This window comes from Polyodon spathula, chromosome 2 (assembly GCF_017654505.1).
Source record: "Polyodon spathula isolate WHYD16114869_AA chromosome 2, ASM1765450v1, whole genome shotgun sequence".
Classification (NCBI taxonomy): domain Eukaryota; kingdom Metazoa; phylum Chordata; class Actinopteri; order Acipenseriformes; family Polyodontidae; genus Polyodon; species Polyodon spathula.
In genome coordinates, this window is record NC_054535.1 from 28,139,176 (window position 1) to 28,262,738 (window position 123,563).

General features: G+C 36.7%; 4 protein-coding genes across 4 annotated transcripts; 3 read left to right on the forward strand and 1 right to left on the reverse strand.

Annotated features, from left to right (window-relative positions):
- Positions 1–21,475: 21,475 nt before the first annotated feature.
- On the forward strand, positions 21,476–69,896 carry LOC121294859 (phospholipid-transporting ATPase ABCA1-like). The gene is made up of 50 exons (XM_041219006.1): positions 21,476–21,605; positions 25,489–25,596; positions 26,655–26,748; positions 28,065–28,206; positions 29,618–29,736; positions 34,892–35,013; positions 35,345–35,536; positions 36,931–37,020; positions 39,749–39,983; positions 40,502–40,641; positions 42,301–42,417; positions 43,542–43,739; positions 44,173–44,378; positions 44,655–44,831; positions 45,368–45,590; positions 45,721–45,942; positions 46,054–46,258; positions 48,245–48,358; positions 51,271–51,442; positions 51,857–51,988; positions 52,154–52,293; positions 52,932–53,069; positions 53,188–53,408; positions 53,555–53,627; positions 54,137–54,339; positions 54,536–54,584; positions 54,949–55,065; positions 55,172–55,320; positions 56,709–56,833; positions 57,342–57,440; positions 57,999–58,188; positions 58,505–58,599; positions 60,150–60,182; positions 60,410–60,515; positions 60,614–60,688; positions 61,079–61,248; positions 61,557–61,734; positions 62,215–62,330; positions 63,018–63,162; positions 63,603–63,726; positions 63,994–64,123; positions 64,479–64,599; positions 64,738–64,800; positions 65,518–65,624; positions 65,826–65,967; positions 66,276–66,410; positions 67,540–67,643; positions 67,993–68,085; positions 68,480–68,723; positions 69,334–69,896. Exons 2-50 carry the CDS (start codon positions 25,531–25,533, stop codon positions 69,472–69,474), a joined length of 6,792 nt encoding a protein of 2,263 aa, XP_041074940.1. The 5' UTR covers positions 21,476–21,605; positions 25,489–25,530; the 3' UTR covers positions 69,475–69,896.
- Positions 69,897–75,115: 5,219 nt separating this feature from the next.
- spink4 (serine peptidase inhibitor, Kazal type 4) lies at positions 75,116–77,270 on the forward strand. The gene is made up of 4 exons (XM_041272086.1): positions 75,116–75,226; positions 75,528–75,556; positions 76,323–76,435; positions 77,163–77,270. Exons 1-4 carry the CDS (start codon positions 75,175–75,177, stop codon positions 77,206–77,208), a joined length of 240 nt encoding a protein of 79 aa, XP_041128020.1. The 5' UTR covers positions 75,116–75,174; the 3' UTR covers positions 77,209–77,270.
- Positions 77,271–82,570: 5,300 nt separating this feature from the next.
- LOC121326412 (exosome complex component RRP40-like) lies at positions 82,571–87,652 on the forward strand. Its single transcript, XM_041269668.1, has 2 exons — positions 82,571–82,895; positions 87,553–87,652. The coding sequence occupies exons 1-2, from the start codon at positions 82,705–82,707 to the stop codon at positions 87,650–87,652; spliced, it is 291 nt and encodes a 96-aa protein (XP_041125602.1). The 5' UTR covers positions 82,571–82,704.
- A 13,393-nt stretch (positions 87,653–101,045) lies between these two features.
- LOC121294868 (beta-1,4-galactosyltransferase 1-like) lies at positions 101,046–117,006 on the reverse strand. The gene is made up of 6 exons (XM_041219018.1): positions 114,991–117,006; positions 114,109–114,338; positions 104,921–105,108; positions 103,950–104,072; positions 103,019–103,125; positions 101,046–101,213 (listed from the first exon to the last, which is right to left on the reverse strand). Exons 1-6 carry the CDS (start codon positions 115,277–115,279, stop codon positions 101,140–101,142), a joined length of 1,011 nt encoding a protein of 336 aa, XP_041074952.1. The 5' UTR covers positions 115,280–117,006; the 3' UTR covers positions 101,046–101,139.
- Between the last annotated feature and the right edge of the window lie 6,557 nt (positions 117,007–123,563).

A 123,563-nucleotide genomic window follows, 5' to 3' on the forward strand; every position in this document is an offset into this window, starting at 1 on the left:
GCCAAGAAGAATGGGCCAAAATCACTCTGACACTGTGTGCAAAGCTGGTACATACTTACCCCAAAAAACTTAAAGCTGTTATTGCAGCAAAAGGTGGCTATACCAAATATTAATGTGTGGGGGTTGAATACTTATGCAAGCAAGATATTTCAGTTTTTTATTTTTCTTAAAAATATTTCCCAACATAAAACCAGTGTCACCTTACAATAACTGATTTTGAGTTTAAGTGTTTTAAAATAAAATATCAAACAGAACGAAACTTCAATGTACCATTTGTAATTCAGTAATATGAGAGAATTGGTCAGGGGTCTGAATACTTTTGCAAGTCAGTGTGTGTGTGTGTGTGTGTGTGTGCGTGTGTGGTGTGTGTGTGTGTGTGTGTGTGTGTGTGTGTGTGTGTGTGTATATATATATATATATATATATATATATATATATATATTATATATAACAGCATGAACTACAGTGATGTCATAGCCTCGCAATCGTTTCAACATGTTAAACTATGGGATAAACTAAATTTCAAAAAAACAAATGTTTGTTTGTTTGTTTTACTGAAACTACAGTTTAAATTTTAAGGCTGAAATTGGATATATTTGCGTTTGTTGTTCAGTAAAATATTCATTTCATACTTTTAAATAAACTATGACATGTTATATTATATAAATATGCAACTACACAGTAAGTGAGGATTTCCTCAGAAATTAATTTCTTTGAAGTCCTCAGTTAATATAAAACTTCCTAAAACTGCCACATAGTTTTACTGCAGCATTTTCAATGTTATTGTGGACTAGAATTATTCTTTAGTGATTGTTTACTACATGTATCCTTTTCTGCATTAAACTGAAAGTGTATCTTGTTTACATTAGGCGGTAAAAAACGATATTAGCTGCATACTTTTTCATGTAGCCTCTGACATGTGGTGAAACAAACAATATACTATGACAGTACTGGAGTTTACTGTCTGATAAAAAAAAAAAAACGTTCCATTTAAACCAATAACTTAATGGATCTTGAATAGTTCCATGATTATCAAACTTAATTATTCACCAAACTCCCTTAGACTGTTGGTAAAGAAGACCACAGCAGTCTAGAACTGCATTTTATTCATTAATGCATTATTCGAACAGTTAAAGCTTTGTGTATATGGCATGTAAGAAAGAATGTATTACACCATAAAGAGTTGTCTAAATATATAGTTGTGTACAGTATTAACCTCAGAAAGACCATTTGAAAACCATCCCTGAATTACATAAACAACAGTATGGTTATTACACCTAGGGGCACCTGGGGAAGAGCGCAAGAGCAGTGTGACACGTGTAAAGAACAGGGAGAGATAAGCCTCCAATTGTTTTACAAACACACTAAAACATATTTAATGATCATACTGTATTCAGTAAAAGTATCACTGTAAGTAGAAAATTCGTCTAATGTTTCAACTCCAAAAGCCGAAATTAAAACTTTTGTTCTCCACTTTTTTCAAAGTGGAATAAAAAAAAGGAACACATGCAGACGTAGAAGCCCTCAAAGAAACACAATGTTTTTATTTTCTAGTTTAAAATGAACAACCCAACATGTCTTTCGTCTTTTAAATATCATACATAATAACAAGAACATTTTTATTTAAATTTCAAATGTTTTGCTGAAGCTCTATAGCTCTATCACAATACACAGTCATACTGATAAACTATAAGTTGCAATTTGGGTTACTACAACTACAAGTTGCAATTTTAAGTCAGAATCAAGCATATTTAAAGCAGCACAGTATAGACAGAATAAGACTATGTAACACAATTTTTATTCCTGGGTAGTAAGTGTTATTTCCTAATTGCTTATGCCTCAAAAGTATAGAAAATGGCTATTATTCCTCACAAACTTTGCTTTTGTGACCAGGACAGTGATATTTTGAAATTTACCTATTTCCAATGAGAAAACGGGCGAATTTGTGTCTTTTCGTTCACATAAAGTCAGAAAAAAACAACATATGAATCCAAATTAACATGTATTTATACTAAAGTAATACAAAAAGGACTACAAAAGATTTAGAAGTGAGTAGTTTTTTGAGATTTACAATTATACTGTAAATCACTTTCACGAATCAGCCCCCAAATGTAGTCTCCCATCATATTCTCATTATACTGTCCTTGGTAGCGACGTTCAAAGTCCAGAATATCCTGGTGGAAGCGCTCGCCTTGCTCCTCCGAGTACGCTCCCATGCTCTCCTTGACTTTATCAAGATGAGCATCAAGGATATGGACTTTGAGGGACATCCTACAGCCCATTGTGCCGTAGTTCTTCACCAGAGTCTCAACCAGCTCCACACAGTTTTCAGCCTTGTGATTGCCCAGGAAGCCCCAAACCACTGCGACAAAGCTGTTCCAAGCCACTTTCTCCTTACTAGTGAGCTTCTTGGGGAATTCATTGCACTCCAGGATCTTCTTTATCTGTGGTCTGACAAAGACACCGGCTTTGACCTTTGCCTCAGACAGCTTAGGGAAAAAGTCTTGAAGGTACTTGAAGGCTGCCGACTCGTTATCTAGAGCTCTGACAAATTGTTTCATAAGGCCCAATTTGATGTACAGTGGTGGCATCAGCACCTTCCAGGAGTCCACCAATGGCTCTCACTTGATGTTGTTCCTCTCCACAGAGAATTCGGTCCGCTGTGGCCAGTCCCGCCTGTAGTAGTGCGCCTTAGTGTCCCTGCTGTCCCAAAGGCAAAGATAGCAGGGAAACTTGGTAAAACCGCCTTGGAGACCCATCAGGAGTGCTACTATTTTGAAGTCTCCTATGACCTCCCAGCTGTACTCATCATACTTCAAGGCATCCAGCAAGGTCTTGATGCTGTTGTAATCCTCTTTGAGGTGCACCGAGTGAGCCAGGGGAAGAGAAGGGTACATGTTACCATTATGGAGCAGCACGGCTTTGAGGCTCCTGGATGAGCTGTCAATGAAGAGGCACCACTCATTCTGGTTACAGGTGATTCCGATTGCCTCGGACAGACAGGTCACATTGTGGCAGAAGCAGAGCCCATCTTGACGGGTGAAAAAGCTGGAAAAAGGTTGGTGACTCTTCCTCTGACCTGCGACTTGCACACTTTCATCCAACAAGTTCCACTGCTTGAGCCTAGACGTCAAAAGCTCGGCATTGGACTTGGTGAGACCAAGATCTCTAATCAAGTCGTTGAGATCTTTTTGGTTGGGGTAGTATGGGTTTCTCTCCTCAGCTCCACCTCTGAAATTGTCATCTGGATCTACAACGTCTTCCTCGTTCTCTGACTTGCTGCTCTCTTCTAAAGAAGGTTGCTCTCTCTCCGGAGGAGTGGGTACGGGGAGCTCATGGCAGTGTGGCACCGGGGCGATGGATGAAGGAAGGTCCGGATATGTGATAGCAGGTGCATTCTTGCCAGTCCGACGTTTGGAAGGGTCCACCATGCAGAAGTAGCAGTTGCTTGAGTGGTCAGTGGGTTCCCGCCAAATTCTTCTGATAGCAAACTTCATGGCTCTGTTTTCCCCTCTCTACCATCCTACAAAAATACATTTATTTCACCCATGACTAATGTGTAAGAGATTCTCGCAACATTTTTCATATATGATATATTTTTTCAATAATATAGAAAATTGTAAAACATTTTAAAATTAAAAACTTTTACAATTTTAAAAATTTTAACAAATTTTATAACATAAAATTCCGAGCAACTATTGTCCATCTTACCTTCCAGAGTTTTTTTGCAGTGCTCGCAGATGAAATGAGGTGCCCAGGGTTTGTCTTGATCCCCGACAGGCATGCCGAAATATGCCTTGTAGGCCTCACACATCTTAGCAGATGCTTCCACGGAGTACTTTTTCGCTCTTGTCTTGATAAATTGGCCGCAGACATAGCAAAATGCGTCTGCCGAATGCTTGCAGCCTCTTGATACCATCTCAGAAAAATGCAGATATGTATCCACTTAGGCAGCTGGAACTAAACTGAACTGGTGGGCTTAAGGCCCCTGTATTTATACTACTATTTATATTACTGGAAAGTTCTAGAAAGTTCTAGAAGTTACTCCAAGTTTACTCAGCACTGAATCTATCTGGAATGTTCTGGAAAATAGGTAAATTTCAAAATATCACTGTCCTGGTCACAAAAGCAAAGTTTGTGGGGAATAATAGCCATTTTCTATACTTTTGAGGCATAAGCAATTAGGAAATAACACTTACTACCCAGGAACCAAAAAAATAATAATAATAATAATTTGTTACACAGTGTAATTATTCTCAACACATAAAGTGTACAATGCTGTACAGAGCAGATGTGTTGTTTTCTTCTTTTCTGGAAAATATTTTTTGAAATGTTTTTCTTCTTCTTCTTCTTCTTCTTCTTCTTCTTCTTCTTCTTCTTCTTCTTCTTCTTCTTCTTCTTCTTCTTCTTCTTCTTCTTTCTTATTATTATTATTATTATTATTATTATAACAAATTCTGCTGAGACACTTTAGTACTGCATGTAGTGTTTATCTACTTAGTTTCATATTTATTCACACGTGTATTCACAGTTTTACCTTCTATGAAATATTGCAACAAACCTCACAATTCAGCAGACTTTCTCTTCCACTGTGGAATAATTGAAGGCATGCTAACATGTTTGACTATTTTCCCATAGAGGGCACTCTTTTGCAGGCTTCAGTTTTGGAACATCTTGTGGAGGGATTTCTCTGGTTCTAACAGGAAGTGTAATCTTTTCAGCACTTGAGTATAATGATCCCCCTGTAATGAAACTGTTAAAATGTAAGTAGGTCTAACTTTACTACAAATAATTGTTCATTAAATGAAGTGACATGTGGTACAAAGTTCATACTAGTACTAGTTGCTCTGTAGTTTGCTCAAAGACTCAACAGCTAGTAGGTAAATCTCAACATGAAATTCATGATTTTCCCCCAACAAATACAGAACATATTTTAGCATGATGCAGTCCTGTTGCACAATATGGATGGTTGCATTTCAGCTTCTGTTATTTTCTAAGACACTTGTCAATCAAAATAGTTTTCTTGTTTCCCAAAACTGCTGGGTTTATTTTTTTTAGCAGCCTAAGAAAATAAATGAATGATGAGTGCATGCAGTTGATTTTCTTATTTTTTTCAACTGCAGGGGATAGTTTTAGGAAAATCTAACATCAATACTTGTGAAACAGCTTTCCTGTCCCTGTAACTGACGACTGAACAAAATAAAACACTTTCTACTAACCCACAAGGAAGAACCATATATTTAAAACATATGAAAAAAATATATATACTGTTAATATATGGTCCATATCTATTTGGAAATTCTATTAAAGGTCTCTATGTGTTTTAAATAAATGGTAAACTATATACATATATTTTTAAAACAACAAAATGAACAGTTGTTTTATAAGACACAGAATATTTTAAAAATTTATAGATATATATATATATATATATATATATATATATATATATATATATATATATATATATATATATATATATATATATATATATATATATATATATATATATTATATATTGCTGTGGCCAGAATATATGTATGTGACAAATATATTCAAGGCTACACAATAAGTAGACTCCCCATTCCTCCATGCCGGTGCCAAGACCCCATCAGATATCAGACCTGTATAACTCACTAGTCTCATTATCATACTGTCTCAGGGGGAGCCAACCTGCTTTCTCTCCAATTGCAGTAGAACAGTACAGTATTTCTTAGAAAATACTGATCCACACTAAAACTTAACTTCATTGTAATTGTGTGTGCTATACACATTGTACCAGGGAAATTAATATTTAATTAAACATAAACTTAACAATGTCAACTTTTTGAAACCGATATTTTACAATATAGCATACACAATATTATTTAGAAACTTGCTTATAAATGAGCAATATCAAAAGAATGCATCTATTAGTGCGTTATTAGTCATTGGAAAAAGAGTAAAATACTGTAGGGTTAGATGAGGCTGACAAGTCATACCGGCCCTGGGAAGTACAACAGGGCAAATAGTTACTGAGTTATGATCCCCCAAAGGGCATGACAGGCCAATAATGGCTTCCCTTCAGCCCCCAGAACTCACAAGGGACAGCAGATACACATTTGTGCTTTTAATATGTCCTAAAAATACATTTTTTCTTAGAATTGAAAAATATATTCTTCTATTTAAATATGGCCCGCTTTATTCTTAGTATAGCAAGGTTTACATGCATCTATTGATGACCTCTCAAATGTGGCCCCTTTTTAGTGCTTGTTTACATCCGTCATGGGCACCCCCCCCCCCCTTTATAAGTCCATAACTTCCAAAACAGTGAGACTCGAGAGCTAATATTTTGTGGTTCTTCCAAAAAGCACTTCCATGCACATGTGTATGTGATATCAAAAGAATCTGAGATGGTGAGGTGAGGACCGTTGGGTGTGGAATGAACGACCCATGTCTATTTATAAAACATTTAGTACAATTTTGTACCAACAATAATATATAATTTTGTTTATTCCCTTTTTTATAAATAGAAATGTATGCTAAATAGAAATATGTACAGGAATGTATTAGGCCTTGCAATTTCCTCTGTGAAAACATCAATCATATATTTATTTATTTTTATATATATATATATATATATATATATATATATATATATATATATATGTGTGTGTGTGTGTGTGTGTGTGTGTGTGTGTGTGTGTGTGTGTTCTGTGTCATTTAACTTTTGTTTCAAAATCCCATTTCATTTATTAGCTTTGTCCAGTTTCTTCTCTTCTGGGAGTATGTGGCTGTCACATGTTGATTTAATGACTTTGTCTTAAAAGCTTTGTTAGTCTGCCACCTGTTACTCCTGTCATGTTTTTTTTTTGTGCCTGCTGATGCTGCAGATCGACCACAGCAGTCCTGTAAAATGGAACAATTTCTGTTTTATTGGAGTTCACAGCAAAACAAAATGACCTTTCACCCATGTTTGGCCAACTGTCACTGGATTTTGTTTAATCAATTTCCTTGGCTGACATTTGTTGTTTTATCTTTAAGTCATACAGAAGTTCCAAAGAAATTGTTGCAGTTCAAATATTTCATGTTAAAAATTGAATTTGCTATATAGGCTTAAATCCAAGCTGATATAATTAAAAAGGGTTGTGGAAAAACTATTAAACATTTTTACAACACATTCTGGTAAGTTAATGGTAGACAAATGGTTTAGTTTAAATCTATTCATCTGATCTAAACGAAGATGGATCTAAATGCTGCCATTATTTTTAAAACCATTTTAAAAAATCACTGGCATCTTACATATATTTGCAGACTGAAATGATGTTCCATTGTACACTAATTACCCTATAATAGCCTAATTTTCTAAATAGTGGCAATTGAATAGACATCATTCTTCTTTATTGTTGTGAAGGTATTGGAAGAAAAATGTGTCTACTTGATTTATCTAATAAATAGTTTTACCTTGTTCATATATATGTGTGTGTGTGTGTGTGTGTGTGTGTGTGTGTGTGTGTGTGTGTGTGTGTGTGTGTGTGTGTGTGTGTGTGTGTGTGTGTGTGTGTTGTGTTTTTTTTAATCCAATCTTTACTTATAAAAGTAAATGAAATACAATTTACAAAATAGTTTAACAGATTTAAAAGGATTAAAGGTAATTTCTCATTTTTATTTGTTTACTGAGTGAGAAACAAAAGCCCTAGTTATGATTATTAACATACATTTTGATGTTCATAAGATTAAGAGGATAAGGAATTTATTTTTGTGTCTATAAAAAACAGACTTTGAATTAACAAGAGTTATTGTCTCATTGGCACTAGAGGTTGCGCAAAGTAAATGTGCACATGCTTATGTGTAATGTGTTCACTATTCCTTCACTGTTCTCATTCGGGAGATTTGAAACAGTGACAAAACATGTCCTGTGACTACAGTATCTTAACCAAAATGTTGGTTAAAGTGTTATGGGGGAGGGGGGAGGGGTGCTGCAAAACAGCCGGAGGAAATAGGCAATATTATTAGAGTTGTAACACTTCCCACAGCTCCTACAGTGAGTTCTGTATAGAACCATATGCCTCCAGTATTACAGCTTTCTCTTCATGAAGAACCCTTGTTTTTTAACAGACACAGAGGGTTCAAAATAAAGGGAATTTAAAATTAACATTAAGAAGTTCCATAAACCAATGCTTCACTTTCAGAACTATAGTAAGAGTGTAGAGTAGCACCTAATTCCTTGATCTTGTCTCTAACCGTGCTTCTGTGTTTTATCTCCTTTAATTAGTCTCTTAGTTGTTTACAGAATTTTGAGTTAAACTAAGTAAACTTGGTAGTAAGGAGAAGGCATATGACATTAAAAAGTGAATAACCATGTCTCAGGATAGTGTCATGGCCTAAGCTGTTACCGGCAGGAAGACAGAAGCTGTAGTTTTAAAGCGCTGTGCACACTTTTAATAAACAAAATAAACAAAGACAAACAAGGGCAAGGGGTCAAAATAAACAATTAAAACAGAACAACACAGACTGGGCATTCACCTTCACAGTACATACATACACTCACCTCAACTCCCTCCCCCAAATAAAGGATTTTGTCTGCCTTATATCCATTTTCATTAACAGCTATTCACAAATATACACTAGTACCTCTGAAAATGTAAGATTTGATGGTTCACAAATTCAGTAATTCACTGTTAGGCCAGGTTGACAGTAAATTGGTCATGTACTGTACTTTGCTGTGTAAGGGCCCTTCACTAATTACTAATTCACTATGTTTAATGGGCCTGATTCAGAAAAATGATTTTTTGAAGACTGTTTTTGAATTAGGGTTAGATTAAAAAAAAAAAAAAATGAGAGTAGCATTTAACATTCTGTAAAACAGTAGACAAAAAGATTTTGTTGACATGTTGCCCCACATGTCAACCAGTTCCTATCCAGTTTTAAATAACTTCAGCATAACCGAGGCAGAAGTGGTAAAGGGACTAGGAGCTCTGAAAATAAACAAATCCCCTGGGCCGGATGAGATCCTTCCAATAGTACTCAAAGAAATGAAAGAAGTTATTTACAAACCGCTAACCAAGATCATGCAACAGTCTCTTGACACGGGTTGTACCGACAGACTGGAAAATTGCAAACGTAATACCGATCCACAAAAAGGGAAACAAAACTGAACCAGGTAACTACAGACCAATAAGCTTGACTTCTATTATATGCAAACTTATGGAAACGATAATAAGATCCAAAATGGAAAATTACCTATATGGTAACAGTATCCTGGGAGACAGTCAGCATGGTTTTAGGAAAGGGAGATTGTGTCTAACTAACCTGCTTGATTTTTTTGAGGATGCAACATCGATAATGGATAATTGCAAAGCATATGACATGATTTATTTAGATTTCCAGAAAGCTTTTGACAAAGTCCTACATAAAAGATTAATTCTCAAACTGAACTCAGTAGGGATTCAAGGAAACACATGTACATGGATTAGGGAGTGGTTAACATGTAGAAAACAAAAAGTACTGATTAGACGAGAAACCTCAGAATGGAGCAAGGTAACCAGTGGAGTACCACAGGGATCAGTATTAGGTCCTCTGCTATTCCTAATCTACATTAATGATTTAGATTCTGGTATAGTAAGCAAACTTGTTAAATTCACAAACAACACAAAAATAGGAGGAGTGGCAAACACTGTTGCAGCAGCAAAGGTCATTCAAAATGATCTAGACAAGATTCAGAACTGGGCAGACACATGGCAAATGACATTTAATAGAGAAAAGTGTAAGGTACTGCACACAGGAAATAAAAATGTTCATTATAAATATCATATGGGAGATACTGAAATTAAAGGACTCTATGAAAAAGACCTAGGAGTTTTTGTTGACTCAGAAATGTCATCATCTAGTCAATGTGGGGAAGCTATAAATAAGGCCACAAGATGCTCGAATACAATGTGAAAAGTGTTGAATTTAAATCAAGGGAAGTAATATTAAAACTCTACAATGCATTAGTAAGACCTCATCTTGAATATTGTGTCCAGTTCTGGTCACCTCGCTACAAAAAGGATATTGCTGCTCTAGAAAGAGTGCAAAGAAGAGCAACCAGAACTATTCTGGGTTTAAAAGGCATGTCATATGCAGACAGGCTAAAAGAATTTAATCTATTCAGTCTTGAACAAAGAAGACTACGTGGCGACCTAATTCAAGCATTCAAAATTATAAAAGATATTGACAATGTCAACCCAAGGAACTTTTTCAACCTGAAAAAAGAAACAAGGACCAGGGGTCACAAATGGAGATTAGACAAAGGCATTCAGAACGGAAAATAGGAGGCACTTTTTTACACAGAGAATCGTGAGGGTCTGGAATCAACTCCCCAGTAATGTTGTTGAAGCTGACACCCTGGAATCCTTCAAGAAGCTGCTTGATGAGATTCTGGGATCAATAAGCTACTAACAACCAAACAAGCAAGATGGGCCGAATGGCCTCCTCTCGTTTGTAAACTTTCTTATGTTCTTATGTTCTTAACTGAAAGCTTGATTTAATTCATCAAAATGGGCTTTAAAAACAGTCATAAGGCAGGTTTTGTGCACAACTATGTACTGTCAGAAATAAGTTACTTGATACAAAGTAGCTGATCATTAGAGGGCGCTGAAACTGAAGGAAGTGTTTTCTAAAATCATGTGAAGCAAATAAACATTAGAAATTAAGTGATAATTGCATTATACATGTAACTGAAGAACAAAGCAAATACTGCTGACCGGGCCAAGTCACAAGAATAAGGTACACAAACCAGTGCTGAACACCTGCTTTGAAAATAGTCTTACTTGAAAAGGGAGAAGGGTGGGTCTTCAGGCAAATTCAGAATTAAGGACAAACCACACACCTTGGTGAATAAGAAATGAATATAATACATTAATTGTAAATGTTACATGATAGACTTAGCAGAGGAACTTTTTACTTGGCTGTTGGAGGCCCTTTTTCTTTTGGAAAATAAGATATACCAAGGAGTAGCAGCATAGGCAAAGGTGTTAAAAAAAGGTAAACAACTGGGTTTTATTTCTAGGTCACTGGTTTGTTGGAGTAGAATGTTGTGTTTTGGAATCTGTCTCTCCTCCCAACTCCTTTGAACAGAGCGACTGCTGATACCTTACTCCATTAACATTCCAGTGGAAGTTATGGGTTAGTAAAACATACATTTAAATGGTTTCAAAATAGAGGGGAAAACTCTAAACAAAAACCCAGCTTGTTTAACCAATGTCCCTATTCCTGGCTGTTTCTGTGATGTAAATGTGTATCCCTAATTATCTGTATAAAACTACAAGCATATTTGGTTTGTCTATTTTTTTTTTAGGTGTTCAGAAAATAGTATTAAAAAATGTAACAGAGACGGGTCCTGAGTGGCGTATCTGGTAAAGGCGCTCTGCGTGGAGTGTAGGATGCGCCCTATAGCCTGGACGCTGTCGGTTTGAGTTCAGGCTGTTCCACAGACAACCATGGATGGGAATTCCCAGGGGGCGGCGCAGAATTGGTCGAGCGTCGCGCGGGTGGGGAGGGCTTAGGCTGGACAGGGTGTCCTCGGCTCACCGCACACCAACAACCCATGTAGACTGGCCTGGTGCCTGTGGGCCTGCCTGTAAGTTGCCCGGAGTCCATTAACTGAGTCTTTAAATCATTAGTTGTCCTCTTCTTTAATGATGATCCCAGGTAGTGAAGTTATTTTAAGTTAAGTTAGCACCTGACAATTCTAGGAAGTCAAATTTGGTCGAACATGTGGGCCTCACTTATTGGTGTAGCTAAGGTTACCGAGCTAAGTTCAATCCTTTTTACCTCTTTATAAAAATTTTGCAGATTTAGTAAAATTAACAATAAGTTTAAAACACAAAGAATAAAAGTATTTCTGGTTGTCATAGAGACTAGGCCAGCTGCCTCCAGATCTATATGCCGAATCCTATTAACCAGTTATGTTCCTACACTTTGCTTTTACTACGGGAAACTTTTATAAGGGAAGTGACTAGAATTGCATTAAAACAGGTCTCTTGCACTAAACTCTTTGTTTTATAGAAATGATAATGAACAAAACAAAAATAAAAAATACACTTTTACTCAAGGGACTTGAGTAAATATATTTTATTGTTCTACCTTGTGACCTAGCATCCCATGCAAGGCTGGGCTGCACCCTTTAAATTATTAGACCCAGGCACTGAAACTGCAAGTTAAGTGATTTTAGCACACTTTTAATTTTTAACAAAACAAACAAACAAAACACAGGAACACATAAACAGTTTGAACAAAACCCTACAACCCCAAAACACAACTCCTCAAAATGAGCACACCCAATCTTTGGCCATCCTGGAGCTTTTCTTACTTTTTTCCACTTTCTCTCCTCTATTTTTTTTTACTCCCCCCCCCCTCCCCCTCTCCCTCTCTCTCTCTCTCTCTCTCTCTCTCTCTCCTGTCTATCACATTCCACACTGGTACAATCAATCAATCAATCAATCAAGGTGACTGTGCAAACGGTGGCTAACTTGGTTCCAGGCTGTTCCTTCACCAAGATAGCCGCCAGCCATGACAATCACACACACACACACACACACACAGTGTTTTATATTGAATATAAATAATGCTAAAATAGAAAGTGTTAGGAAGTCGAATATCTCTATTTATTTTTCTATGTACACTGAAACATGACAATTGTTATCCCATGTTTCCTACATGAAGACAGAGCAATATGTTATACTTCATTTCACTAATATACCAAAACCGCGTATCTATCAACAGCACTACCAAACCACCGGTTGCAAGTAGCTGTGAACACAGCGGAATGACATCACGTTACCTTTCACCTAGTTTCTGTACAACCGCAATGGGGTTACTTTCGGTCACGAGCAGCATCTCTTAAAGCAGAATGCCTGCGAGCTGTTACTTTTTGTTAATGCTAAGCAGCTGATAATGTTTTCGTTTTTAGACTGTTTTCCCACATGTTTTCCACATGTTCTTGATAGATTGATCGTTTATATCAATCTCTGAAACATAAAAACAAAACAAACGTGTTGAGAACAATATTTTTCTACTGCATTTGCCTCTCTCGCTCACACAAACAGGCATACAGACTGACGCATCGACCGTCTCACCACCATACATCTCCTATTATATATATATATATATATATATATATATATATATATATATATATATATATATATATATATATATATATATATATATATGTAGATTAGATATATTGATTTAGACTCGCTGTACGTAATAGAGAAGTTGTGGAAAAAAGTAATTGCAAATAATTCACCCAAATAGCCAAAGCGTTCAACTCGGTAAAGCGGTTATTCTGTCTTGCCTAGGTTTGGGGTTACTATCGGTCAAGCAGCTCTGCTTCAGCAGTAGCGCAGAAAAGGCATTTTTTTCTCTGCCTGTCTAGCGCAGAAAAAGCCAACAAACAAAAAAGAGTGATGTTCACATTAAAATACATCAGAGGACCGTGTAGCTATTTGCAGCTGTCGAACTGTGGGGTTACCTCAGTTTATTAACCCAGCTTTAACCTATTTGAATATATGGTATTATTATTATTGGCCATTCGCTGTGTGTCGTTTCCTTACAATATGCTCTACCGCATTTTGCCATTTGCTTCAGGTTTATCATGTCAAAACATGTCCAAGGGCGTGTGTTGAGGAACTATGTTTTTGCATACATGGTCTTGCTATGTAGAAAAGAATGGAACAAAGAAACTGGAGAAAATGAAATGTGGTGTTGTTGCAATGTGTGAACCAATTTCTCAACAGACTTTCCAAATATTATACACACGCTAAACATATAGTCAAAGGGCATTTTTGTCATGACAGATTACTTTAAATGTCAACCTTTTTGACTATAAACATCTTCTGTTTATATTTTGGGAACCGTATTGATCTTTGCATTTTCTCTTATTTTGTCATTACTTACCAGGTACATTTATTGTATATGAACATACACAATGACGAACACAAATAATCTATATGTATTACGTAATCGACCAGTAAATTCCATAAATTACCCTTTTTCACCCCAAAACATCCAGCCTCCCTTGAACTAAATGGGAATTCCTAAACGAGTCGACACATTCTTTTCTGCACAATACTGGAATGGGCTGGTTATATCTGAATCATTCTTGAATTGATCAGACCTATTTTAAGGGTTCGATTCCAAATGTGTGCACAACGTACTGCATTGCATTGCTAAATATTGGTGTTAACACAGTCTTTTGATCGATTGTAGCCTAACAATTATTATAAGTATAAAGTGTTTTTAACGTTGAAATAATTTCACTTAAAAAGGTCCCCTGATAGAGTACATAACCATTTCAACTCTCCCATTTTTTTTTCTATGCAAGTTTCTGATTCGACCATGGTACATCTATTCAATATCAGGGTACTATGCCCTGATAGAAGTGTCCCCAAAGGCGTCATAATAATAACAACGAACATACAACGTGACAGGTCACATTTACTGAAAATACAGTATTTGGCTAAGGATGCTAAATGTGGTACTTAAAATTTATATAGGGACATAAAAATGGGTAAAATCTACTTTCGTATCTTGTATGTGCCCCCTCCAAATCCGCAACAATAAAATCATCAAACAGATTCGACAGATCGCAGTTTTGATTAAATTCTGTATATTAAAACTCCAACTTAAAGTACAGTGTCAAAACATTAGAAAAACACGTTTTCCAGTTGTTATCCAGTATCCAATAAAATATATCGCCAACATCAAGCGTTAGTTTCAATAGTGTTTTTAAAAAGTGCAATAATAATATTTCATTTTCTGCAACCATGCATTATCACGCGTCGTTGTTTTTTTAGTTGCAAACAAAGGCTTCGCAAAGTACCCTTGACATTGTAGTTGTTGTTTGAGCAATAGACTCTCGCCGCCGAGTGATACAATGAAACTACATCTCCCACAATGCAATTCGTTGGCTTTCAAAGTCTTCAAAAATTTAAAAGGGCAATGTAATCAGCGATTGCGGCATACGCGCTTCTTTTTTCTCAAGCCACTTGGCAACGCTGGTGAGAAATTGTATTTTTAACTCTAGCAAATATCTGATCTGTGGTGATATACTAGTTGAATTCTAAATGAAGTATCTAACTTAACTAATTTGCCAGGTGTATGATATAATGGTAACTTAAAAAAAATACACAAATATTTTTTTTTTTTTTTTTTGTCAGAATACATTTAACAAGAAACAATATTTTACTTTCTAAGCATGTATATTCATATAACAACCTAATGAGTTAATCATGGGACTTGTACGTAGTGTAATGTACAGGGTTTAGGCTTACCGCCTGGCCCCATAATTTCGGAACACTTTGGGACGGGACATGGTTTTTAAGTTGCCCTTAAACTGAAAGCAATAAACACGTGAATTGAGCACTAAGCACTTGCTTAATTTATACTGGTTCTTAATTATCCGAATCATTGTGATAATACAAATCTTATAAAATAAAAAAAAAATCATCTCAAATAAACATGTGTGTAGGTTTATTCAATATATTTATTTTTATTTTGTACAAAATGATATTTCAATTCTCAATAAGATGCTATTTATATCCTATTAATTAGTAATATATAGCCCTAATTAAATAACAACACTGATCCAGTGTTCACGCTGTCTGGTGTCAGGAATAGTGAACAGCTGCTGAGTATTAATGATTTCAGTGGGAGAAGGTAATATACTATTAGAAACTGTAAAGAAACTTTAAAATATATATTTTTAAAACTATAAATAAAATAAATAAATATTGATGATGTACTTATTTATTTATTTCATTTGTTAAAAGCAATTATTGTCTTGTCATGCTGCCTCAAGATAATTAATCACCAGAATCAATTTAGCAAAGGTTTAGGTCTCAATTCGTTGATTTCCTTCAGTTTAAAGGCAACTTCAAAATCCTGTTCTGTCTCACAGTGTTCGGGAATTAGGGGCCAGGTGGCAACCCTAACAGGGTTATGATGGAGGAAACACCTCAGTATGCAGCCCCTTTGTGTTCCTCACAAGACTGGGCACAGGTGCTTGCTTTCCTTGCTGAGTTAAGGTGAAAATCATGTGAGCAATTGTAGTATTTTATAAAATATGTATTGCAAACATTCTTGCTTTGAAGCAAAGGTAAAAGAAAATGTTCTAAGTGAAATAACACAATATTAACAGTAAATAACTTTTTTGAGTTTCACACACCCAGATTAGAAATATTCATATAGACTACCTGTTACCTGTTCAAGATTAATGCTAATCACGGTCTGTGAAGCCAGCCATTGACTTGTTCTTTCACTTACTTAACAAAGGCTGGCTATTGAGTGTTTTTTTTTTGTTTTTTTTTAAATCTTTTATCTAGCTGATAAAACATTTTTTTTCCAGTTGAATTATCAGACACAGTTCTTGTTTCCTTTATACATTTACACTTTATACATACATACAGTTGCTTTTGCTCTGGTGGAGGGTACATTCCTTACATGTCTATGGTTTTAAAATTATTCTAAGGCACAGCTTGACAGCATTAGAGATGACAGGCAGCCATTGATCATGAGATTTTAAAAGTAACCAAAGAATGTAACTTTTGTCTTCGTGATTGAGTTTTTACAGCTTAAACGAAACAAAAATAAATATCTTTGCAGCGGCTTGGCACACAAAATTAGTTTTCTCACTTTTAGTGTGGAACTAGAAAAGCTTTTTTGAGTGATTGAGTATAGCAGGGTAGTGGCAGTGAACAGTGCAGACGCGCACTTTGATAAATAAAATAACACAAATGAAACAGAAACTCCCTCAGTCACTGTTGACTGGCGCGGCTCTCCCTCAGTCACTAGACTCAGCCTCCCCCTTCTTGGGCTCTGAATGCTCAGACTCTCTCTTTCTGGGCACTGGAGATGCTGGTAGTGCTGGGCTCTCCTCAGCAGCAAGTGGAGTGCCTGCTGAGTTTTGCCAGGCTGTTGTCCTGTAGACTCCACAGCCTGCAATGCTTCTTCCTGTTGTACTGGAAACAGCAGGGCCTCTCCCTCTCACGTTGGAGACAACCGGGCTTCTCCCTCTCAAGCTGGAGACAGTGGGGCTTCTCCCACTTGCGCTGGAGACAGCTGGGCTTCTCCCTTCATCCTGAAGAGGGCAGCGCACCGCACCAACCTTGGTCCTCCAAGCCAGCAAGATGGGTGTCCAAACCATCATCTCTGGTGACTTGGAAAGCAGAGAGGTCCATCTCTGGCAGTTCCTCCTCCTGGAGCTCTGGACTCTCCTTTCTATGTGATGCAGCTGCTCCTAATTATCGCCAGTTATTCCATTTAGGAGCAGCCAAATTCGTGCATGTTTTTGGCAGGGACAGCAATTAACCCCGTCCCTGCCAACCACCACCATAACGCATACAAACACCAACATTATTTACAGGAAGGGCTCTTGCTCTGCCACACTGAGTACAACTTTTTGTCAATCTGCATTTCTCTGGCTTTGAGCACAGCATTTCTCATTCTATTTAAATCATGTGACAATGTGACATTTGAACTCTGCTGGCCCCACAGGTTCCCTCTGTCTATATTCAAGAAAATGTAGATTAGGTAAAGCTTACAGAGTTGAAAAGTCACATTGTGGTATTATTTAAAATCTCAGTAAGGTGAAGGCAGGTTTAGTGAAACATGATAATAACTAACTATTGGAGCAACATTTGTTACATGATAATGCTCTTTTAAGGGTTAAAAATATTTTCAGATTATGGTAACCCTAATGTTGAATATAAAACTGTTTGCGTTTTATATTGTGCCTGTTATATAGAGCCCCTGCTATATAGCAATTGTTCTTTACAAATTAAGGAACACATAAAAGGTTACAGAGCAAGCCACAAATGACCAAATGCTTCTGCATAAAGTCAAAGAAACATAATAATAATAAATAAAACTTTCAATCTGGGCATATTTTTAAGATCCATCTTATAATTAAAAGTTTAGATTAGCAACTTAACATTTTCAATTTTCTTTTCTGTTTTCTGTGTAAAACTAGAAACCTGTCAAAATCTCCACGTCTGACCGAAATTGCAGCCTTTGTCCATATTCAGTTTAAGATAACTGAACAAGTCTAAGATACGACTATACACAATTAAGATTTCTTATCTCGCTTCAATAGCACAATGCTAACGTTTCTAAAGTTCTTGACCTCAGTTTGATGAGTTTGGTGGTCTCAACTTAGGCTTCATTAGACATTAATCACATCCCCACACAGGACAGCCCTTGGACTGAGAGGAAGCAAGTAAGGATCACTGCTGCAAGGGAGCACAGATTCCTGGTACTGCAATATTTTGGAGTTCTTTGGATCACTACAGAATTAAATTGCAAGAACAAAACATTGTATTTCTATCTGCATCTGTAGCATCTCACTATTGGAATGTGAACAGTCATAAGGTTCATATTTTATGAAGCTGTTCAAAGAAAAATGATTAAGTCTCTTATCATGTTGCCAGCTTAGCTTTTACTACACCTGCAGCAACGGTATCAGGCAATATCTTGATGACCTGGAATATGTGTTCACTCAGTCCAAAGTCTGGGTCAAGATCTGCCTCTTCTGCAGACCTCGCTCTCATGCCTTTTGCACTGTACATTTATTAGGTAACTTCCACCATCAGACAGAGTTGAAGAGATCTGTCAGCCTGCAATCCTAATGAGGCAATGAATGAGTCTGATTTCAAATCACTTTGTACTCAATCACAGTGGTAGATACAAATGTAGCTTTAGCTACAACATTGTCTTCTGAGCTTGCCTCAAGCCAGCCCTGGAAGAACCACTCTCAGGAGTTGCCAGATATTGCCGTAACAGGAATTTTTTAAGAATATGTTTTTTTCATTATAGGCAATGGACAAAGGTGCTGGTTACATATATGCACCTCACTCCTAACCTGGAAACTCACCATCATTCAATCCTAGGATTCTCTCAAGCTGTCATTTTACTTGTGAGCTGGACCACACTCATCTGTGTCCTAATGCATCAACCATAGGTTAGGCCATCTAAAACTTTAAACACAAATAGGAACTTTGGGCTTTATCAATAGTAGGGCTAAGTTGGTAAAGTCAACAAGCCTATTTCACGTGACATGAACTAAGACTCCAGAGGTTAGAAGGCTAGAGCATTAACTTACTGTGCAACCTTGCCCCTCCTGCTAAGCCCATGCGTGTAATTTGATACCGTGCCAAGTTGTCCCTCATTTTTAGACCTCTAAATTAGAACAGAAAACCTGGAGGTGAAGGTCAGATTTTTGTTTCAGGTTCCAAACTTCCCTCATAGTTCAAACGGTGCCCTTAAAGGGATGTATGTGTGTTGGTGGTTGATAAACACATTTTTAAAAGGAGAATTTAATAAACATTCAGTTTGTCAAACTGTATGTCCAATAATCACTGAGTAGGCTATATTTAGTGTTCACAAAGTATTCTTAGTCACTCATGCAGTATAAACAAATGTGGCAGTAAATATAAACTGTGTGGTTCTAAAACAAAAAGATTTATCAACGAAAAGTGCAAAAGTGGCTCCTACAAGAAAATAAACATACATAAATCATTGTGCACAAACAAAGATACATATTCTAAGAAAAACACAATCCAAAATGTTAATATTCTTCAAAACATATAATCAAAAGTGAATACATTTGGTCTACAGTACATGCTTTTTAGCCCCTTAATAATACACATGATCTGATTGACCCTCTTCACGAATATGCAAATAAAATAGTTCAAAAGGTCGTGTTTTACCAATTCAAAATGGCACATACAGTATATACTGGTAGGTCACAAACCTTTTTCTTAGTTTTATCAATGAAAGTTGCCCCTCTTTCAGATCAACTCCCCCTTTTGGGGGGAATTGTGCCCAATATCATCTCTGGCTTCTTATCAACAAAGGTACACTTTGTTGCATCATGCGCATTACATTAACATTCTTGCTTTTTTGGATAATATGAAGCAGCTGCTGTGCTTTTGTGTATAATCAGACTTTTTTGAGTGCATAATTCGGTTCTGTATTTTTACAATCTCAAGCACGGTCAACTTTCTTTTGAGTAGCACAGCAAGTTTGTAGGAAGTGAAGAAGTTATCACATGTGATATTTTGACATTGCAGTCCTTGAGTCATTTCCAGCACTGCTCACCCGTTTATTTCATTCAGGCAGTTCCCCTGTGTACACTTGCATATTCCATGCATAGCTGGATTTAGCATCACAGGTTGCCCATATTTCTATGCCATACTAAAGGGCTTGTTTGACATTTACTGCCTAAAGGGACAGTGTCCTCTGAAGGGGACAAGATGTTCACCCACTGTAACATTTGGTCCTGGGTTGTGAAGCAAAGGCAACATATCTGTCCATTTGTCCCACACTTCCCTGATAGCAGCTAATTTGTCTCTTTCACCTCAGCTGGCTTCGGTATCACAATTATCAAAGTAAATCACTTTTAGCAATGATGTGAAATGTTTCCAGTGAATCAGCACACCCCGGCTAACAAAAGTAACCCAATCTGATATATTCCAGTATTATATTTTCGATTTCTGGTGGTATGAAACGATCAATGCTGATGCTATATCAGAAGTAATGTGACTAACAACAGGAACCATTTTGATGACGTTGGAATTCAACAGCGTTTCCTGAGTCATACATGGAGCTGCTACTCAAAGCCTTTTATTTTCTTCATGCATACAAAGCTACACAGATAAACACCTTCAGTCAAATAGTTCATTTGAGCTTTTAAATGTACAATATTGTATATTAATACTGTAGCTTGTAAATTGCAATGACCCTAAAAAGCAAAGTTAAATTGGGTTTCTCATGATATTGGATATTTTGTTGTGTATATTGTATGCAACTGTAGCAGAGTAAATGAATGCAGCCTTATTTCTGTGTTGAAATACATAAGAATACACCATTTTGTTTTCCCAATTCCCTGCATTATTATTTGCTGTTAATTGATTTAATTGCCTACCATTTCTATCACTCCTGTGTCCACCACTGGGGAGAGGACAGCCCAGTCTTAATGTCCAACAAAACCCTTGTGGCCTCTCTAGTTCCACAAAGATCCAAGTTGAGACCAACAAACTCTTGTCACTTGGGACCTAAACCGGATTGGAACAAGGTGTTCCAGAAGTGAAAGGCTGCTTCATTAGCCAATGGTGCCTTGTGTTATTAAGAACGTGCGCAACACCTTTCAATCGTGGCTCATGAAAATGATAAACCACAGCTGGTGCAGGCCACATGAAACATTATTTTTAACCTCACCAAGGTGCAATACTAGTTTCAAAGATATCTTTAGATATTGATAAAATGGCGTTACTTTTCATGTACAGACGAAACAAGACAAAGCCTGTAGCCCTTTTAAGATAGCTGTTTTCTTTCTGCACGTGCTTCCTTTGAAATCAGCGAGCTGCACAAACACAGCATAGACGTGGACAGTTTTGACCGAAAGTAACCCTGTCTCTACAGCGCTCTATAGTCTCCGCTATAAAAGCTGCTTGAGGTTAAGAACAACGCTGTTGCACAGAGTAAAGAGATCAGTACGTTGGGTAGAACAAGGTTTTACGAATATTCGTTTCTTTAAGGGATTGACATTTATATGTAAAGCCTAAAAATTAAGGCTGTAGGAAAAGGTAAGTGTGGGTCATTATTTCGGTTTTCGTGAAGTCTTTGTTGACTCTGGTTATAGTAAAGAAAGTAATAATCGAACTTCGTAATACAAAGGATTGCATAATGTTTTGCACTCATTTTTTAATAAATCACTATTTTTGACATATGCAGGATATGTGTGCTTGTTTTGACAATAAATATATAACAAAGCTGCATGTGTATGTTTGCTATATGTGATTTTTATCCAAAAACAATACTGTGGAATTAAATTAACCGTGTCTCTGAAGTATTTGAAGCAATAATATTTTGTACTTTTTAGTGTGTTTATTATGTCTTTCGTGTATATGTGTGTGTGTATGTGTGTGTGTCCTGCATTCAATATCTCAATGTAAAGCATACTTTTTCGTTTAAAAAATGATGCTTTTTCGCTTATCAGTTTGTTATGTAGGTGATTAGTATTATACAGCCTGTGTGGGTTTTGCCGTTATTGAACATAGCATAGTGTGTTGAAATGACCGACAGTAACCTTTCTTCGTCCGTAATAAAAACCTATTGTGCTGGAAGACATAAGAATGGAGAACAATAACAATAATCCCAGCAAACAAATACAATAAAGATTTTGAAGGAAAATGTTACTTTTAGATTTTTTTTTTTTTTTTTTTGCCAAATACAAAAAAAAAAAAAAAAAAAAAAAGTTTTGAAAAGGGAATACCATTCTCAGGCTCCACAATTCAACCAATGTACATTATCTATGTTGATGACAAAATTATGTTATCATTATATGAATGTTTTATTTTTATATGTACAATAAAAATAAAACAAAGTACCCGTAACCTATTATTCTTATGATTTTTACCATCGAGGATTGACATCAACAATAATTAAAATACAATGAGTTAACAGATGGTGTTTTAACAATGTAGCATATCTGCATGTTACATTTACATTAGAAATGCTGTGTAAAATTAAACAGAACAAGAAAACGCCAGTAATTCTTAATTTTCTCGCTAGGGGTCGTTGTCCACAGATTGTTATAGCATTTTCTTATCAATTGATTTAATTGAATCAAACAGATTCGACCATCTTTGTGTTTCGTCATAGTTTATAATGCTTAGTTTTTTCCATAATATTAGGCGTCAGCTGTATTTGATTTATTTAAATAACGTTAATTATGTTTTTTTTTTTTTTATTATAATTTGTTGGAAGTCACTTTAGTGAAGAAATTTAAATAACTTTTATTATATAAACAATTCCATGTCAATTTTCTGAAAATCTGCATGATTTAAAATAAATAAATAAATAAATATTATATAATTATATTATTATAATCACTGGTAATTTGCCCGAAACCTCTTTACCATAAACTATGAATATCTCTGTGCCGCTCCGGGAGAACAAATAAAAATCAATGACAATAAATGTCCAAATAAATGTGCATTCCATTAACATTTATCATGACACCCTCTATAAGATTACCAGAATTACAGATTGATTTGTAATTTGGCTCCGCACCTAAACCGGTATAGTGTTATTTTCAGGTACACGGGTAAAAAAGTGGTACACAGCTGACTCCTTGCTCGCGCACTCCTAAACAACTAATAAACAATTTACGCTAGAAAGCACAGAAGTTCCCATTCAAATCTGGTACGCTATGCTGTTTTCAGTTTTTTTTTAATTGGATTTATCATATTTTTCCACCATTATGAAAATAGTATGTGAATAAATCTTCTTCGTGAATTTTATTTTTATTTTTTTAGAGAGAGAGTGTCAGTTTTCCAGTTTAAGTTTGCAAAAAATATGTATAATTAATGGTAAATGTACCTCTGTTTGAAAACGCAACACATTGCAATTGATTGCACCTGTACCAAAATCTCACAGCGTACCACACTTTCAATGTGCCAGCGTACCACTTTTTAACATTACACAGGTCCTTAATTGCTGACTCAGACTTATTTGCTCAGTTTAGTTTATTATTGCTGCTATTAAGTTTTTTTTAAATAATTTAATTATCATTTAAATGTACTATAAACTTTACCTTTTATATAACTTAAAAAAAACACCTAGGAGGTGAAATACTGAAGAGTTTAATAAGGTATTACACATTTATGATTCGGTTTAACAGTGATAGCAATTTACCTGTCAGGCTAAGAACAAATGTCATAATAATATTACACATAAACTAATGGAAAAATAGAACATCACTATTGGGAAAAGACTTCTCATCATTAATTTACAGCAGTTTCAAGTAAATTTAAGATAGTTACCAAAACTTAACAACCCTAACATAAAACTACACAGAGACACTGAACCATTTACAGAAGGGTTCTGCTCTCCAGTTTGATTTGGACTGTGAAACATTCTGAAGTATTGATTGCTGATGGAAGCATAATACAGGCTAGCTACAGGATATTAATATCATTCATTTCATCCACAATGTCTAAATAGTTTTTTTTTTTTTTTTGGGAAACTTGTAAAATAATTATTGTTGCAAGTTATTTGTAATCTTCCCCCCTGATAACAGAACCAGGTCACATATTTCATGTAAGCTGTAAATGACTGAGTTCTGTATTTAGTCTGTGCGTTTTGGAAAGGGCAACATTTTAATAGATTTTTGAGAACATGTTGGGGAGTCCAAATAATTTTAGAGGCTTATTATGTTTTTTGTCTTGGTGATCTACTAATAACTATTGCTAGTGTGAGTTAAAACCCAGTTTGTTTTGTTTTTATTATCAAAAATGTAAGGCAGGATTTTTATTTCTTATAGGAAGTAACAAAACACTGCTGTTCTCTGCCAGTTTTTGCCATTTCGTACTGCTTTAGTTACAAATTCAACCACAATTTTAAGGAACATCCACGTTTAAGTAGCAGAAAAGGACATATCATTTGGCAATAAGAGTCAATTAACAGTAGCACAGATTGTCAACTGTCCTAACATCTTGCTGAAGAGTTTCAAAAGTAAGATGCGTGTTGCAAGTTCACTCCAGCTTGCAAATGGTTGTCCTGTATATTTATGGTTTGATCAAAATGGAAATTTAGGGTATACAACATTTGAGTGTGTATTTGATTTCACTTGTCAAAAGTTTCACAGTTACGGCTTATGTTTCCACCAAAGTTCTTGGCTTGGATTTCTCAAATGTTCTCAGTGTTTAACTGAGGATACATAGGCCCTCAGATCTATCGCTTTGTGTTTGCAGTTTAAAAAAAACACAAATGAATATAGCAATAACTGTGTTGCATTTTCTATTGCAATAAGAAGCACACAGTGAAGCGTTAACTACAAAAGAACTGCAATGTAGTTTTGCAAAATAAAAATTTGTATGCATTAATGTAGTCAAATGCTATAGAAAAGTACAATTGAGGTTAAAATACACCGTCATAGGATTTTTCTATAAGACTGTAAAAGCTAGTAGACATTTTTTTTTTACTTAACATTTAACCAAATATGTACAGTATCAAGCTCTTGCATTCGTGTTATCATGTACAGTTGACATATTGAATACTGTTGACCACATCTAGTAAATCCTCTCACTTTCTCATTCATATTTCAGTATTTAGCAGTGGTGAAAGACTAAGTAGCATCAAATCCCATTCAAATAATTTTTTATTGTGGTCTTATGTTTTTATGATGTTTCCAATCATTCGAAGTGGTTCTTATTGCAATTACTCCAATATTATGTTAAATTACATTCTGGAAATAAGTAAAGATAGTGTTTCAAGTGACCTCTTAAAGGCATCAGTTAAATTAGTCATAAATTTGTCTATTTTGACAATTTTCCAAGATTTTCAATTAGTGTTTTGATTTCATATGCACAATCAATCAAAACTACAAAAGCAATGTTTTTTTTTCTAATAAATTTGCATGGTACTGGAAAAAGCATTTTATTTTATTCCTGTATTTTATTTCAGTTGGTGAGTATCCCTGCTGCACGGTGGAGCTGCTGAAGAAAGATGTCTGCCTTCACTCAGCTGGGACTGCTGCTATGGAAAAACTTTGTGTATAGAAGAAGGCAAACAGTAAGGCATTTTCAGTGTGTCCATTTTAGATTTCTTTTGTCAGCTGTTATATTAGTGAACCTGTTGAATAAAGAAAAAAAAAAGTATCTTGAGGTGCTTGAGCAGAGCTGGATTGTTTGTCTTACGTATTTAACCAGGGAATCACAACCTAAACTTTTTTTTTCACCCTTTCCCTTATAAAATACATTTTATTCTCATTCCATCTGTAGTAAATTGGACAGCTACACCTACTGCACTTGGTGTTACAATGTCTTATGTAGAAAAAAGGGCATTCATTTCATGGTTGTAATATGATTTATATAATGTATTATTATGAATGCAGTTCATGCCCCTGTTTGAACTTTAAAAGATAGCGACTGGTTAAGGTTCAAAGCCAGTGTGTTATCTGTCACGGTCTGCTTTTTGCATTTTAAGGTTTCAAAGGCTAAACTGTAAGTAACTTACTTGAAGTGCCATAGCATTGAACGAGCAATAATTACAGCAACTGTAGTATTGGTGTGTAATGCACAAATCATGAGTGAATTATAAATGTGTAATATGTCAACAGTGAAACAGTGTAGCATCAATCAAATGATTTTATTCAAAATAACTTTTTTAAATAGCTAATGAGTGATGTGAATAGGGCCCAGTGACTTGCATTTATTCTGTTTGATAATGAAACATGTGAATCTGATGTTTTGTACCATGTACTTCGTGTTATTAAAGTGAAATGCATTTTTGAGTCGGCATGGCGATTATTAATTTATTTAGAAAGTTGCCGTGTAATAATCCTGAATGTTTAAAACAGATTGTTATGTTATCCGGGGTGGAACACAGCACAAGAATGCATGGACATAAATAGAACAGAGAGTTACTATTGATTAACTGCTTTAAAGCCTCCCTTGAAATTCAGATTTAGGCTTTGACTGCAGTCCAGACCGCTGCTAGAATCATCTTTTGAAGTGTGCAGTGAATGCCATGTACTAATTATAGGTGTTTGAGAAAGAGCATGGCAAGAAATGCTTTCGTCCTTTTAAAGTGTTTATCATCTCCTTTTTTTTTTTTTTTTTTTTTTTTAGCTTCAGCTGCTTATTGAGATAGCATGGCCACTGTTTCTGTTCTTCATATTGATCTCAGTGAGGATGTCATATCCCCCATATGAACAACATGAGTGTAAGTATCAGCAGCTTCCTATTGCTTTACTTTTAACATAAGTTCAGTAAAAACCTCTATGATGCAAACTCCCCCGGTATCTGAACAACCTCTTGGTAACCTGTCTTATCATGTGCACTGTGCTTCTGCCTTGTTGGCATAGAAAACATGCTAGTCAGCCCTCAATCTGAGGTATTTATTGTAGTTCAGTACTGTATGTAATTTGTTTAAAGGTACATTTGTTGTTCTATATATCTTTTAGGTTTATAGATTGAGAAAGACATTTCACAGTTGTAGTTCGATTATCAAAACAATTTGATTATCTGAACAAAACCTACTCCCAATTAGTTCTGATAAGAGGTTGTGCTTATTGATCTATCAATATTGTGAGATTCCTATTTTGGCTTAAAGGGTGACATTGTGGCAAGCAAATTATAAGGGCAGGAGAAGGTTGGGGCTTCACTGCTGCAGACTTCCATTCAGAGATCGAATTTCTGAGAAAAGTCTGTAGGCCAGAATGTTGTAAACACCAGATCATTTGTTTTAGTATAAAATTACATTATAACACTGCATTAAAAAAAAAAAGATTACCTTTTAGTGAGTTATACCATATCAATAGGTTTATTTTACTTCATAATATGCATAATATAGGAGAACACACTCACAAATACATTTTGATACACTGTTTGGGTAGACTAGTAGTAAAAAAAAAAAGATGAATTATACATTTAAAAAAAACATAAACCTTTATTTTTCCATGAGGCGGGTGGCGTCAATCCATTTACATGTGAAAGTGATTATAGATTGCAGAAATAGAAAGCAAGTATTGCTTGTGGTTTTACTTTTACCTCTGCCCAGCACCCCACCCTCACCACAACAAACACAGACTCATAACCATGTTAGTGTATATTGTGGCTATCTATCCTGATACCAGTTATTTAGAACTGCATATCAAATAAGAAAGCAACCCTAAATTACTGAGTTGAAAAATCTTTGGCCATACCAGATAAAACAGCTTTTATAAACTAATTGCCTCCCTTATCTATTTTCATCAGCTAGTTTGCTTAAAGAAAGTGCAACCCTTTATGCAGGAGAAGTTGTATTAGACGCAGCTCATTACATTGTATTGCCTTGAACCCTGAAGCCTGACAGAATGAACTAAAGTACGTTTATCATGATGGGGCTTTTCTTGTTTAAAACCTAAAGCAGTGATGAAATTCTTTGAATGTTTCTTGCACAGTGCTCTAAACAGCCTTTCCGCATTTAACTAAAAATACTGCCTTTCACTTCTCTTCACTATAGTAATTGTAAATAATAGAGTTCTTTGTGTTTTGCAGGTCACTTTCCTAACAAGGCCTTGCCTTCAGCGGGGACTTTGCCATGGGTTCAGGGTATCATCTGCAATGCTAACAATCCATGCTTTCGTTACCCAACACCAGGTGAATCGCCAGGAGTTGTAGGAAACTTCAATGAATCAATGTAAGTCAAAGTTTGAATGTGGTTGAAAACTCATAGAAGTCGGTTACCAAAGACCCAACAATATAGTAAAAATTTTACAAATAATAAAAAGAAAACTGTACCCTCTTTCTTTTTGTGGCACATTTCTGTTTGTTGTACTCTCTTTTGCCACTTTGTGGTTACTGCACAGCCAGAGCAATGACATTAGTGGAATACCACTGCTATTACAATAGAATGACATTAGAGGAATGCCACTGCTATTACAATAGAATGACATTAGAGGAATACCACTGCTATTACAATAGAATGACATTAGAGGAATACCACTGCTATTACAATAGAATGACATTAGAGGAATACCACTGCTATTACAATAGAATGACATTAGAGGAATACCACTGCTATTACAATAGAATGATATTAGAGGAATACCACTGCTATTACAATAGAATGACATTAGAGGAATACTGCTGCTATTACAATAGAATGACATTAGAGGAATACCACTGCTATTACAATAGAATGACATTAGAGGAATACCACTGCTATTACAATAGAATGACATTAGAGGAATACCACTGCTATTACAATGGAATGAATGAGTACACATACCATTATGTTAGTGCTATAGTACCAGGACCACTATGCAACACTGGTTCCAAATGCATGGTGTTTCTTGACTTTTCATGGTGACACTAGGTTTCATGGTTAAAATGTTTTTGTTGTTTTTTTCTTGGTAAATACAGATTTATGGAATCAGTCCACATTCTGCACTATTTGAAGAGACAAGATTGAAAGTGACCTTCTTTAACATCACTTGAGCAGTGTGTCAGTAACTGCTGTTATGTACAGATATAAGAACATCAGCACAAAAGAAAGTTGACAAACAAGAGGAGGCCATTTGGCCCATCTTGCTTGTTTGGTTGTTAGTAGCTTATTGTTTCCAGGACCTCATCAAGCAGCTTCTTGAAGGATCCCAGGGTGTTAGCTTCAACAACATTACTAAGGAGTTGGTTCCAGACTCCCACAATTCTCTATGTGGCCTGGATCTGATTTACATTGCTATTGCCAAATTAATGCATACAACCTTGCAATCTAGTTCTTCCAATCTTCCCAAATATGCCCACTGTACCACATTCATCAGTTTATTTTCTACACATTTTGTCTCATTACAACAATGCAGCATTACTCCATTTACCTAAGCCTGTACCTGAACTGCTACAGCGTGGTTAGATAATGCATTATGTCCTCTTATATTCTCTGTTGCGATGGAAACAAAATCCTACTGGTGTCCTGGTAGGTTTTGGGCTGATAGTTCATTAATGCTCAAAACCAACTCAAGACATACGTTATTGTGTAATAATAGATTCTGACTCCTACATTATTCGAATTTGTCACATATGTTTGTATCATTTATTTATTTTCCCCACAGCATCTCACGCCTTTTTTCTGATGCAAAGAAGATCCTACTGTACAGTCAGAATGACAAAAGCCTTGGTGGATTCCGAAGTCTTATTAAAGCACTGAAGCACATGCAGAACACAAGCTCAGGTAACTGCAGTGCTCAATAGTAAAAGTAATGAAAACTAAGTCCAGTAGACAAAGCACAGGGAAAAACAGCTGTAAAGTTAGTTGTCACAGAATGCTTAGGAATATGTGCTTAACCAGGCTGTTTGCTGCAAGTTTGCAGAGTTCAAATTTAACATTTTGACTTTCAGCTAAAGGCACAAAAGGCTAGACTGTGAAAGAGTTTGGTATGCAAACAGTAACACAGCATGCAGTTAGTGAAAGGGAAAACAACAAATTTTTTTGCATGCTGCTTATTGTGTGTCTTTTGAATAGTTCCACTATTCTTTGCTGTTTGACTTGGAACCTCAGTTATCAGGCAGACACAGGTCACAGAAGCTTGTTCAGGGAATTTTTAGAACAGGGACAAATTACAGGAAAACATTCAGGCACACCCATTAGTGAGCATAACAGGATACTGCAGTTGACTGCCGGCTTATTTGGGTTGTATTAGGATTTTAGGTCCAAGTTAAGGTTGCAGGAATGTTATTGTCATGTCTACTGTCTAATGTCTACTCTTTACATTGTCATTTTCCTATTTTATTTATTTTATGGTTATCTTTATGAGACTGTGAACAAGTTGAGTACAGTACAACATTTAACGTATATAGGTATTATCACAGACCCTGTCAGACCCAAATTTCAGTATAGTTTTGAATTGATAAAATGATACTTAAACATGTATACCGGTATTTACAATATAAAACTGAAAGAGTACTAAATCTCAACGGAGCAGCAGAGAAAGATATAGGCCTATGCATATTTTATCTGCACAACTAATTGAGGGTTTTGCAATATAGCCTCGGCATATATAAATATTCTGTATGTGTGTCTGGCCGCTTGAGGAGTCTGCTTCACTGTAGGAAGGAGGGTAGTTTGGTTTCCACTTTGCCCTTGTCACATGCATCCTTTAGACAGACATTTATTTAAATAAAGGGACCTGATCAAATTATATATTTATCTTGATAAAATATTAAAAAAACAAAACAGGATGACTGTTTAACAGGTTAATATACCATTTCTGCCTAGGGCTGGGTATTGCCTTTAACATGCTGAATAGACAGTGTTGTTTTCAAGGAACCCAAGTTGAATTGTCAAGTTTTTGCACCTTTCAGCTTGTACTATATTATATCAGAATGGCCGAAAGTTTTGCATCACCCTATAGAGTTAACTAATTTTGCGTCATAAAGTCGAATGAAACCTGCTGAATAATGTTAAGTTAACATATTGAGTTAAGTACCGCTTAGTAGTAGTGGTTTCATATACTTAACGAGAAACTGACAACATTTTTAAAAAATGACATTTCGAAATCTAACTTGAAATACTGTACTACTGTTATGGCTTCCAGTAGACTTTTGCTAGATTAACCATTTCCAGCCATACCTTCAAATGCACCCTTCAAATGATCCATTTTTTAAGGTTGCCTTTTTTTTTTTTTTCTCTGATCCCCAATTTGGTTATGCCCAATCATTGCATTTTACTGAACTGTAGAATCCCGGGACAGATCGTACCAATTTTAATATTATATTATGATTTATTGTAAAGTCTGGTGTTACCTTGAGGTGAATACCCCAGAAGTGCTGTATCAATTGTAGCGTGTAACTCTGAATTGGTTGATTCACATAGGAGTTAAAAGACACAGGACGCCTGAGTTTGACATTTTACCGAAGGCCCCAATGTTCAGTGAAAATTTGAGCACCTTATCTGGGATAAACAGAAATGGATGGTTCACATGGGACTATATTTCAGAGACGACGTAAAAATTCTGAAACCACCTGTTCATGTGGTGATTTTTAGTCCCATGTGAATCAGGCTTTTGTGTAAGTTTAGGGTTGAAGTCTGACATTGTAACAACAGCACTTGTTAAAGCAGTCTGCTAAACCTCAAAGTCCACGTCCTTGCTTTCCAATCTGACTAAAACAAACTACTGCAAACACTGTGATACTGCAGATTTGTGAAATTGTCTTATTTTGACATACCTTTTGGTATCAGGATGATAGGAATACAGATTGGTAAACCATAGCAGGGCTGTGATACAGTGATTAAACTTGGCTTTAGAACATAATATTGACAGTATTCCAATCGCAGCATTAATGAACGCGTATTTGTCACATATAACATGTACATATATTTACACGATACTGATGAATTTACAGTTGTGGGGGTGGAACATATGTTTTTGACATTGATTTGTTACAGTGATTATTAATGATAATGTTTTTCAAAGATACTGGCAAATCAAAAATCAGAAGAAAGTTCCATCTGTCAACTACCATAAAGTGCTAAATGTAACTTCCTAGTTGACAATTTATAAAAACAGTATAATAGATTGAGTTTGTGTTCTGCTAATCTATGCTGAGGTACACTACAAGAAGGAAGAGCAAGCTTATGAAGTGGAGAAGTGAAAATTAAAAAAAAAAAAACTTCATATGAATCACAGCTGATGTGCTGATGTCACAGCGGGCACGTACTATCTCATTACTCTCATTACGTTATCTTTGCCGTGTCCCATGTTGCCCATATCACAGCATTTTTAAATATAATGCTGATTCTTTAACAATTTAATCGCACATAATGGGGGTCTACTTAAATCGCAGTAAATGTATGTATTTTTCGCGTGAGGGTTATGGAACAAAAAATTAGGATTTCACAGACATTTCGCGGACCTGTTTAAACATGAAATAAACCTAAGTAGACAATATTTCAGAGCAAAATAAAAGCCTAAAAGCAGTGGTACTTGCTTCCTTACTAAAACAGAGTGCTGTCATTTGTTAAAGGCAAGCATGCAACATCCCCCTGCAGTTGCTGCCGACATTCTCTGTCTGGTGTGGACTTGCCCATACATTGAGACTGCACGCCTGCATCCACTGAATTGGTTGGAAGTGTAAGGCAAAGCTTTGCCAATTTATACAGATGTGTACATTGATTAGAAACAGTCTAAAAACTTGGTTACCCAAGGGCATCTGGCATACTTTAATGAAGGCAATATATGCAGCACGTTCATTGTCATGTTATTTGTCCCATCCAGGAATTTATTTTATCAGTACCAAGTCAAAGAAAACGTGCCTATTCCGGTCTAAAGTTCTAACTGCATTTAAAAAGTAAGCAGCAGGTTATCTGAAGCGAGGTGGCTATGCTGGATCGTATCTCTATGCTGATTTAACTTGGCTACAACTGACAGGAATACTTTTTGTCTGGGCTGACTTTCCAGTTTGTTTTCTGAAAGCTGTTTATTTTACGTTCTGCCCAGCAGCCTCTGTAGTAGCCTTTCGTTTAATGTGTGATTCTGATGCTAAAGAGCGATCAATCGTATTTTCTCCAAAGACACTTACAAGATGTGCAAAACAATTACCTCCATTTGCATGTATAGTTTCTTTGGGGAATATCTTGAAATATACTTTGCTTTTTTTTTTGCTTTGTTGTTCATTTCTGGTATTTTACATCCAATGCTGAAAACTAGATTTAGCAAGTTAAATCAAAACAATGCAGCACTGGCTTTGTCCAACCTCCTACAGTACAGTACAGGTCACAGAAAAGCCAATACTGACGCACTGATTACGAACGTTAACCACTTTGCAGTATTTTTTTTTAAATGTGTCAAGGGCACACAGGAAGGCGAAGGAATAAAAAAAGAAAACTATCTACAGAAGGAAGATACGTAGTTTGCGTCACTTGCAGTGTGCAGTATTTCATTTAAACAAGGTTTCTTTTTTCTCTCCATACTTGTCCGGTATGCATTGGGTCCTAAAAGAGGTGAGTTTTGTGATAACCCCTCAATTTCCCGATTTCCACGAAATCGCGATTTTAGATAGACCTCTAGTCATAAATAAACTGGGCAACACATTTTTCAACATTTACTGTGGAGCGTTCACCAGGAGAGAAAAGAAAATTCTTTCTGAAGATTGCTGTGTATTGAGACGATACTCTCTCCTGCAATACTGTGCTCATTTCAACCAGAGCACAAGAATCGTTGCGGGACGGAATATGAACTGGACACACTGCAATGTTTGAAATAAAAATCTTTCTTGTGGTGAAAATTCACAAGTAAAAGTTGAAGGAAGTTTATTTACCTATGGTGTGTGAATAAAAAAAAAAAATACTATGGGAAATACCAGTATGTTGAAAAACAAATTGCTGTTATATTAACCACAAATACAGCAAAGGAAAGTCATTTTTTCTTGTAAACTCTGCAGGGGTTAGCTGCTGTATGTGTGCTATGACTGGAGGCATGGAAAACGGTTGTCACTTTCAGTAATCAGAGAGACTCTACAGATGCATAGCAGTACACTGAAACTATATACTTCAGTGTTTAAAGAGAGATTTGAGTACAGTAAATGGCTTCTGACTGTGAGTGCTATTGAGGTCTTTGGTATTTTGCATTCCAAGTCAAGACCATGTACACTATGTGTGTGTGATGGCTGTTGAGAAGAAGCTTAGCAGCCAGTCTGAAATGCAATCCTGCCAAAGTAGGCTGGAGAGCAGTGACCGATAGTAACCCGGGTGTACAAAGCCATGGTGTAGTGTTGCTTTTTCAATCAGGACTGTTAGCACGCCAGAATGTTCTGCCAAAGGCTGAACAAAAGACTCGCAGTGAATCTTATGATTAATTGCCTGGAATCCTCCAACATAGCATTCTCTGTAAATGTTACAGTGAAAGGAACTTCTTTCTACAACGAGAAGTCTTTGTTATGAGGATACATACAGATAATGCTGTCTGCATTGTCATATTATTGTATTTATCTGTTTATTATCCTATTATATGTGTCTTTAATATTGCTGTTTCTGCAGCTGTGGTCTTTAAATAATGTTTCATCATTTAGGCCATGCAGTAGTTTAATTTATTTGTATGATGTAACATGTAGTTGGCTCTTTTAATCATTTTAGCTAACTGTAAAGGAGTAGGTATTAATGATGGAAGTTATATCATAGCCTGATATGTCACTTTAAAAAGCCTATTTGCTCTATTGATTGTAATACACTTTTGAAAAGTGCTGCAGAAGTTATTGCATTGTAAGTTATTGTGTTGTATTATTCTTCACCCCTCAATAAATAGATCAAAATAAAAACTATTGGCACATATTCATTTCTGCTATTTTCTTTTTCATAGCACAGATACATATTTTCTTTTTATTTTCAATAGGATTTAAACTGAAAGATTTTCTCATTGAAAATGAGACCTTGTCAACATTTCTTCGGGAAAATGCTTCATTCCCGGAGTTTGCAGTGAAAGAAATATTGGATGCCGATGTAAACCTGGAAAAGGTAAAAGCAAAGTATTATTATTATTATTATTATTATTATTATTATTGCTACTAAATATGTGTGTGAACTGTGTAAGTGTAGAAGTACATAACATTCATTTTATCAAAAATATGTGGAAACACCCTAGTGGTATTTTCACAATAGGCCAGTGTTATCCTCTTTTCTCTTCCAATCAAAAGTGAAGGTTAGTTACACTTAGTATCTCTCTCTCTCTCTCTCTCTCTCTCTCTCTAAAATTTTATATATATATATATATATATATATATATATATATATATATATATAGACACACACACACAGCTCTCGTTTACTTATGTGTTGTATTTTTCAGGTGCTTACAAGAGGCTTTGGTGTGCGTCTGAAAGACCTCTGCAATGTAACAAAATTGGAAGACTTTGTCACCATATCTGATAGCAGAGTGTCTTCAGTCTCTGAACACATTATCTGCACATCATCTAAAGAATGGCTGAATCGCGCAGAAAGACTTTTTCTTTCAAACCTTGATTTTGTAAAACCCATACGGGTAAGTAAAGAGGACTACAAGAAGCTGACAGATAAAATTAGTTTACAATGTCCTTACAGAAAAGGGTGAATAATACTACAATAACATCCTAAAGAAACACATGAAATGCCAACAGAAACTCCGAGCTTTACCAGCAGTGGCAACCCAGCAGACTTGGGTATGAATATGGTATCATGTTACTAGTATATCAGTGACTTTATGATCCTCCTGTATTCAACACAGATTCAGTTGCTGTGCCATTGTGCATTAAGGTAATTGCTCATATTTAGACTTAAGCTTTCAAAAAAGCTTTCTTTATCTATTTCAGCTTACGTGTGCATAACATATGATAGATAGGCTTGCAGCTTTCTCCCAGTAATACTGTTTGGTTTTTTTGGTTGCTTCTTATCATTCATTTTTAACAAGTTTAAACACATCCTTGGGTCTCAGAATGTAGGAATTCCCCACTTGGGCTAGTTTGTTTTAACTAAATAACTACACTGAGATTGTGTTGCAAATAAAATGCTCCTCCTATTGTGTCACCCACTATAACTAAGAGGGTGTCCTTCAGTCAGAACTTTGTTGATGGCAGGGCTTTTTTCTCTGCAACGCTGTTGCACACTGTTGTCACAGTTGGAGTTATTAAAGAGTTGTAATGCATTAGCCATTTTAAAGAATTCTCAAAACCCTGAAGAAAACCACACAAAGAAGAGACTTTACAAGGTGTTTAAATGTTAACTTACTGTTATTTTAAGTTATACTGTTTAGTAATGTATGTATGATTTATTTTTGTAGTTCCCATTTAAAGCATTTAAAGACATTTACTAGCTATATATATATATATGTATATGTAGCAGAAATAACCAGAACGGATAGTGAATTTGATAGGATTTTATGATGTTTTGCTGTCAGTGTATTGAACATTGCTTTATGTAGGATACACCATCAAAATGAATTGAAACGCTTTAGTCAAAGCTTTATGCAACCAATTCCAAAGGCCACATAACAACTACAGTACATAAAATGAATGCCTCTTTTGTTTTCTGAAGTCATGTTGGTTCAAGGATAGATTTAATTTTTCTTTAAGAATGGAATTCTAGATTAACTTAGTAAGAAAAATAGTACAATGATCTGTCCTTCAAGGATGAAGTTTTGAAAGTTTTGTTAAAACACAGACATTGTTCATCTGGTGTTTTGACTAGTATTGGATTACCTTGACCTCCCACCCCAGAAGGTTCCACTTAGCATGTCTTTGTAAGCATTTTGCAGTTTAAAAACTACACTTTTCTACAACTACTACAGACATTTAAAGAATCGGGTTGTACATTTTTATATCTTCCATTTAGTAAGTGTTGATGCCCGACTTGTAAAGTTTCTTCTTTTGAATTGACATGCTTCTTTTCCACTTCTTGCAGAAAAAAGTGAAGTCAGACCCTCATTCCATCCAGCTGGTATCGGAAGCCACAGAAAACCTCTTGCAGAGTCTGGGATCCCTGGTAGTTGAGGTAAACCCACCCCCCCCAGCCCTTCCCCATTGGCCTACAAAATTAATAATTTATCACTAACCAAAGATGCTAATGCCGGTTACCACCATACTGCCTTAAAGATAAATATGACACTTTAACAAAAAAAACATATTTTCAAAAATCAACAAAATATATATGCAACATAAAAAGTGACCTAAGCTACTTAATTAGTAAATAACGAGATAACACTACCTTTTCAAACATAGATCAATTCGCCTGACGTCTTCTTTAAGTTTGTACAAAGTTAAATGCCAGCCTACCTGACCAGTATTACAATGTTAAAATAAATTATTCATTACAGTAGACTTCATTTCTGGACTCCATCTGTTAGGAAGTCCATTGGAAAGTGTTTATTTTGCTCCATCAAGTTGGAGTAACCTTCCTGCTGCAACAGCTGACCTTGCTTTAGTACAAAACTCACGCTGCATTACTTTTTTTCATTATGGTAATGTCTTACTTTACTGTGCTTACTTCTTTGGCTGAAGAGATGAGTGTAGGACATGGTAAACAGCTACGTCTGTGCCGATACTTGAAAGGCTGAAGTGGCTGAAGTAGCTTAGGAAAACCCATCTGGTGTTGGTGAAGCTTGAGCATGTTTAGGCTGTTCTGCATGCGGTGGATTTTGGACATGGAGTACTGTGTAATGCGTGTCCACAGTGGGAGATCACTGGCAATCCTCACTGGCATTGTTTCTTGGTTCCAGCAAGGGAATACAGAAAAGCACTGGGTCTTACACTTGGCTTGTTCGTGCTAAACCAGAGGACAATGAGTTTATAGCAGAAGTTGCCAGAAAAAACATTTCAAGCAGACTCTGGTCAGGAGTGCAACAAGTTCTGGTGGCTCTAGTCAGTTACTTAGTACATGAAAGTACAACCAATAAGGGCTGCACACAATAAACAAGAACTTGTATGTAGCTAGTGGTGGAAGGCTTATGTATGCAACTTAGAAAGATGTAAATGCATTGCATGTGCTCAACATGTTACCATGCACAGTATGTATCCGTCCATTTGTAAAAGTGACTTTATTTACATTGAGCAGCTGTTGACTAGACAGCACAGTCTTGAAAAGGGGATCTTTATGTCAAAGACCCCTGTGTTTTCCTTGCTCTGTTCGCCTGTCTAAAAATAAGCCTCACTGTGTGCTTCAGCAATGAACTAAAGTAACCTTTCAGTTACTGTGGGAGGGAGGGCACTTCAGGTTATTCCTCATCTCAGATGACTTTAACAAGCATTGTTACATCTTTTGTTGTTGAGACAAGACTGAAAAACACTGTTTAAAAAAAAAAAGAAAAGAAAAACCTCCTGATTCGGAACCCGTTGCATTAGAACAAATAATAAAATACAGTTTTAACAAAAAGCTTTAATAAAAAAAAGTAGGCTTGCATGAGAATGCGCCTGGGTGTCATGTTACAGTGGCTTCCTCTTACATCACTGCTGCTCTTGTCTAGTTTTAAACATAATTGATACCATGTGACAGTAAAATTGCTAATCCGCTGACTAATTCCCAGTGCTTAGCAATATGCATTTTTGGGCAACAGTTGCAGAAGGATCATTCTGAGGCACACCAGTATAAACAACATCCCTTATTTGTAACATGACCGATAGTAACTTTTTGTTCTAGCAGATGTTTTTCTATGCAAGCATAGATTGTGATGAGAATTAGTAGATCAGTTCACTGTGGGGCAGAGGCAGCTCAGTGTACGTACTTGCCTACTGTAAGATCTTGCACAATGCTAAGAGGAGGATTATAGTCATAGAAAGCATGGTTCCAGAATTCATTAAAATCTGTGAGCAGGTCAAGGAAATAGCTACTCATGTACCGAATAGTTACTCATTTCTCTCTTTAAATATGTGTTCACTAAAAAAATTCACTAAAGACAATCACTGTCATGTTTACTTTAAAAGGCAGATTCCTTGGTGTGTGTTTTTACTAGATTTTTCCTTGTTAGCTAGAAAACGTTGTTGACCAGTTTGTTTACAGTTTCTTTATTTACGTTCCCTAAAGGTAATTTCAACTGGGGATTACATTTTGTTTTCAAATGGTGTTTTTGTTTCTCTATTAATTTTACAGGAAAACCTACACGGCTAATATTTTCAGTGTTTACTTGTTATATATTTAGTTTTGTGGGAAAAGTTTTTTATGAAAATATGTGAAGTCATAGATTGTGAAACTGTAAAATAAGCACATGTTCTAATTGTCAGTGAGGAACTTATATACAACCTATTTATAATAATGCAGGGCAATATTCAAATAACTGCTTAAAATTTGGTGACAGATATCCATGTTCATATTCATTCCTGAAATATAATTTATAAATTTGACTATCAAGCAGATGTAATGCAAAGGAAAACAATGCATACATTAATTTTTTGCTTTAGTCATTTGATGGAGTATTTGGTTTATTTTACTCATGCTGCATTTATTTACTGTGACATGGTACTAATTATACATTTCCCAGCTCATTTAAATGAAAGAATATTAGAGTATTCTTTTGAATTTTGAACAAACATCCATACATGAAAAGTAATGTATTTAGGAAAAAAAAGTACATATGTGAATTTGACACAGTTTGGCACAGGAATGACGGAAGGTCTGCAGTCTCCAAACACATAGCGTTTAGGAGAACAGTTTGTGGGGTTTCCAACCATTATTATTGCTTCCATCTCATTAGCAGACCCTTACTGTTTTACTGTCGGTCTCTTTGTAGCTGTCCAGCATGAAGAGCTGGAATGACATGAGAAATGAGATCCTATTCCTGACCGAGAACGCCAGTGGATCTCCAAGCCAGATGTACCAGGCTGTGTCCAGGATTGTCTGCGGTCACCCAGAAGGAGGCGGACTCAAGATCAAGTCAATGAACTGGTACGAGGACAACAACTACAAAGCACTGTTTGGGGGAAACAGCACAGAAGATGAGACTTCTTTTTATGACAACTCAACCAGTAAGTACAGTATCCAATGCACTCTGTATTTAAATGTATTAAGACATAACGTCACAATATTATATTAGAATGTATTTGATTATCTTACTAGTTTTGAACAGAGTTCTCTTTTCTAGACCTGAATACAGGTCTGCAGTGTTCAAAGATTTGGATTCGAATACCTGCTGCACAGGGAGCGAATGTATAGTGCTGTGTTAAGATGAATTGATTTCCCAGTCTGAAAAACTAAACAACCTAGTTCATTGTGACTGTAACTGGTTTTCAGCAGTGAAGTGCCTAATAAATGAATCCATCCAATGAGGGACAGCCCATTTAACCATAACAGAATGCAGGTTTTTCCAGCCCCCTCTACCTTATCCACAACTTCAAATGCACAATCAGTGCTAAAGTAGAGACTAAGTCAAGCAAACATTTCAGTGTTATACTGATGAATGCATGTGTTAGCCCCTGTACCTCACATTTAGAGACAACAGAAGAAACATAACTGTAACCCGATTTTATAAATTGTTTTCCTCTAGCTCCCTACTGCAATAATATGATGAACAATTTAGAATCCAGTCCAATATCTAGAATGATCTGGAGAGCACTGAAGCCTCTGCTCATTGGTAAAATTCTCTACACTCCAGATACTCCAGCCACACAAAGAATCATTCACGAGGTAATCGCAAATTACAGCTTTTGTGGGACTGCTTTTTTGGTAAAATGTACAGTATAAAACCAAGGCTATAGAAGTACTTTTAGTAGATTATACATTCAACCCTTCTAATGTTTGCCATTTAACATCTGTGGTTACACAACATAAAAAATATAACGGAACATTTTTTTACAACATTAATGTTTATTGATTTAGGTCTCAAAAATATTAATCTGGCGTTATATTTTTTATATGGTTTTTTTTATTATCAGAATATGAGCATGTATTTTTAAACATACATGTGTTTCTGGATATGATTCCACAAGTGCTCTGAAAGTGTATAGACCTGTTCACTTGCCATTTCACACATTTCTCTTGCTGTAAGACCTGTGAATGTGAAAGGTTGTTCATTGTCATTTCAAGGAGACTTGAGTACATGCTTACCTTCAGGGCTGATGCCTTCATTCTAACTGCCATCACATATATTAGAATCTGTAATTAAATAAATAAACTGGATGTTACTTTTAAAGCTGGAGAAAATACACATATCATAAGTACTATTACCAAATTATTACTATTAATATTTAGTATTAGTGGTGCATTATTATTTGTATTATTATTACTAGTAGTAGTTGTAACTACTACAAATAAAGTATTAGCACCAATAATAATAATGCTAATAATAATACATTGTTAGAAGAAACTGACTTCACTATCGCTATGCACTGGTTTCAACAGCAGAGCTATTTTCCTCACTTTCCTGATCACTACTATCTGGAGGAATACAGGCGGTTTGTTTACATCCATAAAACATAGAGGGTTTTATATCAGCCATCCTATTTGCTACCTACAAAGAGGAGATGGATTACTCATTTATATTAGATGTTGTAAGCCTTACAAGGCATATGTGTACAGTGTATGTTTAGAAATACATCTGTATTTACGCATATCTACTCAAATTTAGTAGCTATACAAAATATAGTATATACAATCAATATCTTAATCACCCAAATATTTAAAAATCCATAACATAAGGTTGTAGGACTTTTTTTATTTTTTAAAAAGCTTATCTTTCAGTTTTCCATGGGCACCACTCCACAACAGGAAGTCAAGCTGTTTAGTTGTTTCAAGTAGAGCACAGCGCTATCTGCTGGTTTGGTCTAACCTTTCATGTGTTTTTTACAACATACAACAATAGTTTTTAGATGCTTAAATAGTAAGATACAAGAGGACAATGTATGTTGTAAAAAAACGTTTTCAGTGAAAAAGTCAACATGATTTAGTGTTTATATATGTTTAGATTTTACTTTTGTAATTTTGTCAGTTTACATTTTTCGACACACAGCTTAATTACAGTGATTTACAATGCATCAGGATACTATCAATTATTAAATAACTTTTGTAAATAATGTGAAAAGGAATGTGAGATCCATAAGACTGGACATTTTCAGTTAAACATTAAATAAAATACTATATTGTTTGAGGTTTTTATATGTGTTTACTGTTTTAAAGGTTTAAACTTTTACTGCCTTATAAAACTGCACTTGAATTACTTGGTCACACAGTTACCGAGGATCACATTAGTAAGATGGGGGTTTTAAATGAACATTACATTTATAAATAAAAGCTTTTGAAGTTTCTGTGGGCCTGGAATGGGATAATGAGCCGCTTTTGTTTTTCCAGGTTAACAAGACATTTCAGGAACTGGGTGTGTTTCGAGATCTTGGCGGCATGTGGGATGAGATTAAGCCAAAGATCTGGAAATTCATGGAAAGCAGCCAGGAGATAGATCTTGTTCGGGTAAGTCAAGTGCTTTGACTGGGAAAACAGAGAACCATAATTGGTTTTTGTAACTGCTCACATACATATTTACTGTTGCGCGATGAGAAGCTACCCGTGCCGGTTTCCCATCCCCCACCCAGGAGCTTCAAAGCCAATGTGACGCCACCTTCAGCGTCCCCAGCAAAGTTCAGCCTCTTTGCACAGCCCGGACGTGAACCTTCGCCCTTCAGGCTGCGTGACTCTTCCTGTGCTCCCAGCGGCAGCGCTTGAACTGAATGAGCCCCTCGGACCCCACGCAGACATATTCACAAAGCTCAACAAGATTCTGGCTTTCATTGTGAATTCTCCACCATAATCAACAGCCAGAGAAAAACATTACATTGTTTCTGTGTCACTGTTTTTGTCTTTAATGTTTGTGTTCTTCAATGGCATAGCGCACACATAATATTATAATAAGAATGACATTTCAGTGATGTGCATAAAGACATAATGTGGTAACTGTATATTTCAAATTTCGTTATAAACAATATATGATACCACTGTATTGCCCTAAATAATCCCTAGCCACCCATCACTTTACCAACAAAGACAATATAGTGGCTTTGAAACTAATATTGAACCGAGGCCCTGATACATTAACACACATTCTGGTATTGCAATGGGTTAAAATGTTTTTACTGGTTAATACCATTATGATACAATTTGTGAAAACAAATGTCAAAATGTTAGTACCATCCACCAATCCTACAGCTGCAGCTATCTCAGTTCTTGCTTTGTCCTATAGTACTGTTAAGATTGGGTTACGTGCTTGTGTCAGTTTGAGAGCTCTTCATAACATCAACAAAGTTTGTTTACAGGTTATTTGTACGATGTGGTTGGCTGACTAAAGTATAGATATGCAGTCTTCTTGTTTCACTTGTGGAAATTGTCACTTGAAATTAGGAGAAGCAGGTTAAATTACCCCCCCTAGTGGAATGTTGATGTACATACCTGCAATACTTTTTAGTTCCAGTCATTCTAAATCTTCACACTTTCTGAAGCTTCAGTTTTTTAAAACACTGATAACTGAACGGTTAATTTTAAATATGTATTTTTCATAATGTTATATTTTAAGATATGATGTTTTTTTTTTCCAAATCCAGACTCTTCTCCAGAACAATGCAAGTTCAAGTTTCTTGGATGCACAGTTAAATGGCACTGGCTGGTCTGTGAAAGCGATTTCCAGGTTCTTATCAACGCACTCTGAAGATTCCCAGAAAACTAGAGGTTCAGTTTACACGTGGAGGGATGTTTTCAACGAGACTGACCATGCTATTCTAACTATATCACGCTTCATGGAGGTTGGTATACACAATAGCAACGACATATTACACCATACTGGGTTAGTAGCCATGGAAACCAGAATACTCTATTTATCCAATAGCACAGGCCCAGTGAGAACCATCAAGCCTACCTTTGCTGGGTCCATTGCTCAGTCTCCAAGTTTAATTTGTGTCAGTTAGGAATAAGTGTGTCCTTACAAAACTCAATTTTGCTGTTGACCTAAGCCAGATACAGTGCTAGGCCTTGAGTGGGGAAGGTTGGTTTTAAAGGATGTAGAGCTATTGAAATAATTCCTGTAAAAATGATATATGATCTGAAAGTCGTACACATGGTTATTCTAAGTCAAGAAATATTTTCAGAGACCACACATTTACAAAATATGCTAAAAAAAAGTATGATTTTATTAGTTTTAGACATTTTAAATGAATGTTATTTTTTTTTCTTTAAAAGTGTGTGAATTTGGATAAACTGGAGCCTGCTCCCACTGAGGAGAGATTAATAAACACATCCATGAAGCTGCTTGATGAAAGAAGATTTTGGGCTGGAATTGTATTTCCTGGAATGGAATCGAACAGTAGCGACTTGCCTCCACATGTGGATTACAAAATCCGAATGGACATTGACAGTGTGGAGAGAACCAACAAAATTAAAGATGGGTATGATCATTCTACTCCCATTTCTGTATAATACAAAGGGACGTGGTATTGTAGGCCACTACCTGTGCACATGCACCACTTTCATCTTTAGTTAGGGAAGAGATCATCTATATATAATTTTACTGGCCATTTATTCAACTGTTGTATTTAAAGGAGATTCTAAATGGGTGACAAATGGATTCTTTTGACATGCATGCCAGGGAGGCAAAACCCTTACTTTTGTCATTATTCAATCAATATGCTGTTTTTGACCCTGTTTTTACCTGTCTTCTGAAGGTACTGGGACCCTGGTCCTAGGGCAGATCCCTTTGAAGACATGCGCTATATCTGGGGTGGATTTACTTACCTTCAGGATGTGATCGAACAGGGCATCATTCGAGCTGTTACAGGCATAGAGAAGAAAACTGGAATTTATATACAGCAGATGCCTTACCCCTGTTATGTGGATGACATGTAAGTTAAAAGATCATACAGTAGACAAGTATTAATTAATACAATTTAAACTATCAATGCAGGTATATCTCAGGTTACCAAAGTAAGTGGCTAAAACATTGTACTAAGAACAGAATTTTCATGTGCCAGGTGTTTTTGCAGGAATCTTTTTAAATGCTCAGCAGAAACTAATCTTGTTATACATATAGGGCCAAAAACAATGGTGTAGCTTTACATATTTTTGCATCATATATATATATATATATATATATATATATATATATATATATATATATATATATATATATATATATATATATATGTGTATATATATATATATATATATATATATATATATATATATATATATATATATATGCAAAATAGCAGAATTTAAAAAAATCTTTATTTTTTTTTTTTTTGCTTTTAGCAACTCAGATAAGTTAATTATCTGAAACACCTTCGTTGGGGACTACAAACCAACACACTTGACGTGCATTATTTTTGTTGAAAGACAAGGGTGAACTGTTTTGTAAGTGTAGTTCTTTCATATCCAGGTTTTTGCGAGTGATGAGTCGCTCTCTGCCCCTGTTCATGACATTGGCTTGGATCTACTCAGTGGCTATCATTATCAAAGGCATAGTCTATGAGAAGGAAGCCCGTCTGAAGGAGACAATGAGGATTATGGGACTGGACAATGGCATGCTATGGCTGAGCTGGTTCATTAGCAGCTTGATTCCTCTCCTTATCAGTGCCTCACTATTGGTCTTCATACTCAAGGTATGTCTAGATTTTCAAAGTTTTCTGCCAGACCAATTGCTTTTTTTGTTGTTTTTTTTTTTCCAGCAAAGCTTCAGTTCATCAGAAAATAGAATTTCTGCTAATGTATTTTTGTCTTATTTCTCTGCAGAAAGGAAACCTGTTGCCCTATAGTGACCCGAGTGTAGTTTTTATGTTTCTCGCCACCTTTGCTGTCGTGACCATAATGCAATGCTTCTTGATAAGCACGATTTTCTCAAGGGCAAACCTGGCTGCAGCTTGTGGAGGCATCATCTACTTCACTCTCTACCTTCCCTACGTGCTGTGTGTAGCCTGGCAGGATTACGTGGGCTTTACTGTAAAAGTCATAGCTGTAAGTAATTATTATTTTGTTACCTAAACTATTTTTTTGCAAAGGGGATTTTTTTTTTCACTGTTCAATGACAAATTGTCTATCTTTCTTTTGTCCGTTGTTTTCTTTCAGAGTTTGTTATCACCAGTGGCGTTTGGGTTTGGCTGTGAGTATTTTGCTCTCTTTGAAGAGCAGGGGGTTGGGATTCAGTGGAACAATCTCCTCTCCAGTCCTATAGAGGAAGACAACTATAACCTCACTACCTCCATATACATCATGTTTTTCGATGCTTTTCTTTATGGCGTGATGACCTGGTACATTGAAACTGTCTTCCCAGGTAAGAAATGCTTATAACATTTTAAATTTTAACACCAATACCGTATTCCTTTGAATTTAAGACGCCCTTGAATTTAAGACGCAGCCCAAATTTACCACCCTCAATTTGAGGAAAAAATAAAACCTCAAATACATATGCATTTACAAAGATATAATTTATTATTATTATTATTATTTTTTTTTTTTTTATTGATTTATTTATTTCTTAGCAGACGCCCTTATCCAGGTCAAAAATTGTTACAAAATATCACATTGTAAAGTATCAAATGTCAGAATATCACATTACAGAATATCACAACACAGGTAAGAGCAGTTGTAAAGAACAATAAAAACAGTAGCAAAAAGGTCAAATTCAAATAAGAGCAAAAAATGGAGAATACAGTAGATAATTACATGTTTGAGTAAGAGCAGTTAACTTATATAAAAAATACTTGCTTATGAGTAAAGTCCAGTGTGAGCATGTAGTAAGTACGATAAATGGATGAGAATGATTTAAAATAAGAGCAATTACAAAAAATGTGAATACGGATACCTGTAAGATTAAAATCAAATACAAGATACAGGAAGTAGTTATAATTAAGAGCAGTAGTAGAATACGTCAAGGTATGGAGCAGTTTAGTGCAAGTACAAGATGATGCAAGTACTGGTACAATTGGGTGCCACATAGTCCAGTATAGTTGAGGTTTACAGATGCTGTCTGAAGAGCAGTGTCATGAGGAGGCGCTGGAAGGTGGTCAGGGACTGAGCAGTCCTGATACCTGTGGGTAGGTTGTTCCACCACTGAGAGGCAAGGGTGGAGAAGGAGCGGGCTCTGGAAGCGGGGGAGCGGAGCGGGGTTACCAGGGCCTGAACTAGGAGCTGTGTGGCGTAGTCGGTGAGGAAGGGGTGAATTCTGCGTATGTTGCTGAGGAAGAAGTGACAGGAGCGTGCCAGAGTAGAGATGTGCTGAGAGTAAGAGAGGGAGGGGTCGAGGGAGTAGGGGTTAATAGTAGAGGTTGCAGAGGGTGATGGGGGGTAATTGAGCTGAGATTGAGGGTTGGTGGGGAAGGAGGCGATGTACTGAAGAGTTTGCGGATGTCTGATTTTGGAGGAGAAGGAGGCACAGTCATCAGCCGAGATGCAGGAGAGGGGAAGGGCGAAGGAGGGAGGAGAAGTTAGAGAAGTTTACAGGGGTCGTTAGTAAAAGACTGAATGATAGAGTGGAAGTAGGAGCATTTTGCAGAGGTGAGTGCAGAAGAGAAGGAAGAGAGGGGTGAGGGATAGAGATCCAAGGCAACAGGAAGATTTCTTCTTCCATTTCTTTTCAGCAGTTATGCTGTTGTATCGTACAAAACTGACAGAAACAGGGTTGTTTTAGATTAACCGTTTTATTGTGCTGCGTACTGTATAATACTTAAGATGGCGTCTCTGTTGTACACATACCACTCACTCACTCACTGCAGCATGCACCTGTTTTTCTCCCAATTTGTGAACTGTGGTATTGCTTGGCATGTCGGAAAAATATGGGGGTCTAATCAGCATTTCCGATCTGTCCAAACTGGTACTGTTTGTTAGAAACGATGAAATTATAAAAGCTTCTGTTGGTATTCCTCTGGAAGCTAATGACGCTTCTTTATAAATGGCGGCCTGTATAACATTAGAATTCGAAATCAGGCAGACGTCTTGGTTGTCTTTTCTCAGCAGTCAGTCACATTGCTGTTTGTGTATTTGGATAGTCTTTTGTTGGCAATTTTAATACATGCCTCACTATACTGTACTCGAATTTAAGACTATTTTTAATAAGCAAAAAAATTGTGAAAAAAAATGCATCTTAAATTCGAAGGAATACCGTAATCAAATGATTTGTTTTCACAGGCAACTTACCAGGCTTTGAGCCCTACATACAAATATGTATATTAACATTACAGAAATGTTTATAAAAAAAGAACGTCATTTTCATTTGTACTGCAGTTTCATGAAAATACTTTTCTTGACCTTTTTACTTTAGGCCAGTACGGGATTCCCAGACCATGGTATTTTCCATTTACCAAGTCTTACTGGTTTGGTGATACACAGCAGAAAATGCCAGAAAGGCCGTCAAGTAGAAAAGAAAACTCTGAAGGTAAGGGTTATTTTGTTATGTGCCTAGTAAATAAAGCATAGTACCTTAAAATATATCACACAAATGAACAGTAAGAGACATGTAATGTTAGAAATTATAAGAAATTCAAAACAACAATTTCACTGCTCCTGCATGCAGCTATGATATTTCAATCTATTTTTTTGATGCAATGTGTTAAAATGTATATATAAATAAATAACAATGTTATTGTGTTCTGCGTCTCAGTTAATTAGTCTGCGATACCTTGAATACCTTAATTTCTCTAAGGACCTATGTAATCTCTGCTATGGTCTTAGAATTCTCTGCAGGCGTAAGTACAAGCATAGGGGATCTGGTCGTGGATGTGTTTACAAACCTACTCTTAATGCTAACAGTATTAACAAGTTTGGTCTACCTGTCATCAGATTTCTTCTCAGTGCCGTGAAGTGGATTTTAGTTCTCTGCAAAACTTTCAAAAGCACAGTTTTATGCAATTTAAGGATCAAATTGTCATTGAAACCTGCTAATCTGTCTCTATTTAATATTCAGTCTTTGACTAAATAAGGCTGTGATTCTTAATGATTATGTATCCTACAAGAAATATTTTATGTTTAACAAAAAATGTGGCATCAACAATATGACCACTTTTTATTAAATCAAGCAGTGCCACCTGGTTGTGGTTTTGTGGAAGTCACAGACTTCTGACCGGGGTGGTGGTCTAGCTGTTTGTCATTGTTTAGATATTGAATTGAGCTTCGTACCTGTTCCAGATTTCAACTCGTTTGAGTGTCTGGCTTTTAAATTAAGATCTCCTCAGCCTGTAGTTGTAATTTTAGTCTACCACCCTCCTAGGCCCAATACATTATTTTTATCTGACCTTCTGACACCTATGTGTCCAACTTTCAATAGAACTCTACTCTTAGGTGATTTTAATATTCATGTGGACACTATGACCTGTTCATTTGCTGCTGACTTTGTGAGTTGGATTGTTTTGGCCTTGTTCGTTATGTCAGAGTTCCTACACATAGTCGTGGTCACATTCTTGATCTCATCACTGTTGGTTTGTCAGTTTCTGACCTACACGTATGTGAGCTTGGCATTTCTGACCATATGGCTGCTATGTTGGATCAGATTAATCCTTTACCCTTATCTAATACGAAGCGTGTTATGAAATTTTGTAATTTAAAACCACTAAATACAGTTCTGTTTTCTGAGGCAGTTGCCAATGCTTCCCCATGTGAATTCCAGACGTGTTCCTTTGATGATATGGTCAAGTTTTACAATCATACTCTTGGTGATATCTTAGACTTTTTTTGCTCCCAAAAAAAACGCTTTGTATCATTTTGTCGCTTTTCTCCCTGGTATATGAATGAGTTACTCTCAGTGATAGCAGCAGAAAGCACATTTGAGTGTTTATGGAGTCAATTGTAGGCTTTCAGGCAACATCAACTAGCTTATGGCGCTGCTTTTGAGGTCAGTTAGAGCCTTATTAAAGGAGGCCATGGTAATCCTAGACTGTTCTTTTCTACTATCCTTCATATTCTAGAGCCAGCAGGTAATGTCTCTATGCCGGCAATTAGCGATCAGTACAATAGTTTCCTGGATTTCTTTCAAAAAAAATGTAACATTAGATCTCAAGTTGTGTCTTCACCCACTGCTCTGCTTTCACCCACTGTTGCTGCTTTACTTATTGGTCCTCCTGCTTTCACTGGGACTTTTAATTGATTCTGTAGAGGTTACCCCTTTGGGTCTGTCTGAATTAGTTGCCAAATTAAAACCTACCACCTGCTGTTGTTCACGCTTCATCTCAACCGTGACTGAACGACTGAGATCTGGAGTTGTTGCTTCACACCTTAAACTTTCTGCTATTAATCCTTTTGTTTAAAAAAAAAAAAAACTAATTTGGACTCTGATGTGCTGTGCAACTACAGGCCAATTTCAAATTGACCTTTTCTGGCAAGAATTTTAGAACGAGTGGTAGTGTCTCAACTTCAGTCTCATCTAATGTCTAATGAGCTCTATGAACCTCAATGGACCTTTTGGACCTCAGTGCGGCCTTTGACACCTTTAATCATGATGTTCTTGTACATTTGCTTATTGAACTATATTGGTGTTTTTAGCACTGCTCTTCAGTGGTTCAAGTCCTATCTGCTAACCAGAAGACAATTTGTTACCATAGGTGGCTGTAGGTCTGATGTCCCTCAGAGCTCTGTCCTGGGACCTTTTTTGTTCAGTATTTATATGCGCCCTCTCGGTGAAATAATTTGTTGTCATGGCATTAGTTTTCATTGCTATGGTGATGACACGCAAATCTACTTGCAGACTAAACCTGATACTGCTTTGGCTGTTTCTGTACTTAACTGCCTGACTGAAATTAAAACTTGGATGCAGCAAATTTTTCTGCAATTAAATCTTTGCAAGAGGTCATGCTACTGGGTTCTCCGTACCAGCTGCGTAAAGTTGGTAACCTGGGTCCATCTTGCATCAAGGATCTGCTTTGCGGCTACATTCCCCAGTGCAACTTGTGGTCAGCTAAAAATGATCTTCTTTCCGTGCCAAGAACAAAATTACAAACTATGGGAGATCGTGCCTTTTGCTGTTTGGCCCCTCGTCTCTGGAACTCCCTTTCGAGGTCTGTCAGGTCAGGGACTCTGTGTCTATGTTTAAATCGTGCCTCAACACCTATTTTTATACATTGGCTTACTGCACTGCATAGTTTTTATTGTATTGTTTTATGTATATTTATGTTTTTATGTATGTCTTTTTTTTTTTTTTAAATGTAAAGCGCTTTGGGATTTATTTTAATGAAAGGCACTATACAAAATAAATGAATATGTCATATAAATATTTACAGTTCTTTCTACACAGACATTATTTGACTTGTTTTTGTTATCCGCTCAAAATTTTAGCTTATTTTAATATATTAATTTCAGTTTGCATTGAGGAAGAGCCAGCACATCTTGAACTTGGAGTATTCATTGAGGACTTGGTTAAAATCTATCGAGACGGGAAGAAGGTTGCTGTTGATGGTCTTACACTCGGTTTCTACGAAGGGCAAATCACTTCGTTTCTGGGGCACAATGGAGCTGGAAAAACCACCACCATGTAAGATAATTTAAAATATGTTTGTGGTGACTGTGTGGCCTGAGGAACCTGAAAAAGTAAATTGCTGTGTGCAAAATTAAACATCAAATGTTTAACCTTTTATAGTTAACTTTTATACAAGGATATGTAAACGTAGTTTACCAGAAGCATAGCAGAGAGGCCGCACGTTGGGTTTAAATGCTAGGAAGTGCAGCATAGTTGGGTACCAGGAGTAATAGAACACCATTATAACGTTTGTTTAGGAATGACAAATATAATTTCAGCAAAGTGTATTTTCCATGCAGGAGTCTCCCATTATATTATTTCAGTAATTGTTTTAAATTGTACACCTCAGCAGTGAATCGTTTTTTGCTAGCTTTTTAACATTTAGTGAGCTGTATATAATGTGTGTGTGTTTGTTTTTATTTGTTTTAGGTCGATATTAACTGGCTTGTTCCCACCTACATCCGGTACTGCCTACATTCTGGGAAAAGATATCCGCTCTGACCTCAGCGCAATCAGACAAAATCTCGGAGTGTGTCCTCAGCACAATGTTCTTTTTGACCAGTAAGTAATTCCTTCTTGAAGTTGTTTACATTTTAACATTGCAGACATTATTGTAATATAAAAGGATTGCTGTTACTGCTGAGATGTTATGTAGGCAACCCCAAAAGGCTGCCATTTATAATCTCACAAGTCAGCTGATTCCGGCTTTTCTTTTTCAATGGAAAGGCTGACAGTGGAGGAACACGTTTGGTTCTACGCAAGGCTGAAAGGACTGTCTGAAGCGGAGGTCAAAGTAGAGGTGGAACAGATTGTACTGGACGTAGGCCTGCCGAACAAACGGAAAGCAAAAACAAGCGAGCTCTCTGGTAACTTTGTTCATTTGTTTTGAATTACTTATGACTTATGTATAGGAAGTATGTACTGTTATTTTGAAGAAAAATGCACTTCAAGAATGTCACATTAAAACAGCAGGGAGCACAGATTGCATATTTTCAGCTCCGACTTAAGCTGTTTCACTTGTCCTTGCATTCTCATCATAAATGGGGGCACATATAGTGCAGCCTCTAATCTGGCTCCCAATTACTACTTTAAAATGAACACCGATTACAAATGTATTAATTCCTTATTCCACAGCTAAAACTATATGAAACTAAGTCAAGTAGACAAAATAAATGACTGTGCAAAAGTACCTATTTCTTCTCATAATAACTGTATCTTTTGATGTTGTATGCACTTCATTGATAACATACTCTTGGAAGTATCTGTTTCATCTTGTGAAGATGCTTACAAAACATGTATCTACTTGCTTCTAATAATTCTATCTAATATTACAAATTGTATATATCTGTGTACTGAGAAACTACAGTATATTTTTTAAATACTTAATGTATATAGCCTAAACCAGGGGTTCCCAAACTTTGCTCACTGTTGTACCACCATTTAAAAAATATATAACCCAAGCCTTTATTTAGCTGTGTACTTCATGCACCCATGTCTATTTCAGGTGGTATGCAACGGAAACTATCAGTCGCCCTGGCGTTTGTTGGAGGGTCAAAGGTCGTTATTCTAGATGAACCTACAGCTGGAGTAGATCCTTACTCCCGCAGAGGAATCTGGGACTTGCTGCTAAAATATCGCCATGGTAAGTGTAATTTTTCATTTCTAAAATTACAGTATGTCATTATATAGCTCTTTAAATTCTTAAAAAAAAAAATTCTGAATCAAGGGGGGGAAAAAATTACCTTTCTTGTTTGCTGCAGGCCGCACGATCATCCTTTCAACACACCACATGGACGAAGCAGATATTCTTGGAGACAGAATTGCCATTATTTCTCATGGGAAGCTGTGCTGTGTTGGGTCATCACTCTATCTGAAGAATCAACTGGGAACAGGGTACTACTTGACCCTGGTCAAAAAAGATGTGGAGCCGTCACTGAGTTCATGCAGAAACAGCAGCAGCACGGTGTCGTTCATTAAAAAGGTGTGTATTTTATAACATGTTTTTCACCAAAACCAATACGGTAATCCTAAGACAAATTGGCTCATATCTCCATGCAATAGCAGCAACACTCAGTGTAATATATTTAAATTTCTATACTTTTTTTTTTTTTTTTTTTTTTTTTATAGGACGACAGTGTTTCCCAAAACAGTTCTGATGCTGGACTTGGTAGTGACCATGAAAGTGACACAACCATCATAGGTAATAGACTCTGCTTGCATTATTTATACTGAGGCAAAATTTTCTATGGTATTGAATAGATAACAGTAAAATCCACCTTGCAGACTTGCACTTATGGGTTTATCCTTTGTACAGGAAAAAATAAGGAATGAATGGGAAGTACAAGGAAATATATAAACTAGGCATTAGCCAAAGCATATCCTTGTCTTAGTTTCTTCTAGTTTCTTGTCTCATGATTTGAAGGTACCCTTATAAAAGTGTGCTATAGTAAAAGCATAGCAAAGTGTATTACAGCATAATGAAAGCATGGTAAAGCGTACGTATGCATTATAAAGCCCTACATGTTAAAGAACAGGGTAAACTACAGTAAAAGCATAGAGTAATCATGGGAAAAACATGGGAAACTTTAAAGAATATCATGCAAATGTAACAGGGTAAACTTTTAAAGGGGTATTGTTGGATTCTATAGTATATATATTGTGTAAAATAGTTGCCATTCTGATTTTATCCATCCTGTGGTTGCTTTTCAGATGTGTCTCTCATCTCAAACCTCATTCTGAAGCATGTTCCGAAAGCTCGACTGGTCGAAGATTTTGGACACGAGCTGACTTACATTTTGCCTTATGAATCTGCGAAGGATGGTGCTTTTGTTGAGCTGTTCCACGAGATTGATGACAGACTGTCAGACCTGGGCATTTCCAGCTATGGAGTCTCAGACACCACCCTGGAGGAGGTAAGAGCCCTTTAGAAGTGTACAGTATATTACCAACATAGATTTCTTTCACAATCACCGAGACCAAAATCAATTCATACCAAGACTAACAAATGTGTTAAGAGCAACGAGTTAAGTTTATATGTTGTATTTGAAAAAAAATATATATATATACATATGAAATGCTAAATTATTTTTATTTCTTGTTTTTTTGTAGATTTTCCTTAAGGTTGCTGAAGATAGTGGAGTTGATGTAGAAATTGCAGGTATTTATTTTTTTAAACAATCTTCAGTTAATAAAATAATTAACTTCATGTAAACCTACAATTTACTGGTGTTTTATGGCGGCATTAACAGAGACACATGTCGTCTTAAGTGATTGTTGTAAGTGTTACCTTAACCCAGAATAGCAAGTAATGTAGTATCTAGTGACCCATGTATAATGGTATTCTATGTGCCTGAAGGACCTCATAATGGTCTGTGTTGCTACCACGGCTGATCAGCTATATAACTGGTTAAAGTTTGGTCAGTTGTGAATGTTCCATAATAACACTGGTGAGGTTGGGCAACACCAGTTGAATCTGTAGTGAATGAACAAATGTTTCCATGTGTCTATGTGTTTATTTGCAGATGGCACCATCCCTGCACGGAGAAACAGGAGACATGCCTTTGGGGACAGACAAAGCTGCCTGCGGCCTTTCACTGAGGATGATGCCTTTGATTTAAATGATTCTGATGTTGATCCAGGTAGCAATATTGTAAAAAAAAAAAAAAAATGAATTGCTCAATACCAACCGTTATTGTAAAATGTGTGAATGGTTTTCTGGAGTGTCGGATATATCGTGTTTTACAGAGTCAAGAGAGACAGACCTGCTAAGCGGAATGGATGGGAAAGGCTCATTCAAGGTGAAAGGCTGGAGTCTTATCAGGCAGCAGTTTGTTGCTTTACTGTGGAAAAGATTTTTGCACGCAAGGCGCTCCCGGAAGGGATTCTTCGCTCAGGTAAGGCAATAATTTAAAATGTAACATTGGCATATATTATGAATTCCTGTTGTTGTGAAGGCAGATTTTAGTAAGATGTATTGTCTCCCTCATGAAGTGCTCTCCCTTTTATAACGCTATTGTCAGGAGCCATAGTTATAAGACCGTACTATTTGTGTTCCGTCCTATAACAAGTATGCGGGGGCTGATGTAATGGCATTATGGGGTAAGTGGAAGCCAGGACAAAGCTGCCTTCTAACCGAGTCCATAGCATAAAGGGCTGCCTTAGTAAAGGGTACATAAGGACCTTTTTATTTTATTGTGTTACATGTTCCCATGTGTTGCTACAACTGTTTACGTAAGGTGTGTTTATTGTTTAACCCTTTGCGGTCCTATGTCGGACCACGTCTGACATTACAATTTTATTTCCCTTTCCTGTCCGACATTACAATTTTATTTCCCTTTCTTGTCCGATGTCGGACCCTGTCCGACATCATCAAAAAGACATAAAGCACAGATCTCTAGCCATTTTTTCTCCGGAAAAAAGCAGAGAAAACCTGTCAATGGCCGAGTGAGGCCAATAGGAGCCGAATGAAGCCAAAATAAATAAATAAATAAATAAAACGGCGTATCTCACAGCCCCATGCACTACAGAGATAACACTGACATAAACAAAGGAGATAGCTGCTTCTGCATCCAGCGCTCAAAGAATATCACAGACATGTGCACAGCTTTTTGAGATGTTCTAGTAATAAAATAATGACTTGGATCACATTATTGAGGAGTTTGGTGATAAAACGAGTGATCAGGAGAGGATTTATCAGTATGTATGTTTATAAAGAGGTATGTGAAAAATACAGCGGACAAGGGGTGGGGCTTGGCTGGAGATATAGTACTGAGTGTCCTTTTGTAATTCAGTGCCTTTTAAACATGTTTTACTCTGAAAAAAAAAATTTAAACAGCGCATGTAAAATAAACCGCTGTGTGAAAATAAATTGGAGCTGACGCGCCTGACAAGTGCTGAATAAATGGACCGCTAAGGGTTAATTTTTTTTTTTATTTTACATTTTTGATCACTTTTTTTAAACTTAAATTTCATTCCCTGCCTCAAAGTGGCTTCACATGCACACACATGGATCCCTCAGAACTACATTTCCGATCATCCTCCTGCTCACATATGTAACTGAGATGGATTTACCAGTGAGCAGGAGGATGATGGGAGATGTAGTTCAAAGAGGTCCATGTGTAAACAGTTGTAGCAACACATGGGAACATGTAACACAATGAAATAAAACGGTCCTTATGTACCCTTTAAGGAGGGGCACTGTGTCTTTATTTTATTCATTTATTATGATGTTCGCCTTGGCTATGGTTCTAATTTTGTTAAGGGGTTATCTCATTTGTTTCAGATTGTGTTACCAGCTGTGTTTGTATGCATTGCTCTGGTGTTCAGCCTGATCGTCCCTCCTTTTGGAAAATACCCGAGCCTGGAACTGCAGCCATGGATGTATGGTGAGCAGTACACTTTCATAAGGTACGTTTTTCATAAGAGTGATTTGTAAAACACTCAAGCTTTTATCTTTCTAGTGTCTATATTGGAAATAATGATCACGCTTTTATCTTTGTAATGTCTATATTGGAAATCTCACAATATTTTGTTGCGATAATAAAATGACAATTTTAAAACATAGTAGACGTATTAGAATGCAGGTCATTAGTTTTTTGTTAAATTGTTTTTTCCTATCAATTGCTGTAATTCTATAAATACAATTTACTCTTTAAGGAGAATTTCTGCAGGCTGTATTTAATCTGTATTATATATGATGTGCAGTACCCTAAGGCCAGTAGTTTTCCATGATAACCCTAAATGAATTGTTTTTGTTAGGGTAGTATGCGAGAGTTCTGCATTATGCAAGGGGTGTTGGTGTGACGCGTGGGTTATACAGGGGTGTTGATTGCATCACAAAATTGTTTAGAACCGCATTGCAAGTCAGAGGTTAGCCTGAATGGAGTATTCATTTGGTCTGAATGTCTTTTTACAGCAATGATGTCCCTGAGGATGCTCACATACAGAAGTTATTTGGAGCTCTAACCAGCAAGCCTGGTTTTGGAACTCGCTGTATGAGTGGAGACCCTATTCCGTAAGTATAGCACTGCAGTGTTTAAATAAGCATTTTAACTGTGCTGTTTAAAAGATAACTGCACATGTAATTTGTGTAATTAATGTCATTAACATGTTCTACTAAAGGACAACGTTCATTTTCACCATAGCAAATTTAGCAAGATACTGATTTATATTTCACAATACACCTTGCCTGTCTACATATAATTCTTAATCTCCTGTGTGTTTCTTTTCATTGGAAGACAAAACTATAAGCCAAGTAGAGAGATGTTTGGGCTGGTGCCTTCTTCAGTCAAAATGTTTGTCTGTTTGTCTTGGTGACGTACAGGTTTATCTTTATTTTGATTGCATGTCATGAAGTTGGATATTTTCATTTGGTGTTTTCTAAAATGTTATTTATCCATTATTGCCGCTGTCAGATATTTGATATTTCCAATTTCTACATGTATTTTGTTGCGCAAATCCTTTTTTTTTTTTTTTTTTTTTTTTTTTTTTTTTGGTATAAGCATATTTTTTTGCCTCCGTTTACTGGTGTCATTACCGTAGGTCTTGTTGTGCCTTGTTCATTCCTGTACAGTGATACCCCGTGCTTGACTGGCAATAGTGACTGGACCATGCCTGAAGTACCACAGAGTATCATGGACATTTTTACAAATGGAAACTGGACAATGGAAAACCCATCTCCACCCTGTGAATGTAGCAAGGATGACAAAAAGAAAATGCTCCCTGAATGCCCCGCTGGAGCTGGTGGGCTTCCTCCCCCTCAGGTATTGGAAACAGTTATATCCTCTTCTGTAAGGCCAGGGTGGTATCTGGTACTGTGCTGTGTAAAGGGTATACTCTCTAACATAACCGCAAAAGGGACAGAGTCTTTGTAATAAAGAGCTGGTCCCAGTAGACAGAGCTTCAAAATGACTGACTGGCCCCAAGGAAAGAGTATACTACTTTGTACCCACGTGTATGATTGTGTGCTTACTTTACCTAGGATTTAGTGAATGTTTGTGTCCTTTGTCTTCTTCAAATGACTTTCTGAAGGAATTTAAGGTCTTATTAGGTTTTTTTTATTATTATTTTTTTTCACAGATCACTCCTGGTACCACAGACTTTCTTCAGAACCTTACAGGCAGAAATATATCTGACTATCTGGTGAAAACATACGCACAGATCATCGGGAAAAGGTACTATCAGACATATTTTCAAGAGAATGTGAATTACAATATAAGGAGCAGGACCTGATAAATGAAATACTTGAGCAATACATTTATTTAAAAGTATTACTGTACAAAACAAACTATTTTTGATTAGTCACAATCAAGTTGAGTTTATTTTCTAAATAAACTCATATGAAGCCTGAAAATATAGGGGCAAATATTCAAAGGTCTTTTCTCATCTTTCTCGCAGCTCTGCTTGCATTGCGAATGTTTTGCGTAAAATCGTGTGTGAAATCTAAAAGAGTTGCGGAGAAACTGCAATTATCGCAGAGCTGTGGAAATTATTAAATTAACATGAATTAACACAGTAAATCAACCACAACTCTCTCCAGGTATATAACCATCAGAGCTTTTTGCAAAATGAAGACTCGTTATTTGGGCTTGACGATAGCCCCAGCACCTCTTCAGTTATGAAAGTTAAAAATGTCATTAAATGTTTTGCTCTCAAATGCGTTTTCTGACAATTCTCAACACAGTTTATCCATTCTGACATTTAACTACTTTACCATTTATGTGCCATAAAGATGACACTGGCTGCGAAAGAAGGACTGCGACTATTGTCATTTTTTTAAGACACAAATGAAATAAGCTTCCTTGATTTGAAAAACGCCTTGAACGATACAAGCAAATTCCTACACTACATGTTTGATTGAATGAGTAGTACACAACAAGCTTCAATATGAAAGCTGAACATTAATTTTAATAAACAAAACGTTTCTAATGAAAACAAATATTGTAGCCTACTTCAGTAAAGTGAAAACTGGCTTCTGTTATTTTTAAATACCACTACTTCTGATTATACTACTGTTTAATAACAGAAACAACATTTTATTCAGGGTTAGTGTTGAACTTAAATGCGTTCATGTCTGCCTGTACCCCTATCCCCACACAGGAACGTTGCCTGCTAACTTCCCCTATTCAAAATAAATATAGAAACAATAATAACAGTCTTGTTTTCTCTTTCCTTTTTTTCAATGAATAGAATTTAATTAATAGAGAATAAAAACAAACCAAGCTAACAACTATCTAGCCTAAACAGGAAAGTATTTATTTATTTATTCATTTATAGCAGTCTCCGCAAACTGCGGATTCTGTTGCATTCACAGCGCTAATAATGTTAGATATAATTACATATTACTACAGCGCGGATCATGGCTCAAACCAATGTTTGTGTAGGGTGGGTTTTTTTTTTTTTTTTATCAATGTCAGCCTTCTGGTTATAAATATTTATAACCAGTTTGAAGTGATTTTCATGCAGCATAGTGATTTGCGAGCAAATTAGCTTTTGAATTTAGCTCATGATGGGGAACGCGGGATCATTCATGACACCTCCCCCAAATTTAAGGGACAAGCACTTGCAAGAGAACAAGCTCAACTCAAAAGCGCAACTTTTTCACAAAAAACTCCCCTTGTGACACGCAGAAGGCGTTTGAATATATGGCCCATTGTGGTTTATTTAAGTATTGATTATTATTCAAATATATTGTGTAATTGTGTAATTTATCTTATTTCCACAGTCTGAAGAACAAGATTTGGGTCAATGAATTTAGGTATGTGTTTGTAACATGCTTGGAGTGCAACATTTGAATTATTTAAATACTGCATCTATAGTATAGTCTTTTTATAAAGGTTATGATTCCATTACCATACTAGCACTGTTCAATTCTGTTTTGAATTCTTAAACACCTACTTACACAGAGTAAATTGATACCTAAATTTATTGTATATTGCTCTACTTATTGAGAATAACACATTCATGGAAACCATTTTCATGTAGGTACGGTGGATTCTCATTGGGTGCTAGAAGTTCACAAGTCCTTCCTGCTGGTGAGGAACTCAATGATGCCATAATTCAAGTCAGAAAGATCTTCAGTTTAGAACAGGTACAAGCTTTAGTGTGTGCTGAATTTGGTTTGGTAAAGAGAGATTTTAATTGGTTGTTTACTCCTGTTTAATACTTTTTGTATCAACTTACTTTCAGGGGAAAGCTGGAGATCGATTTATGAGCAGCTTATCAGGGTTCATGAAAGGGCTGGATACCAAAGATAATGTAAAGGTAAATCATTACATTGTTGACTTACATTTATTTACAGTCCTTCTCGTTATTTTGGAATAGGCCTATTTCAAGTCTGGACCCTGTGTAACTCGCCACCATAAACACCTGTCTCAGTAATTCTCTAATCGTCTAGTCAGTGTGTTTTTTTGAAGACCCACTCAGCACTGCACTGAATGTCTCTGAATGTCTAACAATTTGGGGCCCTTGCCAGTGAAATAGCTGCTTAGCTGTTGTTGTGAAGTGAAGGGTCCACTGTGTCACTAATTATTTTTACCTGTTGTTTATATAATATTTTGGATTAACCTCAACAACGACCTTCAGAAAACCGCTTTCACAAAACAGTGTGGGAAAGAGATAAACTAATACACCCTCACATTGTGCTGTTTTTAGATTTGGTTTAATAACAAAGGATGGCATGGAATCGGGGCCTTCCTGAATGTGATGAACAATGGTATTCTTCGTGCTAGTTTACCAGAGGGAAAAGATCCCAGTTTGTATGGAATCAGCGCCTTTAATCACCCTCTGAACCTCACCAAAGAACAGCTTTCTCAAGTTGCATTGTAAGTACTGTACCTATAGGACATTGTAACATGAAGTAATTTCGGAACAATCTGCAGTGTTTCAATGATAAACCATTTTGTATTGATGTAATGCTAATTGAAGAATCTGTAGGTGTGTCTTATTGTATTGGGGATGTAATTTCTCAGTTTGAGAAGCCCGCTTCACTTTCCATACTTCACAATAAGAGACGCTCTACACACCATATATTTTTATACTATAGTTTACAAATAAGGGGAGCTTTTCAAAACTATAGGTATGCATTCATGTCACAGTTTATAAAACTTTTATGTTTTTTTTTTTTTTGTAGGATCACAACCTCTGTGGATGTTTTGGTCTCTATCTGTGTGATTTTTGCCATGTCGTTCGTGCCGGCCAGTTTTGTAGTGTACCTCATTCAGGAGAGAGTTAGCAAGTCCAAGCACATGCAGTTCATCAGTGGGGTCAGACCCGGCCTCTACTGGCTTGCAAACTTCGTCTGGGATATGGTGAGTCAACGGAATTAAGATACAAACTGTCATTGTCTTACCTATGGAAAAAAAATTGTAGCGCTTTCCAGTTTGGTGGTAAAAATATTCTACGTTGTAATGAAAAAATTATTTCTAAAGACAAAGTCTTGAGGTTTTGTAGGTAGCGTACCAAACCTTAATCACTTCATTAAAACACAACTTTAAAAAAACACATTAAAGAAAGTGTAAGTTTGTGAATCCATTGTTTTAGTTAAGTTCCAGATGATAACATGATATATCTCTTTCTCCTTGTACCTTTGTTTTGAATGAAAAATACCTTTGATTAAATATCAGTGTCAACAAAAATGCAGAAATAAATCAAAGTGCTGCAGCTGTTTACAGCGTACACTAAAAGTTTCTGTATCACAATGTACCAACTGATCATTCATTGTGTAGTTATGGCGCCAATATTTTCTTTATTAAAGCCTGTTGTCAACAATATTTTCCATTTTGTTTCAGTGCAACTATATAGTACCAGCTACTCTCGTCATCATCATTTTTGTCTGTTTTCAACAAAAGTCGTACGTTTCTGCTGCCAACCTTCCTGTCCTGGCTCTGCTGCTGTTGTTGTATGGGTAGGTTTCTTCAGTCTTCAAGAAGATCAATTAAATGGACATTTTTGATACTGAACTTCTGTTTACTGATGTCAAAAGCATAACCATTACCTGCCAAAGCAAGACAGCGCTGAGAGCTTTAATTACGTTGACCATTAGGTATAACCTCTAGTCAGGGGGAGACACTCGGTTTTTGCAACCTTCTTCTCCATTTGGCATGCGGTAAAGCATAAACAGGATTACAGATTTGAATTCTCTTTAACTGGTGTGTAGAGGGTCTGATGCACCAATCACCTGTGAGTTTTGGGAGTGAGGGACTGAGACATGGGTTGGCAACCTCTGCTTTCATCCAGGTCTGTGTTCCAAGCATGTCCTTAATTATCAACACCCCAACCAGAAGTTTAGCTGTTAATCGTCCTATAAACCTGTAATCAAAAGACACAATAGCGGTTGCCTAACCCTGCTCTAGTATAAAGTTGCACAGTAACGCAATTCTTTAGCGATACTGTAGACGGGAAGCCAAAGTATGTACAGGAGAGAGATTTGTTTCCATAGCTATGATTATGGGAATATTTGCAAACAGACAACTTGGACACCTTCCTGGTTAACAGAACATCCGTCTATTTCTGAAAATTATTTATTATTATTATTATTATTATTATTATTATTATGCTATTTTGATTTATATAATATCTTTTTTCTTCATAGGTGGTCTATTACTCCTTTGATGTACCCTGCATCGTTCCTGTTTAAAATCCCCAGTACTGCTTATGTCGTACTCACTAGTGTTAACCTGTTCATTGGAATCAATGGCAGTGTTGCAACCTTCGTTCTTGACCTTTTTGGCAATGACGTAAGTCACAGTATTATTGTTTAAAATGAGGTTTGAGCATATATCGCCTGATTTTATATTTTGTTATTTGTTTATACAGAGGTTAAGTTTATATTTATTACCAAGGCCAAAAACAGCCATCAACGGTCCGACACAGCTTGAAGCAGCAGGGCCCTTCCCAGCAGAAAAGATACAGGATTGACCCATCTTCATTTGAGCAAAACATTACAGTATCATTAAATATAGAGGGATAGATATACTGTAGGACAGGGTAAAGGGAGGCCACAGAAAGAATGGTAAAGGGATACGACTGGTGGTCCAGCATAGAAAAAATAAGTTACAAGTACAATCTAGATTGGCAAGGTGTGTTTACAAGCAGAGTTGTAGAATACTTGCATTGTTTTTTAGCTGTTCACCTCTGCCTACAGGTCAGTCTAATCTTTTTGACTCTTTTTCAACAGAGTCACAACTCGGTTAATGATATTCTGAAGTCCGTATTCCTAATCTTTCCTCACTTTTGTCTGGGAAGAGGTCTTATCGACATGGTGAAAAATCAGGCAATGGCCGATGCTTTGGAAAGATTCGGTAAGCTGCTGTTTAACTGTGGAACCCATATAAAGTAGAACTGAGTTTTTCACATGATGGAACGGTAAAAATGTCTAGAATTGTCTAATGTAACACAACATGTATGTGTTGTGAGGACAGGCAACACTTTCTAATGGTTGTTTCATAAAAACTGACATGAGGGGAAAAAACATTCAAGCACACAGGATTTCAAAGCCTCTTACAGTTCAGTAAAATATACTTTTTTTTTTTTTTTTATAATATGTTCATCAATTGCTCTTGCTCCAGGTGAAAACCGTTTCAGGTCGCCATTCTCCTGGGATATGGTTGGAAGAAACCTCTTTGCAATGGCAGTGCAGGGGGCTGTCTTCTTCTGCATTACAGTACTAATCCAGTACAGATTCTTTATTAAACCCAGGTAACATTCGATGTATTTATGTTGATTTTTTTTTTTTTTTTTTTTTTAAGAGAATCATAAATGATACACACAGTAATACATATTTATTCTGCACACTTTACATTTACAGTAGAACTTAAGCAGTATATTGCAATCAAATCCCTTTACATTGTTGCACTGCTGTTCTATTACTGTTGTAGTATTGATCTTTATACATAATGCAGCTGATTTATAGTTTACATAAACACATCCTGCTTGTTTTTGTAAAAGACGGCTTCAAGTCCAGTAATTGTTTTGGACATAAGACTATCTAACACAGTGAGCTAAAAAAAGAAAACACAAAACACATTGAATTTATATTCCGTGTTTTTTTCAGGTGGATATCTGCAAAACTTCCACCAATACTTGACGAAGATGAAGATGTGGCCAAAGAAAGGCAGCGAATACTGAGCGGTGGGGGCCAGAGTGACATTCTGGAACTCAAAGAGCTGACCAAGGTGAGATGATGCAACAACACCAAACTATTGCACTTGCTCTGTTTCTGTACAACACAGCCTGGCATTGTTGGAGGTCTTGTAGGAAGTGAGAGGTGGTGTGATTTGAGTTGCTCAACACCTTTTGTCCGTGTTCTCCAGGTGTACAGGATGAAACAGAAGCCAGCAGTCGACAGGCTCTGTGTTGGAATTCCCCCAGGAGAGGTAGCAGACTTTTTTTTAATTTTTTTATTATTGTACCAACATAAGCATAAGAACGTTATTACCTGCTTTAATGGGACTACATTAAAATGTATTTAATAAAGTACTTTACTACAAACTTACTTGCAATGCAAAAGAACCAGAGTTATGTAGAATTTGCTCTGTTGCAGTCAAGTCTTCAATGTGTTAAAATGTTTCTATACCTAGAAATGTTCATTTTAAGCCTCAGTAGGCATGTCATTTTTTCTTACTTTAAGTTCCAATTGTAATAATGTAATTACATAGTAGCTACAAAATAATTGCAATTGAATTCTTGACGTAAACATGAACCACATGTTACACATTAACCCTTGCATTGCACATTAAAGCACTGAACATTCATTCACGATGAACGGGCAGCATAACCATGAGCAGGCACAGGGTTGCTACGAACATGAACAGATGCAGAAAGAATGATCACTTGATGTTTAATATGGATTCATTTCTTTTGTAGTAAGGCATGTGTTTTTTTTTAATAAAATGACATTGTTATAAATGGAATTTAAAACAAAGTGTTACAATAACAATGCTCATTTGCACTTGCGTGAAAAGCTGAAATCTGTTCCACTATCTCATGATGAGACCCTAATACAAGTGTTTGGTCTTTTAACACAACACAAATGAGTGGACTGGTTGAAAGTGTTATAGTTAGTGAAGTAATCTTTCTCTTTGTTTTGGTAGTGCTTCGGATTGCTTGGTGTGAATGGCGCTGGGAAAACAACCACTTTCCAAATGCTGACTGGAGATACAGACGTTACAGACGGGGAAGCTTTTCTTAACGGAAAGAGGTGACTTTCTTGAAAATGTGCCCCCCGTACCTGTAGCATTTGAAATGGTTTATAGAGGAACTTTGTACAGAATTAAGTACCCCCGTTATCTGAACTACTTCATTCTCTGTTATGTTTCATTCGGTTTCGATCATCACATTCTTGTGATGTTTCAGTTGTTTTACGTTTCATCTTTTATTTTCTGTATTGCTTTCTTTGCAGCGTCCTGTCAGAGATTCATGAAGCCCACCAGAACATGGGTTATTGCCCTCAGTTTGATGCCATCAATGAGCTGCTGACTGGAAGAGAACACCTGGAATTGTATGCCATTTTACGTGGAGTTCCCGAAGAAGACGTTTGTAAGGTACGATACCAAACAACGAAAGTGCGGTAGATTTAAACAGATTTCATCAAACTGGCACATAGGAACTTGTATTCTTTAAATCCTTGTAAAAGTTGGTCAGTTACATAACCCTCAACCTGTAAACTATTTTCATTTTCTTGTATATCTGACATAAGTTCCTGTTAACTGTAATTGTCAAGGTTATTTATAAAAAAAAAAAAACTATATCACATGGAAAGTTCTTTGGAGCAGATTATGGGTTATAAAAGTAAAATAATTAGCGATAGTACATTTCCACCCTCATTCTAAGCCTTGAATGCCTTTTGCAGGTTGCTGAATGGGGAGTTCGGAAACTAGGACTTGTGAAATACATGGACAAAGGAGCTGGGAATTACAGTGGAGGGAACAGACGCAAACTGTCCACTGCAATGGCTCTGATTGGAGGTCCACCTGTAGTATTCCTAGTGAGTAGAAAATTACTGGTCATCTTATGCTGTCATTCCCATACGCCTGTGTGAATGGGTACAAGCGAGTTAAAGTGTATATTGGTGTTTGGGCATGGGGATGTCACAATTGGTTCACGTGCAGACTGTGCCTGGACTCAATTGAATGTTTAATTAGCAATCGAGTCCCGGAACAGATGTAGATAAAAGCAGCATGAATTTCTCACTTGGGGTTGGGTGTTTGTAGTGGAGAATGGGAGGAAGAGGGGAATGAGAGAGAGAGAGAGAGAGAGAATTTAAAATATAAATAACAATTGCTACTCCTGCTGGACGGACCAGCACAGGTTTGTTCACTGTTTGTTTGTCTGTTGATTTTGGCCATCATGCCGTTTATTTTGGTGTCTCACTGTTTTATTTAATAGTCTGCAGACCAGTGCATTGCACGCACAGTACTGTGTCTCTGTATTTCCTGGTCTGACATCGCCCTTCAGCCATCCTTTCTACAGCCTGCCAGACACTGATAATGGTGTACTACTCCCTCCATCCCTCCCTTCCTTCCTTCCTCACCAGACAGCAGTCTCTCCCTTCTATAAACACGCATGTTATTACGTTTTTAAATATTTTTGGAAAAATCACTTTAGATGCTTAATACATCTTCCCTGTTGTGCATATTCATATCAAATGTACAGTTTTTATCAGAAACATATGTTACAGTAAGCACGTATTTTCATTTTAAAAAATATCTGGTACGACACTAAATTGAAATAATACTTTGCTTGTAAGCCAAGCTGGTAGCATTGCACTTCCTTGTACCCACCTGCTGAGCATTGTTTTCTTGGCATTGACCAACCAGTTGCTTCCCCAGTTGACTGATGTACTTTCAGACAGTAACATGCTTTGAACCTGGTACTATGTACTTGTTGCATGCTATTTTTGCACTTTTACCATGCTTTTTCCATGGCTATTATGCATTTGCAATAGTTTACCCTGGTTTGCCATATTTTTTTATTTGCTTTACCATACCACATCTTATGCTTAGCAAACAAGTGCACAACATGTTACATGCATGGAATTATTTTGTAATATACAACCACTATGTAGAAAAATACAATGTTTTAACCTGCTAATTGCGGTTTGATGTCTGTAATAGGATGAGCCAACCACAGGGATGGACCCCAAGGCACGCAGAGCCCTGTGGAACTGTATTCTTGGCATTATCAAAGAAGGAAGATCTGTGGTGCTTACCTCACACAGGTATGCAGTGCTATTTTAATAAATACTACTTCTACCAAACTATACACAGCATAACAGTTTTGTATAAAATAGTCAGTAGTCCAGTCAGTTCTTGCTGAATGGTAATTCTGTATGGTTCGTCTGTACAGGTAGTTAGTACGGTTGTAAACTTTTCTCTTAAAACTACTTTGACCTCTTATGTCTTGTCTTTTTATTTTCACTCTTGTGGTTTATTATGTCACACCTTAATGGAATTACTATACATGCAATAATTGCGTATTGGTTCACATTTTCATTCACTTGTTTCAAAGGTTGGTTTTTCTATAGTGATCTGGTCTAATTAGTCTAACCAGTCATTTTGTTTTGACAGTATGGAGGAATGTGAAGCACTTTGCACTCGAATGGCTATCATGGTAAATGGCAGGTTCAGGTGCCTTGGCAGCGTGCAGCATCTTAAAAACAGGTACATATATAGGTTTATATTATATAATATTGTTTTTGAAAGACTGGGTGAAAAGAGCAATAGTCATGTAACTAGTGTTCTGGCTTCTGTGACATTATATTAGTAGAGAGAACTACAGTCAAATAAGAACTTAAAGGGTATGGTGTCTATGGTCTCATGTTCGATTATGTGCTGATTCAAAGTATCGTCTGTATAAATATGGTGACAGGAAGACTTGTACAGTTTCATATTTTCTTTGTTGGTTTACTGCAGTTTTATGATGATTACATCAGAATTCATTCTGGTGATACAGTAATAATAATAAAAAATCAAAAATATTTTGCCTTGCTAAATAAAATGCAATTTGCTGTTTAAATGCCCAGCGTGTTTATCCTGTTATCTGATTGTTTTGTAGGTTTGGAGATGGCTACACGATAATTCTTCGAGTAGCAGGCCCAAATCCTAACTTGAAGCCTGTCATGGAGTTCATTGAATGTGAACTTCCTGGCAGTGTGCTGAAGGAGAAACATCGAAACATGCTTCAGTATCAACTGCCGTCCTCTCTCTCCTCCCTGGCGAGGCTATTCAGCATCCTTTCCAAAAACAAGAGTCAACTCCGAATAGAAGACTATTCAGTATCACAAACTACACTCGACCAAGTAAGTCACACGCCAGTTCACTTGTTTGTGTTTTGTAAGTAAAAACTAAATGGCCAGCTAAATGTAGTTTACATACAGTAGAGTTACCCTGCCCTCTTTATCCCACTTTTCTTATTTCAAATGCATGCATTTTAGAGATAATGAACGGAAGGCAAATTGAATTGGCTACAGTCAGTCACTGTCGATGTGTCCCCTCAGAGCTCCACAAGCAAACATCATTCAGGCCTGGGCCTCTCTCTGAAACAGATAATGCCATATATATTTATTTTTACACACACATTTCTCACAAAATATCACAAAGGCAAAATCTCACAAAGGGTAAAAGTACTGATTTGAAACTGTAACTGAAAGGGTACCCTATAAAAACAACTCAACACATAAACTGGAGTTTGAGTGCAGATAGAAATGTGAATATCCAGTAATAATGAATTACCGGTATGATTATTATTGTGAATAATGTTATATTGTAGTGATGGCATTTGCTGTTTTTTAACATACTGCTAGTTTGCATGTATTATATACATGTATACTGCATGTATTAATACCACAACACCAACTGGAGATGTGGGTTTACATGAAGTGACAGTTTCATTTTTCTTTTTCTTTGTAGGTATTTGTAAATTTTGCCAAGGACCAAAGTGACGAAGACCACTCGAAGGACAATTCAGTTCACAGAAAAGAAACTATGATAAATATTTCACTTATTAATTCCTTTTTGAAAAATGACAAGGTGAAGGAAAGCTGTGTGTGATTTTTTTTTTTTTTTTTTTTTTTTTCATACTGAAATTGCAGTTAGCAAAATATTGGAAAGCATGGAGGCTTTTCTTTTTTTTTTTTTTTTTTCAACTGAAAAAAAAATTGGATGTTCAGGAGCAAAGGAAGGAAAACTGGACGCTCTACTGAAACTGTTCAATGCAAGTCAATGCAAGTCAATGCAAAAGATCCACCTATAATAACGAGGCAGTGCCTCTGGTTCTTGTTTTAGTTTTGTTGATAAGAAGTGGAGAAAACTTGAATGTAGTTATGATTTATTACAGTGTAACTTTATACATTGTGGATGCTCAGCTCAATTTGTTTTTGTTTCATAGATTCGCAATGATGACATATTTATATGCACATTTTTACGAAGTGGTTTATTGCACAGTAATCAGTAGGCTGTGGGTTTCTCAAAATTGTCTATGTCTAGGTATTAATATATATATGATATATATATATATATATATATATATATATATATATATATATATATATATAATATATATCATATATTATACACGTAAATACATCGTATGTAAACTGTAAACCTACACTTTCAACACAAGGGAGAAATCCCTTCAGATTTATTCACACGCTTTAATGATGAAGTAATAATTGTGTGTGATAGTACTACCTGTATCTGTTATGCAGTGGAGGTCATTTTTTTGTCAATCTCTGTGTGCATGTTATTGTGCAGAAGTATTCTTTGTGTACATTTGTTTAATAAAATGTAACATCAGAAAGAATACTGTAGTACCAATGAGTAAAAACATAACGGTACATTCAGAACAGGTCAGGGCAGACATCGTCACTTCCATTGTAGAAGCCAGTACTCGAGCCCAAGAATCACAAGTTCCTTGACTGCCAAGATGCCTAACATTGTGTTTTATGTTAGTAAAATAAAGCTGGCTTTAGCATACTCCAATTTAATATTTTATACACATGTTCCTTTTCCTTTAGATTACATTTCAAAACTATTCTTCAACTGTCCATATGTTGTTGTTCTTTAGTGTACATTACTATATGCAGTGCTTATGCCAATGTTGCTGCTGAAGATGAAACAGTAACCACTTGTCTGATAATGTGATCAACCCAAGGTAAACTGGTCTTATTTCATTTGTAGAAAACAAAATCGTTGCATCTAAAACTTTTGTACTAGATTTCTGGAAAAAAAAACAAACAAAAAAAAAAATATATAATTTTCTAGGGACTAGAGTCTGTAGTTAGTCACTAGACTAGCTACAGTATGAGAACGTAGTTTTGCAGCTTTGTCCTCATTGTTGGTCCTCCATTGCAAGAACTTTATACTGTCTTTCTTGGGAACTATTTTCTTTTTTGCACTGGAGTACCTGCAGACTTTATAAGATACACAAACATTTTTTGATGACAATTTAAGTTCTGCCCTACTATGGTAATTTTTTTTTTTTTAATAGCAATAACTGTTTACTTAAAGTATTATAAAAGATTGTAAGGGAATATCTGTGTTACTTGGCATATAAAGTACTTATTTACAAAATAAAACTTGACAAATTTTCACATCTTGCGTCAACTGTTTAATTCTAACATAACATTTAGTTGCCTTCATGTATTGTAAAACTGTTTTTTTTATAGATGAACCATTTAATAAATTTAAGCTTTTGCAATTCAGTGTAAAGGTGAGCTTGTGTAAAGTTCCGATAAGGGCACAGTCCTGATTTGGGTGTGATCTATGGAGGTTGTCAGTGTCTTCTACTCAATGTCTTGTGTCTTGTACTTGTGGATACCTGCAGTAGATATGCAGGGATTAGTTTGCTAAGAAGTATTCTGTGCGATGTCATTTTAAACAAATTGTTAAGTAACCATGTCTTCCACGAAGACAGTTGGTCCTCAACTTGTTCCTGTTTTTCATGTTTTTGAAAATACACATGTCAAACTCCTCAAGAACAGATGCAGGAATACTAAACCATATTTAATTCAAAATGTTTATTTTGTATTTTTTTTTTAAACCGTCTCTAAGTTCTGGGTACACCTCAGGACTCAGACGTTACTTTGTCTTACCGGCAACCCTGCCAAACCAAATGTCAGGATGTGAGTGCTTGTAGTAAGTATAGAATGTCCACAAAGAGGATGTATTTACAATAATGGTCCAGTTTTATTTCACAATAATGTCCTTGCTACTATCAGTGGTATCGGGGATCAAACGGTGGGCTTCAAGTCCCAAACAAAAAGGTTCCCAAAATAAGTCACAGTCCAAGGTGTGGGATACGTTGAGGTGGTGTGGCAGTGCATATGCTCCAGGTGGTAGTGCTGGCTCCATGGCTTCAGTTCCCGAATCTGTCTCAGGTCTGCCAACACAAAAATAATAACAAACACACAGCGCTCTGGCTTGGCAGCGTGTCAGTGCAAGGGGCCATACTCACAGCGCTCTGGCTTGGCAGCGTGTCAGTGCAAGGGGCCATACTCATGTAGCTGTGTCCCCTTTGTACTGCTAAACTCCCTGTGATCAGTATGGTGCTACGCTCTATCCATCCCTGTGAGGGTGTACCACCAACCTTGCAGATTGGTAAAAAAATACCAGGCCACTGTTCTACAGCTGCCACATCTCTTCAACATGTGATGCAAAAACAGGATTGGTGCAGATTCAAAGGTTATCTTTATAACTCATCAGCTGTAAAGCTTATCTGTGTGCTATAGGACAAACAACAACCAGGCAAGGTCAGGTGAACTCAACAATCTGTAATTATATTTAATAAAATACACAATTTGAAGTTCTTAATACTGCATGAGCAAAGTTGAGAAACCCAGATATTAAAAACAATTTCAGTGTCAAATAATAGGCCACTTCATCTGGTTGGATTTTGATGTAAAATGAACAAGCAAAGAAACAAGAAATCTTCAACACAATATGGTGTCTGGGACTAGTAAGGTAAGAAAATTGATTTAAAAATGAAGAAGCCATTTATTTCTCTTTTTGCCTCTCAAGACAGTAAGGTAAGACCATCTGTGTTGGTATCTGAGCGTACTGTGAAAAAGGAGCTTTGAGTCTACTGCAGTTCCCTTGCCCTTCAGGCTGAAAGCTGGCTCGCCGCTGTCACGGAACCAGTGACTCCTGGTTTAGCCTTTCCTATGTGCAGTATTGAATTTAAAGAAGTGAGTGTTGTTGTCTTTCCAGCCTTCACTCGTGTGGGAGCACGTCCTCCACCGGGGCAAGGCTCTGCCTTACCCACGCTGTCGAGCGACTCAGCTGGCTGCTGAGTGACAGATTATATATATATATATATATATATATATATATATATATATATATATATATATATATATTGTATTAAATACACACCCGTTCACACACGGTATCCTGGTTGGCTGTAATGTGCAGCAGCAGCTAGGTCAAAAAAAAAAAAAAAAATATTAACAGCAGCAGCAGTGTGCTCCCCTGTATTATTGTTGTAGTCGTATATAATTGTCCACAGATTCGCCTGCCACGGCTTTGGCTTGTGTGTCCCCGGTATACGCTGCACGCGGTTAGGGTAGGCATCGCTGCTTCAGCCATTCCCCGGTGCTTCAGTACCTTGGTGCACGCTCAACCCTTGGTACTACGGTGCATAGGTGCGCGCATTGCCCAGTGCACTCAGGGCCCAGTACACACAGTGTTTAGAGCGCCGTTGCATGGTGCTCGGTGCCCTTGGTGCGTACAGCGCCTCAGAGCATACGTGACCCCGGTGCACACGGTAAACTGTGCACTGTGTTAGATGCATATGGTACCCAGTGCACTGGATGCTCGGTGCACGCAACGCGCTTGGTGCTCAGTGAACTCGTTTGCACACGGCGCTCTGTGCGCACAGCACCTCAGTGCTGCATTACCCTGGTGCACTCCGGTACACACAGGCCAATTGGCACACACATTGCTTGGCATATTCGGTAGTAGCAACGATGACAAGCCTTCCATTTCATGCCTGCACATCCTGCAAGGCAAATATACCACCCAGCGACAAACACCCGCTCTGCGTGCAGTGCTTGGGGGTCCAACACGTCACGGAGGCCATGGGTAGAGAGGACTTCTGCGACTTGTGCATGGCTTTTCAACCCAGGATGCATCGCAATAGGCTTAGAAAGGCCATGCAGTTAGATGTTCAGCCTCCCACGGCAGAGCCGTCAGCAACCCTCAGAGGCCCAGTCCCACTCCTCCAGCTCTCACAGAGCCCCTCGAAGGAGATCCCCTGCACTCAGGCTCCTGTGACAAGACCTTGCAGTCACTCCCTCTCCCCCAGATGAGAAGAGTGAAACACTCAAAGCAGGCAAGGGATAATAATTTACCTCAAGGAGCAGACGGCTCAGGTCCTGAGCTGCTGTCAAGGCAGAAAGCTCCTGCAGCATTGGTAGAGGCCCCGGCCCGCTACCGCCTGCTCCAGATTCAGCCCCTGGGTCTCCAATGGAAGCCCAGGTCGAGCCAGAGCCACAGCCCTTGATGGCAAAGGAGAACACGCTATCTTTAGCGGCCTCCTGGGATGAGGATTCCTTCCCCACGGGGATGCAAGAAGAAGAGGCACCGGCGCCATCAACTGTGGTGGAACTTAGCTTCAAAATTGTCTCGGAGACTAGTTTACCGCCATTGCCCAGCTCCATGCTGGAATTAATGGAATACGCTGCAAATTTTTTGCAGATTGCCGAGTATTTTGGAGGACCATTCTCCCCGAGTGTAGCCTTGATGTTGTATTGGAGGCTCTCACAAAAGCCTTGTGTAAGCTGAAGCATCTGTCTATGAAGACAGCCTTCCTCTTGGCTATCACCTCCGCTAAGCAGATCAGTGAGTTGCAGGTGCTGTCGGTGCTGTCGGTGCTGGGACGATGGCACCAGGGTGTCACTGCGTACAAATCCTGCTTTCCTCCCAAAGGTGATTGCAGCCTTCCACATGAATCAATCTGTGGAATTGGAGTCTTTCCATCTACCTCTGTTTGCTTCGGAGGATAGGAGATTGAATTTCCTCTGCCCGGTGTGGGCATTGAGGTGTTACGTGGACAGGACAGGAGCTCTGCGTCATACTGACCAGCTCTTTGTCTGTCACGGTATACAGACCCTAGGGCAGCCCCTCTTGAAGCAGTGACTGTCGCATTGGTATGACAGTGCTGGCTTACCCACACCTGGGAGAGTAGCTGCGCACTCTGCTAAAGGGTTATTTACATCGTGGGCTCTTTCAGAGGGGCCTCACTGTCCCTATGCTTCTTTCAGGACATTCTATGAATACATTTTTTTTGTCTGTAATTAATGCACCTCAAAAACTCCCAACATACAAAACAACAACATAGAGAAATGAATAGTATAGGCATGGCAAAAGCACTGCAAAACTGCAAATTACTGTGCTGAAATAACCACGTAAACAATAATTACTTTTAGGGAATGCAAACAAACTGGGTCACCAACAGGATCTAGTTTTAGTTACACAAAAAAATATATATCTCAGTATATTTACACTGCCATTAAACATGTTTGCCCTATAAATTCAGTTTCTATTGCATTTACAAACAAACAAAGAGTAACAGGTGGTAACCAGCTTTATATTTATCTAGCGTTAAGTAAACAGTGTACTAACTTGCCAGCTGGCATGCACAAGCAATACTGTGGAACTACATTGTAAACAGGCTGGTCTGAAACGTATTTAAATAGAGTAGGATTTAGCAGCAAACCCCAGAGCAGGGCTGCTAGCAACTGGAAACTCGTCATGATGAGTGTAAAAGTGATGTTTCTGTTCATGTTTGTTCTCTTGTGCTCAGGTGAGAAATTATTTACCTTTTGTTTGTTTGCATGTTGTAGTTTTTGTTGGTTTGTGACGTGTTTTAATATTAGAAATATAGGGAGGGCCTTATTATGAAGCAGGTTCGAAGTATTTTTTCGAGCAAAATAAAATCATTTTATAGGAAACAATAGCAAAATTAGTGAATAATTGATCCTCTCCTTTGTGCCACTAAGTTGTTTCTTGCTAGTTTTATGAAGTAACCATAGATAATGTTTCTTACATGAACATGACACATACCTCACAATATTTGATCTGTTATGTGCACTTTTTCATTTCAGAGGCTCATAAGCAATCAGAGTACAAAATGGTAAGTTGATTTTTTTTTTCTTTAACAACTCACTGAATTCAAGTTCTAGACTAGTGGAGGACTATGAAATCATCCTACATGTTAAGACCTGTCTATTAGGTATATCATGGGGCACTGCTGGTATTTAAAATATATTTACTGAACTAGAAAATGAAAATGAAGATGAAGATGGTGTAGACTCCAAAAATAACTCAAGACCTTTGGTAAGGTAAATAACATCGTCAAGCATGTGATTGTAGGACTGGGCTAGGTCCATTAGACTCTGACCTCAGCACTTTGTTTTTAATCCAATGGTTTCAAGTCTGTTATCACTGGAGAGCTGTACATCTTACAAAACTGACACACAATTTTACACAAGTGGCTGTAGGTACTTTTTCAGTCTAAAACCATGATCCATGAACAATTGTTTTTAAAATAATATAAGAACCCTTTAAATCTTAAATGAGCTACAACAGATTCAGACAAAACATCACCCAACAAATCAGATTACTAAGAACTGTTTTTTTTAGTTTTTTTTTTATATGCAATGCAATTTAGTAATACAAAGACAACAGCAAAGTTTTCTGTGGATTTGTTCATCAACAATATATCTGCCCAGCTTTGACTTCTCTTCAAAGCCACGCAGCCACTTTAGCTAGAAGAGTCACAGGATTAATTAATCAATCAATAGGACGATGTCACAGAAATGTTTTAATTATGAATAACACAATCAAATATTAATTAAAATGATTTTTGTCTGTGTGTGTGTGTGTGTTACTTTTATTAGCCTAATTGTGACCACTTTAAAACGAACCTGGCATGTCCTTTGAACCTTTCACCTGTTTGTGGGACCGATGGGAACACCTATGGGAACGAGTGCATGCTCTGTGGCAAAATACAGTAAGATTAACGTTTTATTTATTGGTAGAATTCCTAATGATTTTTAAGCCTTCAATTGATTAGTTATTTTAGTCTCCAATATCTATGACTGATTAACATGCCCAACCTTCCAATGAGTGGATTAACGCAGACCAGCTGGAGGTTGATCGTTTGTAGGCCACTCATGTAATTAAAAATAATCACAACACTATTGTGAGCAAAATCAACAACTGTTTTCTTTCACTACCTCAGATACTCGTGCCATCATCTGTTCTTAACTAATAATCAATAACGTAGGAACATTTGTTTAATTCTATCAGACATAGCACTTCCTTCATTTGGGTGGTTTATTTTGATTGTTGCTGTTTTGTTTAAAATGAATGCACTCAGTCACCTTAAAAAAAACTTTTTTATAGAATTGGACAGTTTGGGTGTTATAGTTGGTGCACTGAAGTGTGAGGTGAATGCAAAGAGAACTGAACTGGGTTCATTTAATAAAAGCTTACACTAGATGCCCCACTGCCATGTTTAACTTTTTACACATTCAAACAAATGTTTTGTAAACTATAAGATGTTATAGATAATTTTTTATTATTATTATTACACCATTTAAAAGGGGAGTTCATCTTTTATCAAATATTCCAAAACAATGCCATGTGAGATCATGTATTACCTGAAACCCTCTGTACCACATTACAAGTTTCTCTATTATTGTTATCATTCATTTATCAATGGCCTTCCTTCACAGGAATACCAAAACTGAAATCCGGATTGTGAAAGAAGGCACCTGCTGAGATTAATTTGGCTCTTTTGAATGTTTCAATCAAAGTTCAAATAAAGCCCTTTGAAACATCGACTTTGTTGAGCTTGTGTATTAAATGGGGAGCAGCAAAAGAGTGTAGCTTCTTCAGATCACAATGGAATTATTGACTTCAACCCCCATGGTCTGTCAATCCAGGTGATGGCCTATGCAATATATACAGTATGTAAGGGTTACTTTGTAGAAACTCATTCTGTTCAATTTATCCCACAACATATGAACATTCATATCAGAACAAAAGAACATTTATATATGAACATAAGAAACGTTATGAACAAGAAGTCATTTGCCTAACAATGCTGCACCAGTTAATCAGCGCTTATGCAATTATTTTTGTCTACTATATAAATTACACATACTGGTACTGTACATATTCTTAATTTTTACATGCTATTTGTAATAATTCAGGTCAATATTTTGATAAAAAGTTATAAAAGTTCTGGCCAAAATACATATTGAGATATAACTGTGAAACTGACTTGTTAAGGTAAGTTGAGTTTGAGTAAATGTTTTCTCTTATCAATGGTGAGTGTGTTTTGTTTTTGTAATACTTTTGTTTTAATTAGTTATGTTTTTGAAGTAAGCATGCACAAATGCTATTTGCTTTTTGTTGTTACAGAACTTTATTATTGGAGATTTACTCAACTCAAAGTTATCAAGCTTAGAAAACTCAGGTATATTTCTTTATCAGACCAGAGCTGTTTTTTTTTTTTTATCTGTATCTGTAGCATAACAAAACTGATATATATATATATATATATATATATATATATATATATATATATATATATATATATATATATATATATATATATATGTCTGAATCCATTGTAGTTTTTAAGTTTCCTGGGATTCAACCTCTCCTCCAATATAGACACATTTGTAACAAAGATATATATATTTTTATATACCATAAATGCAGCACTATAGTACTGGCTTTGTACATTACTCGGCCATTTGAGACTTATAAACTGAGAAGGCACCATTGTTCAACAACAGTTTTCCACTTAGCACTTTTGATAAAACAATTTTAGAAAGTATAGTTAATTCAGCACCTTTTGTTTTTATTATTTAACCACTTTATTTACTTTGATTTATTTTTCACTTATCACAATTATTATTTTCACGTGTGATTTTGATTTTCTTTATTATTTTCTTAATTGTGTGTTTTTCTTGTATTGCACTTTAATTTGAATAATGGACTTGGCACGCAAGAACTGAAACTAATCACCAATAGACCTTATTCACGCCAGACTCAAAACGAGGGTTGGAGTGCAGCTGCTAGCTTCCGGCCGCCGATGTTCCCAACCAAAGTGGAGCGAAGTTACCGGGCTGTACTGTTGCGTTCCGTTTTGTGGATCTGATTTAAGAAATAATCCGTCAAACAATATATCATTTCATATTAATTAGAGAGATGGCTGTATACATAGGGCATTGCTATTATTTTAAAAAGGAGGTGGATGGGAGCAAAGACTTGTGAATCATTATATTAACCCGTAAAGGTTCACATTGCCATTTTGACTAAGGAAAATTATTCTAATGGTATTTATTCATATGAATCACAAACATATTTCACTATTTTTTTTTTAATATATGTTTATTTTTAGAAAGTTATTAATTGTATCTCCCAGTGCACACTGCTCTTTTTAGATGTTAAAACTCAAAATTCTGTACATGTATTATTTAATTATGTTTTATTTTTGCTTTTATAACTCCAAAACAGCCTATTTAGCAGATCCCTAATAAGACATTAATCTTAATCGGCCTTAAAAACTGAAAAGGAGGAGTCTATCCTGGTGCAACACATTTATTTGTAATATGTAAACACATAACAGATTGTTCTTTTATTTGACGCATTCGAGTGAAAGTAAGCGTAGCTACCGCCACCCGCTGGCAGAAAACTGAAACAGCAATCAGTAACTTTCCATTAAAACAAAGAACATGCTTAGGCGCTCAATATTTCTAAAATGTTAAAGGCTGTACCATGGGGGTCCAATGTTTTAATACCATTCAGCACACATAGAGCCACACACAGGTCAGACAAACCCAGAGCTCCTTCCAAAACATCTATTTCCTTTAAATATTTATTCCTTTAGATAACTATTTTACAATATGAATTCAAAGAAGCAGGGATATTTAAGAACATGTCTCCATTTTGTTAATAGGCATATTGATTGATGTTGTGCATATTGATTGACATTACTAACCAACACACATGTCAGGGGTAAGTTTAAACATTGTCCCTTAAGAAACATGGTATGTGATTTAGTGCTTTAAACTGTTTGGATTCTATACCAATGGCTGCATGTACAGTGTTGGTATGGAAGGGTTCCAACAAGGGGCAGTTCTGATAAGAGGACCTCTGGTGTGTGAATGGTAGAGCATATTGAAAAAGAAAGATAACTGGTATGTGCTTTCAAATATCATACAGGACCACATGATTTAAGCAGGAATGTGTTGCATTCAACAACAGGAACGTGCAATCTTTCCTTAAGATTGCTGTCTCTGATTTCTTGGGGGATGAAAATCTACAACACTCCCTGTTCTTCAAAATGTCTCCCTTTAATAACCTGTGCAGTCTTAGGAATCCCCTGCCAACTGAGCTCTTGCTGCTATTCTTTTTATTAGCGTATTAGAGGAAAAGACAAAAATGCATTGTCAGGTTGTGTTATCTTAAAATGTAAAACTGAAGAGACATAGAGAGGAGAGAGGGTGATAGATTATATTTATTTGTTGAACTAATGCAAAAGAACCAATTTACCAATCACTGAATTAATACATTATTCAATTAATCGATCCATTGTTTGTTATTGTAGAAAATAATAAGTTTAACAGTGCTGTCATGGCCATGGGATGGATGCAAACTTCAGATGGTCAAAATTATGGTGGCCCTGAAGCACAAACTACAAACAATGCAACAGGGAGAAACAGCTTTTATATTTTACACACATCAGGGCTATTCCCTTACTTCTTGATAATATTCTGGGTAGTGTTAAGTGTTATTGCTCCAATGCTGAGTTGTTATATTTTGTCTCTAAATCTGTTTTGACCTGTCTTTACAAACACAGGTGTCCTCAATCTATTCCAATGAGGTGACCATCCCTACTGTCTTTCTACAGTAAAGAAAGCCACTATATTGTGAATTGCAGATATGTTCATTAATGCCACATTGAAATGCATAACACAATAAATTACTTTGTGGCTAAACAGAGAGTAATATGCTTATGGTATATTGTTAATTTGTGCCTTCTTTTTTTTTTTTTTTTTACCGTATTAAGGCGCAGAGGCGCTCATGCATTTATATTATATATATATAAGATTGTTAGATATTCAACTGTAATGCTTTAATGTAGTTTGTAGTCTTCAGTAATGCATATTTATAATAACAGCCTCCACGGTGGGTCGCTTATCGTCTTAGAGAAGTGTTAAGCTTGATTTTTTGGGGTTTTTTTGTTTTTTTGCTCGTATACGGTACACGGTGGTGCGTATTTACTGTAAATGTCGCTGTGTTATTGGTTAAAACGGCTTGTCTGTTCCCTTCCAACCGAAAGTCAATGTTTTGTCAACAAAGCAGCAATGTTGTGGTGGGTTAAAGAGGAAATTGGACAGACAGTTCTTTCAGGAGATGTCCTCACGTTTAAAGTCAGAAAATAAAATAAAAGAGGTGTTTGTCTGTAATTTAACACCATTTTAACATCAGATGTAAATGCGTGTGCACGTTTGACGTTCAGTAATAATTTGCTCAACCCACGTGCATGGTGGCATAGCTAGTAAAACGTTATCTGAGGACATTAAACCCTAAACGAATACACTAGAGTAAGGTTGTTAAAATAGTAACAATCAGGTGGAACCTTATCATTCTTCCATTATAACAACGTTCTTTGGATATGCCATTTTAGTTAATCAACAATACACTTGTGGTGTGTCAAATGTAACATGCTGTATTTTCCACAGGGGGGCAAACGTACTCCAAGTTCAGATGAACGCGTGTAGATGTTAGTTATTTTTAGAACGTTCCTGTCAGGATATGATCCAATATTGAAAGCAGTACTGTATATCTGCATCTTTTGCAGTTGACTCGCTTCCTCTTTATGTATTACACTGTGTAACAATTTTTTTTTTTTTTTTTTTGTTCCTGGGTAGTAAGTGTTATTTCCTAATTGCTTATGCCTCAAAAGTATAGAACATGGCTATTATTCCCCACAAACTTTGCTTTTGTGACCAGGACAGTGATATTTCAAAATATCAATATTTCAAATGGGAAAATGGGCAACTGTGTGTCTTTTCGTTCACATAAAGTCAGAAAAAAACAACATATGAATCCAAATTAACATGTATTTATACTAAAGTAATACAAAAATGACTACAAAAGATTTAGAAGTGAGTAGTTTTTCGAGATTTACAATTATACTGTAAATACCCAGGAAAAAAAATTGTGTTACATAGTGTTATCTGCTGTGTCATGTTAACGCCCTGCTTTTTATTTGATTACAATTAAAAGAAAATTGTTTTTTTTTTTTGTTTGTTTTGTTTTCTTTTGTGTGATAACTTTAGTAAACCACTAGACGCAAAAGGTTGAAATGTCCAATCTGTTAAACATAGGTTTACAGACGTATTTTCTATCAAGGAAGCTGTATTACTATCTAGCCTTAAGTATATTTAGCAAGGTAAAAAAAAAAAAAAAAAAAAAAAAATAAAAAATACAAATCATTTTAGTCAATAGAAACAGTGCCTCAGTGTTTGGTGCCCCTGCTTTCTATGTTTCATTGCTCTGCAACACCAGGTGACTTTAATCACCCTTTGTTTTAAATCGCAATTATGAAGTAAGTTTAGCAGCATAAATGATTATGAAGTAATAGTGCACAACAAGCTTAACAGGTCTATACCTCAGTATGGAAATTCTCCGTGCAACAACTGTAACTACAGCAAGGGAAAGGGGGGTTCTAGTCTATCAAGGACAGAAAAATTAAACTAAGCAACTTAAACTAAGTAAGTGTTCTATGCCACTGTGTTCTGTGTCATGTTCCCCATATTACTGGTATTAAAAGTTGCTACTCCACTTCATTTGTGTCACTACTGCTGCTGTTATGTTTCTGTTCAGTACCCTGTTCGGTTATCATAAGAAGGGAATGTTTTTCTGTACTACTGTATCCAAAAGGCTGACAATACTTCGGATATGCTTATGTAAACAATCAAATCAGGTTCTTTAAATTTCATCTTACACCTGAAGAAGGGATTTTTGAGGACTTGAGTTAAAAGTTAATGGTAATTCGAAAGTCAATTAGTCAGTCATTTCAGCTAATTTCTTACATGACTGACATTATGGTAGCAAATATGATTTAGTTTATTAAGCTGCAGATAATCGTTGATAATTATTGGTGATAATGCACTACTGTATCTAGACAAAACTGTGTCTGATAAGGACTTGCCAGACTGATTTGACTGTTTTTGCAATGTTTTTCTTTCAGATATGCCAGCCAAGGGTGAAAGTGTGATTGGGATTGTGACTGTGAAATCTGGAGATGTATTCAAGGTTGACATTGGAAGAAGCGAGCAAACCTCATTGTCACCTCTGGCATTTGAAGGTGCAACAAAAAGAAACAGGCCGGAATACTGTACAGTTTGTTTTAGCAATACTGAAGTTAACTGTGTGACTCTTCTATGAGATTCTGTCATGCTTTTGAAATCTTTCAAGTTTGTAGACTAACAAACTATGATAACTTATTTAATGTGGTAATTAATAGTACTTTACTGTAAATCTACAGTTAGTATAGCAGTGCAATAGTTAAAATGTACTTACAGTATAACTGAAACAACAGTTTTTTTTCAGTGAATTATTCATGCCACCATTAAAGATCACCTGGACCATGTCTCAATATACTCCACACATACCTATTACAGCACCTCGGTATATACTCCACACATACCTATTACAGCACCTCGGTATATACTCCACACATACCTATTACAACACCTCGGTATATACTCCACACATACCTATTACAGCACCTCGGTATATACTCCAATCTATTACAGCCACCTAGGTAGATACTCCACACATACACTATACATACCTATTACAGCACCTCGGTATATACTCCACACATACCTATTACAGCACCTCGGTATATACTCCACACATACCTATTACAGCACCTCGGTATATACTCCACACATACCTATTACAGCACCTCGGTATATACTCCACACATACCTATTACAACACCTCGGTATATACTCCACACATACCTATTACAGCACCTCGGTATATACTCCACACATACCTATTACAGCACCTCGGTATATACTCCACACATACCTATTACAACACCTCGGTATATACTCCACACATACCTATTACAGCACCTCGGTATATACTCCACACATACCTATTACAGCACCTCGGTATATACTCCACACATACCTATTACAGCACCTCGGTATATACTCCACACATACCTATTACAACACCTCGGTATATACTCCACACATACCTATTACAACACCTCGGTATATACTCCACACATACCTATTACAACACCTCGGTATATACTCCACACATACCTATTACAGCACCTCGGTATATACTCCACACATACCTATTACAGCACCTCGGTATATACTCCACACATACCTATTACAACACCTCGGTATATACTCCACACATACCTATTACAGCACCTCGGTATATACTCCACACATACCTATTACAGCACCTCGGTATATACTCCACACATACCTATTACAGCACTTAGTTCTGAATGGTCTGAAAGTATCCCTTAACCCAGGGATGTACATAAGACTCCTATTACATAGCTGCTTCACCCATTGCAGGTTTTAATAATGCTTTATTAGTCACAGTATATATGTAACAAACTCATGTGTGTCTAATTAAAACACTGTAAAACCAGGAATGGAGCAAATTGCTATGCAATGGGAGTCTTATTTCCATCCCTGCTTAACCCACAATACAGGATTGAAACATCACTACATACACAGTAGTAGTAGTCGTAGTAATATATATTGTGTTTTGTGCGGACGGACGAAAGCCGTCCGATATTATTATTTGTTGTGAGTACAGTGTTAGCTTAATCGGGTTAGGGGTAAGATTTAAAAAAGCCTCTCGGGGTGGCCACCTTCTGCACGAGTTAAGTAATTGATTAATTGTTGCTAATTGGGAGATGGTCACCTGTATAAAAGCCTGCAGCTGCCTGCGTCGGGGGTAGAGTGTCAGAGGAGAGACTCAAGTCTGTGAAAGCGGTAGTAAACTAGAGTAAACAATTGCTAAGCGTGCTGGTTTATATACCAGCATGATATTTGTTTGGCCAACTTGCCCTTTTGTTTGTGTCTTTTGTTGTGTTTAAATTTTTTATTTTCTGTTTATTAATAAAATACTGAGCGCGGTAGCTCCTCAGTTTCACCCACCAGTCCTTGTTGTTGAGTCTGTTTCTGGTCTGACGTCACCACTGCAAGCCACCTTTTCACACTGACCCAAAAAAGTAAAAACTGGTCTTTTCCCATATAATCTATTGGGCTTCAACAATAAGAGAATGCTATCTAGACAGCAAAGCATATTGAAAGAAAATAAGCTACATGTGAGAACAAAGGATTAGCTTTATATATCAGACCAAACCACTTAAGGTTGCAAAAAATGGTCACTCCTATAAAGGAATTTATATAATCAAATTATGTGCTAGAAATTTCAATATGATAATGCAGAACCTAAATGTAGAAAATGCTGGACTGTAGGTGAACATTCATAGAGAGTATAAAAGGGTTAGGCATAGGATGATTGCTGTCATTACCAATAAGTCAATATTGGAAAACGCTGGAGAAGGATACAAGAAGATTTCCAATGATTTGATTATTCCAATTTGACCTATTGTTTCTATTATCAAGAAGTACAAAAGTCATGGTACTGTCACAAATCTCCCTCAGTCTGGAAGAAAGAAGATTCTTTCACCAAAAGCAAGTAGAAGAATTGTGAGTAAGGTTAATAACAATCTGAGATTGACTGCCAAAGATACTCAAAGTGAATTGACTGCAAGTATGACTGGGGTTTCCATTTCAATCACAGGTCGAGTATTGCATGGTGAAGGTCTCAATGGTCGCAGACCAAGGAAAAAGCCACTTTTAGGAAAACATCACAAGGACAATTGCTTAAAGTTTGAAAAACGGCATTTGAATGATGGATATGAGTTCTGGTCAAAGGTTTTGTGGAGTGGTGAAACAAAAATTGAGCTATTTGGTCATGCTGATAGTAATTACGTTTGGAGAAAGTCTGGTGAGTTGAAAAGAACACCATACCTATTGTCAAGCATGGAAGTGGTAATATCCTTCTATGGGGCTGTTTTTCTTCTAATGGCACAGAAAATTTAGTTACAGTTGTCACGGAGTGACCCTAAAACCTGTCTTCTCTTGTATAAGGTGCAATCACCTTTTTTGAATGGAAGGTGTATGTGACAGAGATAGATGTCTCTTTGACAGAAACAATTTAATTTATTTGAAGTTTGCTCAGTGATGATGGGAATGAGAATGTTTATTGGGAGCCCTGCTAAGAAGATTTAAGTTTTTTGCAGGTATCAGGCTTTTAAAGACTGTCACCCACACCTGTGGTGGCTTTGACAGACTCACTGTGAGCAGAAACTAACCCAAGACTGTGACTATGGAAGCAGGATGATCTTTGGGTTATAAATTGAACATTTGTGAAACTGCATGAGTGTTAAAATGTTGTAATAACTGTACTGTGTTTTAAAGAATATAAAGCCAGCAGAAATAATAAACAAATTGTTAAAACACACTGTTCATACAAAAAATTATACTATGCTCTGTATTAACCTATAGTTATGTTAGAGCATTCTATATTATTGTATCTTTGTAAGCCTGAGTAAAAAGGGAGCTAGTTTGGGGTCACACTGACCAAAAAACACCTGTGAAATTAGCTCAACTTGTCTTTCTCTGAGCTACTGGTGCCAAGGTGCATAACCTTGAAGAGAAAAGCAGAAACAAGAATCTCATTTAATTTCTATGATGATTTGATCTTTTTAAAAAATACCTTCTGGTGAACTATCTATATCTTCATTAAATCATAGAAATGAAGACTTGGCAAAACAAGTGAGGGGGAGCAATAGCATAGGACCATATTTAGATTTAGTAAGAATGCCATATGTGGGGGAAAAAAGAATAACATCAGTTCAAAAGTTCACCTTACATATTTTGGAGATTTAGGAGAGGTGGACTATGGGATGATGGCTAATTAATGTTGTAGAAGGAGTTACCATGTGTTTTGAAAATGTTATTCACTTAAAGGACAAGAACTGTCAAGGCAGATTAATGTTTATGATTTAATTAAGACTTCTGATGTAAACACTTTATAAAACCCAAGGTAAAACCCTAGTCAAGTGTCACTCAACTTGCTAACTACAAGCTGATGTGATCCATGCTCTGAAGATCTCTGATCGAGCAGATTGCTGTTGGTGTCATATTTAGAAGTCTTTACCTTTGAAGACAGTTCCTGTCCTTACGTTATATTCTACACTTCCATATATATATTCTACACTTGTAGGTATATCATATATATATATATATATATATATATATATATATCTATATATATATATATATATATATATATATATATATTTTGAATGTATATCTTTTATATTGATGCATTGCTATAAGGTATAGGATTTATGTTTTAGTTGTGGAGAGTGATATATATTGGACGCTTTAGGATGTAGCGGTGGACATTTTTAGCTTTATGCATGCATGCATAGCTTAAGGGCAAAATATGTTATAACCATAAATGTATTTAGGTATTAATGCTATTATACCTGTTAAGATTCTGGACCTCCCAGATTGCCTGTCAGCTGGGATTCGACTTAGTTTGTAACTACTCAATCCATTGTAAGCATTTAATAAACTGAAGGGGTACTACTACTACTGATTCGATAAAATTCAAATCGAATGAGTCTGTGCGAGTCTCTTGATTATTAAAAGTCATCTGGATATGTTGCAAGCCCAGTGCACGAGTGATCCACTTAGTACTCCTGAATGTCTCCCCTGAGTGTGCTTACAGTATATATAAATAAAGAGAGTACATGCAAATCTGACACAATACATGGTAAAATGGATTCCAGAGCCTACCAAAAGGTACTGGCTAATTATGAGAAACCCTCTGCTACAAAACTTGATTTAAAGCGCAACTGAACGTTCCAACACAACAGCGATCCAAAGCACCCATCAAAAGATTTGTATTTTATTTTATTTGAGACAAATGGCGTGGTGTATTCAAAATGTTTTTATTTGTCAACTGTAGGCTCCTTTCACCACAGAGTAAGATAGTTAAGGACCTGGAGAAGATATTCCCATTTGAGATGGTTATCGGCGTGAACGGTCGAATCTGGGTGAAAACATGACAGCAGAACAAAGACGAAGCATTTTTGGGCGAGTGTCAGAAAGTATTCTGTAAATAAAGTAATTATTCTTTTCTTATATTTTATGAATTGTTCCTCAGCGTTTGGGTCATGCACCTGTAAAATGAACCAAAAGATATACGTGTGGGATCTAGAGATTTGACCAAAGCTGTTTCAGAATTGTAGTCCAGGTGCCAAAATACATAAACCCTGCAGCTCAGTGCTACAATACGTAAATAAATCTTGTGCACCTGCTGGGCATATCAACTTTATCCTCCTTCTCGATCTCCTGCCTGTCACTCTGCAGCGAATGCATACATCCACAGGGCAGGCAGCTACCATGACTCAAGCATTAATACTGTGTATCTTTCTAAACAAGTGAACATGGCCACCAAGAGGCCTTTGGCAACTCTAAAGGAGTTACAGTCTTCCACGGCTGAGCTGGGAGACACTGTGCATATGGCAACAATAGCCCGAGTGCTTCACAAAATTGGCCTTTATGGGAGAGAGGCAAAAAGAAAGCCATTGTTGAAAAAAACTCACATCAAATCTCGACTAGTTTGGCAGAAGGCATGTGGGAGACTCTGAGACCAAGTGGAAGATGATTCTATGGTCTGATGAGACCAAAATAATGCTTTTTGGCCTCAACGCTAAGCACTATGTTTGACACAAGCCTAACACTGCACATCATCCTGAGAACACCATCCCTACCGTGACGCATGGTGGTGGAAGCATCATGCTATGGATGCTTCTCTGCATCAGGGCCTGGAAAGCTTGTGAAGATAGAGGGCAAAATGGATGCAGCAAAGTACAGAGAAATCCTGGAGGAAAACCTGCTGAAGTCTGCAAGAGACCTGGGACTTGGGAGGAGATTCATCTTCCAGCAGGACAGTGACCCCAAACATACAACCAAAGCCACACTGGAGTGGCTTAAAAATAAAAAGGTCAATGTCCTGGAGTGGCCCACTCAAAGCCCAGACCTCAATCCAATTGAGAATATGCGGAAAGAGTTGAAAATTGCTGTTCACCAAAATTCCCCATCCAACTTGACAGAGCTTGAGCAATTTTGCAAAGAAGAATGGGCAAAAATTGCAGTGTCCAGATGTGCAAAGCTGGTAGAGACTTCTCCAAATAGACTCATGGCTGTAATTGCTGCCAAATGTGCCTCTACCAAATATTGACTCAAGGGGGTGAATACTTATGCAATCAATTATTTTCTGTTTTGTATTTGTAATAAATTTAGAACAATTTGTAGATTTTATTTTTCACTTTGATATTATGGACTTTTTCTGTGTTGATCAGTGGCAAAAAACTCCTAATTAAATCCATTTTGATTCCATGTTGTAGCACAATAAAATGTGGAAACGTCTAAGGGAGCCACTGTATACACAAACACACACACACGATATATTGTGTGTGTCGTGGTCTAATACAAATCCGATACATATATAGGGTGCAGCGATATAGTTGTGGATTTCAAGATTTGTTGGTACTAAACAGAGGATTACGGTTCAGAGGCCAGAATTCACGGCGGCAAAATAATAAATCCTTAAACTATCACTCTCACTTTCGCAGCACGAGTCTTGCAACGATGCAATTGCCTGGGTCGTTACTATAGTATATATATATATAATATATAATATATATATATATATATATATATATATATATATACACACACACACACTTGTTTCTAATACCATTCATAATTGTGTTAATTAGATTTAAAAAAAAAAAAACTTGTAAAATACTTTCTCTGAATGGAATAATATAATAACGACAAATAAACTACACATCTCAAGTACTCTCTTATTTACTGCAACACAAAACACTAAAATGTAATTGAGTAAAAGAGCTGTTTCTTGTTTGGGTGCTTAAAAAAAAAAAGCTCCACGAGGGCAACGAGAGCCGTATTTGTATGTGTGTGCGGCAGTGAGGGCTGCAGACCAGGAAATGAAACCAAAAGACAAAGGAAAGTATGGACAAACTGTGCTGCTGCGCTTGTATTTTAATCAAATGTAAAATAAATACTTGAAGAAAAATAAACACACATAGCAAATTAAATAATCAAAGAAAAAAAAACACCAAGGTTAGGCTGAGCAATTGCATTCACTGATCCTTATCTTAATTTACTTTGTTTCCGGCTCCCGTTCCTGCTCTGCTTCCAGTTCCGGTTCCGGCTCAGGCTCAGGCTCAGGCTCCCGTTCACGCTATCCACCCAGAATGCAAGAAACTGCAGGCTTTTTATGCAGGTAACCATCTCCCGATTAGCAACAATTAATCAATGAATTAGAGAAGATCACCACCTGCACAAGATTTTTATGATGGGGTTTTGAAACCCATCCATACTGCCAAACAAGAACAAAAACACACATGGCTAATAATAATAATAATACAAAGTATACATTTTACAGCACGGCTTTGCCCTGCCCCCTTTTATAATGTGCAGGACTCCCTGCCACAGTGTGGTGGTACTGCTGTAGTTTGTTTTACTATTTTTTTTTTTTTAAATAAGTTTTAAAATGTTTTTATTTTCCGAATTGTTCTTCTTTTGATTAATATAATAAAGGTTAAGGATGAGAAATTTAGTAGAATTGTGTGTTTTTGAGTATGTGAGTTAATACTGTACCCACGGTTTATGCCCATTTGCTTCAAATCGTCCCATTTCTGAAACACACGTGCAGATCTTCCAAAAAACTTCTATCTGCCCACAGAGACACTACAGCCTGCACTTCCTCAATGCCCCAATTCTGTATTTTTCTTTCATCACACTCACTGTCAGAAAACAAAAGCTGGCACTTCCAGACAGCAATTTACAGCGGAAGAAGTGTCATAAATGATTTTTAACCAGTCACATAGAGACAGTTCTGACAATTATGTGCTGTCATCTGTTAAAGAGGATGAGGCGATTTCTCAGGGAATCGATGCCTCATTGGAGTTGTAACTTTTTTTTTATTTATTAGTATGCTATTTTTATAATATTTTTGTAATTCAATTATTATTATTTAGCACTTTTTGGCCAAAGTAAATAATGATTATGCATAATTGAGCATTGCCAAAATGTCAGGATCTCAATTTGTAAATCCCAGGATAGTACTTGTCAAATTATATACAGTACCATGAAAAAGTATTTGCCCCCTGTCTGATTTTCTGCATCTTTGCATATTTGTGACATTGAATGTTATCAGATCTTCAACCAAAATCTAATATTAGATAAAAGGGACCCTGAGTGAACAAATAACACAACATTTTGCTACTTATAGCTTTATCACACCTGAAGATTGCATGTTTGATTACCTTGCACACCAAACAAATGAAAGAAGCACCAAACTTTGGTGTCATTTTTTCTGTCGGACTCCCTCTATATACTACTACAACCCACGAAAAGATCTGACCAACTTCAATGTGAAAAATGTGCAAAAATGCAGAAAATCAGACAGGGGGCAAATACTTTTTCACGGCACTATATATATATATATATATATATATATATATATATATAATATATATAATATACAGCACCAAATTATTTTTAATAAGTCATCAAAATGTGATTACTTGACGTATATAATTACAGAGACCCAGAGTGGAAACTGCCCTCTGTGAAATGCAGAAGAGTATCCATCCACACCCTCAGTCCCAGGCAGCATACAAATACTTGGTGAACCAGTTTCACAGAGGGTGTGGCAGACTGATCGGCTACAGGCTCACAGCAGGAGACAGATTGCGAGATAAAGACAACAATGACTGCTCCCACTCAGACAAGGTTCACACCCTTTCGCACTCCAGGTCCAAGCTGGATGCAATAAGGAACTACAGCCATTCAGATTTATTTCGGTAGTTTTTTTTCCCCCCAGAGACACTGTCTGTGACCAGGTACATAAATATTTCTTATTGCATGGTTACTCTGTTTTACAGAAGATACGCAGAAATAAATCCTCTCCAATTAATCAGTTACATATGAACACTACTATTAAGCACTAAGGGAGTTTATACTAAAATTGTTATAACTGGTATGCACATTTTACAGTAAACATAAAACAAATGTCAAATGTACAGTACACGCGTGCAACTTTTCTACATACTTTTGGCTATAACAATGAAAATTAAACAATGAACAATTAAATCATGAATCGTTAAATGATTGAAAATACAACAAAATAAATGTGTTTTACAATAAACATTGCTGTTTTCTCAAGTCAACCGCAAAATGTCTTCACTCTTAATATTCAGGAATATAACTAGCAAACCTCAGATTATTAACAAAGCACTTCACTTGTGACACATGCTTTTAGAGCTTAGTTTCTGTGTTCATGACTTAATAGTAAGTTAATAAGACAGTACCTGTTTATGTTGAGCAAATACTACTGTTCTGCCCTTTTTTTGCCACCTGCCACTTTTTGCTTCCTTTGGGAACTGCACATGCTCTGTGCGTGCTTTTGCACACTGTGCATGCTCAACACATTTACTATGCCAGAAGTAGCTACCCAACCAAGAGACGAAAAAGATTTAGGGAATACTTTAATTTATCTGACTGTTTGATGGAGAATATGCCCAAAATGAAACCCATTCCAGTTTGACTGAAACCTGTAAAAAATGTAATATGTATGCATGAGTTTTGATGTTTCGCAGTGACTGTGTGGATTGCCGAGAATAGGTGCCCATATGCCTGGCAATGACACAATCTGTAATAGGCGTCTTTATACATTTTAGGCTCAGAATAACATTAAGTTAAAGGAAAAGGTTAAAATCGCAAGATAATATTTTTATATTTTAAATATTGTTTTCGTTTTGAATATGGTATCTGCAATCTGTAAGTTTGGGAAGCCGGTGCATTCAGCTAGGAGAACGTTCGTGAATGTTTGCGAACAGTTTCAAACTTTTATTTTAATGGTGGTCTGTTTGCCTCAAACGTTTAATAACTGAGGCATGACACTGTCACTCTGAAGACGCAGTTTGCGTAAAAACAATAATGGCGTCAGGCTGGGAGAACATTTCTTTGACTCTGGGGGATGGACAAGTTTTGTCAATTTATATGATAAAAAAAGAAGCCGAAGAGTTACTTCAGGTATGTTTAATATTATAATGTCACTTATTTATAAAATATTGGTATTTTTCGATACCATTGATAAAATATGTATGCATTTATTATTATTAGTAGTAGTCATAGTATTAGTATTATGATGATGATGATAAGGGTCAGTTTACTTAGAAAGAAAAAAAGAAAAAAATATGAATTTCAGTTTTAAAATGGCTAATCCTAGTTGAACACACCTCTGTAATTACTCTCCCAAATGATTGCCTAAAAAAAGTCAGCTACATAAATCCCACTCAAGTAGAAACTTGGTAAGATCCTTGAATTCTAATAATAATAATTAGTCATTTCATTAACATACACATTATAATAATCACGTTAAGTTATGTGAACTGTGCATAATGTGAAAAGCGCTAAACCTGGCTTCATGTGCTGAAATACTGTTGCGAAGTGCTAAGATATTCGCAATGTTTGTAAGCATTTGTTTTCTATTTAAGCACATTAAGCCACAGGAAGTGTTAAAAGATATCCTCGTAAAACATACACATAAATGGCTGGTTTCACAGACCCTGATTAGTCCCAATCCTGGACTATCCTGTGTTTATTTAGGTAAAGTAATCCAAGATTAGTGCTAATTTGGGTATGTGCAACCAGCTACTAAAATTATAAATACAAACATGATAAAATCAAATCAAATTAAAAAAAAAATCACATTTCAGAAACCAAAAAAGAAAAGGCAGTCGAAAAGATGTATGTCTTGGGTCTATAAAGGTATGTTATATTTATTGCACATATTGGTGTTTAATTATAGGTGAATTTTATAATGCGGCCCACCACCCAATGCTCCACCTGATAAGTGGCCCTTCTTGACCAAAACTTTGGGAACCCGTGGTCTAGTGAGAGGCTGTGTGCCCATGGTTTGATATTAGAAATAGTATTTTGTTTGAGGTTTTTTTTGGGGGACTGAAAATAAATATTTCAATTGTTTCTCCTGTCTGTTTCCTGCAACACATCAGCCACTTGACCACACTATTGTACAGACATTTTTTTTAATTATTACTTTTTAGATTGGAAAAAATTTCAGCTGTTTATATAAGTATAGTTACTACACAAACTAAGCTGCTCAGTTAGTAAAATGTGCTATACTTTTGTGACAATTCGTTTTTTATTCACATTGCTCCTTAAAAATGGAAAAGGAAATGGCTACAGAATACTCCACTTTAATGTTCATGCTGCTACCTGCAGCAGCAAGAAGTTATCAGGATGTAATCTGCTACCCCTTTTGTATCTCTGGCATGTTTCCTTGGAACAGAAGAAATAAAGTGGTGCACAGTACCTTTATTAAATTATGAAATGAGAACATGCAGTAAAAGTAACATTCCAGCACGGAACTGTATGTAAAGGCAGAACTAATTGCTGTGCATAGATACGAGAGACCCATAGCGTCCAATTAGACTGACAAAGCAATGTGTTTTCTGTTGAAAAGTACAGAAACACTGGTTTCCTGCATGTGGGCATTGAGGCAGCTCCTACTGTATTCAAATAGGAGTAAATCTGGCAATGCTGATTTTTTTTCTGTACCTCAAATTGCCTACATTTTCTCTCACTCAATTTGATAAAACATACCATAACAAATTGGGTTTTGTACAAATAATACATTTATTACCAATAGATTTTTGTGGAGCTTTTGTCAAAAAAGTAATACATACCAAAAGGTTTCTAAAAGTTTCTTAGAGTTATACCTGGAAAGTGTAATTATTTGCATCAGGGTTCTTCAGTGCTAAACTAAGCTAACCTTAGGAGCATATGTGCTGCTCCAAAAAACCCAGTAGGCTGCATCACCTGCTAACAGTACAGCTTGGTTAAAAGAAGATACATTCTTGGATTTGGTAGCGTTAGGTTATTATCATAAACCCCTGAAATAGAAATGTAATCATTACCGTATGGGTATTTACCTCTTAAAGACCCGAAACCTGAATAAGATAAATGAAAGCTAATCGCAGAGCCTGCGGCAGTCATGGCCTGTCCCAGAGGACACAAAAGGACTGCACTCACAGATCTCAGCGTCATTTTTCCTTTAAGCCTGCTGCATCATGGACGCAGTGACCTTGAGGGTTAATGGTTACATTTCTAGTTCAGGATATTGGCTTTATATCCACATTCGCACCCTGGGTGTGTTGTTTTACATCTTTGCGGCTCAGATGCAGATTTAATTTGGCTGATAAAAAGTTCAGCTTGTGTTTATCTCGCCTTGTCAAGCAATCAGTTTCTTTTCCCAATGTGAGCCCAGAGTACAGTGAGTACAAGCATGTGACAACATTGATCCTGTTCACACTTGCATTTTAGGCCAGCCCAGGGCTGCTTTATCTCATGTGTGAACATCCAAAAAATGAAAAGATGGCCCTGGGCCGGGTGAAATTTAAACCAGCTTTTTGGTGCGGCCTAAAGTAGGCAATGCTGCCTCAGGGCCAGCCTATCTGTATGTGTGAACCCAACGCAGGCCCTGGGCCAGCATTAACACGTCAATGCAGTGATGAAGCTCAAACCACTCCCCTACTAGGTTGAGCGTGTAACAGAGCTACGGTTGCTAAGCATAAGCATAACTGTAGCAGATCAAACAATGTCGGTTTTAAGAGGTAGCACTGGGACGATGCAGAAATTAACCCTTAGCTGTCCATTTATTCAACATTTGTCAGGTGCGTCAAGTCCAATTTATTCTCACATGCGCTGTTTATTTTTTTTCAGAGTAAAACAGGTTTAAAAGGCAAAAGGACACTCAGTACTTTATCTCCAGCCAAGCCCTACCCCTTGTTCGTTGTATTTTTCCAAATACCTCTTTATAGACGTGCATACTGATAAGTCCTCTCCTGATCAATTGTTTTGTCACCAAACTCCTCAATAATGTGATCCAAGTCATTATTTTATTACTAGAACATCTCAAAAAGCTCTGCAAATGTCCATGATATTCTTTGAGCACTCTTTGCAGAAGCAGCTATCTCCTTTATGTCCATGTTATCTCTGTGGTGCAAGGGGCTATCAGATACGCTCTTTTGTGAAATACTGAGCAGCTGGCCAGAGATAAACCCACCACGGATCTTGGATTTTATGGAACCTACAGCTATCTCCAGCCCGGAAAATAGCAATGGGGAATGCACTGAATACACCGACACTTTGGACAATGATATGGGTTTCTAATAGATACACCCTTCCAAACTCCACACCAAACGACACTCATGTTTCCACTACACATTAACAAGGGTTTGAACACTAACCAGAAGCAATAATCATTGCTAACAGGACAGATTTAGAGCTAAATTCAGAGAAGAAAAAAAGAACACAAGCATCAGTAATAACTAGAACCCCTCCCTCCATTTGAACAAATATATTCATGTAGTACAAGTAAAAATTTAAGTGTGACTTTGACATGTCATTTGGATAAACAGTTCTATAGAGATAGATGTACAGGTATGGCCAAAGGTTTTGCATCACCTATATAATTTAACTAGTTTTGTTTTATTAGTCGAATGAAACCTGCTGAATGACGTTACGTTAATAACGTTCAATCAATCAAATCAATCTATTTTATATAGCGCCTTTTATAGTGAACCACCATCACAAAGCACTTTACAAGATGCAGTAACAAGAAGAACATCCATAATACATGAGTAAAACAACAAAAAAAAGCATAATACATTAAATACAGTGAAAAGTGCAGAATACATGATGATAGCATAATATATGAAATAATACATTAAATACAGTGAAGTGCAGAATACATGATGATAGCATAATACATGAAAATACATTAAATACAGTGAAAAGTGCAGAATACATGATGATAGCATAATACATGAAATAGTACATTAAATACAGTGAAAAGTGCAGAATACAGGATAGTAACATAATGCATGAAATAATAGCAGCAACACAGCAGCTAATAGCAGATATCAGGCTTAAAGAGCATGGAAAGCAAGAGAGAACAGGCGGGTCTTGACTTGATTTAAAGCGAGCGACTGTGGAAGAGTCACGCACCAAAGTTGGGAGAGAGTTCCAAAGAGTCAGAGCCATGAAGCTTTTCTTTGGGTATAAGAAGCAGGCCAGAGTCTGACCATCTCAGCTTGCGGGCAGGAACATAGCGGGTCAGCAGGTTGAGGAGGTACTCAACCTCATATTGAATTACATATCGCTTTGTAGTTTTCAACATACTTAATGAAAAACGGACAAATTGAAAATGTGACATTTCAAAAATCTAACATAAAATACTGTACTACTATTATGGCTTCTGGTAGACTTTTGCAATATAATTGTGTAGTTTATTTAATTACATAACGTTAAATAAAAGATCTAAATTATGTTTATATTGTTGTTGTTTGTTTGTTTTTTATTTATGTCTCAATCCTAAAAGTGTAGGTGATGTAAAATTTTAGCCACAGCTGTAAAGATTATGGACATTTAGGCATCTCCAATTTATCTCCAGGTTCTGAAAGCGCTCAAAAAGTGCAAATTAATATTCTTACAAAGTGATTTACCCCAATGTGTCATTAGCACCATTTGTTTGAGAATAAACCATCCATTGAAGAAAACAACCTAGGAATGTAATTAAGGGCTCATAAGTATTTGTGGGTTGTTTATTTCTAGTTTTATGACCATGTTTGTTTTTTTTCAGAAAATAAATGTGCTAATGACACTTAAAAGGCTTTGTGAATTTCCCCCAACATTCTAATAATGTTATCAAAACCGAAGTACTGTACTCAGACAGCCAGATGACAGCTCATTTAGTTCAAGCCTCCTCTTCTCTATTATCTTTCCTTCTCCTCTCAGGTAGTTCAGCTGTCTGCACTTACACAAAGTGGTAACACAAGTGCAAGAGATGCAAGATTAAGGCTTAAAACTTTATGCTTATTCACATTCACAGGGTTTGTGATTTCACCCATTGTGGGTGAGGCTGTGTTCTCATTCATGCCTCAACTGCCAAGTCTGCCCTATTGTGATTTATGTACTATAGATACATTGTGTAAAAAGTTGCATCACTCCAGCTCTAGCCTTCTACATTAGGTATTGCTACCTGCTTGCTTTCATACTACACTTTACTTATTATTTATTAAAACACCCATAAATCTTGCCTACCAATATTTTGACAGATTAATACATTTGTATTTTGCTTTAGGTATGTCAACTGGCAGAATCATCTTTTGTCAATATGTGTTGGCAATGTGTGTTAATTTTCTTTAAACTTTAAATTTCAATTTAATGGATATTCAACTTACTGTAACTGTATGAAATGTTTGGTACCATTGTATGTGTGAAGCAGGGCATGTGTAATGGTTCAGATGTTCGTGATGTTTTAAAACTAGTTTCCAACCTTTTTTCTTCTCAAGTTGTCTAGTACAGATTCGGGGGGTAGGTATAAGGATATGCACAAAGTGATTTATGGGTACAAAATCCCCATAATGCTGCCGTAAAGTCTGAATTGAAAGGCTGCTAAAGATTTGCACTTTTCCACCATTAATCCATTACAATTTAATAGAAATGCATTCAAATGAAGAAAAGAGCATGGAATTGGGTGGGATTTGGATACTAAGCGGGCACAGACATTATAACGTGAAGTAAGGATTTTGTCTTGCACTTTGGCAATTGCTGACCCTCCAGAAACTTTACACCTCTTCTAAAAGGTGCAAACCATTGAGAAGTGAATAACTAAGAGCTATATAAAAACAAACATCTGCAGAGGCATGTCATTGGCTTCAGGATGGCTGCTACGGTACACCTCCTGATGCAGCACACTGCCATAGGGCATTACCAGGCTGACTAACTCAACCCATTAGTATATTAGTCTACTAATGCACATAATTCAGCGCATTTACTAACACTTAAATGAATATAAATAAATACATTTCTCAACGTTCATGTTTATATATCTATTTATCATTAACCTTCGGACAGTTTGTTAAATCTTAAAATAAGTAGTGAAACATATAGGGATGCAGCACTTAAAATATTGGGTTTTTCAGCAATGTAGATTTTTTATTTTTTTGTTTTAAGCCAGGTATATTTAACTGAAAACAATTTAATATACCAAGTGTACCAATATCATATAACAGTCCACTCTTGCCACAGAGTCTTTGTATAATTACAAATTTTGAATAACAAGTTTACTGCACTGTTTACTTTTCTTTTTAAACAGCTGAAGGGCAATTGCCCAAAAATAAAATAAATATTACACACACTCACACCACAAACAGCAATGTTATTTAAACAAGAAAGAAATGGAACTTAAATATTTTAGATTTTTGTGCTTTCTCTGTCAGGACTGCATGTCGTGTGCTTTTAAAAACCAGCACAATTTATATTTTGGATCTGTACAAGAGACGCTTCAAAATTCTTGCAGTGCATCTTTTAAACAAAAAAAAAAAAGCTTTGTTGTTTTGACTGAATAAACATGTTTTTATTTCAACTAAAACATTTTTGCATAACAGCACACCACAAACCCTTCACATTTTCACTGCATACTGTATAAACAAGGGAACTCACAGCGATGATGGTTTGAGAGGACTGGGGCTGGAGGAGGGGCAACAAGAGTACATGCAATTTCTCTGCCCTTTAAACATGGTGAAAATGACTGGTATTTATTTAGCAGTTTGCTGATGGGAAGAATGGGAACATAACACAATTCTCCCAGACACTTCAAACCAACATCCAAAACAACGTTATGGTAAAAATTACATCACTATATTAAAACCACTCTGCTGCAAACAAAATACAGCACATCTATTCATTTGAAAACAATGGTACATTTAACAAGACCACAAAACAAACACCAAACACGTTTTTTCCGGTTTTACCATTTGAACCAGTGAGACATGAAATCGGTTCACAGATAAGAGCCATACAGCAGACCTGGGCATTGGTAGGGTGGGGCGGTTTATTTAGTTCCTTGATGGGGTTAAATAACTTGATATTACAAATTGATACAGATACAGCATCAATATTAGATATATTTCTATTCGACTCAATAAGTATAAAAGGGCAATTAATGCCTTTTCAGTGAAAAGTAAAAAACAAAACCTTATCCCATTAACTGTTTTACAGCAGTTAAAATAAAATTACATATACAATAGATAAAATTACATATAGGTGTTGTATATATTGCCTACAGTAGTCAAGAGTTGTTTAATACAGTGCGACACAAAAACATGAAGACGCTGAGTAAAGGAAAATTGTTGTGGAATCTGCTAATTGTATAACTTTTTGTATTCCTTCCTCAATTTTGCATTACAGCATGGCTGCATTGCAGACTGCATAATTTAGAATCAACAGCCCGAGCTCTGTATACTAAAGCTACAATCACATCGGGATACAGGCTCAGTGATACTTCCAGAAAAGCAATTTAAAATCTTCCAATGTCTCTATGTAAAAGTGTGTGCAAACATATAAAGACCTGTCTTTATGATCACCTACACTCAGACATTAAACTCCCATTGGTGAACCACTTACTCAGAGGTCACCCTACACATGTGAAGAGATGGGGCAAAAGTAAAAAACCATAGTAGAACATCTCACGGAATTTAGATTTTTTTAAAATTTGGGTCAGACAAGAACTGAGAAGGCACTCTATCTGAAATATATGTAAAGACCAAAATGATTCATACAACCACGATCATCCTCAGCGTTTTACACAGATTAACGAGAGTACAATCAATATCATAAATTGAAATAGTCTCTGTCATGTTTGCCCCATGGTACGTGACATGTCTGCCCTATCCTATATTTGCATACAAAAAATCACACCCACACAAATATTAAGTGTCCTGGTTGATTTAAATGTATGAACTACAGATCACATCATTGCCTCTGTAGAGGATGAGGAAAAGAACCATGTTTGGTTTTTTTGGGGGTGTGATGGCTCCAATAAAGCTTAACATCTACAGTATGTGTGTGGTGCAAACAACGAAGCACGAAGGGTCTTACCTGGGTATGCTGCAACAGATAGGACCGGTTTGTAGCAGGTACAATTACAGATCTATACTGATGTTGAAGAGGGGTTTCTCTTTTTTTGTCCCGTCAGTTTATATACAAATAAAACACATCCCTTTTGTCACTACTGTCCAGTTATTTAAACCAAGAATTGAATTAACTGATGCAGCAGTATTTCTGAGCAATATACAGTAACAGAAACTCTGTATGATTGGTTCTACAATGTCAGGGGCCGAACAACATTTTATTTACATGCAGTAAAACAATTAAGGCAATTTATATATATATATATATATATATATATATATATATATATATATATATATATATATATATATATATATATATATATACACACACACACACACACACACACACAAAACAGTCCTATTTATAAACAAAATTAGCATATACTTGAGGTTACCTTCTTGGCAAGCCAATATCCACAATTATTTCTGTAAATAATGTCATTCTTTTAATTTCAACCACCTTGTAAGACAGGGAATTTATGCCATCTCCATTCATTGTCGGTCATGGTGTGTGTAATTCTGTCAAAACCTGAAAGGAAATTTATATCTATCAGACAAGAACTAATTCTTTATTAAAAAATAAAATAATAATAATAATAATAATAAATAATAATAATAGGAAGTTGAGCAATATATTCTGTACAGCAAAAAAGTATAAATCACATGAGGCTAATTAACCAACAGTTTTTGAAATTGTAACTCAAACCTTTTACATGTATGCCCAATTCGCATAATATAAAAGTTTATAAAACCACAGCTGCAAGACTCACTGAATTAACCATTTATAATATGATCCTGTCCTAGTACAAATGAAAGTGGTTGGAAGTTTAGACCAATAAAATAATAGAACAGTGTTGGTATAAAAGGCAAAATGTGTTTATTTCACTGGCCACATTAAATGTAATCAACCATCCTACTTTGTAGTTTTCCAGTCAGATCACTGTAATTTGTAATCCAGTGTGGTGGGTTTTTTTTTTTTTTTTTTTTAAAGGAGACATCTAGCCATCTTAATATGCTGTTTGGAAAAAAACAGGGGATAATTCATGTAATATTGCTAAACCCAGTAAACCACAAAAATGTATGTGAATGAATTCAATTAGCTCAGGTTAGAAGGAAATTAAAAAGGTAGCTATCTGATATTCAGTGCATGTCTATTTTCATCCCACATTTACATCCCAGTTCTATTCATATGTCATTATAAAATTCTGTTTTGAAATCAGACACAACCCACTTTTTGTGAACAGTATTGACAGAATTATTCTTATTATGATTTCGTTCCTTTTTTTTTCAAAATGAAAAAAAAGTCACTGGCAGCCACTTTCTTTTTTCTAAAAGGCTCTAGAATGCACAACCAGTCTTCGGTGCTTAGCAACAGCAGGTTAAGGCTTGTCTTACATAAGACCTTCAAGCTTTGTGCAACAGTCTTATGTATGTCTTATATATGTGGCAGTATATGGGCTTGGCATTGGGTAAAGTCTAGTAAAAGATGGATAGACCTGGACCCTCGGAGATGGGCATCAACCAGCGGTTTCAGAGCCTTACAAAATGGCTTTATTTTCAGTGGTAACCCCACTGTATCTAATATGTAATTTTAAACAAGTGTTAAAAGATCTGACACTGAATCTAATATTAGCTGTGGTAAAACTATATATTTTTTAATATATTTCTACACAAATCATAGGAATGGCCCATTTTGACTGAAAAGTTCCACCCACTTAAGCAACAAGATATATATATATATATATATATATATATATATATATATATATATATATATATATATATATATATAAAATATCTTTAAATTACTTTAAACCTTTTTATCTTGATATCCCTACAGTTTAAGTTGGTTACCTGTCTTGAGTAGACCTCGGTTATAACCTATAAAACCAACCTTGCTTTTGTTTACAAATGGGGAATTGAAAATCATACAAGCATAAAAAAAGGTTCCAAGTTGTATCTCGGATAACACCTATTGATATCCAGGAAACTACAAAAGGGTTTGATTTTAAATATTTATTTCCTTTTCTTTTGTTCCCTGCCGCTTTGATAAACATCAGTACAGCACAGACTCCAGCTTCCACTGAATGAAACGGACAGTAGTGTACTTTCTATGCAGCTATCATCAGCTATCAAGAGACCTGTGCTTTCAAAATAGCAAAATTTTTCAAAATTATAATAACAATAACAAGAAATGTTGTGCATACCCAGAGGGATTATGGGGAATTACTGCTATAAAATGCAAAGAAAAACCTCATGAAATTGGCATGGTAACATAGTCCCCACTGTGCAGCTGAAGCTCATATTTGCCCTAAAAACCTGTGCTAACATACCTCTGTGGATTAGGTTCATTTTTCTTGTCTCTGTTATGACGGATCATTCGACATTTTCCAATAGTACCGTCTGGACGAGATATTCCCATACCTTTAGAAACAATCCTGTGAAACACAAAAAATAAAACAAACCACATTTACAGTATTAGCAATGCAAGTCATTTATGATCCCATACACTCTTACTCAGCCGCAAGTTCCTTGTTGGATAATTGTTTTGTACACCAATCCTAATTCTATGCAATAGAAAACATTGTTTACTTTTAGCTGAAAGAGAGAAGGACAAGATATAATGGACATTTAATGTATAAATGTGTACATACACACATTCCAGTATATACCAAATGAAGTTTGCTACGGTATTTTCACAATCAGAGTTCTCCAATGAAAAAAGAACCCACGAATGCAGCCAGTACACGAAAGAGTTGTGCTTATGTAGAATGTTGTAAATGGAAAGTGAACAAAAACAAATCAATCATTCTCAAGGGCACAATGAAGGGGAATGGCAAGGGGAACATTAAGTACAATGCCAATATGTAAAAACATGTAATCCATGTAAGAGAAATGGCCAGACACATTGAAATAATGAGGCAGTTCACTTTTACTACAAAACAAATGATAATTGAACATAACTTAAGTCATAGAATACAGTGCTGCACCAAATCTGAAGACAATAACTTAGCCTGTGGTTTACATCACTTACAGGAACAGAGGTTAAAACAACTGCTGGGGTGAGCGTGGATATGTCTAAATAATCTAAGTATTTCCAGGTTTATTTATCTAGGATAAGCGTTTATCGTAACTTTTTTTTTTTTTTTTATTGCTCAAGTACTACAGACTCTGCACAGAGCTACAGATCCATGCTGTTTGCAAAACTAATAGAAGCCTTTGAAAATGTTGAAGACAAAGCTGTTTCACGTGAAGTCTGTACCTGTTGTAGATATCATCATCTTCACCTCCCCACCCCCAGTAGTTGTTGGGGAAGCCATTGATCTTTTCAAACTGCTCCTTGCTTAAAGAAGATATACCTCCAAAGAACTGTTTATATGGCAAACTGAAAGACAAAATTATTATCGGTTTCACTTGTTAAACTTAAAATTCTGCAACCACCACTTTTGACAAAACAGGTCTCCATTTATACACTATGTGCTTGCAGCTCATCTCATATGAACAGATGCAAAGGTATACAGTATATTTGACAGCGATAGTCATATTCCAATCACCACAACTGACACAGAAAACGTTTAATACAAAACTAATTCCTTGTCTGTTTCTAGCTTTCCTGACTGACCGCAAAACATAACCTTCACTATGCTTACATCCACACTAATACTCGCTTACTGCGCCTGAATGCCTAAATTAATATTAATTTAATTTGTATTTATTTATCATTAAATCGACTTGGGTGAAGCACCTCACTCGCAGGTGCAGACAGACATTACAAAAGATAAAGAAAGAGCCATTGGGTATACAGCCAACTGGGATATGGATTTTAAACAAATACTTAATATTTCTTAATCAGGAGACAACTTATTCCATGCACAAAATGCTGTGTGAGAAAATTAATTAACAACAAAAGTTAATTCATTAAGGATGTGGTCTAGACAAAATCCAAGCTATTATTGAATCGGTTTACATGAATCTCTGGGAAGTTCATTGGGGCAAACATCAAAAGTAGAGCTACAATGTAAATGTCTTGGAAATGTTTTCTTAAATTTAAAAATGTACAATGAAGGTTAATGGTTAAACTAAAAGTGATGTTATTGCTTTAATGATCTGAAAATGTATTAAATGGTCAAAAAGAACAACAAAAAAAAAATACTATTTTCCCTGGATTTTGTATTTATGGTGTGCAAATAACTCTTTATTTTTTTAACTTTTTTTTTTTTTTTTTTTACTTACCTGAAGCCAAATTTATCCATAGATACAGCGATGTGTCTTGGCTGACTAAAACACTTGTAGATGTTGCGGTCGTCCATTGGGATCAAGTCCACATCGCTGAACACAAAGCAATCATAATCATATTCTTTTAAAGCTTCAGCATAGCCTACATTCAGCAGCTTAGCCCGATTGAAAGTTTCTTCTCCTTTCTGTTTAAAAAAAAAAAAAAAAAAAAAAAGTTCAGTCTTCTGAACCTTCTGGTTCAGTTATACTGAGAAGTCTTGTAAAGGTACTGTACAACAAAAAAAATAAGTTCTGTCCTAGTAATATTTTATTCATGTTATGAGTATTTAATTAAACATTAGGTCTTTGTGTAGTAAAGACAGGGTTTAATACTAAACTGAGCACAGTTCTCTTAAGTTTATGCACCAACAGAGAGGGTTAAGTAACACATTATTGTAATGTTAACTTCCCATAGCACAGCTTTGTTTTAATTGTGTTAAAAGTTTGTTTTAAACATGTTTTGGCTTGCAACAGTTTACCACCTTGCCAGAATCTGTGCAACAACTTACTGTCAAATGACTACACAGCGACTTGGTGTTCAACATACGACTGTACACAGTACATATATTTATATATTAGTAATATATATATATATATATATATATATATATATATATATATATATATATATATATATATATATCTATATATATATATATATATATATATATATATATATATATATATATATATATATATATATATACAATATACATATATATATAATATATATGATATGTGTGTGTATATAACATATATATATCGTTGTATATGTGGTGTATCATTATACACACACACACACACACACACACACACACAATAAATAAATAAATAGGGGATCAACATAGCTGGTCTTCAGATTTGGGTAACAGTGGACCAACTGTGGACAGAAGAAGTGGAACATCTGTTAGGTCATCGGCTGCCATACCCCATTTGTGTCAAGGTACGACGAGTTGTGCATTCTTTTATGGGTCTTTTGGCACCAATGTTGTACTGGACTGTCAGTTGACTAACTGTAGCCCATCTGTTGCTCTGCATAATTCGTGTCAGCCTCCTTTGGCCTCTTACATCAATGAGTCGTTTTTGACCACTGGCCTGCCATTGGCTGGATGTCCTTTCGGAGGTGGACCATCCTTGATGCACAAGGGAAACTGCTGAGCGTGAAAAACCCAGCAGCATTGCAGTTCTTGACACACTCAAACCAGCGCGCCCGGCACCTACTACCATACCCCGTTCAAAGGCACTTCAATCTTCTGTCTTGCCCATTTACCCTCTTAATGACACACATATACAATACATGTCTCAAATGTGTCAAGGCATAAAAATCCTTCTTTAACCTGTGTCCCCTTCATCACACTGATTGAAGTGGATTTAACAGGTTACATCAATAAGGGATCACAGCTTTCACCTGGATTCACCTCGTCAGTCTATTTCATGGAAAGAAGTGTTCCTAATGTTTTGTATACTCAGTGTGTATATACATATATTAGAGGTCGGCATGGGTAACCAAAGGCCCAGGTTTCAAATTACCTGACGCTACCCGGGTCTCGTTTTACTATCCGGGTTTCGATATATTAATTTGAGAATTTAAAGAAAATATTGAAAACATGATAATATAGTTGTAAGAACGGGTCTCTGGCCGGCATAATACAGACAACGTTAAAACAAGCTTTTGCATTAAACCTTTTTTTTAACTGACAGGTTATCAATGTTTTACAGAAACAATAACACAGAGAGCGGCAAGTACAACTCAATAATAATAACTGCGGTGACTGTTCTCAGGACCTAAATCAGAACCAAAACATCATAACGACAGGGCTCTACAGTGCGACTAATTTGGTTGCATATGAGACAAAATGTGCTCGTGTGAAACTAGAAATTCCTAAAGGTTGACTATAAAAAATGTTTGTTTTTTTTTTTTTTTTTTTTTTTTTGCTGGAAAGTATAAAACATTAAAAGTGTTTAAAAGTGTAGTTTTGTATTTCTACACTCTCCCCTGCAGCTTCCAGTGCGTGTCGGGGTGCCTGCATCGGCCCCACTTCTGACAATATAGTGACTGTGTGCTGGGTTTCCAGTGGGGGTGCTGAAAAGGCAGGATACCAGGGCTGGTTTTAATAGCAGTTAAAACCATTCTTTTTATTAGCTCTCTCTCTCCCAAAAAGCCAAGTCAAAAAGTCTTGTCAAACTGTCTGGAAAGAAGCAGCCATCGCACTGATAAATCAGTGAAATTGGCAGGGCATGGGGTTTGTAGTTTTTCAATGTATGATTAACAGTGGACACAAATAAACTACATTCCCAGAGTACATTACAATTGAGCTATGAGAGGATGCGTTGTTAAATTCATTCAAGGTTGCTGCTGCGGCATGCAAGACTGTGGTTGACCCGTGTGAGCTGAAAGCTTATTGGGACAAAAGTTTAGTTATCTTTAACTGACTAATTAGGAGCTAGCTTGTTCTTACATTAAAATGTCGAAAGCAGCTAGCCTTCAACTGTAAATATTTATAAATACGAACATATTAATGGATACACTTTCAAATACAGTTTGCCCACTTTTCGCAAGTTTTGTACCATTTGTTTTGAAGAATAAAAGGACATATAACATACACGATTAAAAAAATAAAATACAAATCCGTTCTCTCTCTCATCGAATTCTTGTACGTCACCAGCTCAGTCGGCTACTCTGGTTAAGGCAAATGTGATATTGTTTATCAATATGTTTATTAGCGCTGATATATATTTATTAAAAATACACAACTCCTTACCCATTTTCAAAAGATTTGGCACTTGTGAATTACAATTACATTGATAATATTATCTCCGTACAAGACAAACTTCCACAGTGGGAGCGGTCATTTTGGTTTTGCTGCAGTTCACCGACTCTCGACTGAGAATCCGCTGCTTCAGCGGTGCATGTAGTGATGAATTTAACAACACACCCACAGTTAAGATTTTTTTCCACTTATCTACACACAATACTCCACACTGTTAAGACGGAAAAAAGTATTTATTGTGAAAAAAATTATATATATATTATATACAAAACTGAAAGATCATAATTTAACCCTAACCCCAGTTAATACTTGGTGGAAGCAATTTTGGCAGCAATTACAGCTGTGAGTCTGTTGGGATAGGTCTCTACCAACTTTGCACACCTAAATTTGGCAATATTTGACCATTCTTCACAAAACTGTTCAAGCTCTGTCAAGTTTCTTGGGGAGCGTTGATGGACAGCAATCGAAGTCATGCCACAAATTTTCAATTGGATTTAGGTCGGGGCTCTGACTGGGCCACTCAAGGACATTTATCTTTTTTTTCCTTAGCCAGTCCAGTGTAGCTTTGGCTGTGTGCTTTGGGTCATTGTCATGCTGAAAGGTGAACTTCCGTCCCAGTTTCAGCTTTCTTGCAGAGGGCAGCAGGTTTTCCTCAAAGACTTCTCTGTACTGTGCTCCATTCACTTTCCCTTCTATCCTGACAAGTGTCGCAGTCCCTACCGATGAGAAACATCCCCATAACATGATGCTGCCACCACCATGCTTCACAGTAGGGATGGTGTTCTTTGGGTGATGCACTGTGTTGGGTTTGCGCCAAACATATCACTTTGCATTTAGGCCAAAAAGTTCAATTTTAGTTTCGTCAGACCACAAAACTTTTTGCCACATGGATACAGAATCTCCAGAGTGTTTTTTTGCATACTTCAAACAGGATTCAAGGTGGGCTTTCTTGAGTAATGGCTTCCTTCTTGCCACCCTAACATACAGGCCAGATTTGTGGAGTGCTTGGGATATTGTTGTTACATGAACACTTTGACCAGTCTTGGCCATAAAAGCCTGTAGCTCTTGTAAAGTTGCCATTGGCCCTTCTGATCAGTCTCCTTGCTCGGTCATCCAGTTTCAAGAGACGGCCTAATCTAGGCAGGGTCTTGGTGGCGCCATACACCTTCCACTTCTTAATAATCATCTTGACCGTGCTCCAAGGGATATTCAAGGCTTTTGACATTTTTTTTCACATCCCCTGTGCCTTTTAACAACTTTGTCCCAGAGTTCTTTTGAAAGCGCCTTGGTGCTCACGATTGAAATGCACTACCCAGCAGAGGGAACCTACAGGAACTACTGAATGTATCGTGAAATCATGCAAATCACTACAATTTAACACAGGTGGAGGCCACTTAACTTGGTGTGTGATTTTTTGAAGGCGATTGGTTACACCTGAGCTAATTTGGGATTGCTATTACAAGGGGGGGTGGATATTTATCCAACCAAGCTATTTCAATTTTTATCTTTAATTAATTTTCTACAAATTTCTAGATATATTTTCAAATACACCCAGTAACTCTTTCTAATGGTCCATCATCCATACATTTCCAAAACATGCGAGATGAACTTTTGAACTGAGGTTATTCTTTTTTGGTACCAGGGAGTTCCTGAACACAGTATGCAAGTGAATACATACAGAAGAATACACATAGAAAGATGTGTTTAATATATAACACCTATGTTGGTTTAATTATTCCAATCCTGGGTTAAAAATATATATTCCCTTTTAACATCAAAAAACATCCTCCTTAGTAGGCTGGCTTTATTACATGTATAGATGTGGTTTAACAATTAACTAATATATAATGGATGGAGTCTGATAGAAGGTTCATAGCAAACTTCTAAGTCTACAATTATAGATCCAATTATTTTCACTTAAATCCAGTCTATCAAGCACAGTCAAAATATAAAAGTCTCATTTTAGATATTCAATGCTTTAAACTAAACTTGACCTCTCTCTGTTTTTACAAAGATACTGTTCAGGCAAGTTTCAGATCACTTGCTTTTCTGCCAAGGTCATTCATCATTAATAGAAGACTCTTCTGTAAGCATTTTCTCAGATGTATGGCATTCTTACTAGATCTAAACATGGGCCTATGCTCTTGCTCCCCTCACTTATTTTACCAGGTCTTCATTCATTTCTATGATTTAATGAAGTCACAGACAGTTCACCATATACTCCCTTTCATGTACCACAAGGTATTTTTTTAAAAAAGATCAATCATCATAGAAACCTTTGATTTTAAACTGCTGACCAGTAAGTCTAGCTTCAATTCCCAAGAGTTATTTTCTCCAGCTACCCATTAACACCCACGTCTGCGCTAAAGTTTCACTTCTGCATGAACGTTTCTGTTTAGCCATATTTTTGTCGCTTGAGACACACCATGAGCCAGATTGCAGCAGGGATGAAGAAACATTTGGGCCGATGGTTCAATCCAGAGAACTTTGACACGATTTCACAGTGGTTTTGATAAAGCAGGGCTGACAGATGCAAGTACACAATTCCCGTATCAATGCCCCTGAAGCTGCTTGTTACTGATGCTTCCATCCAAGCTTCTCTGGACTGAACCATCTGTCCAAATGTTGATTACAGCAAATGTTTCTAAATCCCTGCTGCAATCTGGCTCATGGTGTGTCTCAAGCGACAAAAATATGGCTAAAAAGAATAAACAAAGTTCCTTGCAGAAGTGAAACTTTAACGCAGGCGTGGGCGTTTGTTATTACGTCAGCTCATGAACAGCCATCAAAGAATTTTGTCTCGCTCAACCAGGGTCAAAGCATGTCAACCCACATCCTGAGTTGGGTCACTGGGACCTGGGTTAATCCAGGTATGTGGTTTCACACTATGCAGGATTGTGACCAGGTTAGCCAGGACCCGGGTGGGAGTGCCAGTGTGAAAGGGGCTTTGGATGGAAGCATTTGTAATACGCTCTTTCTGGGGCATTGATTATTATTTATCTGTGTCTGTCACGCAGGTCAACCCTGCTTTAACAAAAGCAGTGTGAAATTGTGTACCCAACCCACAAGACACCGGGTCCTGACCCGGGTAGAGCATGCAAGTGTGAAAGGGGCTTTAGAACTCCAATAAAGTCACCATTATTTGCAGTCCCAAACCAAAACCTGTTGATTACTACTTTCCTGCATAACTAAAATCACCTCCATTGTAACTGTAGTACCCATGTCAACAGTTGACTGCAAGCGTGGTTTCAGCTGCTACAATGTAATAAAAACAGATTCAAGAAATCAGTTTAAAGTGACACATGTAAACCTGTCAAATCTTGACAACATTAATAATTTTCTTTTAGAATGCTTTCCAACATTGATGTAGTGACAAAAAATGCTGGGTTATGGTTTGAATAGTTTTGCATCATTTGGCCAGCTCTCCCAAAAATGTAACCTACCTCAAAACACAATTTTTTCATTACTTGAAAATTCGCAACTTTGAGCAAAACAAAGTGGCTCAGTTTCCTCCACTGCCTGCCAAATCCACTATTAATTCAATTCTAGAATTTAACCCTGACCCTGACTGTAGGGGTTTTATATCTAAAATTGAAACCATTATACTATCTCAGCATTGCCCTTCACTGCACACTGAAAACCCTGTGGGAACAGGATCTAAACCTCCAGCTAATTGATGACATTTGGACCTCTGTCTTTGACACCCTCTCTCAATCCTTACAAGTACCCACTGACCCCACTCCACTCATTGTAATTTTTGGTGTGGTACCAGACAATGTTCCCCTAACAGGGCTGCAGTCAGAAACAGTAGCCTTTGCAACCCTACTGGCTAGGTGTCTGATATTGTTTGGTTGGAAACAGGCTGCTCCACCCTCTCATGTACTGTCTTAAATTGGAAAAAATATAGTTTACACTTAGGGATCCACTGCGAAATGTATGTAATGTATACAGAAATGTATAAAATGTGCGAAATGTTATACAGCATGGCAACCCTTTCTCTTCTATGTTGATAGGCTGAGACTGCCCTCCATTCTGTAAAATAAATAAAAAATAATCATGTCTGTCTGTCTCTTTGTCTGTCTCTCTCTCATTTAAAATCTGTTAAATTGTGTTTTATTTTATTTCTTGTTTAATCTGTAAATACCAATAAACAGGATATGACTTCTTTTTTATATGAAAAGCACTTGGTAGGCTATAAAAACGATGCTGGTTCTGTTTCACTGCAAACGTATGTGTTTTACTGCCATGTCATACTCTAACAATTCCAAAAGTTGAAGAGTAAACAAGGAAGCAAAATCCATTTTATTATGGTGCAAGAGTAATGTATTACACAACAGTGTATATAAAAGATACCTGTCTATCTATATTACAGTAATTTAAGGTACAAGTGAAATAAAAACAGGATGTGTAACACAGCAACTACTGAATTTCTCAAGTGACTAAAGTTTATTGAAAGGATTAGTTCCTAGCGGTCCCTACTCGTTCTACACACAACCTATCTACAAAGCAGTACCAAAATACAGTTACAAAAATACAAGCAGCAGGGAAAACCCTGCTGACCATGCTGGGACGTTAACTGCACCTGTTGTTTTGAGCCCTCACAGGTTTTAAGAGCATTTAAAACGTGTGGACAGGGCTTAATGGGGGAGATACACAAATCATATCTATCTTCTTATTTTGTATTTGCTGATTTTGACATTGCAGATGTTTAACCAAGAGCAAACCCCACTGGCATAAAGTCACCTCTTTCAAGGGTGTCTTGGAAAACGCTTAAAGAAAGAAACAAATGTTTAACCAGCTGTTTGAAAGTCACGGCTGAGATATTAATTTCACTCAACTATATTGTGGTTAAAAAGAAAGCTTCTCCAATACGTGTCACCACATAAAAAAAAAAAAAAAAAAAAGAGAGAAATAATACTCCCACATTACCAGCGATGCGGACCAGTTCATTGTTCAGAGAAGAATGTGAAGCATAGCAACCATCTCTGCTTCTGTGAGAGCGCTTCGCTACAGACAAGACTAACAGGTAAAGGATAACTAAGGAAGGAGGATTGAAAGAGAAAGAAACAAGAAGAAACAGAATGAGAGGGTACTGAAAAAAAAGAAAGTTAAAGAAGCTGTGGTGTTTGTTCAAACAGAGCACTGCATAACTAGTTCAAAGTTTGTGAGGAATATAAACATGTGAAGTAAACTAAAAAGACACCCTTTACTACAAAAGTAGGTTAGTTAAAGCTAAAAACTTAATATATTCAAATCTGACATTTAACATGAAATCTAACACTTATATTGACAGACTTATAGATCACGTGCATACATCTGGAAATTGATTTTAAGCTATGACAGTCATTCCACATGAAAGCAACCAAAAGTGGATGCACTACCCTTATAAAAGTTTACTAGAGTAAATGTGCACAGCAACTGTACAGTTTGCAGTGTTTTTTTATATATATATATATATATATATATATATATATATATATATATATATATATATATACTTTACTATACCACGCTGGCCTTAATAATACTTGTGTTATACACTTTGCTATGCTTTTACTAAGGGGAACTTTAAGGGTAGCACAGATTTCATTCAAATTTCCCACATGTAAAATATTCAATTTACATCCACTTTCACTCCTTGTATAACCCTAAACAGATCTGGGCTCAATTTGCAAAGATAAGTAAAATAAATGAAAATATAATATTCCCTTACATCTTTGGCTGACAAATAACATTTGTCATCAAGATTTGTATTATTCACACAGTAAAGCATAACCCGTCAGTAAGCACTTACTGGCACAATACGCGGGCCAGTGTTTGTTTTAATGGTATGAATTAAGGAATCTTTTCTGCTATTGCACTTACATGTTTTTTGAGTGGCTGTGAGAGATTCTCTTAAATAATACTGTAACCCTAGCTAAATAAAGTCCTTACAAATTTCATCACATGACACTAATGGACAAATGGTTCTGTAGATATTTATTGTTTGAAATATGCATCTCCCAACGGATATGCATCCCCAACAGGAGAAAATTCAGGTAGTTTCAGAATATGAAATACCACACCTTCTCCACTCATGGCATCTTTTACTGCTGAATAACCCCCCTCCCCCTGAATATATTGCAAAGATGGGTGCTAATTTTAGAGAAATGCTAATATTTAAAAAGGTTCCCAAAGATATTAAGAATGTTTTACAGGAGCCAATTAGTCTGCCACTCCTTAATCTGCAGGGGTTCACAGTAATGGATATAGAAAATTAATATCATGCAGAAATCATTTAGGCCTAGAACACGGACATAAAAAAAAAAAAAACCTGTCTTGACATAACTAAGAAACAGAAATGTCACATGACATTATAAATATAGGCTTTTTTACCTGATGTATCACATAAACACCATAATCAAGCTGCTGCCGCTGCAGAATGGGGTGCAGATAGTACAGCCAGTACTTGAGATGCTCCTCCCGGTTTCTGAATGGAATGATGACAGCCACTTTCTGAAGAGCTTTACAGTTTTGTGGGGTAAACCGCCCTCCCTCTTGTAGTGCTGGATTCTTGCTTTCCTCCAAATCAACTGGCTGGGAAAACTCAATCCTAAGTGGGCCCACTTTTGGGAGAGAAAATAAAATACCAAACGTTAAACTAGATAAATATATTCTGGTAAATGTAGCCACTAACTTTCATCATGAAACTTTCATCAACTTTCAAATTTCACCACTAATCATTATCATGGCATCTGCACCATGGTGCTGGGCTTTCTTTCGTTAACCTGCTTTCCTTGAAAACTAATACCTATTCAATAGTATATTTGTACAAAATTGTTTCCAAATTGGGTCATTGTTTGTTGTGTTGCTGACAGGAGTCTAAAAACCTCAGCATTTTAACATGAAAATTCCTGCAAAGGAGGCATGTGTTTTACTCAGCTACATTCTCAGGGTCTCCAGCGTTTTACACTCAGTTTTAATTGATTTGTTGAGAATAACAAACGCTGAGGATTCATGGATGAAACATTTTTTTCTGGGAAGCTGATAAACACTATTAATGGCAACTGCCAGACGAGTTTACGTGTTGAATACCCAAGAGAGAAACTGTTTTCGTTTTCAAAATAGTTGTGTACAGTAAATTATAGTAGTTTGCCACGCATTATCCAAAAAGTATCTGCAAAAAAATAAATAAATAAAAACATATCCAACAGACGCTTGGGGCTATAATATAAAACATACCAAACCCGTTCATGAGATTAGGCAGCAAGTTCTTACCGAGAAGTGGCGATGTTTCGGGACATTTTTCGAGTTCTTTAGGTTTGGTTTCTTCTGCTTCCGTAAATGGTGCATTAGTTTCCGTTATTGGTGAGACAGTGTTGAAGTCTATGTGTTTCTGTTGTTGTTGGTTTCGGACAAAAAAGCTGTTTTTAAAGATTTCAAAGGTATTGCAATAATACAGCACAGTAACCGAGAGATGAATTGCGCAGAAAACCACAACCACTGTGCAAGTTTTCTGGAGAAAACTGCCAGGTATGTTCACAACGGCAGGGGATGTATCTGGCATTATACTGGTTTCTGATCAACCAAAACGTGTGTCTCAATATAGCAGTATACTAGTTATTAATGTTTATTTTTCATACAATACTGTGTATGGCTGTACTGTGACGTACACTGTAATTTGACTTTCACAAGCAGGGCGTGTAACCCGTATAGTTTTACGACTTGAGTTGAAGGCAAGTAAATGGCTTCAGATGTACATTTTAAAGTAGATGAAAATAAATAAGTAAACGATTGTTTAGGTTAATAGTACCCACACAGAAATAATCCAAACAAATAATAATTACAATAACAGTATCTCACGTTTCCGTGTCCTATACTTTCCAAGTGGTGATATTATTATTACGGTGATTATATTTTTAGTTAAATTTGCTGTTTATTTTTCCTTTTCTTTACTCTTATTAACGTCGTCCCTTGGTTAACCATCTAGCATTAGACCTAGTTTTATCAGATATATTATTAAAAAAAAAAAAAAAAAAAAAAAAAAAGTCCGTTTTGTTAATTTCTCTCTAGTACAAGTTCTCGTTTGCAGAAAGTCACAGAAACCCTACCAGCGTCTTTCCTGGCTGGATATTTTGATTGTAATGAAAAGCAGGCCAATTATACTCCGGGAATTGCTTTTGCTAAATCAAACCAGAATTGGTTAACCTATTCAAACAAATATCTCCTCTTTCCTCTCGCTCTCGGAAATTGCAAACATCTAAAGTAGCATAGTTTTGTTTCCTAAACACCTCCTACTTTGCAGGAGGTGCACGGGAAACCGTTTGTAGGCGTGTCTGTTTCATCAAAGTTGTAAAATTAGAGGGACAACGTTTGTGAACAGTTAAAATGTATTGTGATACAATATGTACAATCATTATTTAACGTGTGAACCATATAAATGAATGTAACCTTTGATAACATAAGATGTATGTAAAATAATAACTATTACAAACTAAACAGACGCCCTCTGCAACACGTAGGCGAAAAAAACCCCACCTGTAATGATGCAAAGATATTGCATGCGTTCACGCAGATTCTTGTTGATCAGCGCAGTTTCTCTGGATACGTGTGCCCAGGGAGCAGCAACAAGAAGTGTGCGAGAGAACAGACGATCTATCTGTACATTTATTTTTATTTTTATGTATTGTACATTATCAAATTGTATTTTTTTTTTCTAAAACTACAAATTATATGTCATTCGTGTAATGTTTCTTTTTTGTAAAGTGAGGAACTGTTGTTGGTTCTTTAACATTTTTATTTTTGGTATCTCATTGTAACGACCTCGGGAGAGCTGCCGTCCCCTTTAAGATTCTCGGAGTACGTCGTCCAACCGGATTCTCAGAAGCGAGAGATGGGCGGGGCTGTATATAAGGGCTGCAGGCCAAACCATAACCAAGTACAGACTCAATGATCACAGCCTGGTCGTCGAAAACAGGCCTTCATAAAAAGAGCTGGCTGGCTAGACAGAACAGGCTGTGCAATCACTGTGAGCTGGGAGAAGTCGAAAAAGAACTGCACTTCCTGCTCTCCTGCTCCAAATTTTGCCAAATAAGGGACACATACCTCCCTAAGTTCTCGAGTCAGTTGGCCCAGTTTCCACACCTGTCTGACCCGGAGAAACTGCCGATCCTGCTGGGACAGGAGGCTCTGACAACAGAGCTAGCAGCCCAGGATGTGTCTGCCTGTCACAGCCCGAGGTACACTGTGTAGACACACAGTAGAGCTGCACTGTTTATTGTTAAATTAGATTTTTTTTTTGGGGGGGGGAGGGGGTTATACTGTTTACATTCTGTTAAGGAGGGAAAGGGGGAGGGATTGATATTGTGTGTCATTGACATTATATTTTATTTTATGTAACATGTATGTTGAAATGCTTTGGCAACACTGGATCACTCCTGTCATGTTAATAAAGCCAGTTTGAATTTGAATTTGAATTGACACGCAGTGAGCACTCTTCACTGCTTTGGGGGTTAACCAAAGTTCAGTGTTACATTTTATTTACCTATGTGGTCATTGTTATGTTGTTTATTATTTATTATTTTACCATGATTTCTACCTTTACCATTATTCCATTTGCTAGCTATTCATTGGGAATTTTCACTTGGACTTTATTCAATTAATTTATTATTTTTATTTTACTTATTTTTGCAATTAACAATTTTTATTTATTTTGTAAATGAATGTTCATAATGTGTACATGATATATTGTTTATTGCATTATGTAATTGCTTTGACAACACTGCTAATTGTTAGTCATGCCAATAAAGCAACATTGAATTACATTTAGAGAGAGAGAGATTTTTCCATCTAAAAAACTCTTATCACCATAAAGCCCTGCAATACCAAGAGCAGAGCCAACAGAAGAGTCCCCTCAGCCAACTGGTCCATAAACTCACTGCACTGACCCACCCTAACACCAACCAGCTCCAGAACAGCACCACTCTAACACATACAATCACAGTCAACCAAATTATAGCACAAAACAAACAAGAATACCTTATTTATTGGGACAGACACACTAAAACACAAGTAAATAGGAATTCTATTGGGCCCTAAAATTACACTACACCCTGGCTGATTTCCATTACACGAGAGTAGATGTTAAAATTTCATGCTGATTTGAACTCGGCTCTCGCCAAGATAAGCACCAACTAAGACGTAGCTTTACAGTAAACTAATGTGATCCATATGTGTCTCCATCCATTTGCATTTCCTTCCATATAATGATGTAGATATCCTTCTGTCTGGTGTTAATATCTGAAGTGTAATGCTGGCTCCAGGGATCAGCTTATTTGCCTCCCAATTCGCAAGTGCCTGTCACAGCCTGGGGGGTGGGGGGGCAGAGAGTGACACTGAGGCTCCTCACACAGGGAGAAGGAGGGAGGAAAAGAAGAAAAAAATAAATCAATAAATGTTATATATATATAATATATATATATATATATATATATATATATATATATATATATATATATATATATTATATATATATATATGTTATTGTTATTAAGTATACTGTGTTGTTTTTGTTTTATTTACTTAATGAAACATTGGCATATGTTTTAAATGTTAATTGTAAAGACAGAATTTACCCATCATTTCTTTGGCAATACTTATAGTAACCAGTCATGCCAATAAAGCTCTTGAAATTGAAAATTGAATTGAGAGAGAGAGGACAAAAACTCTGGATAAAGGGAGCGACTGGGAGTGAGAGAAGGGAAGCCGGAAGGGAGTTCGAGTGACGAGCCTAGATGAGTTGTGGTTCAGTGTATGTATTTCGATCTTCCCCCCCTCCCCCATCCTTCTGCCTACCCTGTGCTCTTTACATCTATTTTGCTATTACCCCATTTTCCACAGTCAGCCTGTATCCGTCTGATTCAAGTTCATATTTGATATGAAAATTATTTTACAGATGAACTATATAAATTGAATAAAACATTAATATGTAGTTTAAAAATACATTATCTAGAATAGTAATCATGATTTTATTTTAAATAAAAATGAAAAATACACGTTGTTTAGTTACAGGTAATTGATGCTGCTTGCAATATATACAGTAAGCTTGCATTGCAGCAACACCAACTGCAGCAGACTTAAGCAAAACAAAGCTGCATTTCTGCAATGCAAGTTAGATGAAGAGAGCAGCTACGTGACAACCTTCTAGACCCCCCTGGGGCAGGAAGAGATGGCTCAAACTACCGTTTAGCGTCTCCGTAGCTCCAGAGGTGTATCAGCGTAAGCAGCATGAGCTATTAGCTGGGCTCAATGGCATTGAGCCAGTAGCAGATATCCTCATTGTTGGCTGTGGTAATAAAGCAGACCGTGATCATGACAACAAGCTGCTAGCAATAATGAATCGATGCAGGCAAGTGAAGCTAAGGCTTAGTATGAAGAAACTGCAATTCAAGATGAAAGAAGTCTGTTTCCATGGACACGTCCTCAAAGGGCTTAAAAGTTGACCCAGATAAGATCAGAGCCATACTAGAGAAGCCACTACCTACCGATGTGAAATCAGTACAGCAGTTCATTGAGTTTGTGATCTACCTCGCCAAATTCATGCCAAGCCTATCAGAGGTGTGTGAGGCTTCTGGACAAGGATGCAGTTTGGCACTGGCTTCCTAAGCATGACAAGGCAGTGCAGGAAATAAAGCGCTTGGTCACAGCTACACTGTGTGTACACTTGTCTACACTTTTTGTACTATGATGTGATGAAGCCTGTCACTGTACAGTGATTCAAGCAAAAATGGGCTCGGATGCTGCCTAATGCAAGACGGTCAACCAGTTGCTTTTGCATCTTGAGCACTGACCCCAACCGAGCAGAACTATGCATAGCTCATAAGAATTCAAGAATATAAGAAAGTTTACTAACTAGAGGAGGCCATTCGGCCCATCTTGCTTGTTTGGTTGTTAGTAGCTTATTGATCCCAGAATCTCAAAAAGCAGCTTCTTGAAGGATCCCAGGGTGTCAACTTCAACAACATTACTGGGGAGTTGGTTCCAGGCTCCCACAATTCTCTATGTAAAAAAGTGCCTCCTATTTTCTGTTCTGAATGCCCCTTTAGCTAATCTCCATTTGTGACCCCTGGTCCTTGTTTCTTTTTTCAGGTCTAAAAAGCCCCTTGGGTCAACATTGTCAATACCTTTTAGAATTTTGAATGCTTGAATCAGATCGCTGTGTAGTCTTCTTTGTTCAAGACTGAATAGACTCAATTATTTTAAACTGTCTGCATATGACATGCCTTTTAAACCTGGAATAATTCTAGTCGTTCTTCTTTGCACTCTTTATAGAGCAGCAATATCCTTTTTGTAGCAATGTGACCAGAACTGAACACAATATTCTAAATCAGGACTTACTAATGCATTGTAAAGTTTTAAAATTACTTCCCTTGATTTAAATTCAACACTTTTCATTATATATCCAAGTATCTTGTTGACCTTTTTTATAGCTTCCCCACATTGCCTAGATGAAGACATTTCTGAGTCAACATAAACTCCTATGTCTTTTTCATAGATTCCTTCTTCAATTTCAGTATCTCTCATATGGTATTTATAATAGACATTTGTATTGCCTGTGTGCAGTACCTTACAATTTTCTCTATTTAATGTCATTTACCATGTGTCTGTCCAGTTCTGAATGCTGTTTAGATAGTTTTGAATGTCCTTTGCTGCTGCAACGGTGTTTGCCACTCCTCCTATTTTTGTGTTGTCTGCAAATTTAACAAGTTTCTTTACTATACCAGAATCTAAGTCATTAATGTAGATTAGGAATAGCAGAGGACCTAATACAGAGGAAACGTCAATCATTGTGAGAGAATACTAGTCATTAAGAGATGAAATCAGCATACAGAATGGCATTCTGTACAAAGGGCCAAGGGTCATCATACCCAAATCACTGCAACCAGAGATGCTAGTATGCATACATTCAAGCCGAATTAGTGAAGCATGCTACAGGCAGCCATGCGACACCCTGTACAGGCCTAACATGCAAGGTGAGATCAAAGACTCAGCAATTGTTCTATGTGCAATGAATATGCACGAGCAGCAGAAGGAAACCATGATGTCACATGAGATACCATCACGGCCTTGGCAGATTATCAGCATGGACTTATTCAACTATACAGGGCAAGAATTCCTGCTGATAGTTGACCACTATTCAGTCTTCTAGGAAATCGAGCTGATCGAGTAATCTCAGATAATGAACTTCAATTTGCATCAAGCAATTCAGACGATTTGCCACTGAATGGGAGTTTGAGCATGGCACCTCATCACCACGTCACCCGCAAGCTAATGGCAAAGCTGAACCCAAAAGAGGTGCCAAGCAGCCCAATTAGTGCAAGGACAAGCAGGGAGAGTAAAGTGTATACAGCCCAAGAACAGTAACAATGAGAGCTGGGAGCAAGCAAGGACACCAGTCAGCACTTCAGTGTCAAGTATGCCAGCTAGGAGAGCTCAGAGCGGCTCATCAACACCAGTGAGAGATAAGCAGCTCCCTGCGGTAAAGTGCCCTGTTTACTCTCACAGTGGAATGCAATCAAAGACACCGGAAAGATTTAATCAGTAGGAACTGATCAGACAGACGATGTACAGAAAGACATTTGATTGAACTGTTTCAGATTTACAACTGATACGTAATTCAAGTTGCAAAAAAAAAGGGAGACGTTATGGATGTTAGACTGCAGGTCTGCGCCACCGTGTGGCTCATTGTTATATCACACTGTTAAATCCTGTACCTTTGACCCTGGTTGTTTTGGATGTGTTCAACATGGCTTTGATTCACTAACAGCTTATAGTTGTATTTATTTCTACATCAGAAACAATATGCATTTGTGTCACAAAGACGGCTGGAGTGGAGGACGTCAGACCAGAAACAGGAACCAGGAAATAAACGACAGAGAGGTGGAGTTTAGTGGAGCTGAGCGAATGGTCTCGCTCAGCTTTTAATAGTACACAGACAGAAAGAAAATAAAAGGTTGCAAAGACAAACAAGACACAGGACACAGCACTGGTAGCCAAAATAAACAGACAAAGCAGAACACTCACGGTTTTGGTACAAACAATACGGGCTCCTTCTAGGTTGTTTTGGATTAACTATATGCAAAGGAACAGATCACTGAAGCTATGCCCCCTATTTATACCCTCACCCATGACCCCTAGGTTAACGAGCGCATCCGCTCCTCCAATCCTCAGATGCCACGTCATCTACCGTCCGGGTCAGTGAGCTTGGGTGCTGTAGCTCCACCCCTTTCCTAAATGGCCGACTTCCACCTACCCTACGGAATAAATTGTCTTGCCATTTGGTTAAGGTTACTCTGTTCCTTCTTTCTAGTGCCCTCACAGGTCGGGAAGGAGATCTAACACCAAGCGTCATTCAATATCTGTCACAATTATACACATCAAAAGATTGAATTTTGCATGCAAGTGACATTTAATGTGTGATTTATAGTATTCACACATTGTCAAACAGTTTCTGTTAACAGGAAGAAAAAAATATCATACAGTGCGTGGAGGATGCCTGATGAACCTATGAAGGTTTAGGACTACCTTTGAATTCCTGGCAACCGAATGAATCTTCGAACCTTCGAACGCAGCCCTACATTTATTATACCAGACTGCACACAACGTTAACACAAAACTGAACAGAAACAAACACATCAGCATCTAGTAGCTTGGCCTATTGCATCATGCAGGGCCTGAATCAGTGCAGGCATGGAACCAATGAGATTCTGTATTACACTGCAGATTCTGCAGTTTGATGAGTTTTGATCGCAGTTCATTCACAGTGACAGGTAGTGGTTGAATATTCCGCAGTTGTTTATCGAATTGTTCCCAGACATGTTCGATAGAGTTCATGTCAGGACACTGAGGAGTGCACAGAAGAAGCTGCAGCCCTTCTTGTCACTTCCAGGTAGTGGGGATTCTGAAAGTATTGTATGTAGCACCATCTACCTGCAGATGGTGTGATGTAAACTTCAAAACCCCTTGGCAAAACAATAGTATGAGATGGTTCTGAAGGATAGCAATGTAACGTGCCAAAGAGAGATCCCTCAAAACTCTGTCTTTTCACAGAACCAAATTGCACCCCACACCACGACACTGCAACCACCATGTTTTGCCTTTAAACAATCGATCCGCAATTCATCTCCGGCCCTCCTCCATAGCCAAATGTGCCCATTCAAATTGAATTGTTGGAAGTGGACTACTCTGAGATCAGAACGGTCCTCCAAAACTGTAGAATTCTAGTTAGCATCTGCTGGACCCAGTTCTTCCTGCACTGTACATTTGCATGGGTGAGCAGAGGTTTCCGTCAGGCCACTCACCCATTGTAGCCCAGCCTATGCAGAACCTGTGGGGCTGTATGTTGGCTCATGTTCACGGAGCTGATGATGTCTGCAAGCTTTGTTGTGGGTTAGAATGGAGTTGGTGAGCAAGTGCCTGTTGTGCACAGGTTGTGACTGATGATGGACAGCCAGGCCGATGATGGACAGCCAGGCCGATGATGGACAGCCAGGCCGATGTTGTGCAGCGGTCAAACTCTCCTGACAATACGTCACAATAATGTTATGCCCATACCCATACCCATTCGTCCAAGATCCAAGATCTCTGGCAATTTGCCTCACACTTCACCAACAGTCAGAATGCCCAATTACGCAACCTCGTGTTAAAGGTCAGATATCACACACACCTTACTCTCCAAGGCATACCGTATACTCCCATGTTTCACAATGCAGACAGATGATATTTATACCACAGATGAGGAGGTACTGTGGGTATTTTGGATGATACCACTATTTTTGAGTTTGCTCATTTTA

Excerpts from the sequence above, each read along its gene's own strand:
- LOC121294859 (XM_041219006.1), top strand. The coding sequence starts at position 25,531 with ATGTCTGCCTTCACTCAGCTGGGACTGCTGCTATGGAAAAACTTTGTG. Across the intron at positions 29,737-34,891 it reads CATGCAGAACACAAGCTCAG|GATTTAAACTGAAAGATTTT; the intron begins GTAACTGCAGTG and ends TATTTTCAATAG. Across the intron at positions 60,183-60,409 it reads ATTTGGGTCAATGAATTTAG|GTACGGTGGATTCTCATTGG; the intron begins GTATGTGTTTGT and ends ATTTTCATGTAG.
- spink4 (XM_041272086.1), top strand. The coding sequence starts at position 75,175 with ATGATGAGTGTAAAAGTGATGTTTCTGTTCATGTTTGTTCTCTTGTGC. Across the intron at positions 75,557-76,322 it reads AGCAATCAGAGTACAAAATG|CCTAATTGTGACCACTTTAA; the intron begins GTAAGTTGATTT and ends TACTTTTATTAG. Across the intron at positions 76,436-77,162 it reads ATGCTCTGTGGCAAAATACA|GAATACCAAAACTGAAATCC; the intron begins GTAAGATTAACG and ends CTTCCTTCACAG.
- LOC121326412 (XM_041269668.1), top strand. The coding sequence starts at position 82,705 with ATGCCAGCCAAGGGTGAAAGTGTGATTGGGATTGTGACTGTGAAATCT. Across the intron at positions 82,896-87,552 it reads GTTAACTGTGTGACTCTTCT|GCTCCTTTCACCACAGAGTA; the intron begins ATGAGATTCTGT and ends TGTCAACTGTAG.
- LOC121294868 (XM_041219018.1), bottom strand. The coding sequence starts at position 115,279 with ATGCCAGATACATCCCCTGCCGTTGTGAACATACCTGGCAGTTTTCTC. Across the intron at positions 114,339-114,990 it reads CGAAACATCGCCACTTCTCG|TGGGCCCACTTAGGATTGAG; the intron begins GTAAGAACTTGC and ends CTCTCCCAAAAG. Across the intron at positions 104,073-104,920 it reads ATGGATAAATTTGGCTTCAG|TTTGCCATATAAACAGTTCT; the intron begins GTAAGTAAAAAA and ends TTTGTCTTTCAG.